Source organism: Diadema setosum, chromosome 4 (assembly GCF_964275005.1).
Source record: "Diadema setosum chromosome 4, eeDiaSeto1, whole genome shotgun sequence".
NCBI lineage: Eukaryota > Metazoa > Echinodermata > Echinoidea > Diadematoida > Diadematidae > Diadema > Diadema setosum.
Window position 1 is genome coordinate 11,781,660 of NC_092688.1, and position 123,287 is coordinate 11,904,946.

The following is a 123,287-nucleotide window of genomic DNA, read 5'->3' on the forward strand; positions in this document are numbered from 1 at the left end:
ACACACACATACACACACACACACACTTTTCTTATGATACTCTTTATTTGAATTTCATTCAATATCAGGTCCATGTTCCAAGGAATCAATATGAACAATATAAACAAAAAAATACGAACACACACACACATAGGCCTATCATTCATATACATATGTAAGCTTATAAAGACAAAAAGATAGGTACATAGATATATAGATAAACAGATAGATAGATAGATAGATAGATATTGATATAGATAGAAAAATAATAATTATGTTGATCACACTCCACCAACGCTAATAGCCCTCTGAAGCTCGCATAGTAAAGCAGCTTTCATCTCATAGCAGATTAAGATTCCCCCTTTGTATTGATACGTGATGAGCCCAGTTGTCGATGACAGATAGGAATATTGCTCTCAGCCAAGTGAGCTCTAGTTACCAGTTTACCAACACCGGATCTTTACCAACTTCCTCTTAACTCGCTCCACCGGGCACGCGCCCTTCTTTATTTGTTGCAAGATAAAAGAAATAAATAATAGAAAAATGACAAGAAGACCGGAAGTAGCACCAGAAATATTGATTGCGCCCCCCCCCCCCCCTTACGGAATTCCTGGATCCGCCCCTGCACCCTATGTCGCTCCACCGTGCACGCGCCCCTCTTTGATTTTGTTGCAAGATAAAAGAAATAAATAATATAAAAAATTACATGAAGCCCGGAAGTAGCACCAGAAATATTGATTGCGTCCCCCCCCCCCCCCCTTTACGGAACTCCTGGATCCGCCCCTGCACCCTATGTCTCGTATATAGCGCCGTTATTAATGTTGTGATAAAAACATTCAAATGCGCAGACTCAGAGTTAGCAATCGAATGTCTGGTGGGAACGTGATTCTTCAGTGAAGCTTTACGTGCCCCAGTTTGTCATTTTCACGGAGAAAAGAATGATGTGATGGAGTTCCATTATAGGCCAGGAGCGATTGAGAGAGGAAAATGCCCGGTCTCTATATCCCGTAAGATGTGTAATGGGCATCTGGTAAGTAAGGCGAGATATATGTTTAATATTATGCATTAACAACAGACACACAACGCATAACAAAATATCATGTTTTTTGCGTAAAATCAAGCAAAAAGTATACAGGTGGTACATCTGCGAACAGTAATCGAACAAACAAAATATACACGATTTAGTCTTAAGTTGTCGTTAGAGGGAGACATTCTCTTGAGGTCCAACTGACTGGTTGCGCGTCTGCGTATTATATGAGTAGCCTGGTTGTACACGTTGCACCTGCTTTCCATATATTATACAGTATCTTGTGATACAAAAATATCACCGTGGAACAAAATATCTTCATCCTGTTTTCCATATACAGTATACTTGTGATACAAAAATATCACCGTGGAACAAATATTTTCATCTCCAGTGACGATGAAACCGCCGCTGATGACGATCGATTCATGTCAATGAATTTCTCCGATGCTAATATGTGAAGTTTGCAGTTGTTTCTGCTCAGTTGTTATTGTTGTTGTTGTTGTTTTGTTCTAACGTCAGCTTCAGCTTTATATTTGTAGAATCAAACTTTCCTTCCCGACAGTTGTTAGACTATTCCATCTGAAATCATGAGAAGAAAATATTCAAGTCAAATAACTTTTTGTAAACAAACTCAGGTTGATTTGTTTTAAGTAGTGAAAATATCCGAGAACTGACGACACCAGGTTTTTCTTTGTTTTTGTTCTCTTTTCTTTGTTTTCACAGGCCTGTAAATATGGGGTGGGGGTGGGGGTGTTCAGGGGATTCCGCGGAATCCCCCCCCCCCTGTTTGCCATCAGTAATGAAAAAAAGATAGTAGCAGAGCCCTCCTCCCCGCTTTTGCCAACAGCAAAAAGAAAAGAAAAATAAATAAATAAAATGAAAGAAATAGAAAGAAAAGTGCGCCCTTTGTGAGGCGATGGAAAATGCATGGGAAGCCTTTTTTTTTTTTTTTTTTTTTTTTTGGTCAACTGATTAAACCCGGAAGTAGCACCAGAAATAGTTTTGTTTTGTTTTTGTTGGTTTTTTTTTTTTGCGCCCTCAATGTGGAACATAAACTTGAACCAAAAGGTCCACTTTTATCAAATTCTCAACCCTCCAATAAAAATCCTAGTGACGGGCCTGTTTCATGTTGTAAACTTGATCAAAGGATGATACTGGATGAAAAGCACTGATGTTTCTGCATTAACAAAAAAGGAAAAAAAAAATACACACACACAAAGAACTTGAGAACCCCGATATCGTTAATCTCTGTCAATAACTTTGGCATCATTCTCTGTGAGAATCAATGCTTGGAAGTCATATTCCACTCTGTTCATTTAATCTTACTTTGTCCATTATGATCTTGGTCAATTTCACAATGGTAAAAAATTATTGCACTTTAGGTGTGGCCTATAATACAGAAAATGTTTGTTACTCCAAGTCGAGGATGAGAATGTATCACGTGATCCGCAATATAGGCGTCTTTGTTGAGACAGCATCATAACATGATCTGAACTCGCGTAACGCTCTGGTACACACTGTACCGTATGTCCCCCCCCCCCCCCCAAAAAAAAAAAATACAACTGGACCCTCCGCAATGATAACTTTAAGAACAGTGAATCAATCTAAAATCTAATACAATTTCAGAATATGAAACTATAACTCATTTTGCCCACATCTTACAGAAAACCTCATTCGATTTGCTTCAGTGGTCAAAGAGAAATGAGGAATTTTGTAGAGCATGTCAGGTATCTCTTCCCTCCAAGTTCTGTCTATGGTGTTTACACATTAATGTGCAGTTCCAAGAGCATTCATGTGCTAAACTTGGAAGAATCAGACTCATGACATGCTTTGCAACAATCTACCTAATTTTCTTTGTGACCGCTCAACCAAATTGAATGGGGTTTTCTGCAAAATAGAGCTAGGATGTTATATTTTAAGACCCTGAAGTAGCATTTGGACAGTTTAATCATATTGGGTGTTATCAATGCGAAAATCCGATTGTATTTTTTTTTTTTGGGGGGGGGGGGGGCATACTGTAAACAGTGACTCAAATTGCAGTATCCACAACGACTCCCATAGCCCATCAACATGACTCTGTTGAGTCGCCTAGTATCTCCTTGATTGTACTCGATATAGGCGAGCAAAATATAAATAAACGCACAAATTCAGTACATGAACGAATTAACCAACAACCAATCAGACATGAACAAAGTTTCGGATGTACTATGTTCCTCCAGTTAAGTTTTAATAATATTCATGTACTTATGAAGCAGGGGCTTCGGAATCCCCCCCCCCCCCTTTTTTTTTGGGGGGGGGGGAGGGGAGGGGGCTGGGCAACTGGAGGGAGAGGGGGACAAGGAGTCAAGGAGTCAAGGATCAATGTTAACCATTTTCCCTTCCCTCCCCCCCCCCCGGCCCCCCCCCCCCCCACCCCTGGTGGGGCGGCCCCCTGACAAGAGGTGCATAGTGACGATGATTGTAAACATTGTACATACACATTCATTGAAAATGACCTGAGGGTTTAACAATGAGTAAATGTAAAAATGATGTCAATGCTATCTTTATTACCTTTATCATTTAGTTCCTTGGATATCAAATAATTTCTTATCCATAAGTCATTCAATTGTCATTAGGAACCTATCATCTTGGGGGCGTTGTGGCATCCTTTGAATCAGAGCCTTATGTAATAGAAGGCTCTGCTTTGAATCCTAATCGGAGGACGTGTACCCGAGTTCAATTCCCGGTTAGCGATTACGTCTTTGGACAAGATCAGTGTTTTGACTGAGCCAAAATGTCCCTCTCGACCCACGAGTAAAATGGGTACCTGGAAATTCTATAGCAGGGCCCTGGTAGAGCAATGGCAATGCTGAAGAAGCTACCCTGCATGGGTAAATAAAACCTTATTATTAGGCCTATATGATCGGCTAATGATGATGATGATGATGATAATAATGATAATAATGATGATGATGATAATAATAATAATAATAATGATAATAATAATAATAATAATAATAATAATAATAATAATAATAATAATAATAATAATGTTATTATTATTATTATTTTTTTATTTTATCATTATAAAATTGACATATCCAACATCTACAATATTGATAACTGTAATCAGTATTTTTATCCTTGTATTTTCCACTCTATGTTCTTTTGTGCCATCGGCTATTCCTGGAGATTTCCCAGAGTTTAAGATACATTTTTGGAAGTTATATGCGTTGAAAATTGTGAATGATTGAAATAGTACTATACGGCTAGTGATTATTGTTACTTTTATCATAAGGATCATACCATAATTATTCTTGTGATAACTATTATCATTATCATTATTGCATCATCATAATTACTGTTACCATTGTAAATGACGCCGTGGTATCATGCCTGCTTGAAGAGAGGTCTAAAGCAACTAACAATATTTTCAAAGTAGACTTATAAAGTACAAGTTAAAAACAAAATAAAAAACACACAAAAAAGATTGACTAAAGAAGGTGATGGAAGACAACGATCACAATTTTACACTCCATTAAGTCTCACTTTTCACCTTGAAAACGATTTTCGATTTGCTCAAACATTTCCGCTCAGATTTTACGAATTTATGCCATTTCCGCTGATTTTGATTAAATCTTGTCAAAAAATTTTCGATCAATGAATGACATCATACTGGGTGCGTATACAACGTTGCGTAACTATAGGTCTCCCTGTACGAGAGAGCTTACCTCGGGAAGCTTGCTAAATTGGGCAGCTATGTAATACATCAGGGTCACGTGACCATTATTTACGGCCATCTTCAATAAAGCGATCGCTTGCGGGGCGAGCTCATAGTGCACTATAGTGGAAGGCGTATGGAAAACAGTGATCAGCGATCAAAACGAGTGTAGAATTCAGAGATATAAGATTGCTCTGGACGAGATTCGACATCATGGGGAACTGCCATACAGTTGGCCCGAACGAGGCACTCGTAGTTTCAGGTAAGACCGCTTGAAAAGTGACCATAGATTGCAATTTTTCATTAATTTGCGATGTTTGTTGACGTTGGGTTGGCGTGGTTTTATCTGCGAGGTATGCAGTCCCATCATCAGGGATGGGTACAAGTGTAGGCAGGCGTAGCGTAGCTAGAGAGCACACGGTGTACGTTTACGGAGCCTTGCTAGGCAGCGCCCACTTTTCATGGGCCGCAGCCAGCAGGCAGATGTGTTGAAGTTACTACTCCATACTAGCCCTTACATTACAATTAGCATTGCTATCGCTATCAGTATCAGCTCCGCCGGTCCCGTAAACGTGTCGCTGAGTTGCAATCATCAGTCTTATAGTAAATTACAAACTTGTATTGTACTGAATAAGAATCTTCAACTTATTGAAGGAGGCAGACTAAACCAGAAAAAGAAGAGAAGTTGAAGTACTAACGTTAGAACATGAACTGGGATCTAGACCTACTAGGCTATGTCTATGTCTATGAAAATGATATTATTTAAAACAAAAAAATTTGGTGCTTGTGTTCTTTTGCACCTGCTTGTCAAATGACCTCCAATCCAAACTCACCCTTGTTGTTCAGTAACCTAAAATACTCGCATAGACCTGTATTCTGAGCCTCCAAAGTTGAATGCGATATCAAGTTTGAACACTTATACTAAATTATTTACTGTCAAAAGACTAGTGTTGGAAAATGGTTGGAAAATCTTGATCACTTGAGATGCTGCTCCGTTGTAATTTACACTTGACACAAGCACATCTTGGTATGAATACGTTCAGCACATGCAAAGGGTCGATCATTTACATGTAGTCTGAATGTACAGTAGCGACATTAAATCAGCTTTTTCTGAAATGGTGTCGTTGAAAGGCTAAAATATGTTTTTCTCTTTTCCTCCACCAAGTTTTGCGTCGGCGGTTATAGCTTCAAAGCGGTTAAGCGTGTGCGCGAGTGTACATTGTGTGCTGCCGCTTATATCTTTATCTTTCTTTTCTATCTTCCTTCATTTTCAGAATGTAGAATCTATAAATTTTCCTTTCCTTCATATCAATCATTCTGCCCCCCCACGGAAAAAAGCAGTAACTGACATTTTTATGAATGTCTACTTTTTTGCAAAAATGAATAGTTTACCCAATGCTCTCCAATGTTAATACTAGGTCAGTTTTGCAAAAACAAAAATGAAAGTGACCAAAAATGCCATTTTTCACTTTTGCAAAAAGCAGTAACTGCATCCAGTTGATTCAACTTTGCAAGTTTCCCCACGGAAGAAAGCAGTAACTAACAATTTAGTCTAATCATTCAGACTCTGTATAGTCCTTCCTGTATATTTTTTTCCCTAATACCATTTATTTTTTCTACTAATTTTTTTTTTAAACAATGTAAACAGCAGTTTCTTCCATAATTTAGGGGAGTAGATATAAAAAGATTGTTTCACCAGTAACGTGACTCTGCCCGCAGGGAATCATATGACAAGTTGTAGAAAAAGCTTCTTTCTGGAGACTAGCAAACCTGGCAGACTCAGCGCGCTCAGAGTGCAGAATACGCGTGCAGCTGCTGCATGCGCATAAATTCTGCAGCATACAGTAACTAGCATTACATTGCATCACAGTCATCACTTGCACAGTTCAGTGTATTGCAGGTCTGGTACAGTCTGAGTGATCATGCCAGTGCTACTGCTACATACATGCTGTCACACAGTTTCTGCGATCCAGGCATGCCTGTAGGAATTGCAGAGGAAAAGTCATGGTAGCCATGGCTTTGGCCAGAACCAGAAAATCTAGGTGAGCTGAAAATATATTGAAGGGAGATGAGCACTAGTATTAATACACTAACGTTAGTCTAACGTTAGATGTAGGCCCTAAAGTTAGGTCTACCAGATCTAACGTTACAGAGTAGATCTAGAGTCTAATCTATTGTTAACTGTTTAGTGTTAGACAAAATGTCAGTAGGCCTAATCTAACGTAATAGATCTAGGTCTAGCACTAACATTGGGCATAGATCTGTAGTCTAGCTTAAGTGTAATGTCAGAGTTCGACTAGGATCTAAGACTTGACTTTATTGTCTAGTTCAGGGTCATGTGTTAGGGGCCAGGCCGGGCACTTCAAAGTTCTACTTCAATTACCTTATTTTTACACAGAATGCCATTCAATCGACAAGACCTAGTCTAGGTCTAGCGTTAGGTCCTAGATCTTATAGATCTAGACTAACCAGAAAGTAGAAGAACTTTATAACCTGGTGGTGGTAACAATTCTCCTCCTATGGTCATGTGACATGTGCAGTTACTGCTTTTTTCCATGGGGAAAACAGCAGACTCCTGGCCGTCTGCAGTTACTGCTTTTTTCCGTGGGGAAACTACCCAGAATCAAGGGTGAGCCACCGCAGTAACTGCATTTTCCTAAATAACATTTAAAAAATAACGGAAACATAATTTTTTCCTAGGTATTGTTAGACAACTAGGTATGGTGCATAATCATACCACAAAATTATTTTTGAATGTTTCAGTGTTTTTAAAGAATCTGCAAAAAACACAAAATCGCATTTATCTCAGCTCAGCAGCTATGCAGTTACTGCTTTCTTCCGTGGGGGGGCAGCATTTCTTTGTGGCTTTCCTCTTGTCAAACTTTCTCAATTTCCTATTTTAACTGTACATGTACCTTCCCGTCTAACTCTATTCTTTGTTTCCTTCATGTTGTTTTCCCTCCAAGTAGAAGGGTCTTTTACTCTTTCTTTTCTATCCTCTCCAATATCTTTTTCTTACAAATTATATGTGTCATTCTAATGAATCCTTTTCTTCATTTCCTTTTCAACCTTTATAATTCTTTCTTTTCTTTCTAATCATATTTGCTTTCATCCAGTGTTGATTCATCTTCCATTCTAGTATTCCAACTAGTGTTTTTGTGTTTTCAATCCATATTTTCCCTATGCTCTCCTCTTTTCTTTTCAAACATATCCATCTCTCCAGGCTTGCTTTCCTTTATATTGCAATTTTTCTTTCTTTCTTTCCTTCCATTATCTTTTAGTGAACTCCCTATTTTTATAAATCTAAGCCTTTTGTTTAATTTTTCAATTTTTTAAAATATAGCTTTTCTTTCATTTCCTTTTCCGCCCTTTCCTAGCCTTTTATGGAGTTCACCCTTATCTTACAACCACGTTTTTCACAATCTTCTTTCATGCACAGACACACAGACACACACAAGCACACACCTTCATACATTGTATGCTCGCACGTGCACACACACATTATACACACAACACAACACAAACAACCCCAATCCTCAATCAGTCACTACCGCGACTTGGTACAAGCTGAGAGAAAGGCGGAAAAAGTATTATCTTTGTAAGGATATCGTAAAAGAACTTGCTCTGATCGCTGTGAGATAGCGACATTCAGATCAATCACGGCACTCGTGATCGCTGCCGTGAATGTGTTTTGTATGTTGCGCTGTCTGCTCCTGTGCAGCACAGTTATCGCAGAGCGAACTAGCTGCAAATCCCGACAAGCGTAAAAGTGTCAAAACAAAGTCTCATATAACCTCCTACCTGATTTTCTGACTTATCAAGTTAATGTAAAAGTATCTAGTTATGATCTCTGGAACTGGGCATTTAAAGTATGAATGTATTGTTACCAAAACCAAAAACCAATTTCCGTACATGTAGTACTATTTACATGTAGTACTACATGTATTTACATAGCAGCTCAATTATGCAATCAATTACCGGAAGCCACGAGAACATGTACAAGGTTAGCACAATTCCTGAAGGATATCAATTCTGTTTTCTTACTTGAATTATGAGTTTTTGTATTTCTGAGTAATACTTCTTATTTTGATTTCACTTTCTTTCCGAGATTTTTTCTTCATGCATTCTACTGTTTTTGTATTTGATTCTGCCAAAGAGTGTTGTGTATATTTATGTATTTTTTTCTCTCATCTTTTTGTTTCGTTATATTGAGTATTGTTCATATTACGTATGTAATATCCTATGCATTGATTGTACCACATTGTTTATTTCTTATACAGTGTATATCAAACAGCCTAACACTAACAGCTGAGTGCAAGTATTTTAACCTGTGTTTAAATGAATAAAACAAAAACAAAAAACAAAAACAACAACTTACAATTTTTGGTAGAACATGTAAATTTTCATTAGTTTTATAGTTGTGTTGTAATTTAACGCTGTTGGTGAAGGGGCCAGTGGTCCAAAGCACAGCGTCTGGTCAGGCTAGGGTCTGGTAATTATACAGTCCAACCTTTCCTATCTGGACATGTCGGGACTGGCGATCATCCGGATTTAAGGGATTTGGTCGAAAAAGGGAGACTCGATGTTTATTACAACGCACAGCTACAAACTTGTACCTACCCAGAATGGCTCTACATTGTACGCATTTACAATTAACCTATTGCAGCTAGCATACACTGAAACTCTTTCTTTGCTGTCAACGCAATATTATAAGGGTTGTTTTTGTTTGGGTTTTTTTCGACCTAAATGAAATCAATTTGTTGTCAAATTTTGGTCTGCTTAAATACTGAGGATTGTATCAAGCAGGTCTTGGAAAGATACAGAATGAGTCAAGGAAACTTCATTTTAAAATTCGATCATCATTGCTTGGCAAAGTCAGCCACAACAAGTACTGTATAATTGTTTGCTGAACACGGTAGACACCTACAAAAGTATACCGTACCTTGTACATTGCTAGGCGCATTGCCCAGCCAAGGAACTCGAACCAATGCGAGTATAGTCATCAATGGCTGTGCATGTGACCTATATGTGGCAACAAGAATTAGAGTAGCACATACAATTTATCAATTTTGCGTAAGTTACGTGTCATGTCCTCATCAGCTGGTCTGCATTCAAATTGCTCTGATAATTTGCTCAATGAACAATCATACAGTTGTATGGACCATGATCCGATTTAATGAAGCCTTATCTGTCCATGTTCTTGAGATGATTTGGGGGTAGGCCTGGGGGTAGGCGTACTGCTTGTCTGAATGCATATTATTTAGATGAAAATTAGATGTGAATGTATGCAGGTTAGTCATGTTGGGAATGATATGTAATTCATGCACGTTTTATATAGGAATTTTGTTTGAGTTTGAAATTCCCCTTTCCCCCATGATTAATTGATAAAAAAAATAAAAAAATAATGCCGAGATCGCATTTACATAATATGGAGATCAGGCTAAAGGGAGGCTGGATCGAGGTTGGACTGTATTGTAGTATACTGAAAAAATGGATTTGGAATAAAAGTACATTAGTGATTATGATACAAAATTGTAACTCTTTTTCATCTTGAGAGAAGAAACATTGAATAGTCAAAATATATTTGTATTTATGAGGGATCTTTTTCATTTACTGTGAGTTTGCAGTACTTAGTGAAATATGCACTGTTATGTGAATATTGCCATTGACTGTAAAGTTTCCTTTTCTATTCTCTCATTTGCCCAGGTGGTTGTTGTGGAGCATCAGAGAAGAAGTATGTGATGGGAGGCTGGGCCTGGGCGTGGTGCTTAGTCACAGACGTTCAGAAGTGAGTATACATTATGCCATGGGTATGTCACTGTTTATTGAAGATTGTCCTGGAAAACAAGGACAGCAATGATGACGACGACAACAAGAACAACAACAACAACAATGGACAAGAAGTGGTTCAATGTATGTGTATGTAGCCACAAAATAAATTTAAAAAAAGGACCAGGTTTAAAAATGCTGTTCCACTCTTACCATTACTTGGTTTTCCTTAGGTCAGGAGTAGAGTGAATCAGACGAATTGGTAGTAGAGGTGACATCGAAACTGAATCACAAATAAGAATGTTGTGGAGTTCTGTGTTTCTTTAAGGTTTTACGAAAGAGTGATATTACATGTAGGTTCAACTGCATTTGGAAATTGGAGGAGTTCATGATGTCATCACCTCACAAGTGTCTCATTGACACACGTATGTTACAGTGGGTTGTATGCTGTAAGCTGTTTACTCTGCATCAAATTACCGTAGTCTGATAGAAACCTTGTATCAACAGGTTGTAGGGAGAATGGGGATGTACACTATGTACAGTACGTACAAACAGAGTTTGTACCAAACTTGATGTATGATGTCATTGTGTACAGACCAGTGGGAGAGTTGTTGGGTGACAACATCATTCAGACCCTTCTACTATTAAGCAAGATAACTGTATTTTCAAGGCATGAAATTTTCAAGAATTACCCTCTGGCATGCAATGTATATGATATTGTAGACAAGAACTTTTGCATGCATTTTAATTTTTCGAAACTTGGCCCTCGTAACATTTGTGAAATTAAAATGTATGTGACCATTCCTCGTTAACGGTAATTTCCAAGTATTTTTACGATCAAATAACTTCTTTTTGGTAAAAAAAAATGAAACTCTTCCAAGCCATACACATTTTTCTGCTATTCTGTTCGTCTGATGCATTGAATGTTTGATATCATACGCAACAATACCAAATGTTATACAATGCTGATTTTGGTACATGGGAATCTAGAGTTTCATAACTTCTTATCACTTTGTTTCTTGATTAATATCAATTACCCTGGAAAAAAAAAATTGCACAAAACCATCTCCATCAAGCTTTTGCCCTTTATTTGAAGCCATGTAGTCATAAATATGACACCCATGAGAAGTTGAAACATATGGTATTAAGTGTGCCAGCAGCCATTGTATAATATGAAGCAAATACCTGAATAATCTGCTGCAGGTCCTGCAAGAGATTATGTAATACACATGCATTGTACTAGTACCATGAATAGGTTTCATGGCTCAGTACAAATAAACATTCCTGTGAAACCGAGCCATCACATGTCTCTTGTAATCATTATCTTTACCAGCAGACAAAGTTTTCCATAACGTGGACTGGAAGCGTCAAAGTACACATTATTTGACTAAACTGTCATTGCACTGGTCTTGAGACAACACAACATATTCACACGTCCGTTGAGCAATCTTTATGGATTTATATAGTGTGATGGTATGGTGATGATGCATGGCTCATGAAGATCACATGTGTTTTGACTATTCAATGAAATGAAGTTTCTTTCCTTCTTCCTAGAGGATATGCCTTGCCTGTCAACGCAATGTATCAATTCATCGTTTATTTTCTGTCCGTTTTCTTTTCTTCTTCCCGTAACTCTTGATCATTTTTCATCTTCATCCGTCTGTGTGATATTCTTGCTATCTGTGTCATGTCTTTTCTCTTTTATTTCTCTCTTTTTCTTTTCTTGTGTGTTTTCCTGTTTGAATCCTCTTTTTTCCTTCCATGTCTTCTTTTCCACTGTTTGATGACTGTGTGTCCTTTGTTCTGCTTCCTTCTTTCTGTTCACTATCTGATTTATCTGTCTTTCCTTCCTTTCTTTCTGTCTTGAATTCTTTCTCTATCTGTCCATCTGTCTATCCATCTGTCTGGCCCTCCCTCACTCCAATGACTCCTCTCTTGCCATGTCTGTGACTTTCTGTCTTTCGTTCGTTCCCTCTCTCCTTCCTCTATCTCTCTCTCTCACATTCTCTTTCACCCATTCTTCCTTCCAGACTCTCTCTTGAGGTCATGACCCTCAACCCTCGCTGTGAGAGCGTTGAGACGTCCAAGGGGGTTCCCCTCACGGTGACCGGGGTGGCTCAGGTCAAGGTCATGACGGAGGAGGGTCTCCTGGCGCAGGCCTGCGAGCAGTTCATCGGGCGCTCCACCACCGAGATTGAGTCCGTAGTGTTGCAAACATTGGAAGGTCACTTGCGTGCCATTCTAGGTAAATTTTCAGAATACCTTTTCCATCCCCTGCTTTCATCCATCATGTCTTTGTAACTTTGTAATTCTGTGTGAAAGAGCTGTGATAGAGTGGGTAAGGCTCAAGACATTGTTTTTAATAAGACAAACAACCCACTAATGACTAATAAGCTTTAGACCTGCGGGGAAAAAAATGGCTTGTAATCATGTTTTCAAAAGTCTTTAGACTTTGGTTGACACAGAACTGAATTTCTGTGCTAACTGTTAGCTGCAATTAACATTTCACACAGAGGGTGTGTCACCATTGCCATTGATCTTGTCAATCAAACATGCAGCTCCTGATAGTAATATGTTCTTGCATGAGTATTAATATACAATGTATGCACACGCGTAGCAGAAAGGAATACATAAGCTTACATGAAGCTCTACCTCTTTTATCATGCTTTAGAGGTCAAACCATTTGAACTGCTAAAATGCATGCTGTAATTAAGTGATTTTATCAAGTGATTGAATAGCATGTTTTTTCTTCAATGCTTTGGTATTGCAATTTGCCAGTTTTTCAGCAGGCTGCCCTTTATGTTTGTATATGATTTGATATACGAGATCACTGATCAGTGTTAATATCTTCAAACCCCAAATTGCATAGCAGTGAATGATCAACCTTCAGTTTTGATGAGTATGCGCTGCGTTTTCCAAATGTAAGCCCTCCCGACTGTCATTGAATTGATCAGTACGACCAAAAATTGACATGTACTGGGGGATATATTCATGTAGTGTACACTATATGTATGCCAACTGAAGCGTGTCAAGCCATTGCATACTATAACAATGTGAAATATTGCAACTGATTGACGAATTGCCCTACATCGACGTAAAAAGAAAACATCTTGACTGAAGAATTTCATGAATTTGAACAACTTGAAATAGTAATTCAAAAAATGTCTGTCGCCCTTGTCTGTTGCCAGGTACACTGACAGTAGAGGAGATCTACAGGGACCGAGACCAATTTGCGCAGCTGGTGCGAGAGGTGGCATCGCCCGACGTTGGTCGCATGGGCCTGGAGATCGTCAGCTTCACCATCAAGGATGTCTACGACCAGGTCGACTACCTCGACTCTCTGGGCAAGACGCAGACGGCGGCCGTCAAGAGGGATGCCGACATTGGCGTCGCTGAGGCTGAGAGGGACGCTGGAATCAGGGTGAGTGGTCATCGGAATTGTGATCATTGTACTCAAATTAAGCATGTGCTGGTTTTTATTTTTTCTTCTTTTTGTATTCTTTCACTCATTTATTTTTGTCCCTGTGTCTTGTCTTGGGATATGTTGTGCAAGTTGTCAAACAAAGTTGAAGTTCAAATGCTTCCTCTTTTGAGCAATCATATCTCCAGTGCTGTTCATTCCGATTTCATGTGTGCCCATTCTATGATATTTGATAGAGCTTGTGTGAACATTCTTTCATACATGTAGCTCTGATATCGTACTGAATTCACTTTTTGCCAGAAGTATGCATAGGCATTTGCTAATTCAAGAGCTTCCAGTCAGTACATTGTATGTCTTTATCATATTTAGTATGATTTTTCTTTTTCCAAACCAAGTAGCTTATCATTTGGGAATAAACAAATGATTTTGTTATCATAGGATTTGATTAAAATTTTACTATTATAGGATTTGATTCAGCATACTTGATGTGTGGAATTTTCCCATTTTTTAACAGAGATACGTTTCTTGCCTTCAAAATTTGTGACTCTCTTTGCAACAATCTGTAAAGCTTGACAGTCCTGCTAATATTGTTTTTTTTTTTTTGTTCAAAGATCTGTGAAAAAGGTACATTTCCGCAGATCATGGTCTACCCTTTAAATTGTTGGAATGGAATGAAATAATGTTTTGTCTGCACCCATGCCAGAAATTACAATTGTACATGTACACAGAAGCTTCCTTCAATGACAAGTATGATTTGCAACCTTTATATTTATAATATTTAGAGAAAAAAAAAATTGTGGGCATGTTCCTCACGTACACGATACCAATGCCCACCACAGCTGATCCACACAGACCTTGACTGCTTTTTTGTTTAACCCTTCCGAACCTAAATCCATGTAAAGTAAGTGTCTGTCTGTGTGTCTATCTGTCTGTCTGTGTGTTTCTGTGTGTTTGCATTTGAGACCTTATACATTGTACATGTGTGTCTTTTGTGTGTGTGTCTTTGTACATGTTCTGTGTGAGTGTATGAAAAGATGTGTGTGCTTCCTTGCCTAGTTCATACCATTCCCATATCATCCTGCTCTGCGCAACAATTTCTCATAATGGTGCAAAACTTACACTGCTTCCCACTTGTAGAGCTTGACATGGTACCGCGTGGTGCTAATGGGTTAATTACTGTACATTTTCTTTTGTTGTCATTGTTTGAGGCTGAAAGTCAGGGATACAGGATGAGACACATTTCCTGGAATTAGTGCGGTGGATTATTTTTTTTTGCCGTCGGAATGCTGATGTGGTGGAGCTACGCCGCAAACTCAAATGACTGCTTGCCAAGTAATCAGTGGATTTTGGGCTGTTACTACATATCTATTCATTTTAATATTCATCCATTTTATTTCAGCACAGTACAAGCTTCAGCCAGGGCTGTGCTTTAGCATGTTTGTCCGCAAATAAAAAAAAACAAAAAACAAAGATATAATGATAAAGTTTTACAAAGTCTTATGAAAGAAACGAAATCATTAAAAAAACAACAACAAACAAACAAACACAGAATGAGTTACTACACACGTATGTAAAACAACATAAGATTATTACACGTACAGTTGTAAATATGAACTAGATAAGATAACTCTCTTAAATGTAGAGTGTGGTATTGATATACGCCCAGTGTTGATACTCTTATGCGGAGAGAGGAAACTGCTGAGCCTCGCGTACATAACTGAACCTGTTATGCTGTAGGCCATTATACAGTAAGTGGGAATGAAGCAAATTCAATAAGTCTTTGTGAGTAAAGAAGTTTCAGTTTCATGCATGTACATCCTTTGTAGTTTGCAGAACTCTTTGTTATCACAAGAACCATATAAAAATCTATTTACCAATGTTTAACATATTAACCCAGTGGATAATTCACACTTCCTGCTTCTTGATGTTTTGCCATGGTGGCGGAGCAGCAAAAATGGGTCGTATTATATTATGTAAAAAAAAAAAAAAAAAAAAAAAATCATAGTTGATATTTCCTGGTTGAAATTTTGAAAAGGAAGTCCATTAGCGGTTAAGTGTGTTGTATCATGTAATTAATAAAACACAGTTGTTCAAATTCAAAATGTTGTTTGATTGCTATATCTTCTTGTCAAGTAGCTGGCAAATTTCAGACTTGTACTTACATTTTTTACAAGATGAATTTTACTCTAGACTTATGCATGGAATCAGTGTGTGCAGAAAATCAATGGAATGCATTCGCAAAGTTTGAGAAAACTAGATGGGCACTTTACAAGTTATGACATTTTTTTTTAAACATTTTGCATTTTGTTCGAATTCTGTGCTGTTATTGCTGAAAGGGAACACTGTAAAATATCAATGTGTGATGTTACAATAGTTTGACTATTGTAGAAAACATGTCATTTTCTATGACATGTACACTTCCCACAAATTGTTACTGACAGTTTCAGAATAGTTTTATACTCTCTGCCTTCTGAAGGAGTTGTACAATGTTAGTCAAGTGCTCCTTGAAATGCTGGAGGTAATGGAAGTGCATGGAATTTCTTTTCATTTCCTCTTTGTTTTTGTATTATTGTAACATTAACAGCTGTTGTAGCTGTTGTTTTCAATGATGATGGGACATGGATCCTAGAACCAAAACTTCAAAAATTCATAACTTTTGCATGGATTTTCTGATTTTCCTTGAAAAAATCAGTAGTGTTTTCCTATTTCTTGCATCCAAATTCATGTTGAAAGGAATGCCCTTCTAAGGACAAAATAAGCGATGACAAGTAGGCAAGAGCACAGATTAGAAGATAATAGGGAGATTTAGATTTTAGAGATGTAGATGTTAAGAGGAAAAAGAACCATGTTCTGCCCAGGGGCAAATCGCCTATCATAATTGATCTGTTAATATAGCTTGTGTCATCTGAGTTTTCACAACGTTTTCTGGGGCTATTTTTATGTTCAATTCACAACACATAGAGCTACTTGATGCACTGATCATATGGGCGTGCCATCTTACTTTTTCTAGATTGCATCCTCATGTAATCTAAAGCTACTGTGCAACACGACGCAGGGACAGAGGAGAACAACCAATGCAGTTGTTGTCTAAGCTTCTGTCGCAAATCTAAAGCTCCCTTGTGATGAAATGTGGGAAAAACAAAATATGTGTATCAACAAGAACATGATTTGCACCGTGGCAATAACATGTCATGAGATGTAGCGTGTGTTGTGGAGTGTGTTTTGGTGAGAAGGCTGTGTTTGAAGATACAATTATAATAAGTGTGTATGTGTGTGTGTATGGAGGAGTGGTTACTGCCCTACATGTTCATCAACCATGCCAACACCGAGCTGGTACGCTGACTGACGGCTCAAGAGTGTCTTGTCATGTAACTGATTTGATGGCAGCAGCCCTTGTGTAATATCGGCAATTATGTGTGTCACCTGCCAATGGAGCTCAGTCAGGCAGACTCCCAGGGCACTGGGTGACTAACTGTGTGACATCATGGTCGAGGGAGAGGATGGGATGACCTAGTCAGGGTGACTAATGTGGCCTGTTCTGTGATTGTCATTTGGCATTCAGAGATTAATTAGGGGGATCAAAAAAAAAATCATATGATTTGCCTGCATGAGGGCATTTAAACAATCTTCTGTTCTAATTTGCTGATACATTGAGAGTCATGTATTATTAAGTAGGTCACAAGTTCTTCTTGTGTGACACATACTTCTGCATGCTATCATACTCACACTTTTTGCCAATGATGCAAATATTTGTTGCCTTAAGTCCTACATTGTAGTAATATTAATTGGCCTTAAATCAGTTTTTTTTTTCCCCTTTTCTCTTGGGGATCTATGTACTTATTTCACCTCTAATAATTTCTGGCTCTAAATTTGAAGTGGTCTCCGGCTTTGAATGTTTTTGTTTTTGTTTTTTGTTTTTGTCAGGAGATGGTGTGACTGAGAGCCATATGAGAATTTCAGTTCCTTTATGTATGTTTTAAAAACCATATACACTGTTTTCCTAATTTCTTTCTACTAATATTGCTGTTTATTGGAGAGCTCTGAAAAAAAAAGGGATATTATACGTTGTGAGAAACCTGTGCATTGTTTTGCCCAAATAACTCCAAAAGCAGTTCTATTGGTATGATCATTTCCCACCGACTTTGACAGGGACTATCCAAAATACATGAACAAGGTTATAGTTAATCTCTGTGAACTTTTGTATGAACTTGCATGACATGATTGTACATGTTATGCCAATATTGATTTCAAAGTTCAAAGTCGTTCTTATCACAGCAATGTGGACTCAAAGAGATAAGACTGTGTGCACAAACTGTGAGGGTTATTTGAACTGTATTATGATTATCTGTGTCAGTTATAGCAACCAAATTTGTGGAGTATGATATTTGTCAACCAGTGTTCATAATAATAATAATAATAATAATACATTTCTATAGCGCCGTTCTCCACTTTGATTAAATGCTCAAGGCGCTTTACAATAGGTACATCAAAGCAAACAGATTGAAAATACAAGTACATCACAGTAATAGAAGAAGATGAAGAAGCAGAAAAAAAAAAAGACATGAAAGTCTGTCTTCAAAAGACACTGGTCTTCAAAATGCACTGCTAAACAGATATGATTTTAAATTACTCCTGAAAGATGTTATAGTTCACACCATTCTTTGAGTATTGTGACTATTAAATTTTTTTTTTTTTGTTTATATTTTGTGTGGGTTCTGTCTTAACAGGAAGCCGAGTGCCAAAAATCGATGATGGACATCAAGTTTGATGCGGACACCAAGGTGGCCGACTCACAGCGACAGTACGAGATGCTGAAGGCTAGCTACGAGGCAGAGGTCAACACGAAGGTGAGAGGTCATGAAGAGGTTGACTTTTGCAACACTTTGTGGGTTTTTGAGATACGCAGTCAACATACAATATGCGTCATATATTTTTGCGAATTGGGACTTCGCGACGATTTGGCGAGTGGTTCAATTCACGCTCGTGGAGTACAGTACTGAGCGGAGAAATGCATGTAGTGTACATTACATTCATAGCACCTTACTTGTGAAATTCGCAAAAATAGAAATCTTGCAAAATACTCACCATATACAGTACTGTAGTGTCAGATTTTCCTTAAACATGCCCAATGTGCTTTTGTGTTCACTGAATCCATATTCATGCTAGTGGTAAACTTTTCTTTAAGTTTACCTGTAGTGTTTTATTTTCCCCCACTTGTGAAGGTCATTGAGATTTAGAGAGTATGAAATAACAAATATTATATAGGTGTGGTAATTTGACAAGATTATATAGAACGAGCAGATGAGAGGAGAAATCTGTCGGGAATAGGATTCAGTTAAAATGCGGTCCCTTTTGTGGTGCATTCTTCTTCAAGGAGAAATCTGTTGTATTAGGGATAAAATGCAGATGAATGCAGTTCCCTACAATGTATGTGGTACAGCCTTCCTGCTTCAATCTTTACGCGGAATCTCCCTCCTCCTCCCCCTGTCCTGTGCCCCGCAGAAAGCCGAGTCCGAGCTGGCGTACTCCCTGCAGGGGGCCCGCGAGAAGCAGAAGATCCGGAACGAGGAGGTGGAGATCGAGATCGTGGAGCGGCGCAAGCAGATCGACGTGGAGGAGAAGGAGATCCAGCGTAAGGAGAGGGAGCTGATCTCCACCATCAAACGCCCCGCTGAGGCCGAGTCCTTCAAGGTGGAGACCATCGCTGATGGTGAAAGGTGAGGCACTATTCACACACACATCGGCCGTCAGATGGTAAAACGGTCCAACTGGAAAATTTGACTTTTTGAGGTAAATTCACTTTTCGGGACATGTGAGGGTGCTCTTTCCAATGGTGCTATCGAGAAAATCCCATCATGTCTTGTTTTAGAGATAATTTCCGCTATCTTGGTAATTTTTTGTATTTTTCCTTCAGATTTGATGGTAAAACAGTCTATCTTTGAGTTAGCCCATTGTCGGTAATATCGTTTGGATGTAAAACGAGCTATCTTTTACATAAACCATATAACCTTCTTAACTGAGATTTTTTAAATCATCGCTGTCAGATGGTAAAATGGTCTATCTTTTAGTTAGACCAGTTTACATAGTGTTTGTGGTCTATCTAGAAGATAGACCATTTTACCATCTTATGATGTGTAGCGGGAGTGTATACATGTGCTGTGGTTAACCCGTTGAGAACAGACTGATTTTGCTACAACACACATTTCCCATAGACACCTGCCCGAGTATACTCGGGACTACTCGTCCTCAATGGGTTAAACAGTCTATCTGCACAAAAATCTCATTTATTTTATAATTAAAACCCCAAATAAGCACAAAATTCTTCAGTTATCAGTGTTTAATATGCTTCTTCTTGTCCCATTGCTAAAAATGCATTGTACGCATCTCCTAAAAAAGCTCAAACCTCTGAACTTTAAAGTCATTTTTCTCAGAACAGCAATTTTCGAGATAGACCGTTTTACCATCTGACGGCCGACATGCAGTATGTATTTGAAGACTTTGAATCCAAAAACCAACATCACCATTTTCAGAGTTTTTTGGGTTTTTTTTTAAGTAAGGTCATCATCAAATAGAGAAGAATTAAATCTTTATGAAGATATTATTAAAATGATCATTGATATTCTAATTGTTTTCTTTATTTTCAGCTGTAACAGTCTCAAATATCTCAAGAAAACTAGAATGGATATAGCAAATTTTGTGCATAAATCCACATGAATATTTCTGTAGACACCGTTACATTATGCTTGCATTCCTGTACATGCATGCACACATGGACATACTCGCCAACATGTACATACAACAGTTGTACACACATACCTACAAATATACACACACACACATGCACACTTACAGATACATAGATACATTATACATACGTATGTACAAATGTATACACACAAACACACCCTACAGCCAACACTTCTGTATACACACATAAATCCTTTCACATGAATACAAACATTCTTTCTTGGTTAATACCGGTATACATACAGAGTCCTTCACGGTCATTAGCACCCTCAAAGATGTCCAAGAATGCTGGAGGCTGAGAGCTTGATGCTGTGCTGTACTAGCATGTTTTTATTTTGTGTTGCTTTTGTTTTTCCTGGCATTCTTCTTTTAAAAGAAATTATGAAAAGCAGCTACCATTCTGGTTGGCCTCTCCTATAAGCTAATATTATTGCTAGTGTTCATGCCTGGACCATTTAATTTGTCTTTAACTTGACGACAGTGTTCCTGACCTTTGCTTCTGAAAAAAAAAAAGAAGAAGAAAAGAATAAGCTTTTTGTCAAATTTTTGTGATGCTATTGAGCATTATATTCACTGTAACTGACTGTTTTGATAGGATGAAGACTGTGCTGGCTGCCAAGGGTGACGCTGAGAAGATCCGAAAGGTGGGCGGAGCCGAGGCGTCGGCCATCGAGGCTATCGGCAAGGCGGAGGCAGAGATGATGAGGATGAAGGCCGCCGCCTACAAGCAGTACGGAGACGCTGCCATGATGAGTCTTGTGTTGGAAGCCCTGCCTAAGGTAGGCACCTCTTTCCCTTTAGTCCCAGCTATCCATTTCCATGTTGCAATTTGAGTGTACTGTTATGTTTGTGTTTACATGTGTCCATTATGAGAGAAATTGATGTCCATGGGCTGTTTTTCAAACAGTACCAAAGCTCCTTCCTGTCAAGGTTTGGTATAGAAACTCTTCATGTGATTCCAGAGTTGTGAGCAGACCTTTGTCCTGAAGTAGAAAGTAATCAAAACAAATATGCTGCTCTCAGGTATGTCTCCTTCAGGAGGGGTTGCCAGATTGAAGTTGAGATCGTAGCACATGCCTTGTGAATCATTGTCATTGTAGTTCAAGTCATCACAAATCGCAAAGCGTGAAGATAATTGCAAAATGTGAAGTCTGTGTGAATATCATGGTCAAAGCTTGTCTTCAGTTTGCCTTGATTCTCAAGCCCAGCAACACAAGTAACCAGTCTGATGTGAATTCATGAACCACTGTGGGAGAGAAGTCATTGTCCTTTGGTAGCTTCTGAGACTAATTATGTCATCCCTGTGTATTTTCGTGTTCGCAGATTGCTGCAGAGGTGGCCGCTCCGCTGGCGAAGACGGACGAGATCGTCCTTCTTGGAGATGACCGCACCACCAGCGAGTTGACCAGGCTTCTGGGATCCCTGCCCCCAGCAGTCCAGGCCCTGACCGGCACAGACATCTCAAAGGTGAGTGATGGTCATTTTTAGGTGTGATGACCAGCGCAATTGACTGTCCGGATGTCCGGGCTTGTGTTATGCAATATCCTCACATCTATAAATTAATGCAGCAGAATACGTGCATACAGTCATGTGAGGCAAAATCAAGGCCAAGTTTTGAGACATTTTTTTTTGTCTCTGTGGATGTGGTGCATTTAATTTATGTGACCTGAGAGTTTGAAGTGCAAGGACGAATTTCATTGTTGAAGGCTAGCGATTTTTTTTTTTTTTTAATCTGCAAAATCCGCCCCCCCCCCTCGACATTTCGCGTCATAATTCTGTAACGCGAGAAGGCCTCGTCGTGAGGCTTCTTGACTTTGTTTGTTCAAGTCTCGCACAACTTTCGAGACCAAATTTGCAACGTCCGCATATACTTTTATGAAGCCACGCCCTTTTTTTGTAACAGAATGTCACCCCAAAACGGGCACAATTTTGTGATTTTGTGTACATTTCCTATGGAAAGCAGTGCTCTGTCGTGAAAGTCATAAAAACCTGATTATTTTTACAATTACTTTCATTGATTAATTTTGTGCTAATCATGGTAGAAAAGTGGTCAGTGACAATTTCCAAAAAATATGATCTTGAGCTTAATTTGCATAATTGATTAATTAAAATTAGAAATTGATTATTTCAAAAAATCTTATGACACAATCTTGTAGATTATGACGTAGGTCTCACGCGTGCAAAATTTAATCGCGATCACACCACCGATGGCCGAGATCTCGGGGGGATGGGAACCCCCCGGTCTGAGCAAAGCCAAAAAAGCCCCGCCCTTTTAAGGGTTAAATTATGAAGGCATGTTAAAAACAATTCAATTCAATCCAATCCAATTCAATCCAATCCAATCCAATCCAATCCAATCCAATCCAATCCAATCCAATCCAATCCAATCCAATCCAATCCAATCCAATCCAATCCAATCCAATCCAATCCAATCCAATCCAATCCAATCCAATCCAATCCAATCCAATCCAATCCAATCCAATCCAATCCAATCCAATCCAATCCAATCCAATCTGTACATCCGTCTCTGTGTTCTTTCCTCACATCTGCAGGCATTGTCCAAGATCCCTGGTGTCCAATAGGAGGAAATGTGCCATCCCTGCCTGAGCCTCACCTCCCGTAGTTTTACGCCTTCTTGGAATCTTTAGGCTTCGTGCTGTTGTTTCATGGGTTAAAGGAAAAAGCCTCTTTTTTTCCTCTTCTTGTATGTCGTAAATGTCTGCGTTTCTGACTTTAACAATGACAACAACAAAGGTTTCCGGTTTGTAAGAAAGCATATTTTATCTGATGACTTGTCATGACTGTTACTGTACCTAATGACTGTTACATATTTTTCTCTGTCTGTCTCTCTGATTCTGTTTGTCTGTCTGTCTGTCTCTATGTCTTTGACTCTATTGTAAATCACTTATGTCAGTTTCTTTGTATTGATATCCCCTGCAATGGTCAGCTGTTTATCCTGTGTCAGCAAGAGATATCCTGTATATTTAACTCCGTGTCTGGTGGAGTGAGTGGCGCATCCGCCGTTTTGTGTTAATCGTCCCAGTGCGCTGCGTTAGCAGCCAAGGAATGGTACCCTCTGGGCTCAGAGCATCTCGGATGGGCGACGGGTATTCACTCATTTAGTGTAGAGTGGAGTGTAGGATAGACGTGTTGTAGGCATCCAAGTGAAATGAGGTGTAGACTATCATGTGATTTTTACGGACATTGTCTTGTGGCAGAGTCTACGAACAAAGTTTTGTTTCGTTTTTACTACTTATTGATTTGTATCGCTGTCTTTTTACAGATAACTTTCGTATTTATGAAGCAACTTCTCATATTATGATCTGTGTAATGTTTTTATGTATATGAAGGGGAAGGCAATCGGGTTGGCCAGTACTGTGATATGTCAAGTGATTTTCGTTTCTTCAGTTGTCTTCAGTTGTAGACTAAGCTATAAGCTTAGACTAAGCTATAAGTATGGCTAACTCTTTCCTCGTAATATTCAACCTTTTTTTTTATACTCAAGACAAAAAGAAGAAGAATATTTTCTTCTCCCTCTAATACTAGGGCAAACAATAGGATCAGTAGAAAAAAAGAAGAAAGATAAGATTGAAATAAATCAATTTTGCACACTAGTGCTTCACCTCAAGAAAATTGTATGCTGCCAAGCCAACTGTATTCTGAGCCAATCACCGTGAAATTGACCTGGAAAGCATGATTTTCAGTGATTCATTTTACTAGAAGCACAACTGTAGCATTAAGAGAAGAGGCTTGTTGGCAACATGCAAAAAAAAAAAAAAAAGAAGAAGACAAAAAAAAAAAAAAACACAACCCACTTATCTTAATTGTATGACTAGTGTTATACATGTAAAATTTAACTATGCACTTTTAGAGACAACATAGTTAACAGGAACATTAGGAAAAGATTTGAAGGTTTGTGCCAGAGTCTCACCTCGGCTGTTGTGAGTAGAACCAAACTGAAAGGATTTGAGATGGATTTGTTGAGCTTTGTGTATTCAACTTCTCCGCTCGTTCAAATTAAAAAAGTCAAAACACACAACAGAAAGTGCACGAGAATCACTGGAAATAAATCAGTACCGCGAGTGTGTGAGAATGACCAGTACACCGATTCTTGCAGCTATGATAATCTATGTCAGTGAATGGGGGATTGATGACCCCACCCCCCACCCCACCTCCCCCCCCCCCCCCCTTGTGATATGTGGTGGGAATTACAGTAGTGGATGGAGCCTGTATTCTGTGCTTGCCCCCGATAGCTGCGCTAATGTCTCCATTGGCCAGTTGCAGTTGGGTAATTGAACTGGAAGGAAACAAAAGCAGGGGCAGAGTGGGACAGCTTTTTCTGACCTCTGTAGAAAGATGGCCACATCAGGCCAGATGACTATCATGCTTCTGTATTGTGTTGTGTTCATGAGGACACGTACAATGTAGGTAAAATTTCCAGGGGGGAAATCATGGATGGATAAGGTGGCCAATTTGAAGAGAAAAAAAAAAGTTTGTGGTGGACTCTCCAGTGCTGGTCTCAAGAGGCTTTTGAAAAATAAGGGCATCAAGTTTTTATCATTTGTGTTCACCGCTGTGGCTCTATGGATGTTTTTTCGCATGTGAAGTTGTAAAAATTTGGAATTGCACTGCAATGTACTGTGGATGTTGTTTCAAATTTAAAGGGAAGGTAAACCCAAAAAGCAATGTGGATTGAGTGAAAGCAGCAACATTAGTACAACACATCAGTGAAAGTTTGAGGAAAATCGGACAATCGATGCAAAAGTTATGAATTTTTAAAGTTTTGGTGTTGAAACCGCTGGATGAGGAGACTACTAGAGGATATGACGTATGAGTGGACAACAATACAAAGAAAATATAAAGGAAATTCAACAAAAATTCACTTTTCTAGAATTATGAAAGAGCAATGGACCAACCTCTTTCAGAAAGCAGGGGGAATAATTGCTACCCCTAACATATGTCAATATCAAGTTGATGAAATTTGTAATTTTCATGAAAAATGGATTTTTGTAGAATTTTCTTTATATTTTCTTGGTATTGTTGTCCACTCATACGTCATAACCTCTAGTAGTCTCCTCGTCCAGCGGTTCCAACACCAAAACTTTAAAAATTCATAACTTTTGCATCGATTGTCCGATTTTCTTCAAACTTTCACTGATGTGTTCTACTAATGTTGCTGCTTTCACTCAATCCACATTGCTCTTGGGGTTTATCTTCCCTTTAATTGTCTCGGCCCTATGTAGGCTTAGAGATCCTTGGATTTTGTTTCAGTGTCAAACTCTATGTTGTGTTTTCTTAATATCAGTAGTTTATACGTGCCAAGGTCCCATATTATTTCTATGCAGTCGTTCGCTGCAACTTGAACTTAAAAACAGAGACAAACACACATAGACACACACACACACACACACACACGCACACACACACACAATGGACACCTTTTCGACCATGCAAGAAAACTAAAGTACTTCTCCGTGCTGTCAAAAACACATATTCCTGTGCATGAAAAAACCTCTGGGGCCCGTTGCATAAAACTTACCATTGAATCTCAATGGTAACTACCGTCAAAATTAGGCATGACAGCCAATCAGCATCAAGGATTATAAAATTTACCGCTGATTTGAAGACTTACTGCTAGAAAGGAGCGGTAAGTCCAGCGGTAAGTGTTTTATGCAACAGGGCCCTGGAATGGATGAATCATCTGCAATATGGTACAAAGTACTGCCATATTTTTGCACTTTAAACGCATCATTCACTTTAACATGCTTCCTGAAATCCACAGAATTTTGTATTGTGACATATTCATGCTCAAGATCAAATATGGCTCAGGGTTGTGAGATGGTGTTCGTGTTGTTTTGATTATTGAAAAAAATGGTTTGGCACTACTTGAAGACAGCTGAAAAATTTGCATTTTCCTGGATGTTATTAACTTGGTGATACTGGCATTATACTTATATATTTCAAGTCAGAGTTCTCCTTTGTGCCTACCCAATTTAAGTAAATTCTGTCTTTCAAGCATGAAAGATTGGCCCCTTCAGGGTTTTGAAACATTAAAACACTCATAGTTCTATCAGAATCGTAACAAAAATATCATTGGGTTCGGCACATAACTCTCATTCTGTTGTATGCATTTTCATGTTATTTTGGGTCATGTATACTTCAAGGGTGGTCGAATGTAGAAAATTCATATCTAAGAATATACTGCACCAATGTATATTGACATCTTAGCATTAGTCTTCTGGTAATTAGGAAAAGTGCAAGCAAAGTAAAATGACTATTCAGTGAACACTGCATATGGATTGTTGTTTACCGCATTTTAAACATACATGTATATTATCCAAGCTTGCAACACAAGTGTTAGATGTGATAGATGAGTTTTGCATAGTGTACATGCAAACGCAGACTTTTTCTTTTACACATGACTGCTTTATTAACCCCGTCAGTCCTATTGGTAACATGCTTGCATACAATTCCAGTGGCGTTTTGAGTTGGTAGTGGTTGAAGAGTTAATCAAGGTGGAAACAAAGTGCATCAATCTTCAAAATGAATCTTCATTAACTACACTTGCAGTACTCCTCTTTAAACAGCTACTTTTGAAAGTCTGCTCTGTGCATCAATCACCAAGGGTTGGCAATCATCTATTACGGCTGCTGCATACATGTAAGTGCTCGTCTTTGCACACATATCAAGGAATTGGCCAGATTGGTATACAAGGTTTGGTTTTTCAGTTTTCAATTGATGATGGACAATCATGTTGCTGTTGGTTCTTCGAGGCAAGTCTTGCTGTTCTATTAGGAGAAAACTGATAGATTATTAACCACTAAGCAGCCAGGGGAACTGGACAGACTAGTAGCGAGTACAGTCCTTGTTATCCTGACCCTTTCTGTGCCCCGAACTTTGGAAAGTGTACACAATGCTATGGGGTTTTATGTGCGAATGTTCTCTCAAAGCACACAAAGGATTAACAAATAATAAATGAATAAAAAGTTTGTTTGGTGTTGGATGTTCCAAGCCTAATGAGAAAAGTGAGGTGTGTTATATTGATCCCATGTCTCATTGAATAGGAGAGTTATTTGTTTCTTTCTTTTGTTTGTTTGTCACAGAAACAAAATGTCAGGGTTTTTTGCTGTTTTTTTTTTTCTCTCTCTCTCTAGTAGATATTCAAAGGAGACATGTTTTAGTTGTGGCAATGCCATACAAACTTTGTCATTAGCCTCATTATAAAGGATATGTTTTAATACCTCTTTTTGTTCATGCCTTAATTCACAAAATTTGGACTCTGTGCTTAAACATACTGAGGGAAGTGCCACTCTCCTAAACTGGTAAAACTCTGAATATAAAAATAAAATGAAAAAATCATGATTTTGTTGGGAATTTTATCCAAAGTGATCACAAAAAGACTTACAAAAGTGTGATTGTGTGAAAAGTATCAAGGCAGGTGGAAGTAATTCAGAAGGCAATGTAATTTTGATGAAATAGGAGCACTGACGGTTTCCTGCTGTATGTGGCATTTCAGATTGCATTCTGGAAAAGCCCATCCCAGCACAAGCTCTGCTCAACCTAAATTGCATTTTTCATTTTAAAAAAGTGAATTTGGGGCTGTCCAAATAAGTTAGTTGCACCCGCAGCACTCAAAGAGATTTTACCAGGACAGGGAGTGGCCTTTTCTCTCTGTCTCTTTATCTTTTGCAAAATCTGACAAAGATTCTGAGAATTCTGCCCCCAGCAAAGGGACTGAGTTCTTACCTTATAAGACATGTCTTTCATAGCAACTGTGATTAATACATGTACTGCGATTTCTATGGATCAAATTCTGCTCCCTTACCCAATTGTATATTCCCCGGTAGTTCAGAGATAAGAGCGGATCGGCCAAGGGGAGATGGTCCACCTCTAATCCTGTTGTTAATCCTGTAAGATATAGTATATATTTACGAATGGATGTATTGATTGTATCATATTGGTATCATATTAAGTGAATATGAATTGTGCATTTTGTCTGTACTACAAGAGTTTGGGTTTGAATAGTTTGTGAACTCTAGTGGTGTGTTGCCCTAGTGACAGATGTACAAGTATGCATGATTATGTGTTTTTATACTGTAATTCACTTATGAATAGACCCGACACATAAAACGAAAAAGAAGATATGAGTTTTGTATCAAACATAAAACAAACTTTCTGTTTATGACAGATGATTGACAGATGACCTCTATATTTGGTTTTAAGTGCTTGAGTTATTGGCTTAAATATGGTGAAAGTGAATGGTTTGAAAACAACTGAACAGAACAAATATGCCCTGTATAAAACTTTTGAAATGAAATCAGTTGGATTTACAGTGGAGAAGTAAGTTTGTGTGCTAGACAGTTAGGTATCCCTCCACAATTATGTGTTCGGTTTTCTTGACGTGTTTTACATTTCTTTAATGACAAATGTTAAAAGAAAAGAATTGAATGTAAAACATGAAATGCCCGATCAGCATTAGGTGATTGAGGTACCAAAATTGTGGTCCATGATTTTATTTCTCTTGTACAGGTGTTTCTTTGTATGTTTTCACTTTACCTGATTTCTCAATACAACAAATTGTATTATATTCCCATATTTGTATCTGCATTTTGTGTCTTAATAAAGGTGCAGACTTAAATGAGAAAAGTGTAAACCTGTTCACTACTGACCCTTTGTTGAATCGACTGAAGACTTATTGCACAAGCACGAGTTGTGATTTGTGTGTTTGTTTGTTTGTTTAAGGAAATTTGTGTTCACTTTCTAGTTGTAGGCAAATCCTGTTCCAAGATATTAGATACGTTCACACGCTGTTCCTGGACTTTAAGTTCAGGTCAAAAACTTAACTCTCGGTGATTAGCTTGTAGTTTAGACGCACTGGAAAGTTAGCAGTCTTACAGTTTAGTTGATGATTAGAACCACAAGACATCTTAGGGTGTACACTCTATCCATGAGCCAGGGGAGTCTCCACTCATAGTTTCTCTCCATGTGGACACAATAATCAACGAGTTTGTGAGTTAGCGTGAACTTCGCTTCTCGTTCGCTTCTGGGTCAACCTTCAGCTGCGCTATTTTGTACGGGGATTAGGTCATAGCAAAGACTCTGCACTTCCTGTATTATCATCGAGTGGGATTTGCTCACAAGTTGTATCTAACAGTTTAGGTGTGCATGTAAAGCTGTGTCATGAATTCACGAGTGGAGCTAATCATCGACAGTTAAGTTTTTTACCTAAACTTCAAGTTTGGCTACTGTGTGTAAACGTAACTAATGAGTACTGCCAGAATTTCATCGTCACAATGAAATCTTATTTTACAAAAGTTAGTAAGGGAAATGGCAACAGTCTTAGTGGTAGAATCCTTTTGTACTTTTAGTGGAATCCATGTTTATTACAACAGGGTTTGTAGTTTTTCTCAGCCTTCTTTAATCTGCTGTAGTACCCTTGTTTGATTAGAGGAAAACATGAAGTCAGAATGTTCCAGCACTTAGTCCTTCAGGCCCCTTCCTCCTTTGCATGATCACACTAACATATCAAATGCATATCTGTAATTCATAGTCATACACAGCTTTGATGTACACTACATGTGAGATCACACTGATTATACAATGATTTCAAGTTCGGTGCTAGTGCTAGTGCTGGTGCTATCTCCCATCCAGTTGCCTTAAATTTAGCTCCAACATTGACGGTCAGATTAATGAAGCAATACTGCAGAGACACCAACCCCAAGCACCTTCTGATCTGGAGATTCTCCCGCCTGAAACCCCTAGCGAACGGGAGGCTCCAACTTGATATGCGCCAAGCGTGAAATGATAGGGTTCTAGATGCTCTCTCGTGCTATCTAAGGCTTATTTTTCAACACACTAAGTAACACACTAAGTAAGAAATCATTTGAAGCGGGAGACAGAGCCAGTGCGGGAGAAATTAAATCTCAAGCGGGAGAACGGGAGATTTTGCAAAAAATGGGCTTCAGCGGGAGATCTCCCGTCGAAAGTGGGGAGTTGGAGTCTCTGATACTGACCACAATTACATGTATTGATCCCCAGCATGAGGTGTTAGGATCGCAGCACCGCGAAGTCCGTGGAAATTGCGCAACAAAAAAAAAAAAAGAGATTGCTCGTGATTACAATTAAATATTAAAAGATGTAGCCAAAATGGCTTTATTTTAGACACATGATAAGGAAGACAGGTTAAATTGCCACAAATTTCATCCCTTTTTGGAAACACAACTATCTCAATTTTGCTCCCAGGCTCAGATTTATGCAGCCATGTCTGGAGCATTCATGTACGTTACATGGGCGACCATTGCATTTGAATAGACTTTGCATGTAAAACGTGCATCTCTTATGGAAGTGAATGTGGGTCTCGCACGGCAATGCTAACACCAGCACCGAACTTGAAATGACAAAAATGATAATCCCAAGGGGGCTAGTGTCAGTCAATGGGGAAAAAGCACACAAATTGCTAACGCATACAGCAGAGCTCGGTTCAGCAGACCACATTCAACACCGAGCCCAGCACCGGCAACTGTCGGTATGTCATAATTTAGAGGTCAATCTCCCAACACCGACTGATTTGAAGTTCAGTTTTATCCCCAGTGCTAGTGCTGAGATAGCACTAGCACTAACACCGAACTTGAAATCACCCAATGTACATACACGCACACTTGTACACACACACACATACACCCTACTACTATAGACACTGACTACCTTTATGGGTCTGCGCTCTGTTGTCCCTGCTTCCATCTAATACAGTATATTGTCTGCAGTACTAAAGGTACACAAAAACCCACACACAGCATACAAGTTCATTTCAATTGAATATACATGTACCAAGGAGGTGTAAAGATGGAGTTCCAACTGGCTGTAATTATTCAAACAGTTGTCAGTTTTCTATTGATGTACATAAGAATTCCACGGGTGCATTTGTGCCTTTGATCGCCGGGTTTGATGGCGCCATCTTGCTGAGCAATCTGAAGATTCATTTTGAACGTTGACATAATGATGGCTATATTTTGCTAGTTCATTCATTAAATGAAATGAAATCTCTCTTAATGATAAAGCATATAAGACAAAAGTCAATCCCGTCCAGAAATACGTGCAAAAGTGTAAATCAGAGCTGTATCAATTGAAAATATTTGAAACTGTACCCTCCTGGATGGCTGGTTTTATCTTTTTTCCACTTAATTCCAACAAATAAAACTGAAATGAAATAATCTTCCTTATAATTCTTTATTAATAAATATATCAGATTAGCGGCCAGGTATGGCCAGTCGAGTAATTTTCATTTTTATTCCATCATTTTTTTCGCAATTTCTATTCGCGCATCCCCGTGTCTTTACCATTATATCACCTATCTTAGAAGAGATGGCGAAAAGTGATTACCATCACAAAGACATACCTTCCTTAGAAAGTGGCTGGTGATTATGCAATTGTCAATTGTCAATTGTATTCCTATCTGCGCTGCAGATCCAGTTTGGCACATGCTTCAAATATTTTCCAGTGGTGGCATCAAACATGGGTTTAAAAGAAATAAGACAGTTGTGACTCCATTCTCTTGAACCTCCTTGAATATACCTCATCATCATGCAGCCTGTATCACTTCCACATGCACATGTCCAATGAGAGAAGCTAAATGCCAGGCAATTTTGCTGTGAACATTTATTACGATTACCACACCTTCCACCTGCGCACCAATAAAACATATTTCAACACAAAGACGGACGTCCGCCCAGGTATGCTCTTGTAATATGCACAATAAACATAACTTTCCATAATTCTCTTGGTTTCAACATTAGGACACCCATGAATACAGTTTGCCTCTTTTGTTTTTCTTTGCATTATTGCGTCTGTGAAACAGCGAACATACACAAAGAAAGAAATGGACAGATTTAGCACATACAGGATTTAGACAAGAAAAAAATGATGAACATTACAATAATACAGTGCAGCCATATGAGCAAATTGATCAAAACAAGAAATGTATACCAGAAAATGGCACAGACCAAATCAGTAATTGCAGAAATATTAAAAAAAACAAACAAACAAACAAAGGGGGGGGGGGGGAGGGGACACTGGTTGGGTTAGAGTTGTGATCTTTATGTCCATCACATAAATGTTTTCTAGTCAAACACGAAAAGATCTGGTTTTCTAGAATCATGGCATGTGCTTTTGAGGGAAAAGGCAATGTGTGTGTGTGTGTGTGTGCTTGTGTGTGAAATGTCGCTCCAAAGGAGTAACATATCTCTTTCTTGAAAGCTTCTTAGAGATGAAAGTGATGCAAGTCAACCACCTTGCAGAAAAGCCATGTAACAACTGGTGTTCCATGGAGAGGCAAGTAACACCACAATAACCTTGTTGCATGCATGTCTTCTCAAAAAACAAACTTCTTGCCCATATTTTTTTTTTAATACAATACCTTGAGGTGATGTAAAAAAGGAAGATGTATGACACGTAGAAGCTAACTGATATCCTGTTAAAGCATGGGTGGATCCCTGCTAAGATTTTGAACAGCACACTACCAGTATACTTTACTTTAATGAGCTATGAAGTGCCTCTTAATTGCTTAGTACCAGCCAACTGTAATTGTATGATTGCAAAAAGGAACTTGCCAGCGATTGTTAGTACATCAAATAGCAGGTTCGTTGATAAATGCTGGTAGTCACTTGTATCAAGGAAGCTATAATGTATATTTTCTAGCCTTTCCTATTCACTTCCAACATAAGTCAATTCCCCTGAAACACTTTTTTTTTCGGCATTGCAGTGAAATCAATTCTTGCTTTTGAGGCATTTCTGCATCTATCTGTTCACACACAACTGTTCATATCCCACATGGTATGCAGTAAACTCCTAGAAATTAAACAGTGCTTAAATAAGACACTTCACTGGGACTTGAAGCAACAATCTACTCAATAAATTAGTGCGCACGCACTACAAAGCGCTTGTACACAACACACATAGAACCTCAAATGAACTACTGTTAGCAACATGCCACTTTCTACTGTTCTCATAGCTAGAATGAGATACCCATACAAGCAACATTCACCTCTTCAACTTCTGCCAATAAAGCTTGGAGCTCAAGTACTGATCACACTCTACGTACATGTTTGCCTTTAAACAAGTTTACCTTTGCATTTCTGTCTTGTCTGAGATGAATGTGCTACACCAAGATTACAAAGACTTCAAGCTACAATCATGGACAGCCGATGTATCACAATGACAACTATGACACACACATACCGCCATTTTCCTCAGTCCCACACATGCAAAATAATGTCATGTTAACATTATTATCATAGATACATTTGTTTTCCTGGTGACACCTATTAAATCCATGCATGGTGAAATATCTTTGTTTTTTTTTAAATCAAACTGCAGTAGCCACTGTTCTCGCAGCACCAACAAGAGTATGATCAAGACAGAAACAGAAAAAAAAAAGGTCACTCTATTGTACAATCAATGACCAAACTCTTTGTCACTTGGCCATATAAATTGTCAGCTGGCTGTACTGTAATTGAATTAATGGTCGTAATGTACGTCGTTAACACAGAAGAAGACACCTTGTAACAGACAGTGACTACTGTGAGTGTGAAAGAGTTCAGGATATAATCTTAAACCCTACCAAAACTGGAGACTGTTTCAGGTATGATTTGACATATACCGGTAAATTTCCATTTCTATTTGCAGATGGAATTCAACAAAACCGGGAGAACTTACAGAAGACGCCCTGTATACTTGTGCTGCTGAGATGGTCTCTATAATAATAGAAGATTAATCATTAAAATCAAGGAACCAGCATAGTAATGAATTCACTGTGCCACACACTGAATATCAGCATACCGATGAGTGCTAGATGTAATGAGTAAACGGTACAGAAATTGCAAGATATCAACCTCATAAACATGGATCTATTTCTGAAATGTGCCATGCCTCGCACATTCCCACAATAACATTTTTTTTTTTAAATTTCATTTACAGTTCTTTTTTACATCCAAGGTGGACACTGTGTGTGCATTCACCGTGCCTCCAGTAGTACGATCACAGATAAAAAACATCATAGAATCTTATTTACAACATGCAGGGCTGCTACATTTCAGCACAGCGATGAAACATTTACAAACACGTCATCTCCTTCTGAGGAAATCAAAAGAATCTGCATCATTTCCCCTATACACTTGTCTACATATCTATGAACAACAACAACAACAACATTAAATGATGAATTACTACCAACACATACATTCACAGAAACAAGACACCATTTCAGATGCTAATCAAATGGCTATATGTGTGTCTTCTTGGCATTATTGGGGTACATGGATTTAAAAAATATATTATTTCTCTCATTTCTCTGCCATTAAAGACCCAGTAGTGTGGGGATACCATGAAGTGGGAAGGCTGGCCCTGTTCAGGTACATTCGAGAATTCCTGTAACAATTTGTGTACAGCTTCATCAGTGATCTCTATGTAAGTACACACACAGCCGAGGAATCTTGACTGGAGTCGACCATTACTGGTGAGTGTACACCTCAATGCACATATTCACTGACCGGCGCTATTCATGGTGTTCAACTGTACCCTAGTGGGCAGCAAAGGAAGATCAATTCATTCGGGTCACCCAAGAATCCCCAAGCTATTGGGTCTTTAAGGGCCATGCCATACATTTGGTGAAAGATACAGAGGTGTTACAGTATTCATCGCATAATCGGGCACCTGATAATCGGGAACCTCGCTTAAATGACATACGCTTCCCAGAAACATTTCCAATGCACGTTTTTTTTCACTGGATAATCGGGCGGGAACCTCTGATAAACAGGACAATTTTTCTTCAAGCGCTCTTTGATTTTGTTGATATTTTACACAAAAAATCTACCAAAATACGACAACAATATTTCAAAGATTCCCTATCAGTTGTCGTTTACATCGAACTTACAAAGCAAGCTTCGGACTGGTGTGTTTTGACCTCCGTCCATCCAGTACACGTACATTTCAGCTCGCTGCCCGCCTTCGCTTTTCTGTACATGTGTATATATGGCGAGCTAGATCGCTACATAATTGACAACAATGTACAGTGCAGTGATCACGGTAAGTAAACAATCAAGCCGTGATGATTGAATGATTGAAGGACTTTTCATTGACGTTCCCACATCAGTTCTGGGTAATCATTTCCCATGGTTGTGGATATGTATTTATACGGAACGCCCTACGTGTCCAAGAATTCTACGAATGTTTAAGAAAGTGCTAGCTTTTAATCCACATATTTTGTGTTCAAAGAGAGGTGACAGAAGAAGAACCCGGTTGCGATTACTCTACATCATTGTGAGAATGCAGGGAGAGCTAGAGGGTTGCGCCGAGGGGTAGCGTGGTTGTGTATTAATGTACATGTACAGTACGTCAGTATGCATGTGTGTGTGTGTGTGTGTGTGTGTGTGTGCACTACATGTACATGTCGTATGCCAGTAGTGTATGGTGAGTGCTCATCGCGAAATCGGGCACCCCGCTTAACCCTATTCTAACTGGGCTATTTGAGACCAAGTTTTTACTGAGGGGGGGTCAATTTGACCCCCCCTTCAGATCTCAGCCGCCGATCGCGCAATCGCCGCAAAATTTTGCCTGAAGATAGAGCTGGATGTCAACTACAAGATTACATCGTCATACAATAGAAAAATATTGCCTTTCTATTTTTAATAAATTAATTATGCAAATTTGTGCATGAAATCATATTTTCACCTATAACTCCATTAAAAAGACTGCAGGATTGCTAAATTTTTGTGTCAGAATTCCTCAAGACACATCAAACAATTTTTGTGTAAAAAAATAGCTCAATTGAAATTTATTTCTTTTGTTTTTTATTGTTTTGTTAATTTCTTATGTATTTTACTGTTTTTTAAACCTTTTGTTTTCCATTGTTTTTTTGCCGAAACTTGTTGCAGGCACTTTTTCAGGCTTATCTACACTAGAATTGATTAATTTCAATGGTTAAAAGTTGAAATAATTAATTTAATATCAATTTAAGCAAAACACACAATTTGCATTGGATTTGCACACGATATCATGAATTTGAGCTGTTTTTTGGTTGACATGCATATGCAAAACATTACGTAACTTCAAAACGGTGTACCCGGACGTCGCAAATTTGGTCTCAAAATATGCGGGAGACTTCAATGAAAAAAGTCGTGAAACGACGCGGCAAAAGCTTTGCGCGTTGTGAAATCGTGGCGTGAAACGTCGAGGGGGGGGTCAATTTGACCCCCCCCCCCCAGTTAGAATAGGGTTAAAGGGGCCGTGTTTGCTACTCCCAACCTGTCCCGATTATGCGATGAATACTGTATTACAAATAGGATCCAGGTTGCATGGAGTTTGCTACATGGAGTTTGTTGCTACCTCTAAGGATACCCAGTTACCCTAGCTTTGAGGTTGCCTACTCAAAACCTCTATGATGGAAGCATGAAAGAAATTTGGACAGTCTGCACATAAACGCATTCTTCTTGCTCTGTATAAAGAAAGAAGAAACTGGCAATGTACATGCATGCAATACAAGTAGTGATTCCTGTAAATGCACATTCACAAGTAAATTTTTGGCATTCCACTGTGTCATCTCACAATGACTCGAGCTGCGCATTCCATTACACAATGAGATACTTCACAACATTAGAACAACAACAGAGGAAAGACACAGTGATTAAATTCTGGACAAACACACATTGTGGCGGAATGTTTTCAACTTGGGTAACTGTGAAAGTCCTGCATAATAATACAACTGATATCCTCCAAGAAGACGCATAAAGAAAACGCAACGAAATCAAGAGCCCTTTGCAACGAATTCCAACAAACGTCCACATGGCAGTGACATTAGCTGCATATTGTCCATATCAAACATTAGGCCATCGCAGTGAAATAAGGCAACACCATTAATCACACAATCAACTTATCACGGCGGGGGGTTAGAAATCATTGGATCTTCTACGAGTTGACATAAGAAATTCCTTGCAAAAGAGAAAACATTCACGCAATGACATCACAGACCACGTGTCTCTCACTGTTTTAAGTCACTAGGCTTTTTGTTCTAAATACACTACACAATTATGATATGCATCATTAGTGTAGACAGCTTGTGTGGAACAAATATGGAACCATCAGACATTCAGTGCTGTAATCAGATCAATGAAAACACTGCTCCACTTGACATCCAAGACCTTTTGCAATTACGCTTCACTTATTAAGTTTGCACAAAAAAAAAAAAAAAAATGCTGTACTGTACTTTCAATTGCTGAAGGTTGAGTAATTGGTAAACACATGACAGTAATAGGAATAGAGCAAAGTTTTTACTGATTTTTAATCTCCCCTCGAACTTCAGACAAGAAAAACAAACATTTCTCTCCACTACTGTCAAGCTCACATTAGGCAACTAGTGTGCAAAGTTTCAGCAACTATCTATACTGACATAGAGTTACGAGATGAGCACAGAAGAAAGATATTCATATTCCACACTTGGCAAGCCTCACTGGGGAAAAAAAAAAGTCATTAACAGAAACATTTACACAAAAAACAACTAAATCCCATCAAAAACAATAAAATGATTAAGACATAAGATAATATATAATCCCCATACACTTATCTGTGTTCTCGACAACATGGAATATCCAAGCATAAATTTTTGAAAGGGGTAACCAAAGTCTTGAACTAGAGAAAATCCTGCATCTAACAATCATCATGTTTTAAGAAGTTTCCATGAACATCCGCTTATTTTCACTCAGATTAATGACAGAACTAAATTATCATATGCTATCCAATAATTCTCTTGTAATTGGCAACCAAAACTAATGAACACTCACAGGTAAGCAAATGCAGATGTAGTAGCTGCTAACTTTTTACTGCTTTAATAAAGATGTTTAAACATGACAATGTCAATTCAGCTATCTCAATCAAAAAACACATAATGTCCAAAACCAAAATAGTAACCACTGTGAGAATGCCCTTTGCAGTAAAAGTAAACGTGAAGAAAAAAAGAAAAGGAGAGAAAATGCCCATAAAAGAAAAGACAAACCGTATACTCCACCCCACCCCTAGTCTCAGGGGCCATTCAAAGTCTAATTTCAACCGCCTTCTTCGTGGATGGGAGATGCACTACATCAGACAGAAAAATGATCTCCTCCGATGATATAACCTCGGGCAACATCCCAGTTGCAAGTATTCCCACGGGACAAATGTTCAGATTGTGCGCAACGGTGGTCCAAATTTCTCTCCTTGGCAATGAGATACTCTGAAGGCTGAAGGATGCGGATGATGCAGAGGATGTGGAGGAGGAAGACGATTTCTCTCAGCAAGCTGTGGACTTGTTGGTTTCTGTGGCCTTCTCCTCCCCCCTGGAATGGCTCTCAGTACTGGCTCCTGCATGAAATAAGAGATGAGGATACTTGCTCAGGTGCATGACTCACAATGATCTAATTCTTTCCTCCAAAAGTGACTAGAGCAGCCGTCTATAGCTCTGCCAAGACTACTCCGTATACCAAATGTTTTTGTCCCTTTCCCGGAACTTAACAAGTTTCCATGTCACATATCATATCATATAATAATAATAATCATCATCATCACCATCATTATCGTCATTATCATCATCGTCATCATCATCGCCTTCATCATCATCATCATCATCACCACCACCACCACCACCATCAACGCATCATTGGCTAAGCAACCATGATCATCACATTCTCCTAACTCTTGACATCAAAATCATCTTTTGAGGTCAAACATAATCCTCGTAGTAACCCAAGGCCAACAGTCCCTACTGACCTGTCTGTTCGCTGCTCTGGCCGTTGCTCCTGCCGCTGGGACTGGCCTTCTTCCGAGTGAATGTGATGGTGGGGGCTTCGTCCCTCTGGCAGGGCTCGGCGCTGCTGCTGACGGCTGCTATCCCGGCACTGGACTCGCAGGGATCTAAAACAGACAGAATATAGAAAATATGCATGAATAATGGAGAAACTATACTGCAAAAGAAGTGAGTACAACAAATCATGCCCAACTAAAAACAGCCAGTCATTAGGTGAGTTGATGGTTTTGAGGGATATAAGATAGCATCTTATTCAAAAGCTGGTGAATGTGGAAACACTGATGGTCTGTAGTGCATTAATAATGTATATTTGAATAGTTTTATCACAAAGTGGGCTAAGTGCCATTTTTAAACATTTCAAAGTAAGTCCATCATCAGATAGAGCAAAATAAAACCTTTCCAGTGATACCCAACTTGCGACATAACAAGGAATATTCTTGAAGTTATAACAAAAAAATATCCAGTATTTTCTTATCATTTTATTTGTTTTTTTTAGCAGCTTTAATCTCAACTACATGTATTTCAACTTAACAATAACGGAGTTATATCCCTTTCCATTAAAACTCTTCATTTTGTGTTGTTGATTTACAGGTCAATTTCATCATCGACATGGCTTGACAAGGGCACACATCATGCCTCCTTTGCAGGAATTAAGACAATGTTGTTACAGACTGTAAACACTCAAAATGTTGACAAGTTATGTGATTGGGAGGCAGGCACTGCGTGAACTGCACTTGCAGTTAAAACTCACTTTCTGGCTGAGTTGAAGTACTTGAATTCCGTTCACTTCTGGTTTCCAGTTGACTGTTTAAAGCACTGCAAAGGATGAAAAGAAAGAAAGAAACCACTGATTGATTAGACCTTTTCTCACAACAAATTTCAATAAAAGGAATGACAGAAAAAAAGAGCATAAAATTTACATTCATTTGTTTTGAAATGGGTTAAGGGAATTGGGCTGAAATAATGAAAGATGGTTTCAGCCCAGCTGAGCGTGAGGGGGAGAATTAAGGTAAGTGGGAAAACAACTAAAATAGGGCAGTGCATTTGTACCTTTTCAATTAATTTGAAACATTTTATGTAAAGCATTCTGCATCATTCCATGGTTCACCTTCTCGACAAAATTTTTTCATCTTTAAATAAAAAGCAACAACAATAACTTTGGAAACATTTAGTTTATCTTTTACACATGACATCTCAATTTCAACACAGCAAAATGAAACCACTAAATTCATATCTAAATGAATCATCTCCACCAGAAATTTTCATGTAATGTAACCAAAACTTATGTGTTAATTAAGAAAAAAAAAAAAGAGAGAAAATGATAAAAGATATTCATACCTAATCCTGGCCATGAGTCTAGCAGTACTGAGGTCATCCAGGGCAGACTGGAGGTCACTGGTCCTTGTAGAGGGGTCAACCAGAGGCCCCTCCTCCAGGCCAAAGGTTGCGGATGAGCCGGGGTCGTCACTGGTCGCCTCCCCAGGAGTTGTTGCTTCTGTGAGGATGAGATACAATTGTTGTTCTTTAGTGTATGTGCTGCTTCCGACAAAGAACAAGAAATTACATTTCCTGAATGTTGTTGTTGTCGATATTGTCTGTAAGCACCAGGCACAATGAAATCCCAATTTCCCTGAATTTTGTTGTTGTTCTAACCATCAGGCACAATGAGGTTGCCATATTGTCAGTGACTCTCAAATGAACTCAGTTCTACTGTAAGGGAATTTACACCATTACAGAAAATGTACACACATTTGGTCATATAATGTCAACAATTTTGACAATTGCAAATGAGCATGTTCACATGCATGTACAGGTTTTTATTTTGTCATTCCTCACTGATCTTGTTTTGATTCTACATTTTCTTTTCTGAATCTTTACAAATATCAAAGAAGTAACATCCCACTGTTTTGTGTGTCTTCTAATTCTGAACTTAATTGCACAGCATACAAGTATGTCAGCCCCATTTCCCCCTCTTCATTTTCAATGACAAAATTCATAATAAACTGCCAAATCCCAAATAAAATTTCATTTTGAATCTCAATTGGCGGGGGGATGAGCAAACCACTTTATGAGTGCTCACCGTTATCAACACTTCTCTCTGCCCGGTCGCCTTTCTTCTCCGCCCCATTGCTCACCACTCCCTCCGTGGAGAGCTGCAGGGAGATGCTTGGCACAGGTTTGGTCTTTGGCTTCCAGAAGTACTGGATACCTGGTGGGAAAAGAAAAAATGGCATTGAGGAAGAGGTCAAAGTTCAGGTTATTCAAGATTGCATGGCATGGCAGGGCAATGCTTATGCTACAGTTCAGCCAGCGGTCAAGTTCCCCCTAGATCGCGATCACGGGCAATCAGTGATCGCGTATGCGATCATTGATTGTATGCAATTCGGCATACAATCAATTGATTGCGACATATCGCGTATGCGATCACTGATCGCCCGTGATCGCCATCTAGGGGGAACTTGATCGCTGGCTGAACTGTATGTATACATTATGTTCTCGGTGGTCACTGCACTCATGTTTCAAGCCACCGGGGACAAAACAAGATGGACATGAGACAATGCAGCCGATGGGATGTCCAAATATGACACGCCATGATTGTCGTGGATGCAAGATAAGATTTTTAAATCGTTGAAAAACTTTCCATGGCAGTCAAGGGTGGGGATGACAATCCTGTAAGGCTGTAGTAAAATGGGATGAACAACACATCATCATATCTACAATAACGAAGAGAAAAGGCCAAGTTGTGAAGACAGACCAAAACTTGAATTCGGAGGAAAAAATGGCCAAAATCCCACAGCGCACTATCTTTTGGGTAAACAGGGCTGCCATGGCTGCCAGGAACATAATGTAAACCTAGCACTAATCCTGGCATATAGTGTGTTCGATTGGGCTCTGGTGAAGTTGCATTTCACCATGTACTGACATCTTCTTCGGGGAGAAGCATTGGGTTACTCCTTTCTTGGATCAGTATTGCTACTTCACCACTTTTTTATGCATGCATTTAGTTTCCTCTGGTGTAGAGATAATCTGCTGCAATGTCACGTTTGCTTTAGAAGAACTGCTCAATGAGTTACGTGACACCAAATGCATGGGACTGAGGGGAAGGCCTGCTACACGACCTAACAGTGTGCTGAAAACCTACCTAGGGCAGTATCCGACTTGCAGCCGCCTACGGCCCCAGTTCCTTCCTCCGCCCCTTCCCCCTGCTCGCCCACAAATGATGAGGTGTCCAGCGAGGTCAGCCCCATGTCCAGCATGCGGGTCTGGATGCGCCGCAGGATGGAGTCGGCCGATAGAGGGCGCCCTCGCTTTTCGCGGTCCCGTTTGTCCTTGTCCTTTCGTGGATATCCTACGATGGGAGAGAAATAAAGAATAATCTACTAACAATGCAATGCGGTAAACTATTTACAGTATAGTATGTTTCAATAAGGCCAAACTGACAGCATGCTGTAATTGTCACAACCTTCATACCTGTACCTTCAAATCAGAACAAAAGACCTACTTTTTCCAGCAACTTTGTGAAAGACATGTGACATATCATGGGAGCCAGGTGCCTTTGCATGTTCTTTACAGACAAATGGCGCTATATTAATGCTGTTCATCATCATCATCCTGTAAAAATTCATCTAGTGGAAGTCTCTTCTTGAGAAATTATTCACATTTAAAATGTGACTTCAAGAATTGACCTTCACCTGTCTCCCCCCCCCCCCAAAAAAAAAAAAAAATAACCCTTTAACTCCATTAACCAGAAGATAGCTTCATATGGCATCAAGATTATTATCAATTGTGAATGTACAACTGATTTTGGCGAGCTATACTTGATGCTTCAAGGTCACTTACTATCAAAAATTCTGGTATTCCATTGTCATGTTACTGAGTATCATATAACCCTGTGGGAATTTTTATGACACAAGAAACCATGACAAGAGCATGAAAACAGCAATGAAATAAATCATGAATCCAGGCTGAACCAAAATAATGACTCTGGCGCTATACTGAGGCAGAGAAGAAAAATTGTGTAATTTGTAGATGCATGGTTGATTCAACGAATGCCAAAGTCTAAATAAGGCAATGGGGCAGTGAACTTCAGAGGGTTTATGACTACCACACTGCACATAACAAGACACAGATAGACACAAAGGAGAGAATTAAAACAGAGATTGAAGGTTTGAAAAATGACAGCCTAATGGGATTAACATGAGACATCATGGGACTGGTAAAGACATTAAACAAAAGTACAGGGTTGCCAACCTCGGCAGATGAAAAAAACATACAAATATACAAACAACAACATACAAACAACAACAAAAATAAACAAACATACATCATACAAATTGAAAAAAATATATATGTATGTCTTTATACACATATCAACATCTATATTTAAATGGAAAGGAATAATAGTGTTTATTGAAAAATGTGGAACTTGCATTTAATAAGGATGCTAAATTAAAACTTAAAGAAAAGAAAAACAGAATAAATATCACAAATTATGCACTAGCTGGCAGATCTGGCTGTACAACTTATCAAGATATGGACTCTGTTGATTATTTGGCCAAGTTAAACATGACAATCAAATCAAATTCCCAAATGCTTTATTAATAGGTAATGACTGTGGATTTACATTTGACTAAATATAAATATGTTTGACTTTATACAACATGATTTTCACAACGGGACCTTGTACACATGAGCCACACAAGTACCACATGATATTGGATGAGATCTTGTAGGACAGTATATAGGATGGATTCTTTCAGTATCACTACATCTCTACACACTCTCTTCACCTCGTGAGCGGTACGGCGGTTTCGGCAGGAACCCCAGGACGCTCTCCCCCGCCCGCGTCATCTCGAGGAGCTGCATCAGCATGATGTCCTCCTCCCGGAGTCCCCGCATCACCGAGGCCCCGTCGTCATGGCAATGGGCTTGCTGCTGGCGATGCTGGTGGTGGTGATGGTGGTGATGGTGACGATGATGGTGGTGCTGGTTATGGTGATGATGCGAATTACCTGCCGCCGCTCCGCCTCCCTCTCCTCCCGAGGCACTCGTCCGGCCGCTGGAGGCACCATTCGCCGATGGCGACGGCGATGTGCATGACGATGAGTTCGAGTTAGTCGTTTTGGAAGATGAGAGTGATGGTGATGATGCTGATGACAGTGGGTGTGAGGAGGATGATAGCGGCGTGGAGGAGAGGCCGTGGGCCTCCTTACCAGAGCTATGTTGAGGTTGGCTCTGTGAAGAGGAGGCGGCGTGGCCGGACACCATCGTGGCGCTGGACGCATTGTCCGAGGAGACAATGTTCAGGGAGGAGTCGAGGGAGCCGTCAATGGTTATCTCTCCTTCCTCCAAATCCCAGATGTGAGAATGTTCAACATCATTTTCACCAGACCTAGAGAGACACCCAATCAACAGATGACTAGCATCAAACAAAATGTACTTAAATGCACACTTACAGTATTCAGGTAATGCAAGCATATTTTCCTTCATACACACTGACACATTTTTGCTTTCAGGGATGAGGAATATTCAAACATGACCATCATTTTGTCTATTATTAGAGATCTACATGTACAAGCTTAGAACAAGGCCACGGGGTAGGATTTCGAATTTGATGAAAGCACGTGAAGGAGAGGTTCTTCAGTCGCATGCAGCTCTGAAACTAAAACAATATTGCATACTGTACATGTGTAAGATTCAGGGGCTACTTCATACTGAAAAATGTGAAGCCCATTGCTTAGATGTGATTCTGCTGTACAAGAGCTTGGGAAGGCAGAAAAACAGAGATTACTAGTGGGATAGCAAAGACAAAGAAACCATAACTCTCCACTAAGATCTATAAATCACATACACAGAGTTCTAAAAAATAAAGAGAAAGGGGAAAGAGAGAGTGAGAGAGAGGGAAGGACAGTGAGAGAGAAAAAACAGTAAGAAAGAAAAGACCTTGAAAGAGAAGAGTCGGCCAGGTAAAGGAAGAGGGAAATGGCTTAGCACCCCACATACACACAAATTGCGTCTATTTAAATGACACCTCCAGCAAACTAAACCAATTTTGGGCCGGATGAAATGTGACAGGACCCAAATCACTCACATGGTCTCCTCGTCGATATCATTCTCCTCTGGAATGGGCCCCTCCTCCAGCATGTCTTGGCTCTCTCTGTCTCCGCCCCTCGCTACCGTGGTAACCGCATCATCGTCGTCATCGTCATCATCCTCTTCTTCCTCCTCTTCCTCGTCATCGTCCGAGAAGGGTGGGGATGATACGGTCCCACTGGAATTGTCACTTTCCTAATTTCAGTGTGTCCAAAAAGAAACCATTGTCAGTGTTTGTTCAACCCTATCAAAACTGAAATCTTTGATCCTGCCACAATTGATGAAAGTTTATATATAAAATACCTATTGTTTCTACATCTAATCATACGATAAAATCAACATAATTGTTGGACAACAGTAGAGAGTAAAATTCATTTAAATTTGCCACTGACTTGGAATCAGAGATGGCCACTAGTGCTAACAAAGCAGTGCGCTTGAAAAGAAAAAAATAATAATTTGCAACATGCAGGCAATTCTTGCTTCTCCTACGCTAGGGGGCATGAATTAGAGTCATTACTCCTCGAGAGAAGTCAAAATAGCATAAAATGTACTCGGTGATGTGTAAATGTAAATGAACTGGGTTGAATGTGAATCTCTGATTAATACAGTTCAAATAATATGAAGTGTCGTCAAAACTGTCATCAATCCTCTTTGAGGATGCAGATTCTGCAGAATATGAACCACTGGTTTACATTTGTGCGAGAAATAGACGTCTGCTGCATACTGTACCTGAGTGTCGTGTTGCTCTCTGCTGGACTCCTCTCCATTGTCCTGGTCCTTGGACTCTGGACACTGCTTGGTCCGGCTCACCTCGCGGTCAGTGTCTGGACAGAAAGTCACATACAGAAAATAAGAGAATGATGTTTTTAAAAACAAATGCGTTATGCTTAAACCTTGCAGTTACACCACTATATGATCATATAACATTAATACCAGTAAGGTACATCTTTGAACCTTGCATGTAACATAACATCAACAATGTAAAGGAGTATAAATCATAATCATTTTCTTCCCGATCGTCATTCTCACCTGGTGATGATCTCTCTGCACTGCTCTGTGTTCTGGACAGTTCAATTGTGAGTCTCTGTACAGAGATAGAATGTGGCAAACAGTACACAGAACATGGTCATTCAAATCATTTCATATTTTGCAGGTAACAAGCAAAAATTGTTAGCCACAATCTCCCCAAAGTCTCCTTCTCTTTATACCTATTCCCTTTATAGTTGTTGTTGTTTTTTCTCCTGGTAGTGTTAAAATCTAAAGGCATAGTGAAGAATGAAACAGATCCAGAGAATGCTGTTTTGAGTCATCGACAAAAAAAGAAGAAGAAAGATTGAAGTAAGATATCCTTCTATGGTGTTTTTTTTAACACTATTCTTTACTAAACCTATGCAGTATTCTTTGGCCATTTTATTACCACAAAACAGTGATTGCGACAACATGAATTGTGATTGTAATTATCATATAACTGTTTAAAAAGTTTAGACAGTGCACAATGAATGTGTCACCACCCATGTATAAACATGTAGCTCCCATCGGCTCTTTGTCAAATTCAGAGTCTTGAACCATTTGCCTTGCCCCAAAGACTGGCTTGTCATTATATTCAAGCTCTGGCTTGGACCTTGGCAATTCCAAGATGTTGTATAAAACAATTAGTGAATGGTCCAATTTGTGCAATGGAACAAGATTTCACATTCAGTGGCAGCTGTCGAAGGGCTGATCTTGAACCACAATAATCAATTGCCATCAATTGTTTGTTTACTCTGGAATGGGAATCTTTCAAATATGGATGACTATCTAATGGTTCCCCCTCTCTTGAGATTGACCTTTGACCTACCTCCTTGAGTTCGTTAATCTGCTGCACTGACTGCCTCTGGGAGCTCTCCAGCTGGTTGATGTACCACTGCTGGTCCCGACACTTCTGGTAGAAGGTTGGTGGTCTCACCTGTACAGTCATGATCAATGGGTTAAAGATTTTTCCTCCACAAAAAGAAGGCATGTACATTCACACAGTCTCCACAAGCAACCTCCAAAAACTCCAAACAAGATGTGATTTTTTTTTTTCACTCAAAGCATGCAGTAGAAAGGAATCTGGGTGGTCAAATCTGTAACCACATAAACTTGGTCAATGACCCAAAATACACTGAATCCTCATAATCCTTGTAAAAAATCAAAGAACACTTGTACAAACTGGGTAACAAAGACCCGCCACTATGCTGAACACTGTAAACCATGGCAAATTGCAAATACTATGCAAAGACATATGTATATATGTATCATGTATCTGTACATATATGCAGTATGTTCACATTCATGGAATCCTGTTGTCCTTGGCAAAAACATAGTGCACCACTGAACAAACATATTTATAAGCATTTGTATGAACGGTATAGCTAATTCACATGTCAGAAAATAAGACCCTGTCAACTGTCGAGCTAGATACTTTGCGTCAAATCACGAATGATATGTGCACAGTGACATACATAGTGAAATGTGGTCCATTCACACCAAAAACTTAAACCCGACTCTACCTGTTGAAATTCCTGAAATACGGCAAATCATACATCAATAGAAAGCTAAGAGCATGAACAATATCAATATGTCAGTTTAGATATACCCGAAGGCTTAATCAGACGGAACCAAAAAGCTGTATTCTTTCTGCTTTCCTGACCGAGAAACAGCTACGATTTCGGCTCCCTTCTGGATGACGTCAGTCGACGTACGACTGACAGCTTAGTGGCAAACTGCAAAAAATGATAGCACATCCGAAGCTCCGCTCTAAACCATCTTTGCCGCGAAATACGGTATCTTGCACGGTGTGCGTGCATGTTGGTGTATGCGCAGAAATCAATCCAAAGATCGGGCGGCCTTACGAGGGCATTTTATCCTCACTGAATCAGCTCTAGTGGAATGTCCAAGCCTAATTTATCCCTAATCTACGCTTACCTCACCGATTTTTTATGAATTAATCTGAAAAAATATCCTGTTTTCTTTTCTTGCACAGATCTCACATCTGCCTTCCAAAACACAGCACTGTTCAAAACCCTTCAAATCGACTGCTGTGGTGTGGCCGCCGTGCATGGGCCTACACATAACCTATGCCGTATACAGCGCACGCAGTGACCGCTTGCACTGTGTGTGCTTAGCTTGTGTTGTAAGCATGGGCCAGGAAGCAATAACCGCAAACAGATTACTGGTGGTTACCACAGCGCCCTGCTGTGTAAATGTTAGACTAAAAAATATAAAATTTGTATTCAGTATAACTTCTTGTCTTGATTTATGACACAATTGCCCTGATAAAAAGTCAACAGGTAGTGGGTTTAAACCTCCAAATCTCTACCTGAAATTGTAGAATAAGTGTGTCCTCCTTGAGGTACCCTTCCCCGGCCAGGAGGTCCAGACGAAAGAAGCGGTTGTAGCCCCAGCACTCCCCGACCTCAAAGTCCGAGGCAAACTCCCTCACGATGTTGCGGCTGTTGTCGTGCGAAGCCTGGTGGATCATCTCTACTCTGTACTCGTACCTGAGCGAAACAACGAAGACAAATTTGGGCGAAGAGCTGAGATACTTAGGAAATGATAAACCTCATTTCAATATATAACCCTCCTATTTCAAACACAGTTGATGTCATACTTAAAATGTACCTCGCTTTGCCAGAAATACCTAGCAGAATATAAAAAAAACAACAACACTAAAATATATAATTCTGTAATGGATAGACCCTGAATGACACTCACTTGGATGTCTCTGGCAGGCCGGAAGATAACTCCAGAAAGACCGACAGGTAGTTTCCCCTCACGACTCCATTGCCATCCTAGTGTGTAGGACAAAACGTAACAAAAGAAGCAAAGCATGAGTGCACAATGTTCAGAAAAAAAAAATGAAATATGAAACATATGTTGTAACACAGCTATATCTGTGTAATAACCTAAAAGTTACAAATTATAATTAGTTATTTGAAAATTGAGAAAAACAAAGGAAGCATACTGTGATGATGTGTTAGATTTTCAACATGCTTTCCACTTGTCAGCCCTTGGAAGCATGTCTATAATGACCTGTCTTTTTCGGCAGCACGATTTATCAAGATTCATGATGCAAACCACTTCACAGAATTCATGAAATTTTATGTACTGTCATGGTTTTCTGCACTGTAAGATGCATCACAGTACGATAATTATGTTAATGTAAATACATGTTAATTCAACAAGAGCTAACAAACAATACAGTCTTCTTCAAGATGTTTAAGGTTTCAAGCTAACAAAGAAGAAAAAACTGCCTAAACATAGGAAAATTAGTGTTCAGAATGACATTTAGCTATAATGAGCACACTTTGATGGGTTGAATGATCTCACCACAATCAGGTAATTCTGGGCATAAGTATACAAAACATTACATTATTACGAGTAGACTGCTATCATAACTACAACGAACTTTGACCTCTGCCATTTAACTCACCGGGTAAACTTTGAGCCTCCAACTCAAACCAGCAACCATGAGGGGTGGACTATACACTGGGTCTGCTTTGTGTTGCAGAGCTCTGTACAAAGTAAACAAACAAACATACAAATTATGTAAAGATATATTTCCAAGAAGTGGATGCATAATTATTAAGGATGCAAACCAACGCAATTGTACAGCCAACAATCATCTTTCGGTTCAACAGGTGCTATCATTGAAATTTCAGGGACTATATTGATGCAAAAGAATGAATGACTTTACTGCAATAGATTACAGTGTACAAAAAGAAAATGGACGATCATACTGACGTGCAATTATTCTGGTAGTGCCACAGTTAATTTTTCCTCTCTTGAATATGTTATACTTAAATAGTGAAACTTTTGGGGTGACAGACTCTATGTGCTCTGCCAGGTATGACAAGGTTCGCTGCTTGCTGACATGTTAATGATGTTTCACAAAGATAAAGTAATAAGGATATGATCGACAAAATATTTACCACACTGGCATCATATACTGTACTGCACTAAACTGCATGAAAGTTTCTTCGTGATGAAATATTCCACACTCACAGAGGTGGAGAAACAATGTTCCTTTGACAAAAGCAAAATTATGACTTTACAACGACCGGCTGACAGTTATACTCACGTGAAGCCTGTAAGTACAAATCTACTGCTGTCATATGCAGGCACAAGTTCACTGGAGATAGACAGAGGAGGGAGAAAAAGAAGAGAGAAATTCAAAAGCAAGATGACAACTGACATGTATCATACAGGGTACTACATAAGCACTTGCCCAATTGCGAGGGGCAAGTGAAAATCAAATTCGGGCAAGTGTTTTTGAACAATGACAACAAATGCTTGCCCGAATTGGGCAAGAAAAAAGTTCTGAAGCCACTTTTTTTTTCACTTATTCCCCCTAATAAACCCACAAAATCAACCACGGAGAAGCCCAAAGATAATGGCTGTTTAGTGATGCAACACACTTTATATCTCATTTCATCAACTTACCAACACTTACGTGAAGAAGCCCCAATTTAATGCAATGGCAACACTTGATCGGACCAACACTTGATCGGACCAAGTCTTACACCACTGTGTTTAAGCGTGTGAATCAATGTGTGCTGTTTATTCTTTAAAATGATTGTGTTTTATTAAGCTCTTGACTTACACATGATTTTCTATATTATTTTGTTAAATTTTGGACTTTCTTTTCGGGCAAGTAAAATTAATATTTGGGCAAGTGTTTAGCACCAAATTTGAAAATCTGCTTGCCCGACCGGGCAAGTGGTAAAATAAGGTTATGTAGCACCCTGTCATATCCATCCAATCGTCCTTTTACCGAGTAGCAATCATCAAAACATTCTGAACCTGACATCACAAAATATATAACAATGTTCATCTTCCTTGAAACTGTTGAAAGGCCAAGCGAAAAGTATATCTGCTACATTTCCTATTGTATCTGCTTTTTGTTTTCTTTTTGTTTGTCTGCTTCTTCATCTAAATTGGGTTTTGGTCAAGTTGTAACTCATGGCACCTACATCCATTAGAACCACACCTACTGTTGCTGGGGGAGAAAGGGGCAGTTGGTGGGTGTATACACGATATACCTGTCAGTGATGATAGCACTGACTATTTGTCTCCTACAACATGCAGTCTGCTCACCAGACTTATGATTCTCATCATGCTAGTTTATCATCATGAGTGATGAAAGCTATCCAAAAGAGTGTGGATAAATGCCCAACAATACGTACTACAAGGAGCTTAATAAAAAGCTGTAAAGTAAATGTTTGCGTTATTGATAGTGCTACCAGTGTAGTCTGCATCCCTTGAAAAAACAAACAAACAAACAAACAAACAAACAAACAAACCCAGAACACCACACCCACATCCACAACAACGAAATTGTAGTAACAGTGGGAACAAAGTTAATCCAGATATAACGCCACTACTGGCATGAAAAATAAAATAGAACAAGACAAATATACCAAATATCAAAAAAAAAAAAAATCAACAAACCAACCAGATTTCACAAACAAACCATACCAAAGGCAGTAACCCCCTAAACATATAAAACTGACCTGGTGAAGTCAGCGGGAACGGGTGCAGTGACAAAGGAGGCCATGGGCTTGCGGTGGACCTGGGTGAAGGTCTGCAGGATGTCGGCGCTCTTGGCAATGAGCTCGCTCTTGGAGCAGGAGTTGACCTGGTGCTCCACCTCGTGCAGGAGGGACTCCAGGAGCTCCGTCTCCTGCATCAGGGAGTTCTTCTGGCCTGCAGGAACCACACCCAGTGGGAAGTATTAATGCCAAGCAATACAGAGGATAATGATGTTGATTATGGTGATGGTGGTGGTGATGATGATGATGATGATGATGATGATGATGATGTTGATGATGATGATAAGAGAGGGGTGATGGTGACAGGTTGATGATGGTGAGGATCATAATGGGAAGATGTTGATGATGATAACGATGATGAAGATGATTATCATGATAATGCTCATAATCATACTTTTAATAGAAGCAATATTCCATGGATTACAACAAGAAAGGAATGTAATCTTGCTTGCTGGCACATGCCACAATAAATATGGTGCATTTCTGTGGGGAGTATGAAATCAAAGGTACAACTACCAGTAGATGAAAAACAAAGTGTCTACCACACAAGTTTTCCATGAACATAGACTGAATCATAAGTCTTATAATCAATGGGAAAGCAATTTCAGGTGTATTAAGAGAGTAAGACAAGGACATGGCCAATCTATGAGGAAGAAAAGAACCTCCTCTTCCAATGAGAGCATACCCATGAGGGTGAGCAGTTTGCTCTTGAGTTGTGTTTCCAGTCTGGATATCATCAGCTCCACAGTGTTCCTGATCTCCCTCACCCTCTCGTCTTTGGCACTTCGTACGCTGTCGACGTTTCGGTCCTGAACATATGAGGAGACGAGCGTGATGTGGTATCAAGGAGACAGGGAAGAGAGCTATTTTTCACTCAAATTAGTGTCAAACTGAGACACACTCACACTGCTGATACTCAGAACAAATTAGAATAAACTGAATAATAATAATAATGATTAGGGAAGAGAACTACTTTTTACTCAAACTTCTGCCAAAAGGAGACATGCCCACACTCTGATAATAATCGTAATAAATTCAAAAAATAGCCCATGCTCTCACTGAGTGCAAGCAACCATCAAGATATTGATACATGGATAGACAAATTTCCCTTTACCGGCGAAAAATAAGCACTGATTATTCAGCGTTCTAGAAGTAGCTATGATTAAAACAAAATAGTTTCTGCTGATTTATGTTGATGACGAGCAATTTGCCAATCTGTAGCAATAAAAACAACTCACGCAAGGATTCATTAATCTGACACATTGCTAGTTGTAATATAGACATGAACCATATTTACATCAGAGTAGGGACAGCAGACAGAGTAAGAGTACGGAACACACACATTAAAAACAAAGTTGTATGTGCACGTCTTGCTGCATGGTGGAAATCAATTATGTGCAAAGACTCAATGCATAACTGGTGAGTGTTCCGATGCGGACATTTCTCCCGACTACAGGCTAAAAGCTGATGGCTGCAGAGATCTTTGGACTTTGACCAGTCCTTTGGTCGACCCAGAAACAGGGCACATATTCTAACATCCATTGACAATATGAGCATGCTCAACATTTATTTGCTGGTGACACAACATGACACATGTACTGTAACCGGGACTTTTGAAGAGTTCATGGTTTTAATCCTCGGCTAAAAGGACCAATCAGAGTGCCAATTCAGCACAAATGAAATTGCCAGAGTAAAAGTTACCAAGTAATCAACTATTGGGACTGAGTTGTTACAACTGCTGTATTGACTATTGTACCATCAAGTTATTATTAGAGTAAGACTATTCTACTACACGGGTCCACTCCCGTGTGTGTGGGGGGGGGGGGGGGGCGCTACATAATAATGAAGATTCATTCATTGAGGAAAAGCAGAATTTTCGGGGTAATTTCTTCAATTAACACAGCACAAATGTGATACATCTGATGCTTCCAGCGATCATGAATGAACTGGCACGCACAAGCTGAACTTCTCGCTTTGTTCCGTAAGGACACGCAGTGAAATGATAACTCACAATGTCTTTGTTGAGGCTGATGAGTTCTCGCAATCTCCTCCTCAATGCCAGCTGCTCTTCCTGAATCTGTGAGGCGTGCTGGGCGTATATCTCATCCAGAGGCTTGAAGGTGTGATTTGAGTGCTGTGTGAGGGGCAGGGAAGATCTTCTTATCAATGAAACACTCATGGGGTACGAGGTAAACAGGACTTACAACCCCACACCAACTCAAATATATGGGAATAGAAAGTATCACTGGAAATTGCACAGTGGGTGGTTAAAGGATCAGGGCCCCATTTCATAAAAGATGTTAGGATGGCAACTCTTGCTGGAATGGCAACTTCCAATAGCAACAGCCAATCAGGAAGCTGAATTTTTGTCGTTACTATGACAATTGTCATTCCAGCAAGAGTTGCTATCATATCAACTTTTTATGAAATGGGGCCCAGAATCACATAGAGTTGGTTGCAATGTAGAATGTTAAAGGAACTGGGCTTTTACTTTATCACTGATGCAAACATACACAACAGGAATGACAGTCATCCCTGCGTCATATCATATACAGAGGGAATAGGCAAAATTACTAGAGGATATACTCTGAGAAATATACTATACTTTGAAAGTAACAAAGAAATACATATCACAGCATAGAAGGCTAGTATCATTTCCACCACAGATCACAAATGAAAGACTGATTCCAAGTATGATAACACAGAAATATCTTTTTGGTATCTGCATGTAACATATAGCGAGTAGGAATGTGATGCAAACCACTTTTTCTTTTTTTCTTTTTTTTTTTCTTTTTTTTTTTGGGGGGGGGGGGTTTCTGTGACATAATTGGGTAGCTGTCAACTTCTTCTCGATCTCATGGGGAAAGTTCAAAGGCCAAGTGCAAGAGAGAGAGATTTACCATTCCGCCCCACAAGGCACACTGGTGACATATACATTTGTGGCAAGTCCAGCAGTACACACTCAGCTTCTCATTGTGGATCTCACACCTGTGTGGGAAACGAGACATAATTTTTCAGAAATGCAAAAATGCCCCAAAAAGAGACAAAGCAATAATAAATCCCACAAATGCAATTTACTCCAAAACAGCCCAAATATGTCAACAAATCTTATGGATACTCCTGCCACAATGCAAGTTGCACATGCCAGGAATTGCAGAGTCGTTCAGCCGCGACGGAGAATTTACGAGTAATGAATGCAGTCACTTCAAATGCATGTCAGGTCGGTTCATTTGAAGAATTTAACTTTGTAGTTCAATACATGTCAGGGCATACCTGCGGTAACTAAAAATTCTTTTTGATATCAGTGCCAACCTAGTTTAACACAAATGTGGACTTTACGTTGGTGAGCTTGATATTTCTTTCAGAGAATAACATGCCACGGCGACATGGTACAAATATCAAATAAAAAATGAATATATTCTCTAACATCAAATAAATAATTGCAAATACATATTGTTCTCTCACCTTCTAAAATCAGGACACACCAATTGCAACTTTTTCAAAGAGAACTCATTTAAGTATCGCAAGACTCATATTACTTTGTTTTTATTATTTTGTTGAGTGTAATTTTCCACTCTTTTGCCTTTCCACAACTCTATCAATCCTCAGAATGCTCTGCACAGAGCAACCACCAATCAGACCCTTTGCAAGTCTATGAAATGCACAGCTGTACTTCACGATATGCCCTTGCATGTACAGTAAGTACGGGCAGGTTCTGCTCAAACAAACAACAATTTAAAAAGATTTCAAAATTGGGAGTGAGCTTTTTTCTGGGTATGAACTTTTCAAAGCTGCATGTGTATTCCACACTACACTTGATATAGCAAGCTTACTTTGGAGACATGTCAAGAGATCTCATTACTATCAGAGGATTAGAAATGGCAAAGCAATCACTTTTTTAGGTCCACTGCTCTATTTAATTCATAATAACTTTTAAAAAAGAAAACACAACAACAAATCAGAAATATGCCAGCAAAATAAGTTTTCATTTGCAAGTAGGGATTAAAGTACTGGAAGTCCCTAGTCACATGTAACAACTTACAGGCTTCTATTTCAATATCTAACAGCAACAACAAAATCTTGCAGTCTAGATTTATTTTGTTTTAAAAGTGGGGCTCATCTGCATCATACAGTTTGATCACAATATCCAGTACACTTTCTGAGAATTACTTAATTTTCTTTTCTTTTTTTTGAATAAAAATTTAGCAACATATTCAATGAACACAATGTGATGTATATGAGGTCAAAACAAATGGAAACAGATTGTGTGCTGCATGCCAGGTAAACACAATGGCAACATTACACTAGCTGTTTGGCCAAGATGTGTCTGCCTGTGTGGTGGTCAGTGGTCAGTGGTCAGGTGACTCACTTGTCTTTGTCCACGTCGTCCTGCTTGCCCTGCGGGGTGCAGAGCTGCAGCGTGTCCAGCTGTTGGGTCACTTCCTCTGCCCACCGGCAGTTGACCAGTTCGTGCAGCTGCAGCGGCGCCCTGGACACACAAAGAAGAGCAGGTGTAATAAAAGAAAGATTGGCAATACTTGTAATACAACAATAATGACGACGATGACAACAACAACAACAACAATAATAACAATGATAATGATAATAACATGAATTTATGTTGCACCAAATCCACTCTATAAGAGTGCTCAAAGGGCATATATACATAAATACATACTATACTATCGGAATACTACCGGTTGACATGTCAGAGCATACAATGTACACTGAATAAATAAAGAAAAGGATTAACAGAAAAGAGAAATTGATTACAGTATAAACATACACATAAACCAGCCCAAGAAGTACAAACAAACTAGATATAGCATTTTTTGAGCAGGCTTTCGAACCTCGAGGAGGCTCTGAAACTCACCAACAGTATAAACACGGTATATAGCGTACAGTATCTGCTCTCGCGAATAGACTGCCTACCATTACAATCATGTAACTACCCCAACTTTGAATTCCTCCTTTGACACATTGCACAAGTGCTTGCTCTAAATGCTCCACATTCCTTCCTGCTAAAGGGATCAAATCATCATCATACACGCCACCTATTAATGCAAGTGAATACATTATACATATTCATATATGGTCTACGGTATACACATAAAGTGTCCTACACAAAACCTGTCAAAAGATTCATAGGGGCTTGTGGCACAATGAAAATCATGCTGGACATAAATCAATGGAGATCTGTTAATTATGACCATATGCAGCTACAGACCACTGTATACCTCTAACTGCTGTTCCATGCCCATAAAAATCAATCAAACTAGATATACATTGTACATTTGTATGCACACAGACACTCTTTCACTCTCTCTCTCTCTCTCTCTCTCTCTCCTCTACCCCCCCCCCCCCCCCCCCCGCATCAACTGACACACTGTACATGATTAAATAATTCATGTACAATCAGTGGCTAGGTACAATAACATTCACATAAAGCCTCATGAACATTTGCACTAGCCTGCAGCGCTAGTGCAGATTTGGGACACCATCGAGAAAGCATGCAGAACGCCGTTGACACTGCACGTACTGTATCTAGCATCCACTATCACTGTACTGTGGCTTGCATTCAGTACAGTTGTCCATAGGTTGAAATTAAATTCAACTATGACACTATGAGTGATTATGTTACCTTTTCTGGTAAGGAGTGCTAACTCCTACGTATGCTATGTAAAGTAACAACCCCCCTCCCCCCCCCCCCAAAAAAAAAAAAGAAAGAAAGAAAGAAAGAAAAGATAGATACTGGTTCAGATAAAGGTCAAGAGATTCTTGACATTTTTAATGGACATGTATGTGAAATCCATACACAACCATGATAGTGCATTGAGGATCATGTTTCTTCATGGAACTATTCTACTAATTACATTCTTCCTAATATGTTTACAGTGCAAAAAGCATGTACAATTTTACATACGAAATGTTTTTCTGACCCCGACAAATGGCTGCAAAACCCGCCGACCAAAATTCATGTCAGTGGTGCCTTGCGTAAGCATCAAGATTATAGACTCCTACTATACTCATTCTTGGCTATACAAGTTGTTACAATCTTTGAAAGCCAGGTAAATATACAATCATGACCTGAATAAGGAAAAAAAAAATGTTAAATCAGATATTAATACTGACAAATAAAATAAAATTGAAAAAATATCTGAGCTCTAACATTGGAATTTGTCCCAGGGATGCTGTCTGTAATGTCAAGTACTCAAGGTTGCAAATGCGGCTACTACAATATAAGGTGACCTTGAAGGCGTAATTTACCATTTGCAGATGAAACAAAAACCCAGCATAAGTGTTTTAAAATAGTTTCAAAATGTGAGTTTGGGATAGAAACAACCACTGTAAAAGACGAATCTGTATAATCAATGTTAAAGGTATCGTTCACCATTGGAAGCAGTGATTAAAAGAATGTTCGAGTTATCACATTTGATGCATTTGCATGTGTACAAATGTAGGTCAGTTGTATCACATAACATTCTATCATATAAACATTTTGTAGTAAAGCCTAAGATACAAGGAGATATCACTTAAACCTATTTTTCTCAATAATCCATAACTGTAGACAATTTATTTTAGACACAATTTCCTTATAACTATTGTTCACATTTTGTATATATCTAACATTGCTTGACATTGATCATACTGGTTGACATTTTACATTGGTTGTTTTCATCCCTAACTCACATTTTAAAACTATTTTGAAGAACTGAAGCTGGGTTTTTGCTTCATCTGCAAATGGTAAATAATGCCTTTAAATTGTGGCTTTATTAAAGTGATCAGAACTACGGGTGAGCTCACAGACAGTGATGACAATGTCTACGTGTACCATCTACCATGTTCCATGGTGCCAGACTGGCTCTCAACACATTGTCAACTCTCATGACTCACTGTGTGCAGACACTGACTATCTGATGAACCACAAAATCAAAACAAACACCTGCTGACAAACAAAGGTTAGATATTAGAAAAATAAAACTCTCTTCAAACAATTATCTATTTAAAGAATCAAGTCAACATGAGTCCCTGTCTTGTTAAAGATGCATAATTTCACACATTGTGTGTCAGAGTGATGATTTCGTAAATTATTAAACCAAAAATCACAAAGGCAAATCAAGTAAGACACTTGTTCATTTTTCTTGGCCCTTTTTAGAAGTGCATACAGTTCAAACTCTTAAAATTATCAGGGAATTGCACAGATTTCTGCAACAGAGCAACAAGATTTTCAGTCGTCCTCAATTGCAAACCCAAGCTATTAAAAGAATTAATCTTTACTGAAATCGTCCTTGGCATTATACACACCAAACCTACAAATTTTTTTTTTTCTTTGTATTACGTGTGTTTTTTAAATTTGTATTCAATTTGTATATCTTGATTGAATGTGGACATTTAAATCAAGTCAAATAAATCAAACAAACTTATATCAAAGACTGTTCACACACAGAGATATAGCATACCTTTTACAAAAGAGTTTTCAACATAGTCTTCATGAAGAAAACATATCCTGTCTAAACTCTAAATCATGCCTTCATGTATACACTCTTAGTTCCATGTTAGCTCTAAAAATATGCTGTTGTACGGCTCTCCAAATATATTTGCCTGTGATATGGATGAAAGATTGGATAATATTTCCTGCAAATACTGCAACTGCTGCAAACAATGAGATCAGAGGAAGAGGAAGAAATTCTTCAGAGGAAGGGAAGTGAGGACTAAACAAAAATACTCATGGTATTCCAATATCTTATTGTTCGTGCTCTTTGACACGTCAATGACCCCAGTTATGTCGATTAGTCTGTGCCCATCTCCAATTAAAGAAAATAAAACATGAAAGAAAAGGAAATAATAATGGCAACAATGTCATTCATTTCCGATGGATTTTGAACTCTTCGTGAACTCACTGAGTCAGCTCAGTTACACCCAAACAACCATTACAGTTGAACCTCTCGTATCCGGACAAGTCGGAACCGGGGCTCATCCGGATAAGGGATTTGGCCGGATACGGGAGACTCAATGCTTTATACATGTACATATACATACACATGTACTGATGTAGCCCATTGTAGTACCACATGAGTAATGTGTATACTGCAACCTTTTTATTGTTACACTCAGTAACAGACCCCAAAATAGAGGTGTATGTTAATGTTGGAAGTAATGTGTAATTCATGTGTGTTTGTGTAGGAGTTCTCAAGGAGTTGGGAATCCCCCTTTCCTCCCGTAATTATTATTTTTTTTTAAAATCACGGCGAGATTGCGTCCGTATAATAGAGAGATCCGGATAAAGGGAGGCCGGATAAGAGAGGTTCAACTGTACTATGATTATAGATGCTGTACTTGTGTGAACGACACTCACATTGTGCAGAGAAATCCCTCCCCCCCCCCCCCCAACACACACATGACACCTTTCTTGCAGAGCGAAGCTTGTTTCTCGATCTCTACAAGACTGTAGCTGAGTGAAAATACTGGAATGCTACATACATGTACAGTTTCTGACTACTACATGAATGAAAGACTGACCTTCTTATACTATAATGACATAATTTTCTTTCCAAGTCCATGACAATTGCATCGTAGGTCACATGGATTTCAATGCATAACAACTGGCAAATACATAGGATATCTTCTTTCTTGCAGTGTGGATGCAAATGAGTATTTATCAGAAATATTTTTCCTTTGCCAGAAGAGCATATTGATAATTTTGTACATGTGTGTGTCTGCATGTTCATGTGCGTAAACGTTTGCATGCATCAAAATGTTGATGTGAATAAGACCCCGTTTACAGTGCGAGGCTCGGCCGCGGCCGAGCCCAGCCCCGCTTCAGTGTAAACGCGCAAAAGGCCAAATGCGAGGCCAAAATTGGCCTCGCATTTGGCCTCGCTCTGGAGGTGGTCTCGGCCGCGGCCGAGCCGCGGCCGAGCCCTGCCTCTTCTTGGTGTAAACGCAAACTGGGCCAAATGCGCGGCCAATTGCGCGGCCAATTTTAGTCTGGCTTCCAAACCCTCTGCCTGTATCTTTCGCTATTCAGGATATTAACCCCCTCAACGTCGAAAACTAGTATAGTTTAAGGTGGTTTTGCCCTGCAAAGGATTTTTTCCTTCGGCAAAGGCCTTTGCCCGAACGGCGACTTCGTCGCCACGGAATTCATTTGGCAAAGGGTCTGAAAACTAGACAATACCAAATTGCGTTTGTTTACAAGCAGAGCGCCACTACGACAAAATATTGAAAGGTTTGAATCAAAAGCGCGGCCGAGCCCAGCAGTGTAAACGGACAAAATTGCGAGGCTCGGCCGCGCAATTGAGGCCGGACTCGGCCGCGGCCGAGCCGCGGCCGAGCCCGGCCCCGCACTGTAAACGGGGTCTAAATGGATGTACCACACAGAACATGCGAGAATTTATGTTACACTTTCCCCTTTGTCTTTTACAAGGATCTACATGTACATGTACAATCAGGTTGTGAAATATTGTTTTTCACTTTTGCATTAAAAAGTTTCCTGTTTATCTCCACTGCCCATATCCATGTGAGGCTGAAGGGGGATAGCGTCACCACCCCTGAATGGGCTATGTTTAATCTCAGCTGATTCTGCCTTCCTGCAGAAAATTGAGACAATCGATTGACGCCCATCCAGGGGGGCTCACCAGATCTCGAGGTCTCTAAAAATTGTGATAGCCTTCCAGTAGCCGCCTAGTTTGTCCTAGCAGGCACTTTGGAAAATATTTCATTTCCGAGAGCAATTGGACTTTGGAAACGCACTACCACACTGAGAGCTGAGAATAGATTCATTCTGTATGCTTAAAGTCAAACAAGGCTGCTGAACCGAGTCGTAAACTCTGGGTTTATTTGCAGGGAAGACTCCTCCAACACAAATATCACGAAAACGATGATAAGAATGACCATTAATCATAACAAGGATGACAATGATGACAGTTCTACTAATACTGTAAAAGTGGATATTTTCGCACGACTAATTTTTCGCGCTTGGCCGGGTAAGAAGAGTTTCGCGTGCTTTTAATTCCATGGAATCAAGACATCACGCATGGGAACATATGGCGCTAGCAAAAATATTTGAGTGCTTCTATTTTCGCGGTTGCGCGAAATGCACGAAAATTTCAACACCGCGAAAATTTCCACCTTTACAGTAGCAGTCATCATAACAAAGCTACTACTACTACTACTACTACCAGTAGTAGTAGTAGTAGTAGTAGTAGAAGTAATAGTAGTACATGTAATTATGCTAATAATGATCACGATCATAATTGACAAAAATCCTCGTCCCTATGAACATCATAGCAGTTGAACTACTGATAATAATGACAAAATGGACTATGATTATCAAACAACAACCATAATGATGTTGCTGACAAATCATGGATACAGCAGATGAATAGATGCACAACTGAGAATGTCATCCATTTTATTCAGACTCATTTCATCTCATCTCACCTGCAATGAGGGCACTGTGGCCTCTGCTCTGTCAGCCACCTCTGTGAGGGGGGGGGGGGGAAGAACAGAGAAAAAAAAAATCAGAGATTGTAAACAAACTGCAACCACAAATACAAAATTCACACTGCAAACCTTTCACACACCTGTCATTTACTTGGTACACCCTACACTGCGAACTGTGAAAACACAACTGTCGATGCAGACAGACCAGACTGCTTATACTGGACGAGGAAGGAATATATATATATATATTTTTTTTTTTTTTGGGGGGGGGGGGTGAGAAGGAGAAACAAGGTGTAGGTGTATCAAGCATGGAAAAGATGAGACAGAGAAGGAAGAGGGAAAGAGAGGACAAAGAAGAACACAACCACATACAAAATCAAGATGAAGGAGGTAAGAGGACCAAGAACACCAACCAATAAATGGGAAGTGTATATAATACAACTGCATCAAAATGAGGAACTTCCTGTTACTATTAGTAGTAATTCATACAACAGAGAGGAATAGAAATATGTTCATTACATCCTGAAATGTATTATTATTATCATTTTTTATTTATTTATTTTTTTTTTTGGTGTGTGTGTCTGAGTATATTTTGGAAGTTTCTTTCATCTTTTCTTTGTTGTCAATGCCCAAGGCATGTACAACGTAGCAACTTCCTATAGAGGAAAGTGCAGTGACATCCCACCTGATACAAGTTGATGTTGCTACCAAAGAGCAAATGTTCCCATTACATACACTACAATTACTTGTCATTTTGTCATGCCGCTGGGAGGATTTTTGTCCTGCCTGAATATCTCTTACATTTCCCTATCAGTGGATAATTTCCAAATATTCACCCACATACTAATGAGTCAGCATGGCTATAAATCTCTTTCTCTATTTTTTTTTATTTCATTAGCAAAAATAGACAAACAAAAACAAACACATACAATAATCTTTTCAGCTACTAAGAACTTTGAAGTGTAGATCCGCACAAGTATACCATAAATGCCAGTTACAATTACATGGGATGCATTATAGCAATTTGAAAAGAAACGTTTCGAGAGACAATTAGAAAAACATTTCTGACTTTCTGTCATATCGGATGAAAAATCTCTTGCTGGTAATTTGGATCTCGATGAGGTTCACTGAATTTCCTTGAACCTCCATTCTCTCTCTCTCTCTCTCTCTCTCTCGCTGGCTTGCCAATCCCATAGCCTCAAATTTCAGAAATAGATGATCACAATTCCACAGAAAGCGAAATGTGCTTATACAAATGGCGACAAAGTGTGATTGTACATGTACTCCACACTGCACAACAATTATGCTCAATGATGCAGACACCCACCGGAAGCATTGTGCCAGTTCTCAGATGTTTAATTTCACGGAAATGATCTTTGAAATCCAATCCAATTTCAAAATTTTTGTTGCAGTCCCTAATGGGAGTATTGAAAGCAGAAACTTGGCACTTTATGTCAGCGACCGCAATTTGCCATTTTGACTCCCCGCAACCTGATTCCAAAGAAAAAATGGGGACTGATAAAAGAGACAGTCTGTTTTAAAAAGAGAAGATGATGTTTACTACATTGCATGCTTTTAATCCAGAACTAGATCTTGTTTCCTAATTTGACAGAAGTTGAATTCTTTATGTCAGAGAAAAAAAGAAAAGAAAAGAAAACACACACACAAAAATGATCTAAATTCTGCACACTCATGTTTCAATACAAACAATGATGTGGGTCTCTAAACTTTCATTGCTCAGAAGAAACAATGCCTTGTACTGTATCTGTCCTCTCCATCTTTATCTATCTGGGTACAGGTAATCTGTATCACAAATCCCTTCATCTCTGAGGGTACTGCATGACACTGCCATAATGAAACCAATTTTCTATTATTTTGCCTGTCATATACCGCAGTGAAGCATCATACCCCCAACAGCTTAAGTCACCATTAAAAATTTGAGTTGTAGGACTTGCTACAAGAACTTTGTCTCTGCTCATGGAGTCTTGTACCCGGTATTCAACTTTTACAACGTCATACAATACAACAATTAATTCAAGTTGTCAATATTTTTAATTTGTCAGTAGATAATACTATTCATGAGTTAATGATTCTTCCTACCCATTTGATCCCCAAATCCATCTTTATACTAGTGTCTAATGTTTGCCATTGTTCATACAAAAGGAAGTGTACTTTGGCATTCACAAATGAAACTTTGTCCTCAATACAACAGAGGCTTATACAGGTTCTGTGTGCATCCTGTGGAAGATGACAATATGCTTGACTACATTTTACAAGGACAATTTTTGATTTTTGATGTCTAACTGAGCTTTACTTGTCACAAAGATTTTTTTTTTTTTTTGGGGGGGGGGGAGAGGGAGTGGGATGGGGAGCAACCCTCTGATATTTCAAATCAGTATGATGAAGGCTGACAGAAAAAGGAAGTAAATTTTAATAGTTCAATGGCTCAAAATCATGTACAATCTTGTATCAAAGCCAAGCTTCACAAGGGGTAGAATAGATGGGGCTGCTGGTTTCAATTGCAGATTTCAACAGACTTGTTTTGCTCTGGCAAATCAGGCTCCTGTGAAATAAGACAAGGAAGTTACTCTCAGTACTCTGCTGCTCTAACACTGCTCTTTCAGGGAATAATTTTCCTGGCATCGCATTACAGTTTGCTACAAGGGTGTACATGCACTTTTATATGACTGCTATACAAAATTTCTTGTGTGTAACAGTTTGTTTGTTTGTTTTTTGTTTGTTGGTTTGTTGGTTGTTCTTTTTTTTACATGGGACTGTACAGAACTTTATTTAAAGTATTTTCATATTGATCATAACTGCTAGTCAAATCTGAGAGGTAAAATTATTCCCTGTCTTTATAAGTTATTTTGGAGGCATTAGTGGGATTGGGGCACTGCAGCTACTGTACATTGTACACAGTAGGAGTCAATGATGCAAACTGACCTCTGATATTGATAACCTCTAGCCTTTTAGCCACTCATATGAAAGGAGTACTGGTAGGTAATGGCTGTAGTGCTATAATTCCCATGGACTTAAAATTTGAACCTCATCCCCTCAATTCATACCACTGATAAAACATCATGCTAACAACAATGGTGGCCTATGCATCACTCTTGCATTGTACCTAAGGGTCATTGGTCAGCTAGTTTAATAGCTGTTGCCTTGTTCATGTACTACAAATACAACCAGGAAAGCAGCCAAACTGGTATTTGTTCCACTGGAAGGGGTTGGCGGGTTGCAAAAATGGAAGAGATGGCGGTGTTTACACCGACTTACCCGTATGCAGGAGTAGCAGCACAGCTTGGAGCAGTGTGGACACAGCCGGGCGTCCCGCAGCTTCTCCATGCAGATGAAGCATCGGAACACCTCCGCCAGGCTCTGATGAGAAAGTGGGCAAAATCATGCAAGATCACAGTAAACATTGGGGAGACTTACATACAGTTGTGGGTCACAGGGAGATATGGAAATGAAGTTCTTGTGTAAATGAATGGATGGAACGAACTCAACAATGGCACTTCCATGGACTTAACTTTCAAAGTGACGGTCAGTACTCAAAAACTGTCTTCATTTTACAAGTTCCATTTCAAGCCCCCATTCTATGCACCATGAATAAACATCATGTGAACAAAAGAAAGAAAGGAAGAAAATATCAAACATTCGTTAAGAGCACAGTAAAGCCTACCTGCATCTTTGATCAATCAATCAGTGTCATCCAATTTGAGCAAACAAAATCCACTACCTATCATCTAGGCCAAAAACAACAACAGCAGCAGCATCTAGAAATCTAGAAAGCTAAGCCGAAGAACTTCACTGTTGACAACACACAGAGCTCAAAGAGCTTACATGCATTTCAACAAACACAGTCTTCGACGGATCGTCAACAGTGTCAGGACTCCCTCCGCTCACACTCAGTAGGTACGCTCTTGCAATGCGGACGATTCCTACATAATGCGGATCTTGCGAATTAGCTGGAAGGGTCCCGACCACACCTAAGGGACTCCGAGGGGTAATCCCGCATTTGCTTCAGAGCTACAGATCACAGACAGGGCAGGGGTGGTGGTGGTGGTGGTGGTGACATGGGGGGGGGGGGGTGTTCCTGATGTATGAGTTCAGAGCTGATTTGAATGTTGACAGCCAGTGAATCATCATCTATGAGGACAGGTTTTTTTTTTTTTTTTTTTTTTTTCCCCAGACTGGCAAGGCACAAATCACAAATTTGATGGATCGTGACCTGGTAGCCAAGCATGACTGGGTTCTTCATGTATCTTACACTGTATGTTACAAAGTGGAAATTGGCAGGATGCACATTTTGTACACAAGAACTTGCACACTGGACATAATGGTACAAATTGTCTTGTAACTTTTTTTAGAGTTCCTGAGTATATTGTTTCCCGGTCTTTGAAATGAAATTCATGGAAGAGGAGAAGAATAGTGACATTTGCTTTTTAATTAGTGCTGAAACAAGCAAAATGCAAACGATTATTGATAACAGAAAAATTTGATAAAACTTATACTTTTGTCCATCTGAACTTTGGTAAAGTCAGAGTACATGGCAACGCTATGAGCTCTGCCAATTAATTTGTTGGTTGTTGTTTTTTTTTTTTTATTGTTAAATGGCCATGACATTACCAGTGAAATACTGTTTGGTTTTCTTTTCTGCATTTTCTTCTTGAAACACATGAAAATAGAATACTGGTATTATAAGAAACCAACTGAAAAATGGATATTGATGTTGATAATACACTGTATAGTCAGCTTTGATTAAAGGACAAGTTCACCTTCATACATATGTGGGTTGAGTGAATGCAGCAATGTTAGTAGAACTATCAGTGAGAGTTTGAGTTATAAATTTTTGAAGTTTCTGCTCACTCAAGGCTGGATGAGAAGACTACTATAGCTTGTGATGTCACATGTGTACAACGATATAAAGAAAGAATACAGAAAATTCAACATATTTTCACTTTTCTCGCATAACAAAAGAACACTTGACTTCTTTCTTTCAGTAGGCAGGGGGAATAATATTACCCTTAACATATGTCAGTAACAAGTCGAAAAAATGTGCACTTTCTTCAAAAAGTGAAGTTTTGTGAAATTCTCTTTTTATTCTCTTTATATCGTTGTACGCATATGACATCATGCACTGTAGTAGTCTTCTCATCCAGCAGTGACTGCACGGATATTTTAAAAATTCATAACTTTTGAACGGATTGTCCAATTTTCTATTAACTTTCACTGATGTGTTCTACTAATATTGTTGCATTCACTCAATCCACATGTCTATGAAGGTGGACTTGTCCTTTAAGCAATGACTTCTTTTTTGCTGTTAAAAATTAAAATCTCACTTACACATAGGAATAGAGAGGGTCATCATTACTATGAATAAAATAAACTTGATCATGACATGATAATTACAAAGGAAAGATTCACAATTCAAAAAAAAAAATAGCGATTTGAAAAATATATAAAATGTAAAGTCAATGTATTGACACCTCAATTCAAATTGACTGCACATATATATGATGAATTAATACTACATCTTTCAGTGCTCTGGTGCTGTATTCCAAATGAAGGAAAAACGTGGGCCTTTTTCACATTGCCATTCTAATGGGTACATATGTATAACAGGCTCCATCACAGCTGTTCTATCAAGCCAGTTGTCTGATGATGACATACATACATTAGTAACAATAAATCCTGAGGTCAAGTACCATCTTACATGTCAGCCAATTATGGTACTAGTGATTCTTTTAAAATAGGAGACATGCATGATCGATTCTCTGCACAACACCTCCAAAAAAAGAAATTTCCATCAGAGCAACGACAAGGTCATCACTGATATGCAAGGTTGACTTTTTTTCGGTTTTTCTCAGTTAATTTCTCAGTTGGTTAGACACTTCATTCATTTTCAAAGTGATGTATATAATGCATTTTTAGCATGCCCAACATGACAATTTATTGAATTCATCTTTAAGAAATAAAAATAAAAAAGAATGACTTACTATAGACTAGGTAACCAGAACGGTCCATCAATCAACATAAATTTGGGGCTGCATCTATTTCATTGTTTTGCATTGAATGCACAAACAAACTTTTTCTACTAATATTGCCAAATACCCCGCTTGCTGTCAGGTGGATGTGCTGGCAAGTACCCTAGATGAATAATCGATATCACAGATGCTTTAATATCTCAGTGAATCTAACACCCAACATGCCTGTTTGTACAAATGATCTTTTTCTGCTCAGGCACAAACTGGAATGCTCCGAATTGGCTTATTCTTGACTGAAAATGTGGCAAGCATACAAAAAGTTTGGCTTGTTTGTGCTGGAGGTGAATATGCTGAACAGAACTTGAAATGGGGCCATATTTGTTGCGGGGAGGGGCAAGTTGGATCACTGAAAAGTTTACTACGCACAGAGGAACCAGCTATCCAGCCAGCCAGCCAGCCAGCCAGCCCCCTGCTATTGTGCTCAGACAGAGAATGTGTCACACGTAAACAAGGCACTGATTCACACTGAGCAGTCAGCGGGAACGGGGACCACGAGTCAGCGAACAACTGGCCTCCCTTCGCAAACAGGAACACCCTGGCAAAGAAGGACGCACAGGGCCAAGTCAGCAGTGGAGGCCTGCTCCCCGATGTCAATGAAATCATGCTGCAGCAAGAGTCCCATTTTCCTGCATTTCTCTCTCTTCTTTTTGACATCTTTCACATTTTTAAAAAAATCTACGTCACGAGAGAGAAAATGCACAAACAGATTGTTGACAAGCAAAACAGGCATGGCACAGGATCTGCAAAGTTCTACAAAGCACGTCTCTGGGGATGGAGAGGGTGAAGTTTAGCTGAGGGAGATGACAATTCTTTACAGGGGAACAAATGGGGAGCCTAAAAGTACAGTAGATATGTCAATCAAAAAAGCAGTACCGAAGCAATTGTGCTGGCAGACTGGTGGAAGACGATTTCTACCTTCTTTTTTTTTTTCACTACAATAATGGTAGTGATAGTAGTGACTGCATCATAACCTGTACATTTTGGGCCCTACATTTCAAGTACAAAATGATCGCGTCAAAAAATTTTCACAAATTGGAGCAGACAACCTTTTTCATGACAAATGTTAAATTTTCATGAACTGCCACCGGCATTCAGTTCATACGGTGTAGACAAGAACTTTTGCTTGCACTTAAACTTTGCAAATCTTGGCTCTCGCAAAATTTTGAAAATCAAAATTCATGCAAACATTTCTGGTTTTACAGTAATTGGAGTCTAGTCACTAAATCAGAGGCTGTATGTATATCTGTATCTCATATAAGAAGGAACAATGACATGTTCTTGTCCATCTGCATGAATTCCTGTTAATTGATCATTTGTTTGGTAGCTTTCCTTGCCTGCATCTTAATCAGTCCTACTATACATTTCATTCATTTTCATACTTTCTCCACTACTATTGATTGCACCTATGTTGTACGTTCAACATTCTGTTCAGTACAAACATATCACACACACACACACACACAAAAAAAATCTTGCCTGTATTTTATCATAAACCAGATCTGCATGGCATGAGTGCTTCTGGTACCAAGAGCATGGTAATTATTGAATAAATCAAAAGAATACAGAATTCGATGAACTGATTTCTGTTTGTGCAGTAATAGTTTCAGCATAAAGGCAGACATATCATCTGTCTCAATTATCACACGATGTAAGTGTATAATTTTGAATTATTATGCCTTCCTGCCAAGGTCTTTAGGCCAATGGAAGCAGATCTATGAGTAATGGACTTGAAGCACATGAAACACATTTTCTTTTATAGTCACCAGGCACAGGGACATACAATCTCTGAAATGCAGGGCACAGGTTTTTACTCTACCTTGCTTGAGTACTATTTTTGCATTCAGAATCCTGTCATACATTTGGTGGCCAACAGATACAAACCAACGGGCAACTTTTTCTTTTATAGTCACCAGGCACAGGGACATACAATCTCTGAAATGCAGGGCACAGGTTTTTACTCTACCTTGCTTGAGTACTATTTTTGCATTCAGAATCATGTCATACATTTGGTGGCCAACAGATACAAACCAACGGGCAACTACAGTGTGTGCCTTGTTGCTGAAAATAGAAAAGCTCCCTCTCTCTCTCTCTTGCATTCTCTTTTCTCCATATGATCAAAACAACAACAACAACAAAAATGACCTAATGTGATAGCATAGCACATGTGACTGAAATATTGACACCTGTTTATCTGTATTCTACTGTGGCTGTATGTGCACACCATCAAATTTTGATGCCCTTCTCCGATAAGCAAGGACGACATGGCAATACTTTTGAGGCATACATGGGCAGGCCAGGGAAGAGACAAGTTTATAATAGGCAGTCTTGTGGTTTTATGAGTCTGGCTTGGCAAGAAACAAAGGTCTTTTTCAACCATTATGTATCAAAAAAAAAAAAGGAAAAAAAAAAGAAGAAGAAGAAGAAGACTTAGACCAGAACATCTACTTATCACTGACTGAATCAAACAACTGTCACATTCTACAGGTGGTATGATGAAACGATAAAATGCTCTAGTTCTTCTGCTGCTTTGGAAGCCCTATAGTACAGAAAGGTTTCTTGCAAAGTTCTTCAACCCCTACTCAAAGAAGGGAGCACTGAAGTTCCATCCAACTTTGCACGATTGCTTCAGTCCACTATTGTAATTGCTCCTCAGTTCATGCAGATAAACATGCTGAGAAATGTGATATGAAATAAACATGGATGGTGGGAACTAGGAAAACACACACACACACACACACAAACATTTCACACACTGAAAACCCCCCACAAAACAACAAAATGAAAAAAAAAACAACAGAATGTTTGTTCAGCTACTTAGAATGTATTACAACCATAAAGCAAGATATTTTCGCAGCATGAAATTTTTGAGAATTGGAGCCGACATTCTCAAAAGTTGCATGAAATTTTCGCAAATTGCCCCTGGCATTCAATGCAATATGTAGACAAGGACTTCTGCGTGCATTTTAATTTTGCAAATCTTGGCTCTTGTGAAATTTGTGACAAGAACGTAAACACTTCTTGTTTTACAATATGCTATGCGACTGAGTTGACCAAATACGTGTCTGATTCATGAATGAATGGCTTCCCACCACATTATTCTATCTAATGTTGTAGTCCATTTCCAGAAATGTACTGTACACATGTGCTCTTCCGGTATTAAGTGTCAATTCCATGGTACAGTACATTCTGGTAATGGACCTTCAACCATTCGTTCAGATTAATGTGGCTGGGAAGCCATTCATCAGAATCAGGACACGTATTTGGATCAACTCAGTCAGCATAGCATATTCTGTAAACAAGAGTGTTTACGTTCTTGTCACTAAAAATAGCACAACCCTTGCAACTCGCTGCCTATTGATGGTGTATGCAACTATAACTGTACACTGTACCTTACCAATTTGCTCTCGGGCATTTGAATAGATGAAAACATAATACTAGTAGCCAAAAAGTCTTGGCCTCAAAAATTTATTCTTATATTTCATTCCATTTCAAATTACCATAACATTCATTTCAATATGTTAGAATGTAAAATATTCTATTGAAGATTAAATATTATTATTTACTTTAGTTGTAGTAATTTCTTTGGTACTTTTACATGACCTTAAGTCACTAAATATGATTTCAATTTCATGTTTTGACCCTTAAAATTGTGCAAAATTGCAACGGATCAGTAGCAGTGACCTTTGGCACTACAATCAATCAAAGAGGCCATTTTTTCTTCTATACTCTCTTAAAAATATAGTTTTATGCATGATACCAATCCTGTGATTCGGTTTAGAACCTATATCATGAACATCCATTTTTATGAAATTTTTATCATTCTGTTCATCTGGGTTTGATTTACTGTAAACTTCAATATTTCTGTGTGATTAATTTTTCGCACTGAGAGGCTCAAAAACGTATTCGCGGGTTCTTGAATTCACACTGCACAATTGTCAACCCATTCAAAATGTGCAGAGAAAATTGTGAAGATATTTTTGCTGGTTTTAGAATTAGAAACCCATGGACGCTTCTGCGTACGGTCGAGCCTTGGCACAGGAGGCGGAGGTCGAACCTTGCCCTGTGGCGCGGCCTTGGTGTGATGTGCAGGTGCCGATAATATTATATTTCATTTGTGTGTACAGACAAATGGTAGAGTCTAGAGAGTCTATAGACCTTACTAAATTGTAAATATTCAATGTACTACACAATCCACAGGCACGGCTGCAGAGGCACAAGAAAACATGTAACTAGCACTAGTTAAAATTTAATATGCCGCTTTCCTCTAGGGCAAGGCTCTACGGAAAACTGAGTAGGCTTCCTAAACAGGTTAAATGTTAGAGCTAGTCTGGCAAGCTATCACGACGCACCATGTGATCACTCAATTTATCCAGCTCTAATTGGGTACTACCCTCACCTCAACATCATTTCACTTCAACAAAAATTATCTAGCGCTTTATAGCGGTAGGCCCTACTCAGATCTAGAACCGTCTAAAATAAACAATGTCAGTTAGAAACATTTCTGTAATCAGTACATTTGTACGTAACTTTGTAACATGGACATTGACATGGAAAGCTACATCGGTAGACACATATGTGTTATACTCGCGCTTCTACTTGGGCAGGGCACAGAATACAGAGAATTAGAAAACTCAAAGTCCAATTTCTGTAGTGAAGTGCGTCGCTTCACAACAGCGGAAGCCTTGCGAATTCGCACGGGAGAGATCTGGGGGTAATAGCTATACCATGGCCGATAGGCAGGGTTCAAGTAGTTGTCCACACTGCTGGCCATACGCGACTTGTCGAGTTCACACGCGGCCCGCGCAATTTGTCGGAAAACTATAGAATAACCTCATCGTTCGACATAATTATACTTACTTCGACTGTTGCTTCCTCCATAGTGGTATGAAAATACCGGTCACAAATAGCGAAATTTAGTCATTAAATATTCGGTAGCGTCCGCCTTGGAACCTGCTCATCGTCGATGTTTTGACCATACGTATTCAGCTGTCGCGTAATTGGTTGAAAACTATCATGTGACAACCGGCGCCGATCTCTTTTATTCTACTTATCCGACCGATAGCGGAGATTTATAGGATCGAAGTCAGTGCAATAATAAATTATTTTGAGGTTCACTCGAACGACATTATTTTTATTTTATATAGTGATACATCACATGAATTTCCTATTTCAACAATTATCCTGCCAATGTATGCCGGCGTAGTTTCTTGGGGAACTGAAATGGAGTTCTGCTCTTTCATTATAATATTGAATCGCTGAAGAAAATTCAATTTCGTTTTAACTGAATAAAAAAAATCAAGTCCTTGTGGGAAAAAAAAACCCACTCCCTGCATAATTATGTTATGCTTATGATCATTATCTCCTTTATTTTATGATTATTTAGCCAAGAGTGCTTACATTGCGCTCCTTGCCTTCTATTTCCCTGCCTCCATCATTGCTTTCTCTATTATGCAGTACTCGTTTTTCCTTTTCTTGAATTTCTTCACTACCTCTTCTTCCATTTCAGTGCTTTTGAGCCCTCATGTATAGGTTATAATAAAAATGACATACAAATATATAGGCCTACTTATATTAGTATATAACTTATATGAGCTTACATTACTTACATGAGCTAGGATAATATCTTGATTAGACCCTGCACGACGTAACTTGAAAGCAAAAATGTGATTATAAGTAGTGTTGCCCTATCTCATCATTCCGAATCGACTTAGTTTGACGACGTTCAGAACGCCATCGAGGAGTTTTAATATTAAAACATACCAAAGTTTCTGTTTCCACTTACTTAATTACTAAAAGAACAACTAAAAAAAAAGTAAGCCGATTATACTAACAAGTTCACTTCCTTAAAACATTACACCTCTTCCAATCTTGATATCCTGATATCCAATCCTGATATTATGGGTCCTGATGTCCTATATAGGCCTCACGGTGCTTAGGATGTTCAAGCATTACCCATAATTATCATAGACTTTGGATTTTTTTGTTTTGTTGTTGTTGTTGTGAAGCAACCCATTGTTGTTTTCAGCAAAATTACTGTTCCTACAGTGAAGTCTGCCAAAAGTTTTGGATACGGATTTTTATCGAAACAAAAGCTTCGTAGATAATCCCCTACACACCGGGGCGCCCGACGCAGCTCTAATGAGTGTCTATCAACCTTCATGTATTATCGTTTGATATTATTATAGCTTGCTTTTATTCTACACAATGTGAATTCATTTCGGCTCAAAATTTCAATCTCAGTGACGCTCTCAATGCCCCTCTTCTGATAAATAGAAGGTACAATGAATCGTCCCATCTTTGTAAGTCCAAGGCAAGACAATAACTCTTTTTTTGACGGTCCGTTCGGGTTACTAAAATCTTGAAGTGTGAAATTTTGGTGGCTCCCCCCCCCCCCCCCAAAAAAAAAGAAAGAAATGTTGTGGCCAGATATAAACGGAAACATAACAATCCACAATAAATCTTAACTATCGCTCGGGCCACTAATGATAGCCTTCTTAGAAATTGGTGTTTTTTAGTACTATTTAGTGGCCCCGCTGGCTACCGAATGTCAATGTCAATGTCCTTCATCCGTAAATCGCTCGTTCGTCAGCACTCGGATGATGATCAATGGTAACAGGGCTGGCGGAGCGTTTTCAAAAGTGGGGGGGGGGGGAAGGCACTTTCGGGTTTGATGAGCTAACAAGCAAAAAATAAAAAATAAAAAGGTCCTCAGCTCATCTCTCCCCTTTCGAGTTTCTTCAGCTGACAAGCAAAAAAAAAAAAAAAAAAAACCAAACACAACAACAACAACAAGACAAGCGGAAAAACATAACCTTGCCGCGATCACACTTCAAGATCTCTAATTTCTTATACAGAAGTAGAACAATGTACTACTTATGTATATTTCGGGTTGAAGAGTGATGACACCTTATGTACGTATTCCTTTGTAATGGTGCACAAAAAAAGGGGGGGCCGAGCCCCCCCCCCCCCCCCCCCCCCGGTTCCTCCGGCCATGCAATACAAACTTTTATGTACATAAATAATTGTAGTACAACGACTTTGTAGAGTATAATGTTTTCATGAATTTCTTGATTGCGCCCTCTGATATAGAGCTACATTATAGTTTTGTGTTCCTATTAGATTCTTCTATTTCCGACCCGTTTATGTCGCTGTACTGTTACACTTGCTGTACTTGATATTGGAAAAAAAAAAGATTTGTAATTCGAATTTGTTAACCAAAACCTAACAAAGCTCGAGCAGTTACAAACTTTGCAAATGGTCTGCCTACATAATGTAAAACAAACTGTAGCAGCAAGGAGTCGGAATTGTACCAAGATGCAATTAGGCACAACAAAGTAACTGCACTCCTTTAGGAATCCATTGCAATATTAACATAAAATAATGAACCAAGAAAATGGGCCATAATGGTTATCATAATCTTGCGGTCCCTTTAAATTTCGACAATTTCCTAATTACAAAGTGGTCCGTTTTGCACACTAAAAGGACATTCCAGACGATTTTCATAATGTCACATCATGTAGTACATAAATCGACAACTCCATGAATAGATTTTTGGAATTATGTGGTTCTTGAGCAGAGAAACAATACTTTGAAAAACCTCAAACAAATTACACTGAAAAAGAATGATGACATAGGAGGTTCATAATATTATTTAAGCAATGTCGCAGTGTAATTCCATTACATACCGCTTGCTTGCGAGTTCACCTGTGTATAATCTATGCATGCCTTCTTCTTTCGTTCTGCTTCCTTGAGCCCCAACTCATGCATTCTTATGGTGACTCTGCTATGTCATCATCCTTGTTCATTGCAGTTTGTTCTAAATTTTGAAAATATTCTTATTCTTCATCCCAATTATCACAAATTCTGAAACTCTGTCCTCAGTATAGCTAATTTATAATTGTTCAAATGTAAAAATCTGAAAATCATCCGGAGGTTTCCTTTAAGCCCTTTACAGATTCTGTGCTTCGTTTTCTATTCCCTTCATAGGCCTAACTATTATTGCAGGGATGCGCTTTTCATTCATTCGTCCGCGAATACTTCGAAAGTACCGAAATGTGATTTTCTATGACCGAGGTCTATTCCGAGGAATATGTATATATATATATATATATATATATATATATATATATATTATATATATATATATATCAATAAATTTATTCTCTTCTTGCTACAATGGGCTAACCTCACAGGCTTCCTCGTTCATTTTTTTTTTTTAATGTGCTCTTCACTCCAAGCACCACTTTCCACACCTGATGTCTATGTCAATTTTTCATCATTACAAATGTAGGAGGGCGCCACCTCCCGCTGCACGCGCTATATCTCTCCCGTGGACCTCTCTCCCTCACCTCTCCCTCTCCCTCCTCCTTTTCTCTTTTCAGCCCATTGTAATTTTCCATTATGTCTCCAAAAGTTTCGACATCCAATAAAAGCGTACATAAATATATGCACGGAGTTCATCGTCGCAATGCTCGCTTGCCATTTTATTTTTATTACGTCGTATCTAAATAAGTGCAGGTAGAGCTCTACAATAATGTTCAGTTTGAGTCTGATTTGTTATCGAAATCGAGACAACCCTTTTTGTGCCAACATATATACAGATATATATATCATATGGTAAAATTTGATCTGATTACCATCAACAAAAAATCACGTATAACAGACTTGACGCTAATCAAACTAACGCTTTGGCATCATTCCTGATAATTAATCTGCAAAATGACGCCATCGCGGATGAAAATTCATATTACTTCTCACCGATAGATGGCGTGAAACCTTTTGAAGCTGTGTTTTAGATCATTCATAACCTCTTACTTGTTTCAAAAATGGCAATACAAAGGCACGACACTCCCTGCATGTAATATTTTCATTGTGCTCATGGTTTGTATGGTCGCAACTCATCCAAACTATTATAGACTGTATTATATCTTGTCAGTACTGTATTTGATTTGTGTGTGTGTGTGTGTGTGTGTGTGCATACATTCAGTGAGGGGCTCATGCTGGGGAAAGAAAAAAAAAAGGAGAAGGGGGGGGGGCGGGGAGGGGAAGAAGGAAGATGGATTGTATATAGAAGATGACGGTAAAATTAGATCAAGAATAATGTATAGGAAATGAACTTATCAGAAGAACTAAGAGCAAGAAAGAATACAGGAATGAAAGAGTGGAAGGATATTATGGGAATGAACATAGGGAAAAGACGGATGAGGCAGGTGGATTTTTTTTTTCACCCGCCCTGACTGTAAGGGCCTGAACATGAACCTGTATACCACGGGAGCACCTAACCACCGGGAAGTCCCAACTATGGCTGAGGTGAGGATTCAGCTTTTAACGTTTTGCGAGATATACAATAGAAACCACTCTATGAAATGTTAAAGGACAAGTTCACCTTCATTAACATAAGGATTGAAATAATGTAGCAATGTTTATAGTAGAACACATTATTGAAAGTTTGATGAAAATCCTATACGATCCGTTCAAAGTTATGAATTTTTGAAGTTTTTTTTTTTTTTCAGTCACCACTGGATGAGAAGACTACTGCAGCGTATGATGTCACATGCGTACAACAATATAAGGAAAATATAAAGAGAATATCACAAAATTTCATTAAAAAAACAAACTATACATTCCCTTGACTCGTTACTGACATGTTATAGGTAATATTATGACCATTGCCTTTAGGAAGAGGCAAGTCAAGTGCTCTTTTATTATACAAAAAAGTGAAACTCCATATGTTGAATTTTCTTTACATTTTCTTTATACTGTTGTACTCATGTGACATCATATCACAGCCTTAGTAGTCTCCTCATCCAGCGGTTCCAACACAAAAATTTTAAAAATCCATAACTTTTGAACGGATTGTCCAATTTTCCTCAAACTTTCACTGATGTGTTCTACTAATATTGCTGCATTCTCTCAATCCTTATGTTTATGAAGGTGAACTTGTCCTTTAAATTAGAGCATACAATTCTAAAGGGAACTGAAGATTTATTCAATGAAAATCGGTTTTGAAATGACTGAGATATCCAAAAAACGAGGTAAAACAATTTAGAGATCCAAATAAAAGTCGTGGTCTGTCGCATATTATTAGGATCGCTTGTTTCGTTTTGTTTGTTTGTTGCTTTTTTTATCTCGGCCATTTCAAGACCAATTTCCATCAAATGAACCGTGAATTCCTCTTAGAATTACATGTTCTTTCATATTTCTTTAAAAAAAAAAGTTTATTCATCTCATTTTCTGATAAAACAGTACAACAGTATTGAGTTTAAAATACAGAACAAAAAGATAATCAATCATTTACATATAACTGTGAGAATGAAAAAAGAGAACTTGAATAAAGCCAAAAAGGCCTTGTAAAGTAAGTTCCGTTATGTACATGCACAAAATAATTGATTTTTAAGGTACAAAGTGTAGACATGGACAGAATACAAACAAATACAACAGAACATTACATAACAAAACAAAACAAAACAAAAACATAAGACAAAACGATATGATAGACTGACTATGTGTGATTTGCTAGAAGGTATATTTTCAAAAATTTCTTAAATGAGGACAGGCTATTGCGTGAACAAATATCTCTAGGAATCGAATACCAGATTAATGGAAATTGGTGACGTACGGAGTTTGATACCAGATTTGTTTTTACTACCCACATATGAAATCTATTGCAATTTCGTGTATTGTATTTATGAATTTCATTATTAGTGGAAAACATACCTGGAATATTATGAGGTAACATTATCTTTGAAATAATAAAATCCCAAAACAGCGGTATTGTAAGTATACAAATCAAATATATTCAAAGTATTAAATTTACGAAAAAGAGGAGCCGAATGAGCAAGGTATAATGACTACCAGTAACTTTTTTTTTTATACGTAATGCTTTTTTCTGCAATTTATGTAAAACTTCTAACTTTGTTTTATTATATTTGCCCCATACAGTTATCATACAATAATTAAGATACGGAAGCATAAATGTATTACACAGCAAAAAAGTGCAAACTCCGGAAGAATATTTTTCAATCTATACGTATAATATGCCTACACATTTAGATACCTTATTTGCTATACATTCGTTATATGTACATCCCAAAAAATTCATAAGAGGTTCCTCACTATCTCGCAAGACGCACACCTACACACACACACACACACACACACACACACACACACACACACACACACACACACACAAAGTTGGAAACCTGCAGCACCATCTCCAAAACTATACCATTCCTACTTTACTCCATCAGTTGCCTGTAGCCTATTTCCGCTGACACGGCAGTTGTGTTCTTTGTTCTCGAACATTAAAAAAAGAAAGAAAATGAAATTACTATAACAGAAGGGGTTGAGGAGAGGATTCAGCTTGTAACGTTTTGCGGGGATATTTAGTACACTCTATGAAATGTTAAAGAGCATGCAAATGTAAGGGGAATCAAAAAATTGATGAAAATCGGTTTTGAAATGACTGAGATATCCCAAAACAAGGTAAAACAAAGAGATCGTATACTAAAAGCCGTGGCCTGTCGATTTTATCAGGATTGCTTTTTGGATATTTCAGCCATTTCACGACAGATTTTCATCAAATAGGCCTAAACGTTGAATCCTTCTTGGAATTACATGCTCTTTCATATTTCATAAGAGGTTTCTCATTATCTCACCAAAAAAAAAAAAAAATCTTTCAACCTGAAGATATAGTCTCAACCAAAACTATACGTTCCCTTTAAACTCCAGAGTGAAATGCTGGAAACTTTATACGAAGTTAGGCAAGTTTGTCTGTAAGAAGACAGAAAATCCGTCTGTCCGCAGGAGGTGTTTTTTTTTTCCTCGTTTTTATCATTTTTGACATTTACGGCTCTCCTCCGATTCCGTGAAGCCAGTCTCCGCGGAACATAACCCCGACGACAAGATACAGACCAATCTTTCGGTCAAGTCCGTAATTATGATACACTGTGTCATCTTTCTACCGATTATGCAACCATTCCTGACATATGCCCACGTGCTTTTCCAGTGTGCGACTGAATGTTCTAGTCGGGACATTCCATTACGCGTTTGGACGTCAATTAAAATTTTCCCACCATGTGGAGCCACACGAAGATTGTCTCTCGAATACACCATAATAGTCCTACACCGAATAGTGAAATCTGTAGTAGTAAGATACTGAGAAAAAAAAATCACACTAAATTACCCTAAAGCGGGGGAAAAAACAAAGACTTGGCCCCGGTCATTTTCGATCGAGCCACGCGCGCATCCTATCTGTAGATATATACCACCTGTCCACGTATTTGGTAGGATCCCATTTGGTAGTACCGGAGCCGAAGGGGTGGGCACCGCTGCACATCACAGCTCGCACTGGACACGATTGTAAACGGTACGTTTCCTTTGGCGGGATATCACACGAGTGTTTTTGTCAATCGTTTATCGGCGGCACGCGCCATGCACACACACGTAACAAAGTCGGCCGGATCCACCAAGTTTACGATAGCGGCTGCTGCTACATGTTGCAACTTGTACTGCTAGCTAGATCAGAGTCAAGTTCCTTCTCCACAAATTACTAGTACCTACAATGCTTTGTAAACACCAGTAGATAGAAGAGATAAAGACAAGGGACAAGGTAAGTTCAACAACGCATGCTAAATAAATGATTAAACAATGACTGAATCGTCGACGTCCTCAGTGACAAATGGCCATGCATGGTTGTTGGTTGTAACTCCAGCGCCCCCGGGGCGCTCCGTTGTACTTGTACCTATGGGAGCCCACTGGTCGCAGTGCCAGTGTATGTAGGTAACCAGTGATGAGAGGCCAAAAAAGTGGCGGCGACGAACGAATGCTAGGATAGGCAAAGGGCACGATGTCGATGTCGATCGCTATGGACACAATATATCTACTACCTCTTACTGAATATGCGGGGGGCTTCAGGAGTAAAAGTCGTGAACCACGATCGAGATTATCAGATTCTTACCCCAAAACAACTCGATATCCGGCAAATTGCATCAGCCATAAAATTTACAAATTAATACAAGTTTCTTGGTAGACCCTTTCGATGGAGAACAAGCAAATTCCAAATGGTGGACATGGTGGCAATGGTGGAAGACCAATTTTGAGCCCATCTTGGAGCTATGATGTAGCTTTGACTCAAAAAAAAAAAAAAAAAGAAGCCTCCTTCTTAAGGGCAATCAAGAAAAAAAAAAGGAGGGCTTGTACAGTTGTACTGCAACTCAGCCATTTGCAAACTATGACCTAAATGACAGTGACTCGATCAGAGTGAGTGATTAGCATGAGAGTGTGAGATGCAGATGGAGGCATGCTCTATTACTTAGCCTGATCTGATTGAGTAATCCTTTTCTTCATAGAAACTGAGATTATTTGGGTGGTTTATTAGTTTGTATATGATATGCTTTATAATAGACATGTTAGATCTTGAGAGGTTTTAGCTTCAGGTGGCCTCATTTATTAACCCAGGGTCCAGAGGTGTCAGAGAAGGAGAAGTAATGTGAATCTTTCCTTTGGCTTTTTATGCCCATGCTCTGTGCCGCAAGCCTGTGGAAAAAGTGTTCTGATGTTTTCTTTAATATTTTCCAAACACAAATTGGAAAGCCAAAGGGGAAGTTAATACCTCTGTTTAATATGATTTTTAAAAGTTCTTCTTCTTTTCTTTTTCTTTTTGAAATGAAATGCAAGCAACAGCTAATTGATGGGTGTAAACACCTACCAGTATACTACTACTAGACGATGATTATAGCATGGACTAATTGACTGCATTACAGATGTGATTATTCTTATGAGATATCTGTACAAGTCACAGTGACTGGTTGGCAGAAATCTCTGTTGTACTTAGGTAGCCATAGGCTCAGAATGTAACAAAACAATTTTACACTACTGATGTTGATGTATCACTTGCTCTCCCAGGTATGGCAAGATTACGCTCCAAAATTGAGAAGACGATCACGCTCATTCTGAGCATCCTCGAGAACGCTTTCAACGCCGGCATCTTCTATGGCTGGCCCTCACTGGTATTCATCTTAAAGCAGCAGGGCTTCTTCCTGGAGGGATGTGATCAGAATGGTCACCACCCGGACGTGGTCAGCGTTAATGGTTCCTGGACCTCGTATGATTCATCTGTTGTTCCCCAGTATACTGAGTTAGCCACTGTAACGCAATATGCTCCTCAAGACGACAACAGCGAGGGCGCCGCGCCGTGTCCGTACCAGGATTCGAGGTTCCAGCTCGTCTTCACTGTCGCCGCCTTCTGCATGCAGGGGTCGGTCTTCCCCAGTGGACTGCTGTTTGACAAACTCGGAACGCGATTTGTTAGGATACTCTTCAGGTGAGAAGAATGCTATGTGTAACATAATTCCTCTTCTTCACAGCATTATTTTGCACTTACATGCCCCTAGCAAAAGGGTTACTTTGTTATTGTCCAAAGGAACATTCTAGAGTAGAATCTTCATTTCATTGTTTTCATTTTAATGAAAGAGGAATTGAAAAGAGTCTATTTGAAATTTAATATGTAAGGTCACTGTTCACAAAGGAACACTGTATCTCAGTCTTCAAGAAGGACCAATATTATTGGATCAGTTTGCTATGTGAGAATGCAGAATAGAGTTATATCAGGACTCAGTGACGTTATTACATTGTCTTGCAAACATGAGAAATATAAGTCATACTTGTAAAGAGATCATGTGAAATGATAGGCTTTGCTGCGATTCTATTTTTAATTTGAGGTATCATACGTAGAACTGAATAGCCTCTTAGTTCGAAGGCTTACCTGAATCTGCAGACTGCAGATAAATTTTGGATCTCTTCTGTCTGAAGATTGGATGTTCAAATTATCTGTTTTCCCGAGGGTTAATTTTATAATTTATGTTGAATGTACTTAATTGAACTGTACAAAAAACAAATAAACAAACAGACAAACAAACAAACAAAGTAGCAATGTAGAGCCTTTTGATAATATTGCAAGCAAAGTAAACAATGGTTACAGTACGTGACCAGAACAGGGCTCTGTTGAAAGAGAAGTACCAGCAATGAATGATGGTGAATATGATGAAAAGAAAATGCACAAACCACGGAAATGTGGTTTCCGTGTCGTGACTGGTTATGTTAGTGGCCGTGTGCATGATGAAGATGGCACATACAACCTTATCCCTTCGTATTTCGCTTGAATTGACGCCATGTCAAGGAGTGTTTCATAGAATATTCTGAACCGTTCTATCACTCTGCGTTGAACTTGTCACGTACTTATTGGTCGTTCGCCACAACCGTTTGTGCTGCCCTTAGCCATGAATTAAACCAAGGCTCTTAGATATGCTGGATACAAGAGATAACAGTGCAATGTTTTACATTTTCGTTTTTGAATGAGAGAGGGTAAGACAGGAAGGAAGAGAGGAAGAGATGATAAATATGGAAGAGAATCATCTTTAATAGGATTATCTGCTGGTATCTCAACAAAGCAGGAAATGGGGGGGGGGGGGGGCGGGCAGCACAAGAGAGGAGAGAGAGGGAGAAAGACATTGTGAAGAGAGAAAGTGGAATATATTAGGTGGAGTAAAAAGGAATGAATGTTTGGGGGGTGTGGCATGGATGGAAACAAGATATCAATGGCAGGAAGCGATGACAGGAAAGAGATTTGGTAAGAGAAAAAGAAAAGAAAGAAAAGGAAAGAGATATCAGAAGGGCAAAGTCACTATAAAAAGGATTCAGTACAATATTTATCTGCATCTATAGGTAATGAAGGTGAAAAGAAACAGACACACAAGAAGGGGTACTTTCTACAGTGTAGAACATGTGCATTATGAAATATGCAAATATGTAAACATATCATTGTAGTTAAAGGCATAATTTACTATGTGCAGATGAAACAAAAACCCAGCATTAGTGCTTCAAAATAGTTCTAAAATGTTAGTTAGGGATAGAAGCAACCAATGTAAAAATTTGAACCTGTATAATCGATGTTAAGTATTGGTAAATATACAAAATGTGAACAATAGTTATAATAAAAATGTTTCCAGACTAAACTGTCTACAGTTATGGTTTAATGAGAAATATAGTAATATCTCGTTATATTTTAGGGTTTATCGCAAAAATTTTATATGGTAGGATGTTTTGTGATATAAGTGACCTACACATGTCAGTGATATCTTGAACATTTTTTAAATCACTGATCCCAAAGGTAAACAGGACCTTTAATCAGCAATGGTTGATTTGTGTACAGTTGAACCTCTATTATCCGGCCTCCCTTTATCCGGATCTCTCTATTATCCGGACGCAATCTCGCCGTGATTTTTTTATCTTTTTTTAAGAATTACGGGAGGAAAGGGGGATTCCCAACTCCTTGAGAACTCCTACACAAACACAAATGAATTACATATACTTGATACATTTCTTAATAATTATTTAGGTAAATCATCCCAAGAATTTATAAAAGAAAATGATTTTCATTCTTGCAAACACGAACCTCTATTTTGGGGTCTGTTACCGAGTGTAACAATGAAAAGGTTGCAGTATACACATTACTACATGTGGTGCTACAATGGGCTACATCAGTACATGTGTATGTATATGTACAGTGTACATGTATAAAGCATTGAGTCTCCCGTATCCGGCCAAATCCCTTATCCGGATGAGCCCCGGTCCCGACTTGTCCGGATACGAGAGGTTCAACTGTATATGTCACCCATATTCAACTTGCTTGAAAGTGTCATGATTGAGCTTTGTAATTTCCTTCCAGTAATTAATATCCTGATGGTCATATTTTAGGTTGGGCTGTGTGCTAGTGCTATACTGTTCATTCCTTGATAGCTAGCTTTAAAAAAAAGTTTCCTAATTCTCTTATGTACGTTGGTATTCAACTCATTACCCCTTCAGCATCCTCCTGTTGGCTGGCTACCTGTTCCTTGCCTTCAGCACCCCAGCCCGGGCCACTTTCCTCTTCCCAGCTGGCATCTTGATTGGAATAGGAGGGATCCTAATGATGGTTTGCAGCATGCAGGTAAGTTAGCATCCGTATTCCACCTGTCATTATGCAGAGCTCTCCCTGCATTTGCAGGAGGCCTCTTGAAAAATTCAATCGGTCGATGCACACAGGCAAAATTAGTCTGATGGTGATTGTGATCCAAATGCCAAGATTTTTTATTTGGTGGGGGGGGGGGGGGAGGATGGTGGTGATTACTGTAAACGTGAACATTTTTACTATGTGAACATTCCATGGATTTCACACATGGAACTAGCTTGAAAATATAAGTATGTCAATGTATAATGCTGATCAGCTACCTTTTACTTTAATAAGCATGTGCAACCAAAGCCCTCAAAGGGATGGTATAGTATTGGTGGAGATGAGGATTGGGCTTTTAACTTCTTGCAAGATACCAAGAAACCACTTTTAGTACACTTGTAGTACAGAGCATACAATTTAGTACCACCATAAGAGGAATTCAAAGTTTATTTGATGAAAATCAGTTTTGGAATGGCGGAGGCATCCAAAATCAAAGCAAAACAAAGTGATCATAATAAAAGGTGGTCTGCAAAATTGAAAACAACAACAACAACAACAACAACAACAACAACAACAACAACAACAACAACAACAGCAACAACAACAATAACAACAACAACAACAGACCCAAACAATCATGTGAGTATTTCCACTTTTGTCGTGCCATGATGGACATGATTCATTGAATCTCTTGAGTCAGCTTGAAGTGACTTACGTTTCCTTGTTTTGATACCATTAGAGATTGATATTCTCAATAGTTCTTTTGATTTTTTGTCCCCGCCGAACGAGTTCGAGCAGGGGACTATGAAACGGGCTCCGTACGTGTGTGTGTCCGTCCGTGTGTCCGTCCGTCCGTCCGTCCGTCCGTCCGTCCGTTCGGCCGTGTGTCCGTCCGTGTGTGCGTCCGTGTGTGATCAAAATCTTCAATTTGCTACTTCTCTGTCATTTATGAGCCAATTTTGATTCTGTTTGCTTTATATGATAGCACTACATGGGAGCTTTGAAACTTCTACACAGAATTTCAGTCGTGACCTTTGAACTATATTGTACATTTTGCTACAAAATGCTACTCCTTTGCCATTTCTAACCCGATTTCGATTCCGTTTGCTTTATATGATGGCACTAGGTGAGGGCTTCAAAATTTCTACACAGAATTTTGACCTTTGACTTCCTTGACCTTTGACCTTGATTTTTGACCTGTATTGTACATTTTGCTACAAAATGCTACTCCTTCGCCATTTCTTACCCGATTTCGATTCCGTTTGCTTTATGTGATGGCACTAGGTGAGGGCTTCAAAACTTCTACACAGAATTTTGACCTTTGACTTCTTTGACCTTTGACCTTGATTTTTTGACCTATATTGTACATTTTGCTACAAAATGCTACTCCTTCGCCATTTCTAACCCGATTTCGATTCCGTTTGCTTTATGTGATGGCACTAGGTGAGGGCTTCAAAACTTCTACACAGAATTTTGGCCTTTGACTTCTTTGACCTTTGACCTTGATTTTTGACCTGTATTGTACATTGGCTACAAAATGCTACTCCTTCGCCATTTCTAACCCGATTTTGATTCCGTTTGCTTTTTGTGATGGCACTAGGTGAGGGCTTCAAAACTTCTACACAGAATTTTGACCTTTGACTTCTTTGACCTTTGACCTTGATTTTTTACCGATATTGTACATTTTGCTACTAAATGCTACTTCCGGCGGGGACATATTTTACGCACTGCGTAATTTCTACTTTTCCTTGGTTTTTTACAGGTCTGTAGTACTAAGTATGCTATCCATTTCCTGGCTCAGAACTAAGAATAAAATCAGTTGTCTCGACTTGTCAAAAACCAGGATGTCTCTTCAGGGACAAAATCCATCGTGTGAAACATTGAATATAAATAAAGAGAGAGAGAGAGATGAAATGAATGAAGATGAAATGTGTCTAAAACATGTTTCATGTTTTGATAATCACATTATGCTTGTAAGTCTAACATCAGCTTGAATCACAGATATCTCAAACATATCGCACCTCAGTTTTTATTCGTAGCTAATTGTGCTCTGGAGGAATTTTCTATGTGGGTTTTGTTCAATTCTAGTGCTACTGTGTATTTGCAATTTTGATGGTTTTGCCCCTGAAACAAAGAGTTCAAGCGTACAAATTGTAGCTTGAAAATCAACTACCATGGTGCGTGCTCATTATGTATACACTTTCGTGCATTAAAGGCATAATTTACCATTTGCAGATGAAAAAAACAACAACCCAGCATTAGTGCTTTAGAATAGTTCTAAAATGTGAGTTTGGGATAGAAACAACCACTGTAAAAATTTGAATTGGTAATTTTGATGTTAAGTATTGTTAAATACCGGTATAGAAAATGTGAACAATACTTATGATGAAAATGTTTCCAGATTAAACCATCTACAGTTACGGTTTATTGAGAAAAATACAGCTATCTCCTCATATTTTAGGCTTTATTGCATACATTTTAGATGATAGCATGTTTTGTGGTACAAAATACCTACACATAAGAATTAAATGTCATATATTTGAGAATTTTTTAAATCATTGTTCCCAAAGGTAAACAGGAACTTTAAGAGTTTTGTGATTCATTGGTAGAACTTTGTTTGTGACACAACTCTTGTGTGGGTAGATCGTATTCAAAAGCTTTTTCTGTGTGAAACCCTCCATTGATAGATGGAGTCATTACGGTAACTATGGTCATCTGATTCCATTTTACATGTTGTACTGAAAGTTCATACCAAATGGGGGGATTGGCCATTTGTTCAGCGGGTCCATCACTTCGTAATAAATTGCCATTATGGGAGACTCACAATATTGATAAAAAGTGAAACTAAAATTATGTCTCTTTAAAGTATGCATATAAATAGTTTGTTTCTTTTTATATTGTTTGTTGAGCATTGTTCCCTGTTTGTATCATTTTCCATTCTCACTTGTACATGTAAATGCTCTGAGCACTTCTGTGGATGTAGTGCTATATGAATAGCCATTGTTATCATCATTTTTATTATTACCTCCGCCAAGGAAGGAGGTTAAGTGATCATCGGCATTGGTTTGTCTGTTTGCAAAATAACTCAATAAGTTGTGTACGGATTAAAATGAAACTTGCATAAAAAGTCGATATTGACACAAGGAATACCTCATTCAATTTTGGTAGTGATCCGGGTATTTCTATTGATTTTTGAAGGATTTTTCATCTTTTGGCATATAAGGTCAACAAACTTGGGGTTCAAGCTGCGCATACTGGAGGTTTACATATGCGCATCGGCACTAAAGCGCCTGCTCTGCTCGGGCTTTAAGGCACCGAGTAATGACGTAAACAAAAGGCTTCTATTTTGGGAAGTGAGTTGCTGGCTTGGCGGAGGTCTGTGCTCTCAGAGTGCTTTTCTAGTTATCAAAAGGAAAAGAAGTCATTGTGAAGAAAAAACAAAATTGAGGGAGAAAAGACAGTTGCCCATTGTCTGCCTATGTGGATTTAAAACTTTGTCTTTATAAGGAATGACAAATATGCTGCAGGCATCAACTGTATGCATACCCTGATTTTCATGGAACGATATTGATCATATCAATAGGCAGCACATACTCTAATGCATCCATGTGCGGATTGTGTGCCAAAGATTTGTCAATATTTCCACCAGGATGTAGATTATGATAAACAGGAACTTATCAGTGTTATTGCACCATGAGCTGCAACATGATATGGAAAGATGCACCTTTCTGTCTTTTTTTCCCTCACTATCATTTTGTAGGTGTGTGTGTGTGTGTGTGTGTGTGTGTGTTTGTGTGTGTGTTTGTGTGCAAAGGACTTGCTTGTTTAGTACAGCCATTGAGTCATGACTACTCGCCAAACTCTCACCACCAGGAGACTTCTGGGGCCCGTTGCATTTAATTTACTATTATGGTAACTTTGCCATCCAATGGTAACTTCCATGGAATTCTTGATTTTGATTGGCTGTTGAGTATTGTTGCCATGGTAGTTACCATTGGATGGCAAAGTTACCATAATAGTAACTTTTATGCAACGGGCCCCTGATGTAACAAGAGGAATGCAATGTGCATGCATTGACCCTTTAATATGCAGATGGTTAAAGGGAAACGCCAATTCAAGCATACAAGAAAAGAAGTGATTTAATGCATGTCAAATCCTGAGTTTATGTGACTGAGGCTTTGCATCTTGCCAGTGTTTGTAATTTAAATGATTGAAAACATACTTGAGCTTTTCCTACCTTTCAAAACATTAAAAGAGAAAAAAAAACAAACAAACAAACAAGATTTCATGTTAATGTGGTTGGCTGCAGAGCGAAGTGCCTACCAAGTACGTATAGAGATTTAACAAATCTAACAGTCGTTGGATTCACTTCAAAGGCTGCAGTGGTTTTCAAGATAGGAAAGTTCACCTGTCTGACTGCATGATCGCTCTAATTACCGTGATGCCATGCAAGGGACCCCACCCACCACCATCCCTGCCCACTTTGCTAGGCAGTTTCCATTAGTGATATTCCGGTGCCGCTGGACAGCAGGAAGCGAAACCTATTTGCATGTATACCCTTCCCCCCATTCCTTCCTGCTTCATCAATCAGGGTACACTGCACAAAAGCAATCATCTAGTCCATCAACCAATTTGAGATTCATCATCCCATGGTATCTCCTCATCTCTTGCATCTTCGCCAACCTCTCTCCACTCATCTCCATCAACCTCCCACCCAGCTAGCCTCGGTTACAGACCCTCAGCCCTCTCTCTCAAAAGAGTGCATTTATCAACTCTCTTCTGGTGCAGAATCAAGATTTTAAACAACTTTTAGAAAGTTTTGGACAGGTGATAAACGCAAAGCTGTTTTGATTCAAGGGGTTAGGAATGTGTTTCTGAAATGCCAAAAAGAGTGCGATCCAAACGCGGTTGAACCAGAAACATATTTCTGTAGAGTTGATGAACACAAAGTCGTTTTGAAACGCGTTTATAGCTCGGACCTGTCCACGCCAACCACTGCTAACTATTGTGCACATCTCTGCTCCTCAGGTCAAACTGCGCTATGGAGCTGTGCAGTGACAAGGCCTCCCAAACGACTCTAAGACAGATTTAATAAATGCAACATTATGAGAAACATAATCAAAAAGGAGTTTTCAAACACACAATGTATTTTGATCTGCAAAGGTTGAAAGCCGTGAAGTTGGCACAAAAGTTTGTTGGTAGTATATTTCAGATACAACTGTACCTGGTAGCTAAACATGACTGGAACTTTACCCCCTGAACAATTGTTGGCTGTGGGCACAGTCCAAAGAATCTAGCATTCCCCTATGATACATCAGAATACAGGACCGGAAATTGTTTATGATACTAGTAGAATGATGTGTTTGTTTAGATCTGATACCTTGTCATCACTGTTTGTTTTTTGCAGTATGATCATGACACGTCCGGATGTTCTCTGTCAATAACTGATGTGGGAATGATTGACAATGATTTGCTTACTTTATAGATTAAAGGGATGGTACAGTATTGGTGGAGATGAAAATTGGGCTTTTAACTTTTTGCGAGATACCAAAAAAACACTTATCAAATAGTACAGGGCATACCATTTTAAGAGGATTTCAAAGTTTATTTGATGAAAATCGGGTTTGGAATGACTGAAACATCCAAAAACAAAGTAAAACAAAGCGATCGTAATAAAGTGTGGGTCCCACACTTATTAGAATCGCTCTGTTTTGGATATCTCAGCCATTTCAAAACCGATTTTCATCAAATAAACATTAAATTCCACGTGGAATTACATGGTCTTTCATATATTATAAGAGGTTTCTCATTATCTCACCAAAAAAAAATGTTAGAAACCTGAAATTAGGTCTCAACCAAAACTAGTTGTATACGATCCCTTTAAGGACATGCTTCATAAATACCAAGGATGGACCCAACCTGGTAACAAGCTCCTAGACTCACATGGTCCACTGCCATATGGTCCACCACCATGCACATTTCAATACATGGCCCCAGTTTTGCAGGTGTTGTTTGTTGTGTTATCAGGCCAAATTCAGTATAGCTTCCTGTCTGACCAGAGCAACCTTTGCATATACAGTACAGGGGTACAGTGTATATATATAAAGTTTGACTACAGACGTATGAAAGCTCATTTCTTCAAAAGGGAGTGGAAATCGATGAGTTGAAAATCTATGACATTATTTGTATAGCATATTTGTTTTCATATTATAAAGTTGTTCTTCATAGAAAGCATGCTAGAGTTTTGCCTCACATAGCAATGGGTAATGCCTGCAAATACTGGATTCCATTGCAACTTTCCAAGTATTGTAATGAAATAAACTCTCTGGTAATGCCTGGTGGGTTATGTACTTTTGTATACCTAGATTGTTACCCGTTCTAGGGAGAGGAAAATAATCCCATGAGTTTGATTTGCAAAGTAACCTACTTTGCAGTAGCCTTGTATTGAGCCCTCTCTGTGCATATGGTCTGTCAACATTTGTTTAAATGTGGCTACCAACAAATGATCGCTCTTTGTCAAAATATCTGCATTGTCATCGCTTGGTCATGTTTACATCTATACCTTCCTGTGTGATTAATTACATTTTTAGATACTGATATGTTGTGGATGTGACTTGATTTTGAGAAAGGTGCACATATACATGTACTATATATCACACATTGATATGTGACTCAAGTTCCAGTTGAAGATGCAGTGTGCACGAATGGAATGACTGATAATGATACAATTTGTATATAGGTCAACCATGAATTTTTTGTTTGTGTGTGTATGTGTGCGTGTGTGTGTGTTTAGTTCTAGAACAACTGATGACGTGTGATACCAGAGGGATTTTAATGTGGATTGTAGTGTGATGGTTGTACTGTAATTCACTCAAATCAGACCATACACTTACAATTTGTCAGATGTGACTCTGATGGGATTTGTGATAGACCCCTAAGGATTGATAATTTTAATCAATATGTCCTTCACACTTCGGTCTGTGGAACTGTCTGTAAGCTCAAGGTACAAATGAGACTTTAGCTATGAATTCACTTGTCTTAATTAGAAATTAGGCCGCCAAATATCCAGTTACTGATTCTACATGTATTATCTTTGTGGAGAAACTCAAATCAGCAATTTAGGAAAGATTTGTGAAAATTATACAACCAAAAAAAACATTGTATCCATGCACAACAAAAGGCTAAAAATGAAAGAGATACCGGTACTGTAAAATGAGGAATGTTTGTTTGCATTTTGATTTAGTGAATTTCACGAGAGCCAAGTTTTGTGAAATTAAAATGCACTCTAAAGATCTTGTCTACACTATATGCACTGAATGTTAGAGGCAACTCACAGAAATTTCATGCTGCAATTAATAAGGCCATCGGCTCTCATTTGCAGAAATTTTCATACCACAAAAATATTGTGTATGACAGTATTTTACTCTTCCTAGTGATACACTAACAATAAATAGTAAAAGAAATGATATGTATCACAGCACCAAACCACAGGAATTGGTTAGTGGGACTTGCTGTGTTTAAAGGACAAGTTCACCTTCATAAACACAAGGATTGAGAGAATGCAACAATATTTGTAGAACACATTAGTGAAAGTTTGAGGAAAATTGGACAACTGATGCAAAAGTTATGAATATTTAAAATTTTTGTGTTGGAACCACTGGATGAGGAGACTACTACAGCTTGTGAGTCATAATGCGTAAAACAGTATAAAGAAAATGTAAAATAAAATTCAACATATTTTCACTTTTTTCGCATAATAAAAGAGCACTTGATTTGCCTCTTTCTAAAGGCAAGGGGGAATAATATTACCCATAACATTTGTCGGTAACGAGTGAGGGGAATGTGTACTTCTTTCAAAAGATGGAATTTTGTGAAATTCTCTTTATATTTTCCTTGTATTGTTGGACGCATGTGACATCTAAGTTATTCATACACTGCAGTAGTCTTCTCATCCAGCGGTTACTGCACAAAAACTTCAAAAATTCATAACTTTTGAACGGATTGTCTGATTTTCCTCAAACTTTCAATGATGTGTTCTACTAATATTGCTACATTCCCTCAATCCTTATGTTTATGAAGGTGAACTTGTCCTTTAAGTATCCCATCACTTTAAACATCCAGAGAACTTGTTGAGAACAAGCTCAAGCTGGAATGACAAGCTCCTGCAACTTTGCAATTTGCATCCTACAGTGTGCATTATAGTGGCTTACCTGGTGTAGTGGTCCAACATAATCGGATTTGCGTTTGTTTGAGCTGATGTCTTTACACAGGGTCAGGGGAGCTTGTTTAGGAGTGTGATGCAAATATCTCCGTGCCAACAGCAGAGATAAACATCTTGAAGTATTGTCCAGCTCTATCAGTAACCTGCAATAAAGACCTGACCTCTTCTTGTATGCCACTCACATTTGCAATGAATTGGCTACCTTGTGATGTGGAATTACAAACAAGTGGTGTGGGGTGGGATTAGCTGGTTTAAATGATTATGGTGTTTTAACAATGATGAGATACATGAGTTATCACATTTCTGTTATCATTAGTGTGAAGGAACTTGGGAACATTGCCCTTTTGATACAGATTTCAGTTTACACACAATGTGTAATAGCATCCCACATTGTATTTTGGTAGAAATAATTTGCGCCAACTGATGTCCAGTGATAATACTGATGTTGTGATAGAAGTACCCGTAGTGATTTGTAGATCAGAATTTAGCTGTAGGGCTCACACCTGTAAATATAATGGAATGTCCCTGATCGCTTCACAAAATCATACCAAAGATACTAAAATAAATGAAAAAAATCTACACATGTGTAATAGCATACCACATTGTATTCTGGTAGAAATAATTTGCGCCAACTGATGTCCAGTGATAATACTGATGTTGTGATAGAAGTACCCGTAGTGATTTGTAGATCAGAATTTAGCTGTAGGGCTCACACCTGTAAATATAATGGAATGTCCCTGATCGCTTCACAAAATCATACCAAAGATACTAAAATAAATGAAAAGAAAATCGATTAAAAATCAGAAATGCAGTTTGGCAAAAAAACTGAATAGCTGCAAATACATGTATTGAGTATGAATTCCTCTACAAACTGCATTTTGGTTGGAAGATGGAAGCGTTTCTTATGGAATTTGAAGGTACTATATTTGATTGGATGCATGTACGGAAAATATGTGTGTATATGAAGAAAATATAACTTAGGGAATTCTACAAAAATTCCATCAACTTCCATCAACTTGATACTGACATATGTTAAGGCTAGCAATTATCCCCCCTGCTTTCTGAAAGCAGTTTATAGTCAATGCTCTTTCATTATGCTAGAAAAGTGAATTTCTGTGGAATTTTCTTTATATTGTTGTCCACACATGTACATGTATATGTCATAACCTGTAAGTAGTCTCCTCATCTAGCAGTTCCAACACCAAAACTTTTAAAATTCATAACTTTAACAGCTATTGTTCGATATTCCTCAAACTTTCAGTGATGTGTTCTACTAATGTAGCTGCTTTCACTCAATCCACATTGCTCTTTGGGTTTGGGTTTCCTTTAATACACAATGCAGTAGGATGAATAGGAAGGTAGCTAGGTGTCATTAACATAAGACCTTGAAAGAGAATCTATGGGTTGTAAAGTTTATCATGTTTTTACCAATCAGTGATTTGTAACTTTCAGCCCAAGTACTCAAATTGGCAGAGCTGATGATGTCATCCCATTAAACTCTATATACACCTTTTAATTATAACTTTCTTCAGCATGAAATCAATAAGAATGGGCTATGTATCTGTTGCATCTAAGTAGTATAATCTTACCAAAGAAAGCCTACAAATGATCATATTTAGGGAGAAAGATGTTGCAAGATGATTTCACTAAATCCTCAACCAAAAACATGATTTTCATAGTTTTGTTTGACACCAATTAAGGATGAGAATTGCAGGGTCATAATATCATTGATCACCATTCTAACTTGCATGTGTGCAGAGAAAATGTGTGAAACTTTAAATTTCACTGACATTTGTATTCTACGTTCAATTTTTATTGAAACTTTCATAACCCTGTCTGATTTTCCTCTTCGTCCTGAACTTGAATTGGTATTGAAGAGCACTTTAAAGACACTGAAATCCATCTGAAATGTAAAATGTTGATCCTTGACACACAACCACCATGTGGACATACACACAATACACTGTATGTGCCATCAAAGTGCAAACAAGTGTATTTTACAGCAGAGGACAGTGACAAGATATAGGCAGCAGCAAACAATTGCAGCCAAGTCAAACTTTGTTCTTTGGGTCTTTGCTGCGTGCGTCTTATCAAGGCCATTGTCGATGGATGGAGTGTGAAAAAAGAAAATGATAGGAAAAAAAGTGACCTTTGGCCTTAACTATTGGAAAACAATGAATGCACTCTCTTGTGAATTCTCATCTCCTCAAAGCACAATTTGGCAGCTGAAGGCATTGTAATTACCACTGAATGAGGCTACCAACATTATCTAACTGAACTTCACTCTAAAAGAATATTGGTGCAGTTTTTAAAGGGGGATATCTCTGCTGCATATCAATGAATGTAGCTCAAAATAACATAACGCTACATGGCATTGCAAAATTAGCACTCTGTAACTTGAAAAAACCAAAATGAATTCAATACATGTCTACCCCTGCATTCATGATATTTAGTAGAAGAAATATATTAGGGTAGAAATAGTCAGAAATGGCCTATTTATGTGTGTATATTTGCATATCATTCAGTGAATACAAACTGAGGGTATAAGCACCATTCATAGTTTAACTCATGGTAGCCCCATTTGTGGTTTGTACACTGTTAATTGCATCTTGGAAGTGGGTTTGTTGGGATTTGTTGCTGATTTAGTGAAAGAAGTAGGATAAGTGTTTTGTACTCTTTGATTTTTCTTTCTTCAAAGAATTGTAGATATTCATAAAGTAAATGGTTGCTTATACACATATGTTGGTGCTTTGTTGACCCGTTCCCCAATTCTCTGAGAGCCTCCAATGCCGCCAAATTAGATTCTTTTTGCCTGTCGACAGAGAATGGACAGATTAGTAATCAGCCTATGACCCCGTTTACAGTGCGGGGCCGGGCTCAGCCGCGGCTCGGCCGTGGCCGAGCCTGGCCTCAATTGTGCGGCCGAGCCTCGCAATTTTGTCCGTTTACACTGCTGGGCTCGGCCGCGCTTTTAATTCAAACCTTTCAATATTTTGTCGTAGTGGCGCTCTGCTTGTGGACAGATTAGTAATCAGCCTATGACCCCGTTTACAGTGTGGGGCCGGGCTCGACCGCGGCTCGGCCATGGCCAAGCCCGGCCTCAATTGTGCGGCCGAGCCTCGCAATTTTGTCCGTTTACACTGCTGGGCTCGGCCGCGCTTTTATTTCAAACCTTTCAATATTTTGTCGTAGTGGCGCTCTGCTTGTAAACAAACGCAATTTGATATAGTCTGGTTTTCAGATCCGTTGCCAACTGGATTCCGTGGCGACGAAGTCGCCGTTCAGGCAAAGGCCTTTGCCGAAGGAAAAATCCTTTGCGGGACAAAACCACCTTAAACTATACTAGCTTTCGACGTTGAGGGGGTTAATATCCTGAATAGCAAAATAGTAAGGGCAGAGGGTTTGGAAGCCAGACTAAAATTGGCCGCGCATTTGGCCCAGTTTGCGTTTACACTGAGAAAAGGCCGGGCTCGGCCGCGGCTGAGCCTCGGCCGAGACCACCTCCAGAGCGAGGCCAAATGCGAGGCCAAGTTTGGCCCTGCATTTGGCCTTTTGCACGTTTACACTGAAGCGGGGTCTATGATGCGAAAGCAGTCAAGCATTGCATGTATTCCCTTTCCACTGTCAATTACATTTGCCATCAAACAATGCAAAATATCGACCAAACATGAGGTATGAATAGAGCGTGCGCTGATGGGCTCACAGAGTCTTTTGTTATGAACACTATGCAATGAGAACACCTCAATGGGGTCAGCGAAAGTCAAAATCTAGTGAGCTCAGTCTTAATGGCTATGTTTGTCTTCATACAAGTTATATAGCAATACCAGCACAGTACTATGTTCTAAAAATGTAAATTAGACAAAAATATGTGCAGTCTTGATACAGAAAAAGAACAGATACTGTTAGAAGATACTCAAATATTTTGAGAAAAGTCACTTCTGGTCAGCATAACACAAATAAACATGAATTTTATTCCACAAATGCAGAAGCTCCTGTCTACATTTTGGAACATGATATACAAGGTTCCTGTATATGAATTGATGCCACAGGAACCTGGTATAACCAGCTTCCAATTAGGAATGCATTAAGTTTTTGTTTTTATGCTTATTTCATCATCTCTTATTTTTTACACCATGTCTGATGACTTTCTTGTTTCTACAGTGTATTTCACTCTCAATTCAATTTCACATGGTGCGTGGGGTCATGATGGTGGCGGGCCTGCTTACTCAGCCAGCATTAATCGTGTGATTACGAAGTTGAATTGTTTCCTCAAGTGACTCTGTATTCTTCCTGGTAGAAGGTTGAGACCTCACTTCCCTAAAGCGTGCTTGCAATTTAGAAACCGGTGCAAACCTGCACGACCTGGACAGGAAGGCGCGACAGCAAAACCCAAGCATCGATTTGCGGTTTTTCTGCAGCGTATTACGCAAGAACCATCCGGGTCTAACACATTTTAGAAGAATAGCCCCTGTTCCAAGCGCTAAAAAAAAGCAACAACTGTCAGTGAATTTTTCAGCAGTATAAGATTGCCTTGGATGTAATGCATTTTGAAAGAATAGCCACTGTTCAAAGCGTAAAAAAAGAAGCAACTGTGGACAAACTTCTCAGTAGTATAAAATTGTCCCGTGACAAGTTCTGTTCAGGCAATGACTCAAGATGCCACTGTGGATTTTTTGAAAGGAGAGTTAACAGGGCACTAAAGAGTCTGACCTTATATTAGCATGCTGTCATCTTGAATTTTCAAACCTAGTTGTTTATCTTTATGAACTCCCAGTAGTATGTATAAGAATACAGAAAGAATTCTTTTTATCAATAGGTTTGTTTATCCCGTTCCTCCCGCAATTCTCCGAGAGCATCCAAAGCCCCCAAAGGAGATTCCTTTTGCAGGTAGACAGAGAATGGATGGGTTGAAATGATTTAGACTTTTTTTTATTGCAGTAGAGCATTGAACTTTACCGAGACTGCAATGTAATTTTATGTCCCTGTGCAATTATGTCTATAACCAAATATAGTACATACAGTATTTTAGTGCCAAACGTTATGCTTTTGGAGTAGGTCCTACATTGTCAAAGTTGCCGGCTGGGCAGTGAATCATAGCGTGGTATCATCTGTTGTGAGTTCATAAGTATATTTGTATTCCAATATCCCCCACGATGAAAAGGGCAGGTGCAGTTTAGCATCATGTCAAATTGTGAGGGTTTTTTTTTTTTTTTCCTCTCCTCCCTAAATCATATTGCCCTTTTCCACATATTTTTGGTTGTTGAACCAGAAGCAACCCAAGTTAAACAGGTGTACACAAAATTTGAATATAAAAATGTACATTGTACACCAGATGGTATACATTAGAAATACCATTAAACTTTTCTCGCAAAGTATTACATTGCATTGATGAATGTTGGCAGTGATACTTGACAGGTAATTGGTTTGAAAGGTAGTCATGTGCATGTAATTAATGGAAAATTGTTTTTGTCTCTTTTGTCTTATCATAGGTTTCAAATCTCTTTGGACCCAACAAGGCCACTATCATGACCCTCATGAGTGGATGCTTTGATTCGTCAGCTGTCGTCATGCTCATCGTTAAGGTAAACTGTATGTTACAAATCTGTACAGGAGATCCTCGATATAACGAGGATCTAGAAATACCTCGTTATATCAGGTTTCTCAGTGTTATCAAGGCACAAAATGAAGAATAATTGATAATATAATAATAGTAACAATAACAACCAATATTTATGCAGTGCCTTTTCTGTACGGATTCAAAGCACTTCGTCAATTTCAACGAACTACAAGTAATCAACAATATTTACTTAACAAAACAAAGAGAGAAAACAAATAAAACAAAATAAACAAGAGTCGATTCTACAAAAATACCTTGTTATAAGAGGGTTTGGGGTACTTTTCCCACTTTGGGTATAACATCAGTGTTTTTGTTGCTGTTGTATGATATGTAAGTGATATACAAGTATATTGATCATGGTATTTTTATTGTTGAGAATTTGATGAGTCAACCAATATTCATAAGATTAACAACTTGCAAAAATATTGCCTCTTGTAACATAAGAGTGCTGCATGTTGTCTCTGTGGTTTGAAATGGCCAGGTTTTCTTCCGAAAAGGGGTAATGCTCAAGTGTATGTCTCATTCCCCTGCACTGCGGTTTTCGATTTGCTCATTCAACTGCTTGGGAGATTGTGTTACAAATCCCAATTGAGAAATATTACACCTGCGAAATTATATTGCTTGCATTGCATGTCAATAGGTATCAAACAAGAGTTGCAATAGATTTAAAAAAAAAAAGAAAAAGATGTCAGATACAATTTGATTTCATGATGCTGAAAGTTTGCCAAATACTAGTTTCAGCCAGCAGGGTTCGGGATGAACAAAAACAATGTTTTGCCAGTGAAATGATGAAAGAAAAAGCCGTCTATAACAATTTGAGACACTTCAGTCTACAATGACAGAGTCATATGAAATAGACAGCATTCTGCATTAGGTGTCGGGTTCATTTTTTAAATCTTTATTTTATTTTATTTATTCATTTTTTTTTTTTAGTGCATAAACATACTTGGTCCATACCATACTTAAAAGGAGTACAGCACTGGTTGAGGGAAGGATTCAGGTTTATAACTTTTTTTTTTTTTGTGAGATAATGAGAAATCTCTTTATGAAATATGAAAGAGCATGTAGTTTCAAAGAGGATTCAACATTTATTTTATGAAAATTGGCCTTGAAATGGCTGAGATAGTCAAAAAAAGCGATCCTAATAAAATTAGGAGGCCACGACTTTTATTAAGATCTTTTTGTTTTTCCTTGTTTTTAGATATATATATCTCAGTCATTTCAAAACTGATTTTCATCAAATAAACTTTTGATTCCCCTTAGAATTGTATGCTCTTTAAAAATTTCATAGAGTGGTTTTTAAATATCTCGCAAAACGTTACAAGCTAAATCCTCACCTCAACCAGTACTGTGCAGTCCCTTTTTGTGTGTCCCACTTTGTTGAACCATGCTTTAAAGGTATTAGCCCACATTTGTAAACCTGCAGCAATTGGTCTCATAGTTAGCATGGAGTTTGGGTATGATTGCAGTAACACCTGTGCAAAATTTCGTTGAAATTAGTCCATTACTTTCATAAAAATAAATGAAAATGCACCGTAATCCGTATGCATGCGTATAACGCTCGCTAGCTCCGGTCCACGTACGTGTTACATGTACAATGTATGTAGCTATAGCCCGCGCTCGTAATTCGATTTTGGGTCGGGTTGACCCGGTTTGAAAATTGATTTTAAAACGATGATTTTCTCTCTTTTATCTAATGGTATAGACAAAGAGCGACAGGTGAGGTATGTTACTGTTGTACTTGAAGTCATATTGGACCTGTTTTATGCAGTTTTGATTTTCGTGGGTTTGCAAATGTGGGCTAGTACCTTTAATGTTTAATGAGACTATAAACCAGTGTTTGTGCAGATCAAGTGCAAACTTCCTCACCATGCTCAAGTTGAATGTACTTTTTCATTTCATTACCCAGCATTGTATGTGTGTGTGTTTTGTTTGTTTTGGTTTTTTTAACACTTTTTTGACCTTGCACCTACAATGAACTAAAGATATCAGTGAAATTGTAATTTCCTCGGTTGATATTTGGCAGGTATTTATATATACTATGGGCAGAAACCACAATAATTAAAACAGTTAGATACTTTGTATGTCTGAACAGGCCTACGGAACAGATTCACAAATTTTGTTGTTTTCAATGCAAGTCCACAGAGTAACATCAACACTAAAGATTTATGTCAGCCGTATGGCATAAAAAATGTGTAGGAGGTGACTTGAGATGTGTGTGTTTGTGTGTGTTTTGGAGGTGGGGGGGGGGGAGGGGCTTATGGATGGGATCATAATTCAAGAAAGAAATGTTCATTAGTTTTGCAAAGACTAGAATGGATGGAGGGTGTCCCATATGGTAAATAAACTTTGACTGGCTTTGGGTTCCTGCTATAAAGACCATTTTCACATGGAAATTTGTGAAAATTTGGATTGAATGTGTTTGTCTTGCAGTAGTAACTTGAAGTCATGTGCTTCTGAGATTTTAGGCTCTGATAGGAGAGGGCCAAAAATGGAAGTATCATTGTTGAAGTTTCCTTCCTCAATTCTTTTTGACTTGGCTTCAATAGGGAAAATGATGACATCCAAGATCACGAAAGATACCCAGAACAATAAAGGCTTCCTGTTTACCAGATAAGCAATGAGTCCAGAGTTTGTAATGACATTCAACATGACTTGTATGCTCTTAAAGGTCCTGTTTACCTTTGGGAGCAGTGATTTAAAAAAAAATGTTCAAGATATCACATTTGATGCATACATGTATGTGTAGGCATGTTGTATCACAAAACATCCTACCATATAAAATTTTTGCAATAAACCCTAAGATGTAAGGGGATGTCAGTATTTTCCTCATTAAACCGTAACTGTAGATGGAAAAGCTGGAAACATTTTTATTATAACTATTGTTTACATTTTTTGTGTTTAACAATACGTAACATCGATTATACGGATTCAAATTTTTACAGTGGCTGTTTCTATCTCTAACTCACATTTTAGAACTACTTTAAAGCACTAATGCTGGGTTTTTGTTTCTTCTGCAAATGGTAAATTATGCCTTTAAAGGTTATAATGGAGTATTAAAATGTGTGTGTTTGTGTTCATTGTGAGATAATGAGCTTGGGTGTGAAGGAGGTATGAAATGCTACTGTACTAACAGCAGGCATTCTGTATGAAGCACCCACAGTCTATGTTTACAGTGTATGCCAATCTTTCTTGGTTATGAACTGTAACGTGTGTGGGAAGTGATATTTGCCTGACATTTTGTGTAGGAAGACCCCTGAAAACAACAACAACAACAACAAACCCCAAAACTTTTTGTAGACATTTGATGGTAGAGGGAATGAGAGACAGTGGTAGTAAAGGGAATTGGAGAAGGTAATGGTTAAGAAAATGGGTAGAGGGAATTTAAGATGGAATGGCAGATGGAATATGTTGGAGGGAATGTGATGGATCGATGGATAGAATAGGATGAGAGAATGGGATTTAGAATGATGGAGGGAATGGTAGAGGGAAGGATAGAGTGAATCAATGGTAAAGACAATAGTTACGTTCAGACGGCAGGCCCTAACCTCGAGGTTAGGAAACCTCGAGGTTTAGCTCTTGCCCCCTAACTACGACGTGTGTCCACACGACGAATCTTAACCTCGAGGTTACGAAACCTCGAGGTAAAGCTTCTGCCCCCCATAACTACGAGTGGGTCCCACTCGATATTAAAACCACAAAACCGGAAGTTTCAGCCCACACTGCTAACAAGACGTCTATTTATTCTTTAGTCCAACCCTGTCGGACTCGCTTACAGGTACTCTTGTTCTCTGTCATGGTATGCAGAGATAGCACTGCACTGATGACTTTATGCCTTTATGAAGATATTCGTCGATAACATTTTTTTTTTATCGTCAGAGAAGAATATAGAATACAGTAGCGAGTTTGACGTGTTCAGTTTCAGAGATCAAGCGCATGGGAAGAAAAGATGATGTTGTTGTGTCGTGCATCATAGGTTTTTTCATGTGTAGTGTATTTGTGGTGTACGTTTGGGAGGTTGACCCGGAAGCAGAGGGAAATTGTGGGGGCTGGAGTTTACGGCGAGGTCACTCTTAACTTCGAGTTCGTTGTTTTTTGTGTCCACACGGTGCTTAACTACGAGTGGGGACCCCCCGCGGCTCGTGGTTAGAGCGCTAACCGTAAGATTTCTCGTGGCTCGAAACATCGAGCAAACCTCGAGGTTTGCTAACTACGAGTGCGTCTTCACGGTCCCTAACTACAAGCTCTAACCTCGAAGTTTCCTAACTTCGAGGTTAAGGGCTCCCGTCTGAACGTAACTTATGGTAGCAGGAATAGTAGTTATGTGGATACTGTCTCCCAAGTGAACAGATGTTATTATTGTTATGTGTACAGGGAGTTTTTTTGTTGTGTAGCTTCATATTTCTGACTTCATGGGACCACCCGAAAATTGAATTTTCCTCAAGGGTGTCAGAGACAGATGCGTTTCCCATGCTATTTTGATTGTAGGTGCCACTTAGCAGACAAATCAGAGTGCCAATGTCTCCCATCTGCTCCACCTGTCTTTAAAGGACAAATTCACCTTCATAAACATAAGGATTGAGAGAATGCAGCAATATTAGTAGAACACGTCAGTGAAAGTTTGAGGAAAATTGGACAATTGATGCAAAAGTTATGAATTTTTAAAATTTTTGTGTTGGAACCGCTGGATGAGGAGACTACTACAGCTTGTGATGTCATATGCGTACAACAGTATAAAGAAAATGTAAAGAAAATTCAACATATTTTCACTTTTTTCGCATAATAAAAAAGCACTTGACTTGCCTCTTTCTAAAGGCAGGGGGCATAATATTACCCATAATATATGTCGGTAATGAGTCAAGGGAATGTTTACTTTTTTCAAGAGATGAAATTTTATGAAATTCTCTTTATATTTTCCTTTAGTACGCATGTGGCATTATACACTGCAGTAGTCTTCTCATCCAGCGGTTACTGCACAAAAACTTCAAAAATGCATAACTTTTGAACGGATTGTCCGATTTTCCTCAAACTTTCAGTATTGTGTTCTACTAATATTGCTACATTCCCTCAATCCTTATGTTTATGAAGGTGAACTTGTCCTTTAAAATGAAAGATGATGGCCTTTAACCCATTGAGGATGGGCTGATTCTGCTGCAATACGCATTTCCCGTAGACACCTGCCCGAGTATATTCGGGACCCATCCTCATTGGGTTAAAAGTCTACCTTTTCACAGGAATTCACAGGTTGGAAGCTGTTCATGGTAGTGCCCTTTAATCTATTGCAGACAAAGGGCACACCATACTGAACCTGGCGTTGCATTGTTTCTCTAGTGGTACATATCAATATCTTCCTTGGCATAGAGTCAACACATGTACCCATTGTTTCGTTCAAAGGGAATCATCAAGCTCGTCATGCCGATTTCCAAATTTTTTGAGTACAGCATTTGTTTTCTTTTCCTACTCTAGTATTTACTCATTTTAAACATACCTGGAACAAACAAAGAAAACAGAAAACGCAAAGTTAAGTTGAATATCATTCCTTTTTGTACTGCAGTTGTTGTGGTCAACTTGTAGGGCTGATATAAAAAAATCAAAGCACTATGCAGGGCTGCACACTAATCCATTTTTCCTATTGGTCTGAACCCCAAATTTATTGGTCCTGCACTTTTTTCAACTGGCCCTGACTATGACTGTCAGTGTTATTTTTGTTTATGTTACCTGTCATGTCAGACAAGTGAATTTAACAATTCCTGAAAAGTCACTGGTCCAACAGTGATTTATTCTGCTCTGGGACCATCAGACCAGTGCCAGTGTTCAGCGTTGCTATAATGGTTTAAATCAGATGCGCAGGTGTTGATGCAGGCTGAAAAAGCAGGCAGCAGGAAAGGTATGATGATATTCAGGCTGTCAGATGAACATCCACCCCACAGAACTCCTCCTTCCCCCCCCCCCCCACCCACCCACCCACCCACCCCAAACTGATTGTCTTATTTTCTCCATCTCCGTCTTCTCCGATGCACAGTTGAGCTACGAGGCCGGTATTCCAATGTCCACCGCCTTCTTCGTGATGGCCGGGGGAACCCTCTTCTTCAACATCAACACGTTCATCCTGCTGTCCAAGCGCGTCCCCTGGCCCCTCCCACCGGGCTACACCCAGGTGGAGTGCTGTGGAGGGCAGCAGAAAGAAAAGGTTGGTGTGAGCCCAGTTTGATTCTCTATCTACAATAATTATGAGAAGCTGATTTTCCTCTCTTTGTTTGCAATAAAGTCTAATTTATTTTGTTTGTCTCTTGAACTGCTATCATCTGGTATTGTCTTTCAGTTATTCTTGTTTGAAGAATTCCAGGATTTTCTTCCTTCAAGTTTGTGCATTATATTCCCCTTGCCCTTGTGTAACCCTATCTACCTCATACTTTTCTTTTCTTTTTTCTTCTCCTCCTTCATTAGCTTTCTCACTTTGTTCTTGTTCTCACTCCTGTTCCAGCTGTTGGGTCTTGCTTTTCCGTTCTTTTCTTTCTTGTCGTCTGCCACCTCCTTGATCTTGAGGATTTCTCATCCCAGTTCAAGACTTTGACACCTCATGAAATATCTTGACAAAGTGTCAATGCAGCCAGAGTGAACTTTTTTGCAATGTTAAAAGTACAGTTTACCATTAGGAGCAGTGATTTTATAAATGTTTGAGTTATCACATTTGATGCATATGTGCAGGTCAGTTGTGTCACAAAACATCCTACCATATAAAACGTTCGTGATAAAACCTAAAATATAAGGAGATAGCACTATTTTTCTCACTAAACCATAACTGTAAACAGTTTAGTCTAAAAACACTTTTATTATAACTACTGTTCGCATTTTGTACATTCAACAGTACTTAGCAGTGATTATCCTGATTAAAATTTTTACATTGGTTGTTTCTATCCCTAACTCATATTTTAGAACCATTTTGAAGCACTGAAGCTTGGTTTTTGTTTCATCTGCAAATGGTTACCCTGTAACTGTTGTCATTTTAACACCATTTTTCCTCCCTACTTGATGATTCTGCTCCTGTTCACAAAGGACGAAGTTCCAAACCAGGAGGACCTGGATATGAAGCTCGCCCACACGGGCGAGAACGGGACACAGGTCGAAAATGGGACACTGACCAAGAACGGGACGCTGGCCGAGAATGGGACGCTGACCGAGAATGGGACACTGGCCGAGAATGGGACGCTGGCCGAGAACGGGACGCTGGCCGAGAACGGGACGCTGGCGGAGAAGGAGCACCTGAACGGAGGGGGCGTCCACCGCAACGGGTCCCAGAGAAAAGCGTCGGAGGCGCGACCAAATGGCGGTGAGTCCCGTAGGGGGGAGTTGTTGATAGGTCTTCTGTTGATATTTATTCCAATGTTACTTTTGACAACTGCAGAGACACCTGTCAACTTGATAAGTTTATGGTCATGGTCACGCCCAAAATAGAAATACCACTCATAGTATCAACTTGGTTATCACCTTGTCAATAGTGGCCACCTGTTTACAAAAGCCACTTGTATTTTTTTTTTTCCTCGAGTGGCTGTGATACTCGGGTTTCACTCTATGGTATTACCTTCTTCTTTGCCCAGCACTCACTACGCCCCAAACTTCAGGAGTTATGAACAGACTTTGCTATAAATTTTCAAGATAGTTCCATTGTCGTATAAAAAATGGGCAGATAATCACGTTTCTGTGGTGATCTACATCCAGGATTTTTGTTTTTGTTTTGTCTTTATACATCCTAATAGTTCCATGGCAGTAGTGACCCTTTATGGCCTTGGCCAAGGATTGCACTCTTCCAGCACTTCTAATTCACCGGTTTTGGCCATATTTGGTGTCCTGACATTCACAAGACGCGGATAAATCAGTCTAGGAAAGGAGGGTTTTTAAACTGCTTTTAGTTTGTAACAAATTGCCGAAGAGGAATAGGTGTTAGGCTAACTGTCAGTGCTTATGGTTAATAACACCGTTGAAATGCATGCATGCGTAGGAGTTTAAGGAGCTTGGACACAGTGCACAGTGTAATCAGCACTGCATGACTTTGCATGTTGATCATACCCAGGTGGTATGATTTATTACACACAGGGGAAGGAAATGGATGAAAGGAAACACCTTTTCGGGGTGTACAGAATGTGTCACATGACCAACCTAAATCATCGGTTGTTTTTGATGTAGCACAAACATGACAATTGATAATGCTGGGGGGGGGGGGAGTTTAATCAGCGAATTATGTGTTGGGAATAGAAACTACCTTGAAGAGAAATTTTTGTTTGTTCTTGTAAATTTATTGTGCATCCAAAATGAGTTTACATTTATAGATATCATGAAAGCATGTGAAACAAAAGATGATATAAAGAATCAAGGGGAAGTAATGCAAAAAGTGGTATACCTCTAATGCTGTGGGTAATTTGGGCAAAAATGCTCTCCAGATGGATTTTTTTTTTTTTTTTTTTGGGGGGGGGGGGAGGGGTTGAAGGTTGCAAGTCAGCATTTTCATCGTAGACAGCATTTGAACAACAGGAAAAACAAGAAAAGTGTTAACAATGAGAAGCTCTGTTGAAAGTGAAATGTCCTTTAACTTCCTGTAGGAATCACAAGGTATACTTATTGATGGAGGAAATGATTACAAAAAATTGGCAAGGAATCAAGAGCATTTTGAAGGAATGTCTTTGCAGCACAATGGCAGATGTGTGGTCCTCAAGGAGACTCCAAAATTGTTATAAATCACAATACTGGAATGGGAACTTACGTCGTGCGACATTTCGCTGATTAACAGTCAGCTTCTTCTGGCATCCTTCCAGTGGAAGAATGGTCCCTATATGTGTGAAGTCGGCGAAACATCGCACGACATAAGTTCCCGTTCCAGTTTTGTGATTCATAACAATTTTGGAGTCACACTTTGACTGGATGAATGATAATCAACGTCAGCTTGTCCTCTAGGAGAGTATTCAAAAGAGAATGTAAAACTTGTGCCACATCTTTGAGGCTGATTTCCATGGTTAGGAGAACGAAACTGTGCCACGATAGGACTTGCATAGGATTAGGAGGCAGTGGTTTATCGTTCGCGTAAGAAGAGACGCATTACTCTAGCCTGTATTACAGGGTTTTGCAGAAATGTTTACGGAATTGCATCCAACCTCTTAAGGCGTGATTGATTAATGTAGGCAGGTAAAGTTTGCTGGAGAACAATGCCTAGAGGGTTGTTTTGGAGTTTGGAGTCCGCAGGTCAGACAGAGGGGGGAAATGTGAAATCTTGTATTTCATGTTCATGTTTCAAAAGTGGAGCAAAGAACACAGAGGAATTTAAGTGAGCAGATGCATGTGGAAAGCCTGTTTAAGGGTTAAAGGTCAATTGCAAGTGTGTGTGTGTGTGTGGTGGGGATGTTATGAGGTAATGTAGGATCCTTAGTTTGGGAATATTGGGGTTTGGGGGTCAGGTGTGTGCAGATCAAAAGGTAAGGAACAAGGTTTGTTGGGGATTTGATGAGAGGGTAATCAGAGGGTGGGATAGAGGATGGGGGCAGGTTTGTGGGTTGATGTTCCTCAAGCTTGATGCCACTATTTGCAGTCCTTTTTTTTTATCAAACTAAGTTGATTCTCTCTTTCATACTCTCTCTCCACCTCTTTGTCACTGTCTGTTCATCCTGACTGTTTGCCTGTCTATTTCCTGTCTCTCTTTCTTTCTCTCTTTCCCTCACCCTGCCCCATCCATCCATCCTCTTACCCATCTCTCCCTCCCCCTCCCATCTCTCTCTTCTTTGCCTCTCTGTTTCTTCCTGCTTTTATATATTCTTGTGTCTCTCTATATATCTCTCTCTTCTTTCTTCTATATGTATATCTCTCCCCTCTCTCCCTTTTTTGTCACTCTCCCTCACACTCACCCTCCCCTCCCCTCATCTCTCCCTGTCTCTTACTTTTCTCCCCCCCCCCCCCTCGATCCCATCCTCTCCTATACCTCTCTTCTTTTCTCTCCCTTTTTACATCTCCCCTGTCCTACTCCCTCTCTTTCTCCCTCCCCCCTCTATTTCTCCTAATCTCTCTACCCCTCCCTTTTCTCTTTTACTATTTCTCCCTCTCTCTACCCCTCCCATCTCCCTCCTCCTCCCTCTCCCCTCCCCCTCTACTCCAATCTCTCTCTATAATATCCCTACACATTGTATACGTTTCTCCAAGTAGGGATGAAGAGGAGAAAGTCCCGGGTGATCCAGGCGGAGGCGGAGGCCTTCAAGAAGCAGGACTTCCCCACCATCCGCTCCTGCCTCTGCTCCCTCATGTTCTGGCTCCTCGTGGCTTGGATCTCCATCCTCCAGCTGCGCCTCATCTTCATGATCGGCACCCTCAACCCCTGGCTCAATCAGCTCAGCAACAACGACAAGGACGTAGGTGAGTAAAGGAGGAGATGGAGGGGGAGGAGGCTCTTTCACTTGTACCTACACATTATTGTGTGCATGGGACTATGCCTAGAACGACACCATTTTAGTTCCTAGAAAATGCAGCATTTTTTTTTTCTTTAATTCTCTGTGATAAGCAATAATGATGGAAGTTATAGATACTGTACACAAAGAGTGCTGTAGTACTTCCAAGCAGGCATGTGGGTGCTGTTGAACAACTGAAGCTATCTACATATTACCAGTGAAAGATCAGTGAAAATAGCTTGATCAGTATTTGTTTGTAAGTATACTTTTGAAGGATGTAATCATTTAGGGTTTCCTTTTAGACTGTGATGAATCAGTCCAGACTTTACTTCGCAATCACCTTGGGATTGTACATTTTGTCTTTGCGCAACCATTTATCAGTCGTGTGATTGTGATTATGTTTCCATCATACTTTATGGAGACCACTTTGATTTAATCTTGATATGAATTTATAACAGCAAGAGGGAACTTAGTACGAGGCCATAATGTTATGGATATTTCATATGGCCAATTATGAAGTCACAAGGTAGGTGATATAGTTCCAGGTATGTAGAATATCCTCAATATATATGTAAGATCTTGTATGATATACAGATATTTGCATAGCACGTATGGATACTTCTTATCACCTTTATGAAGGGATGAGGTAGTTCATATTTTCATACTCTAGAGCATCCTAAAAGAATTTTATGAAATCCTGTACAATGCACAGATATTAGCACAGTTTCTGTGAGCATCCATTGCAAATAATATGCAACTGAAATGCAATTTATGAAGGGATGAGGTAGTTCATATTTTCCTACTCTAGAGCATCCTTAAAAATTGTATGAAATCTTGTATGAGCACAAATATTAGCACATATTTTTGAGCATCCATTGCAAATACTATGCAGTTGAAATGCAATTGATATTGTGTCATGATATCAAGAAGAATGTGAAAATTGCTCAAAGTGAGTAAAGTGCTGAAACATTCTGAAAGTTCTTCGTAAACTTTGGGTATAGCCATGCTCCAGTGCATGTTTGTTGTATTTTTCAATGATTAAGAAGAAAAGTAAAAGACATTACAAGCAATGCACCACACAAATGGAGCAGAGGTCAAAGGAATGTCAGTGACTTGGGCGAGAGCCAAGGAAGGAGAATTCTTCCTCATGTGAGGCCGACCCTGGTATCATAGTTTAAAAACATCGATCACGAGCACCAGACCGACCAAAGGAGGATGAGCAGACAATGCATGCATGGCCTCAGTGTCACATTTTCACTCTCATGTTTTACAATATAGGTTCTTATATAGCACTCTTACAGTAGTTATGTTCACATGTAGTTGCCAAACTTGAAGTCTAGGTCGAAAACTTCACTGTCGATGATAATTAGTTCCACTTGTGAATTCACGACGTGGGTTCACATGTGCTCCTAAACTTTAACTTACAACTTATGAGCGAGCCCCACTCGATGATTACAACGGAAGTGCAGAGTCTTTGCTAGATGACCTTGTGCCGGGAATGTGCCCATACAAAATAGCACAGCAAACAAGATGCGAGGTTTACACTAACTCACAAGTTTGTTGATTATTGTGTCCACACGGAGCGAAACTACGAGTGGGGACCCCCCTGTGGCTTGTGGAGAGAGCGTAAACCCTAAGATGTCTCGTGGTTCTAATCATCGACTAAACTTTTAAGTTTGCCAACTTTCAAGTGTGTCCACAGGGTGCTAAACTACATGTACAAGCTTATCATCGAGAGTTAAGTTTTCAAATTAAACTTAAAGTTTAGGAACAGCATGTGAACCTAACTAAAGATTAAACATATATCAAAATACTTCACAAAAATATAATATCAAGCATATGTTTTGTCTTGCACTATCATGATCTGTTACAGGTATCTTGTAAGTTTACTAATAAAAGAGAAGCGACTGGAAGAAATCCGATCATATCCTTGCCAAACAAGGTTTAATGGTATTACTTTGCTCTTTAGGTAGGAGAAGTAGACAAAGTCTGTTACATAACCCTTGTGGAGTGAACTGCATCCTTACATTTCAAGTCATGTGAATTCCTCATGCTCTTGCTTTGATTTGTATTATTTTTTGTTTGTTTTGTTTGTTTCTGTCCTTCATTCTACCATCTCCTGCAAAAGAAACATTAAAAAGAAACATTAAAAAAAAAATATTGTGAATCAATTCATTCCAGGAACTTTTAAGCATTTACGATAGGACTTGTAACACATTTGATTACCTTGGGAGAGACCTTAGAATTCTTTCAATCTCGTAACAATACATATTCATATACCATGTGATTAGGATTTTAGGAGGGTGGTCCCGGGAGGTTTAATGTACGCATACAAAATATGTCTGTTGTTGTTGTTGCCCACTGAGCTGTGGCCAGGCATCCACTAATTTTTGATGAAAATAAAAATCAAAGATTTTAAGTAATTTTTGCCTAGTCCCATGCTTGTCATTCTGTGTGAGTAATGCTAATCAGAGTTCTCATTTTGCTATCCCCCACCTTCCATCCTGCAGTGAGCCACTACACCAATGTCTTCTCCATCATCCAATTCTGCGGCTTCGTTGTAGCTCCGTTGGGAGGACTCCTCCTGGATCGCAACAAGATGACCCGGGGATGGTGTGTCAAGAGAAATGGTGAGTGATTTCTAACATTTTTGTGGGTCCATCTTTCCTTACCCCTCCAAGGTTGTCTGTTTTGTCAGTCTGTCTGTCAGTGTGGACTTTTGACTTTTGTAGCAACCTGAGGCGTATCCATTGGAAGATCATTTAACTTGGTACAAAGCTCTGTAGAGTATGACTGGGCTTTATACAGCATGGCAACCTGACAAGTTCCATTCTGATATCATCAAACATTGCTTGGTCAAACTCTCTTGGTTAGAATCTGACAATAAAGACCAATTAGTGCTGTTTTTACTTCCATTCACAAAGACTCTAGATTATCAAGCAAAGCGAACTTAAGTGAAAACATAGTTCTTGTATGCCTGTAAAACTGTCCATTTTTTATCTAAAATGTACACATATGCAAAAGAAATGTGTGAAATATTGCTGTAATATCACAATTTCAGTTGAATTACCAGAAAATATGTGATGTATTAGCCAGAAAGGTTTGCAGGAAGTATGATAGTCTAAGAACATAGTTGATTGTAGTTGCTGCATAATGTATTATAATAGATTATCAATAATAAATCATCATCCTGGTAAATTACATCAGCCAGGTTGGTTTCTTTGTAGGCGGCAAGGCCCTTTATATGTATTGCAAGCAAATTCCAAATGGTGGAAGATGAGTCTTGAACCCATATGAGAACTATGTTTCGGTTTTAAAACTACAGATATTACCTCACTCAATTCATGCTTATCAATGTTATGCCCTTTTTGCGCTTAAGTCGACAAGCGCAGTCCGTACGCCGACCTGCAGGACGCCATCATGCCGCTGTCCCTGACCACGATCCTCTTCACAGTCTTCTCCGTTTGCATTGTGATCCCGAAGCTGGAGCTTCAGTACTTGACCTTTCTGATCCAAGTGATCATCCGGTCATTTCTCTACGGCCTGTCGGTGGCGGCCATCCCCATCATGTAAGTTGTGGTGGTGTGGTGTGGTGTGGTGTCACAAGGGATAACCATAGAGCGGGGTATCGTCCCTTGGGAGACTAGACCTCGTATCTCAGTTGGCATATAATCAAACGCGTCCTAATTCAAGTTTGAAAATACTGATTTGAGTTTTAAACCGTTTGCGATTATTAATGTGATCCAAAACATGTTTCATCCAGCATTGTTTGATGCTAACCGTGATGCTCATAAATTCATGATTGTTAAATCAGTTGCAACCTTGTTATTTTGTTAAAATGAAAAGAGTACTGTAGTTCTCCTGAAAATGTATGATTCTGAAATAGAATTTCTACTCTTTCAAGGGATGATATGTCTTTTCAATGTAAATGATTCATACTCCCCCACCCCCTCCAAAAAAATGGCTTTTTAAAAGATGCTTTTTCCATTTCCTTGCACATGACATAAAGATTTTGAAAAAAAAAAACCCTCCCTTTCTACTCTCCCTTTGTCACTTGACATAGTTTAATTTTTCCAAACACATTAAGGAGATACACATACAGTGAGTTGTGTGATAAAACGCGTATTTCAAAAAAGGTGCTCCTGACAATGTGGTAACTACTAATGCCTGCAAACAGTAGTAATCCATCCATTGTGTTGAGTTTGCTCGTAGTGATTTCAGTCATGTAAAAGTCCTTCCTCAAATCTTCCCTTGCCCCGACAGGTTCCCCCAGGAGTTCTTCGGCACCCTGTTTGGGGTCATGGGGTCGTTTGCCGGCATCTTTGGACTCCTCCAGTACCCCATCTTCAGCATTCTGCAGAACGTACTGAAAGGCGACCCATTCATTGTGAGTATCATTGGCCCACAGACCTGTTTGTGATGTCATAAACAGGGCTGCATAACAGAACACACCAACAATTTTTGTCTCATTTCTTTTATAAAACAGCTACTTTTCAATATGACTCTAAATGTTTGATCAAAAAAGGGGGGAAAAATATACATTTCTCTCCCCCCCCCCTTTTTGTTTTTCTACAAAGGTATAAGAACTGAGGAACAAACCTCTATTGATGAAGTTCTCAAGTCACAAGTGACCCTGTGGTAATCCTTCAATCTATTCATGAAAAGAAAAAAAGATGATCTAATTTGTTTATTATGACAATTCCCACCCGTTTTTTACTAGATTAATGTGAAGTCCCTTTAAGCAAGACAGTATGACAGTGATAATACAACTTTGCCTCAAATGAATGCTGTATTTTTTTTTGTTTTTTGACTGAGCATATCTTTCATGTAAGTAAAAGAAAACAATCAGTTTTGGTTGAGATGGGGGATTCAGGTTTTAATTCTTTGCAAGATAATTAGAAACAACTTCTATGAGATATTAAAGGACATACAATATTCTAAGAGGAATCAAAAGTTTGCTTGATGAAAATCGAAATGTCTGAGATATCCAAAAACAAAGCAAAACAAAGTGATCCTAATAAAAGGAGGGGTCCCACCTTTTGTTAGGACCTCCTAGAGTTTTGTTGAATGTTGTAAATGTTGGCCAACTTGCATTGTGTCAGCTTTATCATTTTTTTTAATCAAAAATCTTCCTTCATTGTATTCAACTTGTTGACACTGAGTCTTCCCATTTGCAAAACCTCCTAGAGTTTTGTTGAATGTTGTAAATTTTGGCCACCCCACATTGTGTCAGCATTATCATTTTTTTTTTTCAAACATCTTCCCTTCCTCTTGCCAGCTCAACATTTGCTTCATTGTATTCAACTTGCTGACTCTGAGTCTTCCCATCTACATCTTCATCTTTGTGAGGCGCAAGGAGCGCCACCTTAAGGAGGCGAGAGAGGAGGGCCCACATGTCGAGGCCAGCTTCGTCGCGATGAGCATGAAGGCATAGGAGGTCAAAAGGTCAAGTCCCTTACGGCCAGACCAGAGGCAGGGACCTCGTTGATCGCAAATGGCGTTAACAACTTTAAAATTACAACAAAGAAGCATAATCCATGTTTGAGGAACATCTGTCACAGCGGTTTGGAGTTTCATTTGACCTTGGTGGCAGCACGACTTGGGAAAAAAAAAAGTGTCAGCTTGCGTCTGTGTGCGATGTAATCTTTTTTAGAACTGTGCAGATGGATAAAATGCGGGGAGTGTGCAGGAAACTATGTGCTGCCTTTTTGTTAGCGAGTTGCGAGACACCTTTCTTTTGAATGGTGAATAGAGTGGACTAGTGTGCCTCGCTGATGGTGGTGTTGTTCGTAATTTCATGTGGAATTACCAACAGCTTGGTGAAATTTATAACGCGGAAGCCTTGCGAATGCCCCTTTCATACCTGCCAACTTTTCAAATTTTAGAGGAATATTTCTGGGTTTTTTTTTTTCAGGAATGATATATCCATGTCAATAGGTTTTTTCCTTTCTTAAGTACCATCTGTTGATAATGAAGCATGGGAGATTGATGACTATTTGTATTTCCGCAAATTTAACTTCCGTGTGTTCCTATGTGTGGGGCTGCAGGGTGGGCAGGTACGCCCTTTCGATAATAGCCAACTTTGTATGGAGCCATTTCAACCCAGATGTGCTGTGTTTGAAAGATGGCCAAGAAAAATCTTTAGAAAAAAAGGAAACAGTATATTTTGCTGTATGTGTGCACCTGGGTTGGAGATAAAATGCCAAGAAAGCAAGTATGAATATACAACAATGAATTTAGATTACTTCCTTGACTATTCTTTCTCTTTCTTGTATTTCTCATTTGTTTTACTGATTTCAATTTGCTAGCACTTTTGCTGGCAAGTCACTGGTTAATGGTCATTTTTATAGGAGACAAGATTGTCCATCTTGATGGCCATCCAGTTGATGGCTGCCCACTTGACCAGGGACATTTTGCCCGGCAGGTGGACTATACATCTGTTGACAAAATCTTTTGTGTGTTGTCTTTTTTGAGAGAGACATTCTCTCCTCTTTAAAAGTGAACCCAAGTGGTGGTTTTAAGAGACTTGTCTTTTAAAGTTGTATTCATTCATGTTTATACGATAACCCTCGAATAGAAAGGTGTAGCGATGGAGAGGATTTTACAGTATGTACTAACATAATGTCTTGTGGAATGATTCTTTGTATAGAGGGTGAATCAATTATTCTGTTTAATCAGATTTTGTGTGGGGGGGGGGGGGACTTTCTGTAATTGTCAGGGGAAAGAATATTTTTAGACAGAGATGATATTTTCATATCTCAAGCTTACTGTGATAATCTTTGTACCGGTATCCATTTCATCGATATTTCATTTTAATAGTATCCTCTCTTGAGAAAAAAAAACCTAGCGTTGGATTTGTAGGTAACTGTATGTAGGTTATCGTTCAGAAGAGACAGTTTTCATCTGAATAATGTAAGAGATTTTGAGCAGATGAAGTGTTTTGGACAAACTACTGTTCATCTGTGGTGAAACGATGCTAAAGAAAAAATTCCCTTCAAGAAATGTAAAAACTGCGCAAAGGCAATTGAGATATTTGAGGAAGTTTTAGGAAGTTTTTTAGTGTTCCACTTCTTGTGCTCGAATCATCCAGTAAATTTTTTCTTGTGTGTGTTTTTTAATCTCACCATATGTCAATACTCTGTTAGTGAGAGTAAAATTCATGCAAACAAAACACAGTAAGCAAGATAGTTGATGGCATCGTAGAGCACAAAATGTGCATAAATGTCCACACCACAAAATATTCCATCCTTACGATAGTTTGTATGTGACAGTTTGCATAAGCAGCAAGCAATGCACACTAGTGTGTGCATTTCTATTCTGTTTGACCTTTGCCCTATGAAAACATAGCATACTTTGAATTTGAATTTCTTCAGACATCAGTACAGAGACATAAAATCTCACCCTCTCAGGATATTCTCTTCAAAAGTACCTTTGCCATCTTACGCAGTATCGTAAGTGGTAATTTGACAAAAGTTGAATGTATCAGTACTTATTTGAGTCATGAACTGTCTAGCTATCGCCTACTACTCTTGGCGCTGTGAGGATTTTTGTTGCGTGACAGCATCTGCTTGCTGTCGGGGGATATTGCATTTTCTACCGTAGACCGCTTGCCGTCAAGGTATACAATTGTACTATGGCACTCCATGATGAATGGGGCTGAAAACAAGACTATCGCTAACATCAATTGTCTCCCAGTTCCACAATGTTTGTATCAAACTTTGATATGACTGCTCAGTCCATGTTGCATTCAACTCTAAAGTTAAGATACTCTCTAGCTGTCCATGTTGAATTGGGCTGAATATAAGACTATTGCTAACATCAATTGTCTCACAATATATGTTATGTAACTTTTCACATATGACCTTCCTATCTGTGTTGTGTTAAACACTTGTAGTGAAGATATTCCTGGCTATCCATGGTGAATCGCGCTGAAAACAAGACTATTGCCAACATCAATTATCTCAAAAGTTCCACATGTTTGTAACTATCCATGTGTCGCTCAACACTTGCAGTGAAGATATTCCCTGGCTGTCCGTGGTGAATGGGGCTGAAAACAAGACAACATCAATTTGTTTTACAGTTTTGCAGTTCCACAGGGCATATGCCATACTTTGTATATGACCTCCTTATCCATATTATGTTCGACAGAAAAATCAAACAAACAAAAGGTTCTGTTTCTTAAGTCGTTATGTCGTAGTGACTGGTCACATATTTTGTAGAATTCTCATTACCAGTATACAGTGTGCATGATCATGGTGAGTCAGCAATTGTTTTAGTTCAAAAACACTTTTGTACTGTCTTTAATCTGCTGAGGATGGACTGATTTTGCTACAACATACATTTTTTCATAGACACTTGCCCAAGTATACTCTGGACTAGTCTTCAACGGGTTAATGCTTGCCCTTATATTCGATGTAAGCAAGGTAAAATCATGGTATTACACTGGTTACTGTTTCTCTCTTCATACACAAGTCTTACAAGGTATGTGGTGAGAGGCTTGTTCCCCATGCTAACTAACCATATTCATCATTACCCTTTCCTCATGTGCTACAAGTCTTGCAATAGGATTCGTTGGAATGTAGTCACATGACTCTTATGTTGTCTAGTAGTTATAACGGGATAGTACTTTTGGCATTTGATAGTACTCTTTAGGCAGATGCGATCAAAACAGACTGCTGAATTCTCAGTGAGCTCGAGGGATGCTCTTAGCGTAGGAACGTATAAGCTCTCTGTATGGTGCAGCTGCAAATATTTCTTCTTTGCACTTGGCCCATTTGGGCTGAAATCAAGTCTGTAGCTAACATCAATTGTTCACAATTCTTCAGTATCACATGTTATATAAAGTCACAGATAACTTCCCTGTCCATGTTCAGTTCAACAGAATAAAGAAAGAAAGGAAAAAGAGGGGGGGGGGGGGGGAAACCCGAAACAGAAAGTTCTCTTTGTTAGTCGTTATGTTGTAGTGACTGGTCAGTTATTATAAATCTCCCTTCACTGGTATACAGTGTACATGGTCGCCATGAGTTAGCAATTGTGTCAGTTTAAAAACACGTCTGTACTGTCTTACTTGCCCATACATTAGAGGTAAACAAGGTAAAATCATCATGGTATTACACTGGTTACTATTTCTCTCTTCATACACAAGTCTTACAAGGTATTGTAGGTGGTGAGAGGCTCTTTTCCCATGCTGACTAACCATATTCATCATTACCCTTTTCCCATGTGCTACAAGTCTTGCAATAGGATTGCTTAGAATGTAGTAACAAAACACTTAATGAAATTTAGTATTTGTCCAGAGATACTTGTAGTTATCATCGAGATAAGTACTTTTGGCATTTGATAGTACTCTTTAGGCAGATGCAATCAGCGGAGACTGCCGAATTCTCAGTGAGCTCGAGGGATGCTCTTTGCGTAGGAGCGTGTAAGCTCTCTCTATGGTGCAGCTGCAAATATTTCTACTTTGCACTTGGCCCATTGAACTTCAATGATGAGACGAAAGATATTATATTTTGGTGATTTGGAAGTGAATTCCATCTTCTTCTGTAATAGTGCCTCAGAAGAAAGTTCCATCTACAAATGTAGATCTTCTCTTGATTAATAATTTGTCCCATCAACTGTTTTAGTATTGATCATGAATTGTTTACTATTCTCAGTTTGTGAATTTTTACAAGTGGGAGGGAGAGAAAAAAAAGATAAAAGATGCACTTGAAGATGAAAAAAAAGGTGGGGTTTTTTTTGGACAACCTCTGTCACTTTCCAAGAGCTTCCGCCATGCTTTGAAACCAGGGTTAGTATTCACAATGTAAGAAAGGAAAAAAAGTTGTTGGAAACAACTCAAAGTATACTTGAGTTGCTCTGTTTTATTATGCTATATTTAGCTTCACCATATTACCATATTTAGAAGTTTTTAACTTGCTTATTTAAGGATGGTTATGTGTATCCCTCTAAGCTATTTTGTAATATACATAAGATTTTCAGTCAGAGAGGAATTATTCCCAGCCTGATATATTGTTGAATTTTATTATTTTTGTCTTTGATATAAAGCTATGATGCTTAATATCATAATTGTAAACAAGGTATAGCGTAGTTATACTGTATACTTAAGCATGTCTGCTCATTTGGCACATTTTGCTTGTATCATTTTTGAAGTTCCCTTTCCTGTGTGTTTGTTTGTTTGTTTTTTCATTGTACTAATCAAATTTATTGCTGCGAGCATGCTCTCTGAGATTTGCCAGACTCATGCAGGTTCATGCTAGAACGATTAGGGGACCTGGTATTAGTTCCCAAAAAGCTGCCTTAAAAAGCCTGTTGCTTTGTGTGTGGACACGGTCTGCATTTACTCCAAGACTGACTTGTTTTGTTTTCTTTCTTTCTTTTTCTTGAGATGTAAATGTTAATTCTTACTTTACTATTCCTCTTCATTTATATCTATGTACAAAGTGGTTAAAAGTGGTGATTCACCCAGCTTTCTCAATGGTAGCCTCCAGCATTCCATGATGGTGCAGCGATTTGATGCGGTCCATCCTCTCTTGGTCTTGTATCTCTGTGGTTGGACATTCCGTGCTGAACATTCCACACTGAACCAAGGGTCTTGCATATGAATAGTGTTATTATTTGAAGGTACAGAACTGTACATGCCTATATGTGTGCATCAGATCAGATAACATCATTAGCTCGGGATAGTTGGTTGTTGCCACTCATATTAAGGTTAGAGTTGGATATGGCTTGAGGTGGTTACAGTTCGTTATTCCGAAGGTTTGTTATTCCGAAGGTTCTTTAGTCCGAAGGATCGTTATTCAGAAGGTTTGTTATTCCAAAGATTCGTTATTCAGAAGGTTCATTCATCCGAAAATGTGATAAGGTTTGTTATTCCGAAGGTTCATTAATCCGAAAATGAAATAAGGTTTGTTATTCCGAAGGTTTGTTAATCCAAAAATGAAACAAAGCTCGTTATTCCGAAGGTTCGTTACGTACCCTATTTCATTTCGGATCAACAGACCTTCGGAATAACGAACCCTATTTCATTTTTGGATTAACGAACCTTCGGAATAACGAACCCTATTTCATTTTCGGATAAACGAGCCTTCAGAATAGCGAACCCTATTTCATTTTCGGATTAACGAAGCTCCGGTATAATGAACCTTCGGAATAACGCCACAAATGTTCGGATTAACAAACCCTTTTTTCATTTTCAGATAAACGAACCTCTAGGTATAGGGAATTTGTGTGTTTCGGATTAACGAACCTTCGGAATAACGAACAGCACCCGCTTGAGGTATCAAACGATTATCAGCTCTTTAGGAAATCATCATCAACAACAACAAAGAAGAGGGGAATTGTTTTTTCTCATACTATGGTCTTAATCCTTTCCTTCCAGTCTTCCCATATGATATCATCACAATGCAGAGATGATGATCTCCTATTATCAGCAGGGATTATCATATATTTGCTGAAAATTTATCCAACTGCCATATCTCCTTTTGAGGAGTATCACTCAAAAGCTCAGCTACTGGCTGATACCAGTGACCTGGGATATACATCATTTCTTTCTCTCTCTTGCCCATTGCAGAAAACTTTTGCATTACAGACACAAACAAGGTTTATAACTCATAAAGTGTGATGCAATTGTAAGAGGTCCAACAAAGAGAATAAATCATGATAAATCTGCGGTATTATGACCCTTTGTGGCTGATAGTACATTACTGCCCGTGAAAGAGACAGTATAGCGCTCAGAGGATCAGACTTTGGTGCAAGAGTCACTGCAGCCATCATTAGTTTTTTGTTTTTCACTTTATTTCTTGTTTGATAATGATTTATGTTGTTGTTTTGTTTTGTTTGTTTTTGTTTGTTTGCTTGTTCTTTGCTGCTCAGTTTTAAAATATTTCTTTTTGTAATGTAGTTCATATTTGGTGTCAACCCTTCTGTGTACAGACAATAAAGAGATGAAAGATTATATAAAGTAGGAATTGGTTTTGAGGGGAGAGTGCCCATTGATAAATTGGTTTGTGCTTTTCTTTTTGTTGTATTGTTTGGTTGTAGCTCTCCACAAATAAGATGGCATTAATCAATTCGTATTGTATCATATCATGATATGATATCATAAACTGTTATGCAGATCAAATCATGCCCTGCCCTCGTTTGTATATACAACGTCATTGTAAAGTTTCTGTGTCAAAAAAAAAAAAAGATACTCGGAGCAAAGCAATGACAGATCTAGTGTCCAAGTTCAACAGATGCAAACATGCATATCTGCATACTGAAAGCGTACGAAAAGTCATCGGGAAATGTACACATTTTGTCTACGCTTGAATGATCAAGCCTGAGTTTGGATTCTGCTGTCATTCGATGATCCTTATGAAGTATATGTAATAGCATAGTTGCGGTTTTGAGGCAGTATTTAGATGAAAATATTCCAGGTCTTGCTGCGAATTCTTCCAATTTTTCCCCAGCACAAATTCCATGTTTTTACGGATTGGCACAGGTAATATCACAGTTGCTGTATGTTTTTTGTTTGTTTTTTTCTGCATTTGGCATCCATGCATACACAATGTGATGGCTTGGATTTATTCTTTTGTTCATTTTGACATGAATGTCATTGTATGGTGGTTGAATTTTGTAGCATTTTTTCTTTGAAAAAAAAATCTAACTTAGAGATGTAATCATATTTTTCCTGTAAATGTTTAAATGGATGGACAGGGTTTGACAGTTGCCAAAAGTGATAAACATAAGTATGCAGGTCTTATGCCCCATGCATAAAGCAAAGTTGTCATCCAATATCTTCCTTTATATATAAGTGACAATTATTCTATTGTGTAGAAGCAGTGTGTAGTGTGGAATAACAAATGTCTATGCATGAGTTGGAGGGTATGCTTTAAGCTCCATTTATTTGTTGTTGTTTTTTTTCTTTAGTTTATTAACGCTTGTGTAGATGGCAACTTTTTGTTGTTGTAGAGCATAGACATTGGCTAATGTGTGGCCTGTAGCTTATGTATTCTTTTCTTGACGTGTATAATTTCATATGCATTATTAAGTAGATTTCGTTGCACATCAGTCTTGGTCTATTGCTCTATCCGTCTATCAGTTTATTCATCTGTCTGTCTATATATCTCCATATATCATTTCTTTAACGAATGGCGATCAACGCAATCACTGTGTGATGGTACAGTATATGTCTATTCTGATGAGTCAGATATGTGCAATTCCTGTAAAAGAGAATTTAACCCAAAGAAATGGTTGTTTGAGTCTAACTTCGATATCAGCCTCACATCTGTAAAAAAGATAGAGGTAATCATACACTGAACAAATGCAAAAACAAAACAAAACAAAAAATCATTAAAAAATGAATATTAAGGAGGTTGTACGCCAGTCTGTCATGTACCTCACTGTCTTAGGAACATTTAATTTG

General features: G+C 38.9%; 3 protein-coding genes across 3 annotated transcripts; 2 read left to right on the top strand and 1 right to left on the bottom strand.

Annotated features, from left to right (window-relative positions):
• Positions 1-4,831: 4,831 nt before the first annotated feature.
• Positions 4,832-23,332, top strand: LOC140226870 (flotillin-2a-like). Its single transcript, XM_072307299.1, has 9 exons — positions 4,832-4,968; positions 10,413-10,494; positions 12,506-12,720; positions 13,664-13,896; positions 18,624-18,743; positions 19,399-19,613; positions 21,239-21,422; positions 21,967-22,110; positions 23,196-23,332. Exons 1-9 carry the CDS (start codon positions 4,920-4,922, stop codon positions 23,223-23,225), a joined length of 1,272 nt encoding a protein of 423 aa, XP_072163400.1. The 5' UTR covers positions 4,832-4,919; the 3' UTR covers positions 23,226-23,332.
• A 14,541-nt stretch (positions 23,333-37,873) lies between these two features.
• LOC140226871 (E3 ubiquitin-protein ligase TRIM37-like) lies at positions 37,874-73,614 on the bottom strand. Its single transcript, XM_072307300.1, has 23 exons — positions 73,485-73,614; positions 65,857-65,958; positions 62,578-62,618; positions 56,504-56,623; positions 55,035-55,122; positions 54,146-54,268; positions 52,820-52,943; positions 52,096-52,288; positions 50,664-50,714; positions 50,016-50,097; positions 49,298-49,374; positions 48,903-49,083; positions 47,400-47,507; positions 46,592-46,646; positions 46,292-46,386; positions 45,561-45,757; positions 44,260-44,861; positions 42,612-42,818; positions 41,550-41,678; positions 40,808-40,964; positions 40,221-40,285; positions 39,433-39,576; positions 37,874-39,027 (listed from the first exon to the last, which is right to left on the bottom strand). Exons 1-23 carry the CDS (start codon positions 73,503-73,505, stop codon positions 38,957-38,959), a joined length of 3,033 nt encoding a protein of 1,010 aa, XP_072163401.1. The 5' UTR covers positions 73,506-73,614; the 3' UTR covers positions 37,874-38,956.
• A 7,497-nt stretch (positions 73,615-81,111) lies between these two features.
• LOC140226872 (equilibrative nucleobase transporter 1-like) lies at positions 81,112-116,596 on the top strand. The gene is made up of 12 exons (XM_072307301.1): positions 81,112-81,240; positions 82,536-82,953; positions 85,494-85,617; positions 99,331-99,423; positions 105,481-105,652; positions 106,522-106,580; positions 106,713-106,788; positions 109,641-109,850; positions 112,393-112,512; positions 113,262-113,451; positions 114,146-114,269; positions 115,161-116,596. The coding sequence occupies exons 2-12, from the start codon at positions 82,538-82,540 to the stop codon at positions 115,314-115,316; spliced, it is 1,740 nt and encodes a 579-aa protein (XP_072163402.1). The 5' UTR covers positions 81,112-81,240; positions 82,536-82,537; the 3' UTR covers positions 115,317-116,596.
• The last annotated feature ends 6,691 nt before the right edge of the window (positions 116,597-123,287 follow it).

What these genes read in the sequence shown, in the direction of transcription:
- LOC140226871 (XM_072307300.1), bottom strand. Translation starts at nt 73,505, where the DNA reads ATGGAGGAAGCAACAGTCGAA. An exon ending in GGAGGCTCAAAGTTTACCCG is followed by an intron (nt 49,375 to 50,015) that starts GTGAGTTAAATG and finishes CCTACACACTAG; the next exon opens with GATGGCAATGGAGTCGTGAG. An exon ending in AGACTCATGGCCAGGATTAG is followed by an intron (nt 40,286 to 40,807) that starts GTATGAATATCT and finishes CATCCTTTGCAG; the next exon opens with TGCTTTAAACAGTCAACTGG.
- LOC140226872 (XM_072307301.1), top strand. Translation starts at nt 82,538, where the DNA reads ATGGCAAGATTACGCTCCAAAATTGAGAAGACGATCACGCTCATTCTG. An exon ending in TCGTCATGCTCATCGTTAAG is followed by an intron (nt 99,424 to 105,480) that starts GTAAACTGTATG and finishes TCCGATGCACAG; the next exon opens with TTGAGCTACGAGGCCGGTAT. An exon ending in GGAGGCGCGACCAAATGGCG is followed by an intron (nt 106,789 to 109,640) that starts GTGAGTCCCGTA and finishes CGTTTCTCCAAG; the next exon opens with TAGGGATGAAGAGGAGAAAG.
- LOC140226870 (XM_072307299.1), top strand. Translation starts at nt 4,920, where the DNA reads ATGGGGAACTGCCATACAGTTGGCCCGAACGAGGCACTCGTAGTTTCA. An exon ending in CGAGGCACTCGTAGTTTCAG is followed by an intron (nt 4,969 to 10,412) that starts GTAAGACCGCTT and finishes TCATTTGCCCAG; the next exon opens with GTGGTTGTTGTGGAGCATCA. An exon ending in AGAGGGACGCTGGAATCAGG is followed by an intron (nt 13,897 to 18,623) that starts GTGAGTGGTCAT and finishes CTGTCTTAACAG; the next exon opens with GAAGCCGAGTGCCAAAAATC.